The sequence below is a fragment of the Myotis yumanensis genome, unplaced genomic scaffold, assembly GCF_028538775.1.
Source record: "Myotis yumanensis isolate MYYU_CA2020_CCGP unplaced genomic scaffold, mMyoYum1.0.hap1 SCAF_6, whole genome shotgun sequence".
Classification (NCBI taxonomy): domain Eukaryota; kingdom Metazoa; phylum Chordata; class Mammalia; order Chiroptera; family Vespertilionidae; genus Myotis; species Myotis yumanensis.
In genome coordinates, this window is record NW_027223757.1 from 11457541 (window position 1) to 11567870 (window position 110330).

General features: G+C 39.3%; 1 protein-coding gene and 1 long non-coding RNA gene across 9 annotated transcripts; one reads left to right on the forward strand and one right to left on the reverse strand.

Moving 5' to 3' along the window:
• Nucleotides 1-9507: 9507 nt before the first annotated feature.
• ROS1 (ROS proto-oncogene 1, receptor tyrosine kinase) lies at nt 9508-101348 on the reverse strand. 6 transcript variants are annotated; one of them, XM_070417539.1, is made up of 44 exons: nt 100594-101348; nt 93455-93499; nt 91712-91771; nt 89471-89497; nt 85283-85343; nt 82865-83013; nt 81755-81893; nt 78845-79046; nt 78169-78245; nt 76241-76363; nt 75897-76081; nt 74852-74949; nt 71269-71765; nt 69746-69958; nt 68894-69004; nt 67689-67867; nt 65489-65680; nt 61067-61167; nt 59428-59642; nt 58709-58869; nt 58204-58348; nt 55863-56125; nt 55543-55606; nt 55024-55226; nt 53229-53434; nt 51854-52140; nt 47826-48002; nt 46158-46360; nt 44540-44684; nt 43551-43783; nt 43280-43456; nt 40083-40251; nt 39077-39194; nt 35510-35700; nt 33741-33824; nt 30626-30761; nt 29546-29708; nt 28134-28198; nt 27101-27230; nt 24592-24689; nt 24162-24365; nt 21857-21991; nt 14827-14990; nt 9508-10586 (listed from the first exon to the last, which is right to left on the reverse strand). In XM_070417539.1, exons 1-44 carry the CDS (start codon nt 100714-100716, stop codon nt 10276-10278), a joined length of 7029 nt encoding a protein of 2342 aa, XP_070273640.1. In that variant the 5' UTR covers nt 100717-101348; the 3' UTR covers nt 9508-10275. The 6 variants fall into 6 exon arrangements, with proteins under 6 accessions (XP_070273640.1, XP_070273639.1, XP_070273641.1 ...); XM_070417538.1 differs by having other exon boundaries at nt 59428-59645; XM_070417540.1 differs by lacking the exon at nt 93455-93499 and having other exon boundaries at nt 59428-59645.
• On the forward strand, nt 17247-45587 carry LOC139012120 (uncharacterized). Of its 3 annotated transcripts, XR_011471801.1 has the most exons (4): nt 17247-17346; nt 24542-24669; nt 42291-42350; nt 45119-45587. It is a non-coding gene; the product is annotated as an uncharacterized lncRNA (long non-coding RNA). The 3 variants fall into 3 exon arrangements; XR_011471803.1 differs by lacking the exon at nt 42291-42350; XR_011471802.1 differs by lacking the exons at nt 42291-42350; nt 45119-45587 and adding an exon at nt 26202-26952.
• Nucleotides 101349-110330: the final 8982 nt, after the last annotated feature.

Consider the following 110330-nt stretch of genomic DNA (forward strand, 5'->3'; position numbering starts at 1 on the left):
GTAGATTATGATCATTACAAGGATCATAATACTGTTTTTGCTCAGATGGAAGGTACTATGTGGCTACACTGCATGAGATATGACAACAATAGTAATAACTAATGTTAATTGCTTTTCATATACCAGGCACTAGTCTGAGGGCTTTATATATAGGTCAACTCGTTAAAGCTTCACAACAGTTCTATGTGATATTTATTATTATGATCCCCTTTTTACTGACAAGAAGACAGAGGAGAAATAATTTGCCCAGTCATATAGCGAGTCAGTGGTAGAGCCAAGATGCCAACCCAGGCAGCCCGGGTACAGAGATTGCACCATTACTCACTGCAGTGACTGCTTGTCCACTTCTGATTTGTCTTTGGCTTCTCAATTGTGGGCTTCATTTCTCCTCCCCAATAGATGACTAAGGAAGGGAAGAGGCAGGGCAGCAAATAGTAGAACCTACAGAATCCCAGGTCTCAAAGGAACTGTCATAGGACATTGCCCAGACCCTTCCTCAGATGCCACTACCTTAACCAGTCAACCAGACACAGAATTCCATTCTTCTCCAAGAAGAACTTTTACTAGTAACTGCTGCTCTTCATTCACTTCAGTATTTAATTAGCCTTCACTACTCTAAAGCTTTTCACACCCAACCTAGCCAAGTCGTGTAAGAGTTAGCCTGATGTTCGGACATTGAAGTAATCGCTAAAATTAACTTTGGACTTCTCTGTGGATTTTTTAATCCATGTTCCATTGGCATGGATCACTGCAATATACAAGCATGAATAAAATGCATTAAGTTCCAGCTTGCTTTTTGGAAGTTGTCACTGAGTACGCAGTGGAAGCAGAAAGCACAGCAGTGCATTCTCTGCTACACACCTTCTCCAAGTAGTCCTCGCTGAAAGAGGCTCTTTACCTGTGCTGCACCTGCAGGAGCACTCACGAGATCTCTGATCAAATCCCACTGGGAGCACTTTCCCAGCCACGGGATTCTGATGACTGAAGCCTCTCTCCTGAGCTGCATCTGACCTGAATATCAGGGTGCTGGTGGGGAGACTCATTCACTGGAACTGGCCTTTGGGGCAGTCCTGAGCAGACCTCCAGACTGCTGAGTGGGCTCCGGTGACCAGGCACATGGGCCACACGGAGCAGAGCATTTTCCTCCATGCTGTACTTTCCTAAAGCAGAAATACAAGATGACCTTAAACTACAATGATCGAGTGTAATAAAAACATCAGAGAGAACTTTGGGGAATTAATAGCCCTCACTGACATTCTTAGGCCCACCAAGTCATGCCAAATATAAATATAAATTCCCATGCACATCTTGCTAATATTCATGAAACCATGCAAATTAGAGAAGGTCCTAGTAGTTGAAAAGAAGGATATTCAAGAAAGTGAGCCTTGAGGAAAGGATAACATGAGAAAACATGATGCTTTCCCCTATATTACACCTGGTTGGGGCCTGAAAGAAAGATTAGATTCTCCTCTGATCACCCCCACTGGGATTTTCTGGGTCCTCCTCCTCCAGTTTTGCCTCTGTGCATGGCCTCACCATGAGGGAGAGGTGATGAAAAGGGGAGAGACAACTCGCCACCGCCAAGTAATCCTTTTGCCGATTGCCCTCTGGCTGAGAACTCAGTCACCCAACTACAGGGAATTCTATCTGTTCTGCGCCTTTAGTTTAAAAGGAGTTGCCATCCTGTCTCATTTCCCCTTTGAAGTTCTATTCCAATGGATGGCAAATTCTAGCAATGACTGAAGAATCATTTGGGCCTGGATGGGAGGGAAGGCCGGGGTGATGGGTGTTGGGGCCCGGTCTCCCTGACTGGAAGCATCTCTGGCCACTCTTTCTGGGTAAGTACTGCGTTTTCTCTGCCCTTTTGCATCAGAGGGAAACAACTGTAAAAGTAACCTTAACCTCCAGTTCACTGAGAGTCACAAACCCTGCCTCTGTGTGTAGGCATCTACACATGTTCTAGCAAAATAAACTGGGAACTCTTTTTCATAAAACACTTAGTGATTGGTTACTTCGGAGATTGAGGACATAAGAAAGAAAACTTAGACAAACTGCTTTCCTTACAAATGCCATTTCCATAAAATGTATTTTTAAATGTAATGTATTAGCTATCAAAGCATGGAAGAAAAATGGAAAAATGTTTGAGAAGACTTTTAAAATAAAAGAAACTGGAAACCACGATTCCTTTATAAACCTGCTTTAAGTCTGTTGAGAATTTGCATGGAAATAATTCATATTTTGATTGTACTTGTCAAAGTCTTCGCTCTATATATTTCATTCTTCCTTGCAAGATTCTTAGGATTATTATTATTCACTATCTATTACATATTCCTAAAATCTGGAAAAAAGTAATAATGTTGTAAAGGCGGTAAGGTTATTACAGTTGCTGTTCGTACTTAACGGAAGTTTTGATATCTACACGAGCAACAGGGCTAAGCAAATGTAAATTTCACATTTGCTTAACACCAGCTCTCTCTCATCTCCCATGAATAAATGAAATGGAACTCTAATAATATAAGCACAGTATCTGCACAATGAAATCTATTTACCTAAAATATCTCTCTCACTCACACACACACACACACACACACACACACACACACACACACACACCTAAAGAGAAATCAGAGAACCGTGCCCTCAGACAGGCACAGACACAAATGATTATTCTCACTTGACAGACCAACTGTACTGCTCTTTCCTTGTATTTCACTCCAGCCCCAGAGGCTGGATGGGGAAAGAGACACTTGATAGCTGCTGTTTCCGTGGTTGAAATATTTGTGAAGTTAACGCACAATCTGAAAGGAGAAGCTAATAAATTATAGGGTGCTAATTGGAACTGGAGTGGAGCTGTCAATCACGTTACCCTAAACACAGAGAGACCCTCATAACCTAAAAAGGCAAGGCAGCCTTCAGGAACAGCTGTTTCCAGCCTGGACCTCCACTCTGTCGGAAACATCACGTCCAAGCAGAGTGGCCACTGGTAGAGTCAGCGGACGTGATTCTGCTAATCAAAGCTCACTTCAAGAAGACACACAAATTCTCTTGCAGGGGGAAGGAGTAAACTGTTTCACTGAAGAATTAATGTGTAGAGAAGCATATTGCTTAGAGAAATATATTTTGAACATTGCCCTTTATTTGGAATTTTTCACTTAAAAAAAAAGTTTAACTCAATAAGAAAAAAAAATCTTAATGAGTTAAGATTCCCTCCTTCTCCAGGGTGCAGTCACTAGGGTAAATGGCCATAGTTCCCTGTGGGGTGTCATTAAAGTTCTCCACAATGTAGTGTCATGTCTGCTTCAAATTGCAGTATTTCTAGGAGTTTCCAATGTATTCTTATGAAATTAAGCTCATCTAAAAAATACAATGTCTAAACTCCCTCTGGCTTACTGGAATTTACTTATTTCCCCTAGAAAATCAGTGGCAGCAAATTTCCTGTTTCTTTGTTTTGTTCTTAGGATCTCCTAATAAGCTCTCATCCTGCTATCTCCCAATGTCTCAAAATGGTCCCAGTGATTTTGCTCAACTGTCATCATTATTTCCTATCAAAACAGCATAAATGAATTAATACATAAAATCACAACATAAGGGAAATTTAGGTTAAAGTTCAACTAAACTTTGCAAACAAAATTAAGGAATTAAAATGTTCTGATTCGTAATCAATATTTGCACGACTCTAATGATCTAGTTACCAATTAGAAATTTTACCAACATTTCTTTTCAGAGTACATACTTTAGCCTCTACATGTATTTACAACCACTAAAGAATTCAATTAACCTTATAATTTGGAACATTCTTTAGAATACTTCAAATAAAAATAGTTTTCACTTAGGAAAAGCAAACCAAGTGGCTTAAAATTCTATACACACACTTACTCAAAAAATGTTGTAATCGATGGGAATGTCACAAGCTTATTTCTTTCCCTGCCAATTCTCATTACTAGAGCCTTGCCCTTATTTTTGGCAACTATGTTATTGGCCCTGTGCCAGTAATGGTATTATTATGAAATGGGATGGAAAACAAAACAAAAAATATTTTTTATCATTGGTGTTTACTTTTATGAGATACAATCCTATTTCTTTTTTCTTCTTCCAGTGCATTTTACCCAATGTGTAATCTATCCCAGAAAACAATTGGATATTTTCCCCTCTGGTATCATATGATTTTTGTTTCATTGTACCTGCTTCTATATAGAATTTTCTGATGTCTCTGGAAGCACTACCTAAAAGTTCTGTATTATTAGTATCATCCCACCTTGCTTTGTGGAGTGTGAAATCTCCTTTTTATTTCAGACAGTTTCTCCTTCACATTCAGAAATTAAGAGAAGGGCACCTACAGACAGATTTTGATGATGATGATGATGATGATGATAATGATGATGAGGAGGAGGAGGATGAGAGAGAGAAAGAGAACTGAGCTCATGATACTTGTTTTTCCTTGTTTAAAGACTTCTAAAAAAACATTTTCACTCAGAGTTTTTTAAAGCAGTAAGAAAAGGACCTAGGGTAGTGTCAGACTTATACTCTGAGGGAAACCATAATGAGGTTGTATTCAATTAAATTGGTGAGAAGAGCCATCAGTGGGGACCCAGTGAAGGTTAGACTTTAGCTAGGACTTACTTTAATACCTGGCTCCATAGACTCCACTCTACCAGAGGCAGGGGGTGATGCTTCAGGTGTCTGGATACCGGAAGCAATTCAGACCCTGTGTCCAATTGTCTGAAATGTCTGGGGGGGATTCCCTCCTTCTCCAGGGTGCAGTCACTAGGGTAAGTGGCCATAGTTCCCTGTGGGGTATCATTACAGTATATACTATGATGATGGTCTAGCGTTCTTCTCCTAGGAGCTGTCCACGTCTTCAGTCAATGGGCTATAAATTTGAAAATTGGCTCAGATCTAGGATCTGAGCAAGGATCACAATTTTTTATTATTAGAGTTACCACATCAGCCTCCTACTCCTCCATTTTTACCTTTTGCTGATTGTAGATGTTAAATTGCCCATCTGTTTTGATCCTAGGGACAACATGCTTTATTAACCATCTGCATAACTCTCTTTGGTCAACCCCATTGGCTGTCTCTTCATCATTACATGGCTAGGGGTCCCCTGGCTTCTAGTGGTCAAGTGCAGCTGTGTGGCCTGTCAGGGCTGCCTCATCTCCATGGATGTTAAGCCCAGATCTGGGATGGCCTCTCCTACCATCAGCACTGGCCTGCGGAGCAGACCATCACTGAGCACCAGGAAGAATAAAGTTACTACTCACTGAGATGGAGAAGACTGCAGGAGAAGGACTCATTTTGAGAGGCAAGGTGGCAATCAGAGGCTCAGTTGGGATCTGTTAGTTTTGAGATGATTGCTAGAGATCTAAGGAGAGAGCTGAGTATGCAATTGTAGAGGGATCAAGGAGAGGTGTTCAGGCTGAAAAGTTGTCAATATTTAGATGAGGCTGAGACTACCTCAGCCAGAGGTGTATTTAAACAAAGAGGACATTCAAGGACTGAGGCCAGAGTCACTCCCATGTTTAGACAGTAGGGAGTGGAGGACAGACCTGCCAAGAAAACTAAGAAGGAGGGGTTTAAAAAGTAGTAGGAAAATCAAGAGAGTGGAATTCTAGAAGCCAAGTGAACAAAGTGTTTGAAGACTGAAACTATGAACTGTGTTGGATATCATTCATAAGGTAACCATATGTCCCAGTTTGCCTAGGATAGTCCCAGTTTACGTCACACAGTTCATAATTCCTTTTAAGCCTACAACAGCCTGTATGATCTGACCTCCAGTACCATTCTCCCCTCCCTCACTTCACTCCTGCCTTGGTGCTGTTCCTTATGCAGGCCAAGCATGTTTCCACCGCAGGGAGGGCTTTTGAACTTGACTTTTCCTCTACTACATATTCTTATGACCCATTCTCTTACTTATTTGAGGTTTTTCCTAAGTATTTCATATATATATATATACATATATATATATATATATATATATATGTATATACATATACATATATATATGTGTATATATATATATATATGAAAGTCTATATATATATAAAAGAATATATATATATACATATGGACTTTAGAGAGAGGAGGGGAGAGGGAGAGAGAGACAGAAACATCAATGATGAGAGAGAATCACTGATCAGCTGTCTCCCACACAGCCACACACTGGGGATCAAGCCCACAACCCAGGCATGTGCCCTGACTGAGAACCAAACTGTGACCCTCTGGTTCATAGGTTGATGCCCAACCATTGAGCAACACTGGCCAGGCCCTAAGTATTTCTTTATCAGAGTAGCCTTCCCTGACTACCCAACAGAAAATAATAACTACCCTCATTCTCTCTCTGTCTATACCTTGTTCTTTTATTCATATTTCTATTAGCATTCAGCATCCTTTGTCATGTAATATATACATATTTGTCTTATATATTTTTGCTTGTGTTGCATTTATTATGTCTTCTCCATCATCTAGAATGCCAGAAAGTAACATCCATCAAGGTAGACACTTGGTTTATTGTTCTATTTCTAGTGCCAATAACAATGCTTTCTGCATAGTAAGCAATCAAAGAATGTTTATTGGATGAGTGAAAGAATGAATGAATGGGTAGATTTATAAAGGAGAAGTAAACTACAGCTTATCCAATCTAAGGGACTTCTTGCAGCCATTAGAAACACTAACAAATAATTTTTAATGATAAGGGGGAAAGTATATGCTATCATGTTAAATAAAAATACTAGATACAACTACTCCTGCTATGAAAATAAACAAAAAAAGCTGGAAGAAAATATTCTAAAATATTTACAATAGAGTTTGGATGGTATATTTTGACCCCTTGATTCTTCTGGTTGTAAAGAAGCCTGTAAGGATTGTGATAGGTCATCTGATTGGGACACAGCATAACCCTGACCAACTGCAAAACAAAGTTTCTTTCACCAAGAAGAGACGGTCAAAGAGAAGTCTATGGCACCTTAAAATTTATCCCATATCCATAAAAGCCATTATGAAAATAAAAGGTGGGTTTGAGACAGGGGAAAATTGACAATGATAAAATAATTTTTTTCCCCTTTTAGCATATATTCACCACCATTTCAAGGGCTTTCAGAATTTCAGGCCCCACCTAAGTCTGATCTGAAACTCAAAGCAGTGCCCCAACTTCTATAATTTGTCTGTGTAGATCTTGGGAGATAACTCAGCATCAAAATAATCTTCTTGACTCCCTCTTGGCTTCAGATCAATTTTCTGGCATCCCTCATGAGTTACAAGTGAGGACTTATTGGAAAAGGATGATGAGAAAATCAGCCAATTAATCCATTAAACATAAATATCTACTTTGGCTTAGAGAAGATATAGAGGTTTAAAAGACACCACCCTATCTTCAGAAAGCTTAAGTAGGTAAGCTATATAGAAATAGGACAGGTTTACAAGGGGTTACTGCCAAATGAGATGTACTGACAAGAAAGGCCACAGTAATTCTGAGAAAGGAAGAGAAGGGAGTTAGAAACAAGCCTTTCCAAAAAATTGGGATATGAGCTGATTCCTAAAGAATGAGTGGGATTTAGATAAGCAAAGAAGAATGGGTGAGGAGATTCTAACAGGCCAGGGAAAACCAGTCTGGATAGGCAACATGGGGTATACCTGGGGCCAGGGACAGGCTATTTTCTCAAGGATGTTTCCAGTAGTGTTTTCATCAGAATAATATCAACATTATGTTCAATTGGCCGTGTTAAATCATGAACAATATTTTTCATTTTCAACTTGCATACTTTTCCATTTATTTATTTTTAATTGAACTGATTGGTTAATAAAATTATATAGGTCTCAGGTATACGATTCTATAATAAATCGACTGTATATTGTATTGTGTGTTCCATCCCAAGTCAAGTCTCCTTCTATCACCATTTATCCCTCTATCCCTTCTCTTTGAACAGAGAAGATTTAAAATGAAGATTAGATTTATTGATCAGCTTTTATATTGTTTTTCTTTTTCATTTACCTATTGTAGTTTCTGCCTTTGGAAGTCATTATTTCCCCCAGATCTAATATTCCTAGGTCATATTTTTCGATAAAAAATATCATCAATAAGATTTTACACTTCTGTTCAATTTTAATGAGAAACACATTTTAACAAGTGCCATTTTGAGCCACTGACAATTTTTTCCTCTTACTTACAAAATCTAACTTTCACAGAATTAACTTACATAGTTCTTAATAATACCGGCCATTTGTATTTTATCAGTTACTATTATCCATAATAAATGTTATCTGTGAGAGACTTTAGCCATTGCCTATTTTATTTTGTATTAAATATTTCTACCAATTTTATTCATTATGAATTATAAAAAAGACTACTAATTTGCACTTACATATTAGATGAAACATGATATTTTATGGGATGTTCTCCTCAGATATTCTATACGTTTCTTTACTGTCCAAATTGTGATGCATACATATTACACTGAAAATCCAATTCTTCTATATGTTTCTGAGTCCATTGTATTTTTCAAAATAAAAGTCCATTGGACTGGCAGAGCAAAAGTCCTGGTTGTAAGCAACGAAAACTGACCCTGGTTGATTTAACATTTACTAAAAGGATATGGGGATTTACTGACAGAATCCGACTGGGGGTTATGGAGCCTGGAGCAATGGCTAGAAGCAAACAGCAGAGCCGGTCAGTCTGGTTACTCCAGCTGCCAGAGGCACCAGGCTCTAGACCTGCTCTGCCAACCCTCCTGGCCCTGGACACGGCAGTTGTGCCAGACCAACAGCAGTTGCCACCATCCCCAGGAAAGACTCACTGTGATCCCTGTTTCTTTGCATCCTCAGCTCTCAATTAGGGGCCTGTGAGTGTGTCTGAGTGGTGGGGGCCAGGTCACATGCCTGCCTTCCTGCTCAAGAGATCCTGGAAGAGCAAATGAAACATAGCTCCTACCGGGGATGAAGGTGGCGGAATCCCCTAACTCAGGAAGCAGTGTCAGCTACTGGGCTCTCACAAACAATGATAAATGCCCATTAGAGGGTCAGAAGATCAGAGAAAACATTCTGCCTTGTTCAGCGGAACAACAGATGTGACCCCAAATCCTGGACCATTAGTTGGAGGCTGTTCACCACAGAACACAGGGAACACATTGACTTCCCTGTGTTCCTCACCATCAGCCAATCATCGGCGAAGACCAGTTTAAAAATGAACTAAGTTATCCAAGGTGGAAAGGGATATGTGATCCTCTTCCACTGTAGGTTTTTAGCAAATGTTCCTCTCTGTGTCTAGCGAACATCCTGTAGACTGCAACTGAGTAAGACCCAGAAAGCTTTCCTTAGCATTGCTTTTAGAGCAGTTGAGACTTCAGTTCAAATAGGTAGCCGTAATAATTAATAATAATAATAATAATAATAATAATAGGCTTTAAATCAGAGTGTTTCACCGAAGAATATTTTAAATAGTTCTCATTTAGGTATTTATTATTTCATGCTGTTGCTAAAAAAATCACAGAGCTTGAATGTGCATTGTATAATCATTTATATTTAATTTTAAGGACAATTTTATGCTAAACATAATCTTAAGTACTGTATATATAAAATAGATATGGCAAATAAAAACAATCTTTATATTAGCTAATTTCCATGACAGCATGTCAGTCACAGAGCAATTTTTATACAACCCAATACTAAACTTTAGGATTTAGACATCTTCATGGTCCTATTTTCATTTTTTCAAAACCTCCAAAATATTTCAGAATAATCATTAGAGACAATATGTTATTCTAGCAATAGCATCCCAAGTGATTTCTTATGTCATAGATGCTAGTTTCTTTGGAACATGTAGAATTATTTAGGCATTTCCTCAGTCCCTTTTGGGATAATCTGAGTTCAGCTGGGCCCCTGAGCATGCTTCTCACACCTCCTTCAGATCTTTGAACATATCTGTTTTGTCTCTAACCATCTGACCAAGATGTTTCTGTTATAGTCCAGACTGAAGGGTGGGCAATGGTCTAAGTGACCTCAAGGGTAAGAGAGAGCAGTTGTCCTACCAGACTCGTGAGTCTTCCTTTGCTTTCCAAATGCTCAGTGGTTCACCTCAGAATCTTGTCGAAGTTAAACAGTTGTACGGGGATTGTCAGAACTGAAACCAAGTGGCTCTCAGAACCAAGATTAGAATCCAGGAACTTTCCAGTGTTAATTCAGAGTCATAGACCACCTCAACATCTGTCATTCTACCAGAGTTTCCTTTCAGTAACTACTTAATGGCAGTGTTTATCTCAACTCTGCATTTCCCAAACCGAGTTATTAATCAGACCCATCTCCATGTCCACTGTGAGTGAGACAGGCATAGTTCAGGCCCTCAGGGTTGCCAGGAGGGCAGTAAGCCACATGTTTTTCTTGGCAGATATCTTTGTCTGCATGTGGTTCCTTCTCTTCTTTCCTCAGACCACAAGATTCAGATTCCTTGGAGCCTAGAGGACCCTCAGAATGATCGTCACCTTGGCTGCATTCTGTAGCAAGTACCATATAGTTTAACCCTTCTTGGTTCTTGGTTTCCATTAAAGCAATTGGCACACTGTCATCCAAATTCACACAAACCATGTTGCCATCTTCATCTGTGAAAAAAAAAAGGTAAAAGTTATTCCAGCATCTATTTGATTTCCTTTATTTGTATACAGGCAGTATGAGAACTATAACACCAACCTTATACATTGGTTCAGCAAACATTTATAGGAGGATCACTAAGGGAACACAGAGATAACAAGACATGCTCCCTGTCCTTGAGGCTTATACAGGCTAGCAGGGGAGTAGCTCTACCTTAGGGGGTGATGTGTGCCATAATGAAAGAACACATAACATGTGGGAGAGCCCTCAGCTGATTAACTCTGCTAGAATAGGTGGAGCAGGTCATGGTCTGTATGATAGAAATTAAGAAATCATGGCCCCTTTTGTCTAAAGTGCTTACCCTTCCATCCTGACACTCCAGCTAATCTACCTTTAAGGATGTATTCCTTTAGATCATGTAATTTAATCATTTATTAAGATAATATAATGTATGGGATGCCTACTATGGGCCAGGCTCTGTTCTAGGTACTGACGGCACAGCAGTGATGAAACAAACTTGTTTGTTCTTCGGGGTTTACATTCTAACTGGGGGAGACAGACATAAATTAGCAGACAAATAAATGTATGTCCAGTGGTAATAAGCACTATGAAAGAAAATTAGGTGGAAAACGGAGCAAGAAAGTGATGGTGGGAGAGGGCTGTTTATTCTTTTTAATCTTTATTATTGAAAGTATTACATATGTCCCCTTTTCCCCCCCATTGACCTCTCCCAGCCTGCCCCAACCCATTGCCCCTCCCTCCCCCCAGGCCTTCACCACCCTATTGTCTGTGTCCATGGGTTATGCATATATGCATACGAGTTAATTGGTTGATCTCTTCCCATCCACCCAACCTCCCCTGCTTTCCCTCTGAGGTTTGGCAGTCTGCAAAGTCCTCTTCCATGAGGCAAAATTCTAGTAGAGACCTGAATTAAGTGAGAGAATTTGCCGTGTGGCTATTTTAGGAAGAAGATTCAAGGGAGAGAGAACAGTAAGAACCAGGGTGTGGCCAGAGGAATGGCGAGGCAGCAAATGTGGCTGGCCCTCCCCCACCATCCCCCAGGGACAAATAGCATATAAAATCACTAGCAGTAATTGGCAAATTTAAAACTAGCATGCTTCTGCCCTCAAAAGGCTGATGGGAATTGGACACTGGCCTGGCAAGTTATGATGGCAAGATGGAGGTAGAAGGAAAATGACATGATACATATTACTAACAATAAAAATTGTTACCTATGTATCAGGCATGATTCGAAGCTATTTACAGTACATAGAGTAACACATTCTTCTAGTAAGTGAATACAAGTATTATCTCTATTTAGGAGATGCAGAAATTGAGGCACAGAGGGGTTAAATAATTTGCCCAAAGTCACACAGCTGGAATTGGAGCCCAGTCTGTCTGGCTCAAGTCTGTGTCCTCTTATTCATCCTCCCCCAGGGAAAGGTGAGGTTGCTGTGCTGTGTGAGGAGGGCCCACGTGGGTGGGCAGAGGGCCCTACACGAATCCTTGAGAAGCACAGACTCAGACTGTGTGTCTGATGTCAGGGTGGCAGCAGAAAATGAACAGCCAGAGGGTCACTGAGTTTCTTCACAATTTTGCTCTTATTATTATTTCTTTCTCTACTTAAAGGCTGACCTTCTTACACAAAAAAGTTTAAGAATTCGTGTTGAAACCTAATAGCAGAGCTTCGGAAACATTTCACAATATTCTAGGACTCAGTGGTCGGCAAACTCATTAGTCAACAGAGCCAAATATCAACAGTACAACGATCGAAATTTCTTTTGAGAGCCAAATTTTTTAAACTTACACTATATAGGTAAGTACACTGTTATTAACTTAATTAGGGTACTCCTAAGGCTTAGGAAGAGCCCCTCTCAAGGGGCCAAAGAGCCGCATGTGGCTCGTGAGCTGCAGTTTGTCGACCACGGATCTAGGTAATCAAAAAGATAAATACATAACACAAGATAAATACACACAGGCATATTGTGGGAACTGTTTTTTATCAATACTTCCCAATCATTGTACATTAGTACCTGGATTAAAAAAAATTATGATCAGAAATAGTACTGTTATTTCATACAGTATATTTGAAAAATCGGAACTATTTCAGTAGCTGGATGATGGTCCTTCCCTTTCTCCTCCCCGTCCTTCCAGTGTGACAGCATTCAAATGCACGGTGAGACCTGCTGGCTGCAACCTCTACACTTAGTCCTGGTGTACATCCAGGTTGGGTTTATTTGCAATGAATTTAAACTGAAATGTAAGAAAATGTCAAAGGACTAAGGGAAGCATCATTGCATTTATTTTTTTCCCATTGGACTTTAACGGATCTACCTATTTATCAAGTTCTACACCTGACGCAAAGCTTATTTTATTGTAGAGCATAGGACTACTGTTCCTATTCTCTATTATTATGTGCTCTTTTTTTTTTTCCAGACCCTTCCCACTGATGATGAACAGGATGGCCAAGCTGCAGGCTCACAAGCTCTTTGGCATCATCTCATGTCTTCTTTACCATTCAAACATCATCACAGCTTATTTCAAACCACATGAATAGCTGAACAGTGTTGTAAAATACCTTCCCCGCAGAAATAACTATCAGATGCCAGGTTTGGTTAGGGCTTAAGTGCTGAATATCTATGGAAGAATCTAAATGTTACGATTATTACCAATATGCACTAATTGCCATTGAGAAACTTATAAAATTAATTTGCTATATATAATAATGCCCATAGACAAATTAGGCTGTTCCTAAATGGCTGAAAGAAATTAGGCTAAAGAAAAGTTTGGAATTTCATCAAAAAACTTAAATCTACAATATAAGTCCAGCCACTCACTGCCATACTTTTATCCCATTAAATAGCATATCGGGAAACTTTCTAATAAAATGTGATTTTAATTTTTTGCCTATTTTTGAGTTATTTGTAAAAAAAACTTTTATATAAGGCAAATAAATGCTTTATACAACTTCTGGCACCATCTGTCAAAGAAAAACCATTAGCTAACTATGTCGTTGGTTCGTGATACTTAGAGCAGCAATATTTAGTAACTTGACCCTGGCAAGCTCTCAGCAATCAGTACATCTTATTGCATAAGGAGACGTGCAGGGGGAGGAAGGGTGGGTAGATTTTTATTTATTTTTGTTTAAAAATTATTGAATAGAAAGCCTGCAGGTCAAACCTTAAAACACAGAGACGGCATGTACTCAGCGACCCTCCCTTTAAGAGGGAAATATTAAAATAAAGACTTCCAAGTAAAACAGGGTATTCACAGACCAGACATATGCCGGCTGACTGGCTATGTTTAGCACAGCACAGGAGCATTTAGATTTGTTTCCTTTATTACTTCTGGGACTGATGAGGTGATGTTTACACAAATGTTTGGATGAAGTCACTGGGATATTTTTACTAGATGCCCAGATATGTTACTTCTCTCTCTATTCCCTCCCCACCCCATTAGGTCAGTAGGACCATGGGATAGGCATGGTATTATTGCTCCCTATAATCCTAAAACCCTTTATTTTTTCACAAAAAAGTCCTTCCATGGCTTTCTTATCTTCTTATATGTAACTGACAATTACAATGAAGACAGACATCACTCTGCTTTGCTAAATATGCAAAGCAGCAAACTATTAGGAAACACATTCTCTTTTTGTTAAAGGTAATTAAGTTTAGGTTCACCTTGAAAGGAAAGTTCCATGACTTTACAAATAAGCAAGTCCTAACTTTTTATTCCATTTCTTCTCTCTTCTTGGCCACTTTTGTTCAGTCACATCTCAATTATCAAAATGTTTAGTGATTTCCACTTTCCTTACTATTCCTTATCTTCAGGAATTGCATGCATTGTAAATAACAATTCTGTGGCACAGAATTGCTTGTTTCTGTCTAAATTATCCAAGTTTGGTTATATTCCCGGTTAAATTCTTCCTGCATCATTATACTGCATATTTATGTCTGCTTCTCTGTGTTTTTTTAACACTATTTAGAATTTCAATGCAGTCTGCCAAAAGTTCGCACCTAAATCACTTTGACGTAACATCGTGTGTCTTGTTGAGTAGGTCACAAGTGGATAACAAAGTGGGGAGAGCGTGCGGGCAGTTCCCTGACCCCAGCCCTGTCTCTGCGAAGTCTGAGAGCACAGGCTCTAGGATAGAGCCAGAGCCCAGCCCCACCCCGGCAGCATGACCATTTTAACCTTGTTCAGTCTACAAGGGAGAAAAAGCAGAACATTTTGACAAAGAATCAAACTTACCATCAAAGCCCTCATTTATGACTCCACCAGGGTCTGCTTCTTCTCTGCATTGAGAAATACTGTTTAAGGAAATTTTTCTGAATAACTGAAGCTGGTCTTGAATTTTATGGAAAGTAGGTCTCTGGTCAGGTTCCTGAGCCCAGCACTGGGTCATTAAATTCCACCTGGATATGTAGGTAAAGACATGAAAGTGAACGGTGATTGGAAGTCATTAGGCAATCCTTACTGATAACATAACCCAGGTAGGGAATTTTAGAAGAAAGAGAATTTGAGTTACTGCCAGTTTTCCATAATTAATATAAATGAACCAGAACAAAGTTTTTGGTTTCTTTTTAATAGTAGTCTGCAATGTTACTATCTTTATTAGCTACCACCTTTTTTTTTAAAGCTGACATTATTTCAACAGTTAGTAATCCAGATAGATAGATAGATAGATAGATAGATAGATAGATAGATGATAGATGGAAAATGCTCACTTAACACATAAGGAAACCTAAAGCTATAAAAATTATTGAATATTAAAAAGACTTTACATTCAGACCTTAATATCTAAAACAAAATCTAAGATTACTCTAAGCCACACAGTTATTTAGTGGGATAACCAGAGGTAGAAACCAGATTAGATTCTAATGGCTTTATTCTTCATTACACTGTCAGGTTAATTAACAGATTCAGTTTCCCCAGACATAAATAGCTGGTTGATTAAATATTACCTTTTCCTTAACAGTTGTCTGAGAAATGTCTATAGAGCATGCTTAACCAATATTCATTCATTCATTCATTGAACACCTATTACACCAGCTTTGTGGCGCGTGTCCTCATAGAGATACATATAGTAAATGTCAGAGGGTGATAACATTTATTTCATTACAATTCATACAAGCAGGAAACAATGTAGCTCTTTTGTACTGTTTGTAATTAATTAGGTCTTTCTCAGAGCCCCCACCTGGCAGAAGAAAATTAGCGTCATTTATGAATATAGTTTAAAAATCTAGTCCAATTCAATATTTTAAATAATCTTGGTAGGTGAGGTGCAGTCTTTTCTGGATAATAGCTCAATCTCTCTTATTTTTAGGCAACTTATACTCCTTCCCTCTTCTCCAAGATGGTGTCAGGATATATGCTGGGTGAAAGTCTTGTGTGATTTACAGCGTCACAGTGAAGCATCCTTTGGACCCCCCTGCCCTTTGGATCTTCACAAGTCTCAGAGTAGGATGATCAGGAATTACATCGAGTGACTGGGCTGGCCGTCCTGCAGGCACAGCTGCTATGTGCAGTCTATGATCTCTTTACTTTGTCTTTGGACCCTTCCCCAGTGAACTGGTTTTCCCTTTTCTCTTTCTAACCATAACCTTTCTGTCCTGAGACTACACTGTGTCCTATATCTGCTGACGAGGCCCAGGGAATGCATTCCTGTCTCTGCTGCACACCCACAGGGCGCTCCTTGGCCTAATCTCTAGCTTTCAACAAAATGTTCGCACCAGGTGGGAAACAAAGGAGGCTTAAAAGTTCACACTAGACATCCTCTGTGTGGACATGCCATTCTACCTCCTTCAGGATGTTGGGTCTCCGTGTCATGGTGGGGGGTCTCTTGCTCAATGATCTCCATGCCATCCTCCCACACTGGGAGGAGTGGCCAGTTGCTCCATGCCCTTGATGTTGCCCACACCTAATCTGACTGAACTGTACAGAGAAGGATGCACGACCTAGATACCCAACATCCTCACCCTCCTCCCTCTGCCTGTCAGGCTCTCTTCTTCCTACACTTCTCCAGGGCTTAGCAGGAGTGGTATTTCTACTCACTTCCCCTCTTTTATTAGATCAACGTCCTCCTTTTTTCTTTTTTAATTAGATCATCTTTATATAGAATTGTAGGTCCCAGTTACCAAAACTGGCATTTAGTATATTAACAAGGAGCTAATGGATTTTAGATAACCCTCTCTCCTCCAGGCTTGGTTTTCAAGTCTACTGACTTACTAAAAAGGTCAAGTACCTTCTCTCTCTCTCTCTCTCTCTCTCTCTCTCTCTCTCTCTCTCTCTCGCTGTAAGGCAGATTTGGGGCAAAGAGAGAGAAACATAAATTGGGAAGTATTTAAAAATATTAGGACTACTATATCAACAGGTAATTATAAAATTAATTATAAATTGCAAGTTCTAAAAAAAATTGCTAAAGAAAACCATGTGAAATCTCATAGAGATGGAACACTTTTGGTGAGTTGCTCACAGAAGGTCCCTCTGCAGAGGTGACATTTAAGCCAAAGAACTTTGTGGGAAAATAAGATGCTGGTCATGGGAATAGGGTGGGGATGGGAGTCAGTGAACACACTAGAAGAGGAAAAAGCATGTGTAAACTTCTAAATTTGGAAAGAGCTTGGCACATTGTAGAACCTGAAAGGAAGCCAGTGTGGCTGAAGAGCCGTCATTGAGGAGGAGAGCACACGAGATGAGGTCAGAGGAGGAAGGCGAGATCACGCAGGTCTCGGAGACCAGGCCAGGAGCTGGATTTATGACACTACAATGGTAAGCGGTTGAAAGTTTTTAAACAGGCATGATTTTTATATTTTTAAAAGATTACTCTACCTGGCTACATGTGAAAAATGGGTTGTAGAAGGGCAATTTGGAAGTCAGAAATTTATTACAGAAGACTAGTGAGAGATAATGGAGGTTTGGACTAAGGTAAAGGCAATGGAGCTACTGTAAGTATATATTCAATCATAGTTAACAATGATCCGGAAATCATTATGGGTATTGTATTTAAAATAGCTAGTATCTATTTTAGGAATTATAGTCTCCATTATAATGTGGTATGCAAATTCTATTTCCATCTCTTTCATTTTTTGACAAGCACCTCAGGTTAGAGTTAGTACTCAATATGAAGTACTATGGAGAGACCTGATATTGATCTATTTTCTAGTATTGATCTGATGTCATTTCACATTTATGACAAGGAATTTACATTCTGGATATAGAATTTGCCAAATTTGGCTCTATGTTTTTAAAAATTAGAATCATGGCTGAGAACCTAATCTTTTACAAATTTCTTTATAATTTGTGGCATTTAGAAACAGGGATGATAAAAAGATCCCAATGGTTAGATTTGAAATAAAATTTTGTTGTTAAATATTTTAAGTAATAGTTAAAGTAGAATCTTGATGACTAGTCTAAGAGTTATTTTAGGGAGTGAAGGGGGAAAGTAAAGTATAATTCTCCATAGGAAGCATATCCTGAGAAAAATAAAGTTATGAATCAAAGATATTGGCAAAGAATAGATAGACTCTCTCAAGACCTATCTACTTCAATTATGAAGTTTTTACTTATTTTATTTACTTATGACTTGCCTCATTCTACAAAGGATTTTAAGATAGTTAAAGGAGATTATTTAGGACAGAAAGGGGGGGGGGGCAAGAAGGAAGAGGGGAGGGGAGGGGGAGGAGGAAAAGGAGAGAGATGCCATTTCTACAGTTGCCACTTGGCCACACTGCACCTCACCGCTTCATACCACCCTCCAAAAGTTCGGCCTCTCGTTTAATCTATAGAATTTATTTAAGCAGATATTACTATTTTTCATCTACAGAGACTTAATTTACATGGAATCATTATTCTTAATTTTATGATGATAAAAACATTTGGCATATTTTAGATAGTGTATAAACCTTTCTCTCCCACATCCAGAGGAAAAAAAATGAACACTAAGTTGCCCTAGATTAAGCAAAGAGAAACTCTGTAAAACAAGTCATTTAAATGAAAAGGTTCAACTTGAGTCCTTAAATAGCATTAAGCTTGGAATGGAATAAAATGAAGAAGCTTTCAGGAATTTAATCCTGAAAATACATGTTTTTACATCTTTCAAGTAAATTAATAACAACTATTCCTTTGGCATAGTGGTATTTCCTTATAAATAGGCATTTGTCATAATTCAATATCATGCATTAGAGATGTGTATTAACTTATACTTACAAATACTCAAGCATATTAGTCTAAATATACATATAGGTACTTTACTGTTGTTATAATTTACCTGGGCTGGATATTCCAGCTCTACACAGATACACACTCATCACATTTGAAATATCTCATTCAGCTAAGTGTTCAGGTTCAAATTCCTTCATTCACAATGCCAACCCTTTACTCCTCTTTGCCTCAATTCTTTTTCAAAATACCATGAGACTCATTAACCATTCATTTTTAGTGTCTATGAATAAATGCCTTGGATTCAGAAAGCAATTCAAATTTGACAGATAAAAACTCCATGGCATCTTTCAGTTTTAAGGAAACGAGTTTCTATAGGTATTTAAACCAAGCACATGAACTATGATTTTAAGAACTCCCTTACTCACTATGACAATCCTAGAGAGACTCAATTAGCCTCTATCAGGGGTGGGCAAACTTTTTGACTCGAGGGCCACAATGGGTTCTTAAACTGGACCGGAGGGCCGGAACAAAAGCATGGATGGAGTGTTTGTGTGAACTAATATAAATTCAAAGTAAACATCATTACATAAAAGGGTATGGTCTTTTTTTTTTTTTTAGTTTTATTCATTTCAAATGGGCTGGATCTGGCCCGCGGGCCGTAGTTTGCCCATGGCTGGTAGAGGCACCTATTTTTCAGGGGTAAAAATAAGATGGTGCACCTCACGTCTCCCATTGTTGCTGCCTCCATTTGAGAGACTCTCGGGGAATTCCAGTTGCCACTGTGATAAGTCTGTCGGAGAACCCCAAAGAGCTCTCTCTTGAAGGAGATTGCCCTTTGAACCGTTTTCTCTTGAGAATGGTATGGTTGTTGTGTGAACTGAAAGCTGGAGGGAATACCTAGGACTGGGCTTTCCACTACACATCCCGGATGATGGGGAGAAGAGGAGAATGCTCTGAACTTCTGCATTCCATTAATAGTTGAGTACAGCATAGCTCTCTGCGGGTTCACCTGACCCAGAGTGCATCCAGGTGCTGGGAATTTAAGCAGTGAATAGAAGGTGCAGGATGGCTCAGTGCAGACTTTCAACCCTCTAAGCTTGGCCTGTGATCTCAGAGAACGGCTTCAAATAAAAATCAGTTTCCTCTGTACTCTAAGGAGAGTAGTTAATCTTTATCATGACAACTTAAGGCCAGAGCCAGATTGAATGGCATTGCTCTGAGCTCCATTTCCTAGCACATCTTGTTTTCCTGCTGGGCAATGAGTTAACCCTTCCGGCGCTCTGAGGGAGGGCTGAGAGCATTGTTTACTTTTTAATTACTGATGTTCAAATGAACTTCAAAACCACCGATGGAAAATTTGGTTTCATGGAAACTATATTTTTACAAAAGTAGAGCAATAATGTATCCAACTGAATAATCAAGATAAAATTATGTAGAATATTATTTTCCTAGCACTTTCCTAGCATGCATTCTCCCTCCTCCTTCCAGTTGCATTTTTTGATACCTTTGGATTAGAATAAAGTTCAACAAACCTACATTTTTTTGTTCCACAATAAATAATTTGTTATCCACCTCTGTCCTCCCCAAACTATATAAGTGAACACATCAATCAAAATGTACAACAGTGACTGATACCATACCAATGATTCCTAAAGTGCCTATGTCCGATAAAATTCTAATAGCACAATGAAAATTTCATGTGACTGAAATCCTGGGGACATTTTCTGAGTGATATATATATTGTGATGCAAAAATATGATTAGGTTGCTAATTATTTAATAAAAATGTGTTTCATGCTTAGGTATACTGGGGTATTTTTTTTCTCAAACTCTAGAGCAAAGGTTTTCAAATTGTGTATCATTTCTTACTCCTAACTTACAGAATTTCTCCCCATCTCCCCCAAATACCTGAAGCATATTTTTAGTCACTGTCACCAAACTTGTTCAGGTCTGTGTATACCTAATCTCCCTGTCAATATCCCAGAGTCTGTAAAAGCTATGCCAGAAACAATCAGTGATTCAAATCTTCTTCTAGCTGGAAGATTTAAATAATACAAACACATTCACCAGTAAAACATTCAACCAAGGTGCCCAGTACTTAATCATCTTTTGGCTCTGGTATGAATAATCCTCTAAATAACAACATAGTCAAGGCAGTACAATCGTGGTGTGTATCCGCATACTGCTAATTCCTCTTGCACTTGTCTGTACCACAGAGTTTAGCACTTTATTACATGTTGGCTTGTTATCCAGCTGCTCCATGTGTGCGTCTTTTCTTTCAAAATACAATCTGAGATGTTGAAAACTCATGCCCCTGTTTTAAACACCTCTGTATATCATACGGTCCTTAGCATGGTGTCGTGCACATAGCAGAGAAATTTATACTTGTTGCTTGTATGTTCTTTCAGAAACTTCTTGGGTAAAACACCTCTTGGGAAAGACAATATTTCTGCTGAGGTTGTTCACAAGAAGGTGGATTAGAACTCAGCAAAATAACTTGTCTTGTTTCTCCTTTATAATTAGATCAAAATCACCTACTCTTTGAGGATCACAAGTTTATTAAAATTTAATAGTGGCTAGGATCAACTTGATAGAGTCACTAATATTTAGTCATTACATGTTTAGATCATAAACAGATAACAGCCTCTATAATTTTTAGCAATACTCTATCCCAAGATCAGCTATGTTATCCAAATGCAATCCAACTTTTACACAATACATTCCTACTTAATAGAATATTTTAATTTGCAGATGAAGATATTAGCCAAATCATAGCTTCCAAAATATAATGGTACACACACACATACACACCCCACATTATACACACACACACACACACACACACACAGCTTTTATTTCTTATAATTCGTTTAACCAGGACTATAAATATATTCTGCTCTTCCAAATTTTGTTTCTGAAGTGAAATATAATGTGTATATATAAATTTTAAAAACTCATGTATTTAATAAATTTAATATAAATCAATTTCTATCTTATGTAGGATATACAAATATATGAAGACCAGTTTTCATTTTAAAATACCATACCAATGAGGCATTAGAGTGCATGTGCTTGTGTTTTTGTTTTTAGGTATTTATGTTAACATAATTATAACTTACAGATCATCAGGACAGTTTCTTGGTGGCTCCAGTCTCCCTCCTGATTGCACATAGTTTAAAACATCAAGGTTAGAATGGGCTGGATAAGGCTGATGACCAAGAGTTAAAATCTCCCAAATCAGAATTCCAAAAGACCTAAGGATATTAGAGAGTTTGCTTTAATTCTACTTATTACAAACATCATGTTTACAGTAGTTTCTCCAACATAATACTTCTGGGGCAACAGGCTATATCTTGTGATTTGAATGATTGGGTCCATAAAAAGCAAATGGGAAGGCTTAAAAGCAAGTTGATCACAAGAATAAGTAGAACAAGAGCCCAGCCAACATGGTTCAGTGGTTAAACATCGACCCATGAATGAGGAGGTCACGGTTCGATTCCCAGTCAGGGCACATGCCCAGGTTGCCGGCTTGATCCCCAGTGTGGGGCATGCAGGAGGCAGCCAATCAATGATTCTCATCATTGATGTTTCTGTCTCTCTCTCTCATTCTCCCTTCCTCTCTGAAATCAATAAAAATACATTTAAAAAGAAAATAGAACAAGCAACTGCCTACCAGCAGCACTTCAGAGGTGATAGGAATCCTCAGTGGGGACACACACACACACACACACACACACTTTGCTCCTCCTTTCTGGCTGAACCACTGGAGAACTGCAGACCTCCATTATGCGGACATACTTCCGGGTGAGCAAGAAAGCAGTTCAGTCTGTTTGTTTTTCTAAGTTTGAATGCAAGTAAACATGGAGAGGGAAGGTATGAATAAAAACTGGCAGCACTGAACCTAGATTTTATCTCATCCCCAATTGTACCTAGGGCCAGTTCAGCTTAAAAGTTATTAAACAAATCCTTACATTTTGAGCAGCTCTCATTGAAAGTTTGGGATCAACAAGCAAAAATGAGGGATTCTATTCAAATAATAAAGATTTATAAATCTCCCCAATGTCCTAATGATTTTGAGATCTGTAATTTAAAGTCTACTTATAAATGAATGACCAAACATCCCCAAATAGTAGGCATTTAGACACATACTTAGATATTAATTCATAGGTCCCAATTCCTGTTAGTCAAAGCTTCTACATTCTGGGGAGGAATAAAATACCTGAAATAAATGTAGCTATTTCATGTACGCTAGTAAGATAAAGGATCAAAACCAATTGGAGGGAGGTATGTAAGCTGCTGAGACCCAGGAATAGTCCCCTTTAGACACCAGCTTTCACTTTAGCTTACGGCAAACTGCAACCTCTCTGGTCTTCTGTTTTCTCACATTAAAAACAATACACAATGGAGTACTATGCAGTAGTAAAAAAAGAAGGATCTCTTACCCTTGCGACAGTATAGATGAACCTGAAGAGTATTATGCTAAGTGAAATAAGCCAGTCAGAGAAAGGCAAATATCACATGATCTCACTTATATGTGGAATCTAATGAACAAAATAATCTGACAAACAAAATAGGTCCAGAGACATGGAACGGACTGAAATAGACTGACAGATTTCAGAGGGGAGCGGAAGAGATTAACCAAAGAACTTGCATAGCCCATGGACACAGGCAATAGAGTGGTGAAGGCCTGGGGTGGGGCAGGGTGGAGGGTGGCAAAGGGGGATAAAATGGAGGACATCTGTAATACTGACAACAACAATAATCTATATATATAAAAAGCCAGCGACTGGAACACCATAAGGACCAGAACAACTTGTCGCTATGACGCCCACTGCAGCCAGCCAACTGACCCCATGGGGGGTGGGGCCAGCTGGCCCCGCCCCTGATCAGCATCTCCCACCCTAATCGACGGCACAGCGGCCAGCCAACCCTCCTGTGGCCCTTCCCCCTGACCAGCCCCACCCCTGATGGGCCCCCACCACCCTGATCAACCCGCAGCCCCTTCCCCCAGCCAGCTCTGCCCCCAATGAGCCACACCACACCAATCAGGGGTGGGGCTGGCCAGCCAACCTCCCACAGCGCCTCCCCTGGTCGCTGACCCCCAGTTGGCCCCCCACCCCAATGGGGGGCGGGGCCCACTGGCCAATCGCCCTCGGCTCCTCCCCCCAGCCGGCCTGGCCCTAATTGGGCCCCCATCGGGATGGGCCAGTTGGCCAACCTCCCGCCATCTCCTCCTCCCAACAGGCCCAGCCCCAATCCGCTCCAGTTTGGGGCTGGGCTGGCCAGACTCCACCTATGCACGAATTCATGCATTGGGCCTCTAGTGATAATAATAATAAAAAGATTAGAGGACGTTTTAAGATCATTTTCAGCTCTGACGTTGGATAGTTCTGCCCACATTTCTTTGTGTCCTATTAAGCTCACCATACATCAGACTGCGTTGTGAAGATTCCATCCATCAAACTTTCCGGAGCCATCCACCGAACAGGGAGCAGGCCTTCTCCTCTCTTTCTATAGTAATCATTTTTGTAGATATCCCTCGCGAGTCCAAAGTCCCCAATCTTCACTACCCGTGATGGATTGCTGTAGTCTTTCACTGAGACGAGGCAATTCCGAGCTGCCAGGTCCCTATGGCAAAAGTTATATTTAATTAATTAATAATAATAATAATAATAATAATACAGTTCCAGAGATCAGACAAGTAATACTAACAGGTCTGTAGAGAAGAGAGACCTTTTTTTTAGAATTATTGCTATTTTAAAGGACTGAAAATGTTTATTTTCTATATTTTATCCAAACTACAGATGGCTAATGTGCCAATATCCATAGGAACTTGTATCCAGGATCACTGTACCTGTGAATAAAGTGCAGCTGCTCCAAGTAGACACAGCCTTTTGAAATATCTACACACAGGTCTACAAGGTCAACCAAGGTGAGTAAAGGACCATGAAACTGTAAGAAATGAAAAAGATTAGGCACTTTTTCCAATTTGCACAAACTACACATATACATAGATATGTATAAATTGCTTCATAAATATGCATGTGTACACATATCATGATATTTTAAAGAAAGTTTTAGTTATGGTTGCAAGAATTCAAGCAAAGAGGAAAAGAACTATATATGCTTTCTACCCAGATATACATAAAAAAGACTACATTTAGTAAGCAGAGGCAATATGGAACCTTTGTTGGAAACAGGGCGTTAGTTCTGAGAGACCAAGATTTGAAACTTGATTCTGCTACTTACTCATTGTGTGACCTTGACTAGGCCAAGGGACCCCCACCCATGCACAAATTCATGCACCAGGCCTCTAGTTTGCTTTGTTCTAGCTCACTTTGCTTTGTTCACTCAGCAGCTTTCTCATGGGTAAAGTGGAAATAATAAGCCTGCCTTCGTAGGTTTTCACATAAGATATGTAATCTGGCTGATATATAAAAAGCACTTAATAAACAGCAGCTGCTCGCCTAAGCAGCAATAATGATAGTTTAATCAGTGCTCACCAGTTTAATTATTTACCCAAGGTCACACTATTGTGTCAGTCATGACAATGGGCTTGTTCCTCATATGAGCAAAACAGACTCTTTTTCAGGGTCACATCTAAGAGAGCCAGCCCAAATAAATTGAGCCTGTATGGCTACAATGATTTCTACATGGGGGAAAATAAAAAGCCAACTGAAGTTTTTATTAGTACCAGATGGAAAAACTCTGTCCCTTGCCATTTCCCCGCAATTACCCTGGTTCAGGCCTTTATCATCCCTGACTCTTCCCAAACTCCCCACGTCTCCAGCCTTTTTGTGCTTTAATTAGCTCATTCCATTGTGACCTGTAGGATTTATTACAGATTCCTGAGCGCAACCTCCATGGCAGCCCCAGGCTGCATCAGTCTCTCTTTATGTCCATTTATTTCCCGTAGTTTCTCCTCTCACAATCTGTGCTGGGGTCACACTGGGACACTGGACGTTTTTTCATACCTGCTCTGCATTTCTCAACCTCTCTTCGATTTTCCTGTTATCACTGTTTCATGGCATGCCCTCCTTAGTCCTGATTTCTATCCACATCTTCCACTGAGCATCTATAATGGTTCCCAGCCTTGAAACCCCCCAACCCCTCATAGATAGGGGCTCCTAAGTGCTTTTACATGCCCAGCAAGCCCATGTCTTGTCCCCAAAATAGGGAGAATCCTGATACTCTGGGACTCAGCATGGTCCCGTTCAATCACACCTCGGTGTGATAACTAGGCTAGAACTTACTAGAATCAGTCCCCTGCAGTCCTGCTCAGGTCCACCAGATACCAACCTCATGGCCTGTGTCTGAGTGACCCAACTGGTTCATTTGTTCCTCTGTGAATGGAGCTCTGCTTTGCTCTTGGCAAAACCTACCCTACTTGTGAAGACTGTCTTCACAGAGAATCTTGCTCCTGAACTTCAGTCTGGTGGCTAGCACCCTGTTCTCTGCTGACAGGTTTTCAGAATGCTGCCTGCCTACCTGGATTCCTAAATATCACTTGCTTCTGACCGCCTCTGTGACAACCTGTGGGGATGCCTCACCGGCGCTTGTTGGCCTTCCTTGACTCCAGATGCTACTGTGGCCTACCATCTATCATCTCTTGCTAACCCCTCTGGACATACTGAACCTCCACCCAGGTCTACCCCTGGTCAAAGCCTTTCACAACTCATGCAGTTTCAGAGAGTTTTCTGGCTCCCACCTTGATTGGTTCTCCTCCACAAAGTCTTTCCAGGACTCTTCAGCTGGAAATCATCTCTCTCTCCTCTGTGTTTCAGCAGTAGACTCTACTCCACTCTAATGGGCCCTCCCATTTTCCACCTTACATGGGTTATTTATATGTGACTTACCTCCCTCCCTCACGACAAGTTCCTTAAAAGCAAGAGTGCCCTAGCCAGTTTGGCTCAGTGGATAGAGCGTTGGGCCCTCGGACTGACGGGTTCCGGGTTCAATTCTGGTCAAGGGCACATACCTCTGTTGCAGGCTCAATCCCCAGCCCTGGTCAGGGCACGTGCAGGAGGCAACCAATCAATGTGTCTCTCTCACACTGATGTTTCTCTCTGTGTGTGACTCCTTCTCCCTTCCACTCTCTCTAAAAATCAATGGGAAAATATCCTTGGGTGAGGATTAACAAAAAATAAAAATAATGAAATAAAATAAAAGCAAGAGCCACATACTTCACAGTTGTACAATAAATGCCCAGCAGAGATTTGATAATTAAATTGTTTTTGAATATGTGTTTTTATTATTTTGATGGCTTGGTTTTGTTTGTTTGTTTTTACTTTTTTCCATTGTAATACAATCTTGGAATAGGGCATTTGCTTTATAAAATCAATACTGGGGACCCCATTTCCTACCGTTGTCATCCGGGCTTTACGCAAGTAGGTGAGGAGATCGCCTCCTTCCATCAATTCCAGGATAATATATTGGGGTTCATTCAGCAAACAAACTCCAAGCTGCTTCAGAATGTTGGGGTGATTAAACTTACTAAAAGTGGAAAGAGACAGGCCGGTGACATGACAGCGACAGAGGTCCTAGCTGAGGGCCTTCACGAAATAGAGCAATTGATAGTTTCCATCAAAACCCCTGATTTTATTTTTCTCTGACAAATGGAGGCCTCTTTTTTCCAAGTGATGGTCTGTGTTCTTGCCTTTCAGAGGTAATATGGCAACCCCTAGTGGCCAGTGCATATGGATAGAACAGCGTGTGTTTTAGAAGAAACCATGTTTCTATTAAGTATTTTGTGTTTTGGAAAAGAAAGTAATTTGAACTAATTTCCTTCTTCAAAAGGTATTTGAAAACATTATATTTTTTGTCATCACAAGTATGAAATATTATTCTTTCCTTTTTAGAGGGACAATTCAGACAGGCAAATTTGGCTACAACTGTTTCCTCAAGACGTCAAAGCAAATAAATTCCAATCGAATAACTAGAACCACTGCCCCAGGTCTTCTCGTTAAGATGTCTTTCATCAGTTTTCATGCTCAACAACTAACTCTAACACTGAAGTCAAGTTTACCAAGACAAGGGATATTTTCATTGGCATCACTGTACTTAAGAGAACTCTCTCTTACTCAGTCTACTCCAACCATTCCCATGTATTTAGAAGACCATAAGCATGTTTAAAGCTGATCAGATTCAGATGTCACTTGCAAAACACACTTTTTATTGAAGGTAAAAGGAAAACCTTTTGGTGGGGGACTGCCTGTGCCCAGACTTGGAAGACTGGATTCTATAAAATACTTGTCATTACAGGCATAATTCCATTTAGACTTCAGCCATACTCATTTGGGGCATGATTTATTATGTCAGGTGATTTTGAATGTTAAATCAGATGTAAAAGCTTCCTACCCATACCAAGCAAAAATTATTTTACAGCTGCCCTGATACCTCATCAGATATGCCTCCTTCAGGAATTCAATCTTTTCTTGGTCTGTGGAGCCCTTCTTCAAAGTCTGTGGAACATAAAAACAAGTCAAGAATCAGTATAGCAGACATTTCTGTGAGCTCAGTGTATTAATGGAGATAATCTTTGTTTTGTTTTATAATATCCACCTTGAAATTGCAAAATAAATAATGGATAGTACATGTGCATGTACTATGTAAACCTATTCAAAAGACAGCTCCTGTTATTGAAAGTATTTAAGTGAAATATCTGATAGATAAAAGACCTAGTAATATTTACACAAAGTCTCTCCAAATGTAAAAAATTTAAAAGGAGAACAAATTTGGTGCTTAAGCTAATTTCTTAATTTTCAGAGTTTTCTGTTCAACATCTGTTTCCCAGGGTTCCTTGCTAACAATACCCTAATTTGTTTCTTAGAGGCAAGGTGCCCAGTCCCAGGCAACTGGTCTGAGATCATCATGAAAATCATGGCCTGTAACTCTCCAGCCTCTTTTGCAAATATGGCTCAGTTCTGGTCAATGAGTGTTCCGGCCTGAATGAAGATGTGATGCCTGATTCCTTGGCAACCTTCTTGGGACCATGAGGCAACACACGTGTACAAAGTCAAGGGAATTTCAGGTCTACCGGCACTGCACTAAAGCCAGTAGTCACCTGTTACATAAGAAAAATAAACACTTATTTAAACCAGTTGAGAAAATTTGGCCAACTTTTCTGATTATATGCCCACCCTCAAAGCAAGAGATTCCTAACAAGCTGTGATGAAGATATTGTTCAATTGCAGGTCAGCAAAATATAGCCTGTGGACTAATTCCACCCTGTCACCTATTTTTGTATAGCTTGCTATCTGATAATAGTTGTGACATTTTTTTCTAGCTTTATTGAGGTATAATTTACATGTTATATTTTTAAATGGTTGAAGAAAGTAAAAAAAAAAAAAGAATATAATTTCATTACACATAAAAATTATGTGAAATTTAAACTTCAGTTTTCATAAATAAAGTCTACCTGGAACATAATCACGCACATTGGTTTACATACTGAATGATAGAGTGGCATAGTTGCAACTGACACGATATGGCCATAAGTCTAAAATACTTACAATCTGCCCTATTACCTACCTTGAGAATGTACTTAACCACCTCACTTCTCTTACAGTATATGTGAAGGGGGAAACTGCTGGGTCTTCACTAATTAGTAATCATAGAGATTAGTATTAATTTCAGAGCTTATGTAGGAAATGGAAGGGGGGGAAAAAGTGATTTCTATAGCCGTGACTAGTCTCCTACCTTCTAGTTCTCTTTTCAGTTAAGATCACTCATCTTTCATTATAGTTGCACCCATGCAAATCTATGTAAATATGCTGACATAACATGTCAAGGAGTTAAAACCACGTTACCTTCACTGCTACTTTGGTTTCTCCGCTTCCAGCTCCTAAGATGTCTACTGCTGTCCCTTCATACACTTCTCCAAAGGCTCCACTTCCCAACAGGAGGCGCAGAGTCAGATTTGCCCGAGGGAAGGCAGGAAGACTTTCAATCTCCTCTTGGGTCGGAAGAGCACTAGAAAATAGCAATGTTCTTGGTCTCCCAAAATACAGATGGTTTACAAGTTGGTGTTGGTGTTCGAAAGTGTATGAGAAAGAAATCTCATGGTTTCGCAACACTGCAGTGCATTCTCTGTGATAAAGCGACGTGGGATTTTGTGTTTCAATTCCTTCCCTATTCCACCATCCAGAATACTCCTTCCCTATTCTAAAACCCAGACAGACCATGTCACTTTGCTAATAGGCACCTTCATTTTGATAGAAACATGGCTGGGTGTGCATTGCCTCGGGTTTTTTTGCTGTAGCTTGTTTTGTTACAGTTATCAATTAATTCCTTCAGGCTACCAGTTTGTATAAAAAGTGATTGCAAATTAGTAATACATACAGCTGGATTTATGAGCTAAAAATCATTTACTTTAACTAGTTCACACACCTGATCTCTTATATAAAACAAAATTTACTATGACCACAAAAATCAACTCCATTTTCATCAGGTTAACTTTTAAGAAGCCAAGCTTCTCACCTGGAATATTATGAGGAGAGAAATGCATCTGCATTTAATATGCTTTGAGTTTTTACAAGAGAATCTCAGTGTTCTGAGTATTTCTTAAGGAAAAGTCGCCTCTGAATAGCTAGGTAATTTAGATCACTTCTGTGTCTACTCCAAATCCTTCATTTTCATGTCTTAAGTTACAAATTTCAAGGCCTATGACTATATAATTCCCTTTTGTATGGACCATAGTATAATGTCTTATAAAGACATTTAAATATTTTTTTAGTTATGATGACAACAGAAGTTCAATACTCATCTATCTTAAAGAGCTTGTGTAGGCAACCACCATACAACTTCTGAAACAGAAGAGTAGACATAAGCCCAGGTCATCTTGCCCGCCCTTCATCTAGATGCCCCATCATGATGCCCCAGATACTCACCGTATCGCACAGCAGCCATTAGCCAGTCCCACCGCAGCTGCCAGACCTTGCAGCTCAGCCAACTCTTTGTCTTCGTTTATGAGAACGGTCAGCCCTTCCTTGGGAGTTTTCTGATTCTTTAATCTGCTGTGCCAGACTATAAAGAAAAAAGACATAATTTACAACAAAGTATTGCATCCTTTTCTTTTAGGATATGTTAACAATAATTTAAGTATTTATCTGTAAGAGCACCATTGGTAAAAGAACAGAATTTAATTGAAAAGTATGCCCATAATAATAATAAAAAACTAATTAAATCTAGGTAGCAGGCCATAGAAAAACGCATAGCTTATACTACCTCACTTTTCATCGAATATCAGAGTAACATTTAATATATTTCTTATTGCTGTTATAAACAAGTTGAAGTATCTTAATATCAGAATTTATTTCTCAAAATCACTCATAAAGCAAAGTCAAACCAAAACACCCTGGCATAATAATTATTAGTGAAACAAATTCATTTCTGAGTCCAGATATGTCCAGATTATATTCCTCAGTAAACCTGAGGAGTGCTTTCAATATAATGGCTATAATGGCACACTTTTTGAAAATGCAGAGTATCAGAGTATATATCCATTGTTGTTCATATATATATATTCAAATACAGAGAAAAATTATTGGAATGGACCCCACCAAATATTAGCAGTGGTCCTCCCTAGTCATGAAATCATGGATGATTTATATTATCTTCTTCATACAATGAGCAAATTTTATAATCATAAATATAAATTGTAAATAAATGATATTTTTATAGATTAAAATACAATTATGTCAATAAGATCATCCATCTACCCTAGAATATTGGTTCAGAAGCTGAAAACAGCAAGGATGCTTTGTTAGATAATCATGAAAAATTTGAACTTTATTCTATAGTAGCTTTTGTATTTAACAGGTTAGAGTTTTATTCAAGTGAAATTCCATCTAAGGGACCACACAGGGGTAGATCTTAAGTACTTTTGCTAATGCAGTTTTTCAAACCTGAAATGCTCTCACACCCCTCTTCATTTTTAAAAGCCATGCTAATGTCCCCCATTTTCAGTGACACCTTATAAGACTTCTGCAACCTCTACTGATCTCTCATTTCTGAACGTACAAGACTAATTGTGTCTCTAAGCACTTCTATGTCACTGTCTTGTGTATTTCATGTACCATTCACTGCCTTTTGTTGTTGCTTAACACATATTTATCTTTTCACACAGATAGGTCTTACCTCCCTCATTAAATGGCAAATCCCGAGGTCAGCAATTGTAGTTTACTACTTTATCTTTCCCTCTGCTCCCAGCATATGGCTGATGTTACACATTAGCTGTGACTGCTCCCCGCAGCAAAAGATGTCCATGCTTATTTTAAAACCCTTGTTTCAATTTTATATTTATAAGTATGACTGATGAGAGCCCTCAGCACAATGCAAATTTTAAAACAATTCCTACTTCTCATTATTTTAAGAACTCAGTCTTTTCTCATGCACTTCCACACCCCTACTAGTAAAACCACATGCACGTTTCCTAAATAACCAGATTAGCTTAGCTGTACTCAAAACTCTGAGTTCCAAATAGAATAAAGACCTTTAAGTCCTGAGAAAGTCAGATATCCTTAGGATGTCTTAAAAGCATAATAGGTTGTCTGAAATTATCTCGTGTTCACCCACGAGAATTATGAGTTTAAACAATGGTGATGTACAAGTAGGCAAGCAAAGGTCAGATGGAAGATTCTTCATGAACGACTCCTTCCCAGTAGGAAAGCAGACAAGCAGTCAAGCCTATATGCCAACTGCCAAATATACTGCAGTCATATGCGTAACCCTGGAGGGGCTGGCTTAGTGAAACAAACATCAGCTGTGCAATGCTTAGACTCCCTGGAACCACAGGTTAATATCCTGGCAGGGTCAGATGAAATTTTTAGCTTTCCAAGTTAGCTGAAGGAGTTCCATATATTATCTGGGTGGAATCTGCGATAAGAAATCTCAATTCAAGTTTCAATGTGCTCTCCAATAGCTTATGATTCCAATCGGTTTGGGGGAAAATAAAGATTTAGAACACGAATGAAATATCGGCTTTTTCTATACTGAGAGATTTCAACTATATGTTTGTAAATTTTCCTTAAATGTTCTCTTCTAATTTTTCCTTACTTATGCAAAAAAAAGCCACAATTTCCTGAATATGTATGTGAGTGCTCTTTTCTGGTAAATATCATGCTTTTCTTACAATGTTTTAGCATGTCTGAGGCACATCATATTAATAATAAGGTGATCATATATCTTATAATCCAAACCAAGACATTTTAGGGACTGAAAGAAAGTGCTACTGATGTTTATGCTGAAACAATAGGAATGAATCAGAATGTGTGATCACTATAATAACCCTATAGGCCCAATATTTGACAAAGCCTTTTGGGGTTGTCACTGTATTTTCTCAGCATTAAACCAAATTATTTTTTAAAAGGCCTTTCAGGACTAGCACATTAGTATAAAAATAATAGTTGGAAATGGCCAGTTTTCTATCTACCTAATCTAATTCTGTTTCCCTAGTCATTTATAAATGAGCAGGGATTTGAAATAAGCAAGTCAGACATCTGAAAGTGAGAGTGGATCCTACAGGCCAGAAATGGATCTTCTGTAAAAGAGGCCCCGCTCATTCCAAACCAGGCTGTCTGCCTGGAGCCCAGACTACCCCAAGCAAGGATTGCCACTGGTCTTGCACTAATCCTACCCTTTTTTTTATATACCCAAAGTAATTTCTCATTTATTTCAAACTTTACGCCACAAAAAAACACTTGTTACATAGTCAATCAGAAACAAACACTATTTTGAAGAAAGTTAAAGTCAGTGTTCTTGCAAATAGTTTTATCTAAAATATACCATGAAGTGTAAATATAGCTATATTGTTCATAAAATAGTTACTCTTAGATCCAGAAAACAATTCACAAGAGATAATGGTTAAGAACTTACAGCCAAAGGTAACATTGTAAATTTTATGAATTTATTTCATGTGAGAGATTAAATAAACTAAGAAATAAATCAATTATTATAATTAAATAAATTATGTATTACCTATTTTAAAAAAATTTTTTTACTTACCAAAGGTCAATGGGATTATAACAACCAGAAATATTCCAATTACAACAGTAAGTATAAAGCTTGTTTCTGGAATCCAAAAACCATCTAATGAAATAAATGAGAAAAAGAAATTAATTCACAGAATAGACTGTCTAGGTGATCTACCTGATATACCAGACTAGCTCCAATGATATTTTAGGAGCCAGTTAAACTATGTGGCTTGACATCATCTATGGTAAGAGTATTTACATCCTGGGTAATCAAAAATCAATATTTTTTATGTGTGTTTTTCCAAAGAGCCAGTTTACCAATAGATCATAGGGGTGTACCCACCCAGGTTTCTACTTTTTAAAGTGATTGAGAAAACATGGATAATCCTTTTAATAAATTTGGGACAAGAAGTCTCAGTCTTCATCATATATTATATAGTTGGGATTATTATTAAATATTCATACATATTTAATTCCATGGACATTAAACTGAGGAATATAAACATGAGCACATGGTACCTTCTCTTCGGTAGTTTCAGTTGAGAAGAGGAGATAAACATGTAGACAGAGCTTGGCAAACTATGGCCTGTGGGCTAAATCTGGCCACAGCCTGATTCTGCACTGCCCAGGGACTAAGAGTGATGTTTAAAGTATTATTTTAAAAAAGAAAGAAGAAGAAAAATATGCTACAGAGATCAGATGCAGCCTGCAAAGCCTAAAGTATTTACTATTTGGTTCTTTTCAGAAAAAAGTTTGCTGAAATCTTAGCCAGATAACTAACTATAATAAAAAAAATAATGATGAAAGTTTTATATAGACTATTGGGTTGTGTGTGTGTAAAATATAATCACTTATTTGCCTAAGGAGTATCAGTTAAGCATCATGATGGGTTCATTTAAGTTAGGCCTTGAAGGATGCAAAGAATTTCAATTGACAGAAAGTGACAGAAAGGAAATGCCAAATAATGGGGTGAATGGCAGGTTGTGGGAACCTGCATTCCAGGCCGAAGGAAACAAAGGCTGGAGAGCTAGTGTCATAAAAGCTTTTTATAGTCTGATGTGGCTATGAAGGGTAAATATTGGGAAAGAGGAGAAACTACAGAAGGCCTTAAATGCCCACACAAAAGTTTGTACATGGTCCTGAAGACAGTGAATGAGAGCCTTTTTGGGCACTTCTGAGAGGGGGTAAGCGATCCAGCTGTGCTTTGGCTAGATTAACAGTCAGCATGTGAGTAAACCAAGAGCACAGGCAAGAGACAATAGGTTAAATTAGGAAAGCCAAAGTGGAAATAGGAAGACGGGAACTTATCAGACAGAAGTCAAGAGAATAAATCAACAGAACTTGGTGACTGACTAGAGGAGGAATAAATCTAACGTGGTACTGAGATTTCTAGCCTATGTGATTAGAAAGATGAAATAGAACACAATGGAAGATGGAAATATTGGGGAAAAGATAAAAGTATAATTTTAGGCCTCTTGTACAGAAGATGAGAGTACCAGGAATAGGATAATTAGGCTGGAAAAGACCAGGCTCTGGACAGCCTTGGGAGTCTATCTAGGAGCGTGGATTTGATGAGGTGACATTAAGAACTAGCTGATTATTGCTGAGGAGAAAAATGATGATGGTATTGGTATTTTAAAAGAGCACATCAGATGAGATGAATAGTTTGGTAGTTTAGATGATAAGTTTTACAGTCACCCAATTTATTGCTAATGTTAAAAATGCACCATCTTTATCTCTGAACCTTTGTGTAATAAGTTAGTATGTGTAATAAGTTAGTAGGCAGACATGGTAATATACCTCCAGCTAATAAAATATTCTCACTGATTCCACTATAGTCACCAAATCCCAGATCATTTGCAGCTACTACTCTGAACTGAAATGTTCCTTTCAGGTTTTTGGACTTCCATGTGCAAATGCTACTGCAGGATCCATTAAATGCCATCTTCCACATTAAGTTCTGGTTCAGCGAATCATTTGAAGTACCCTTTCTGCAAAAGAAAGAGCAAAACCATGAATATAGAAAATATATGAGGCAACATATGTGTTATTTCCAGACACTCATATATCATTTTAATGACAGAACTCCAGAGCATCTCCTATTGCACACTTTACCCTTGATCTCATTCCTGTCACATGGTTTGGCCACAGAACACAGCAGAGTCTTATAAAGTCATCTCAGCAATGAATGGAGCCAACCAACTCAGCCCATCAGGAAAATGATGAATAATCAATGGCCAAGAGAAAGCTGAGGCAACTTTCCCACTATCAGAATGCATAAACTTTCTTCAGAATTCCAAACACATAAGACAGTTGTTCCATAATTTTTTATTGGAAATTTTTTCTTTTTCTTATTTCTCAGCCTCTATATCTATAGTCTCCAAATATCATATCCAGATCAAAATAACACAAAAAACATACAATTGATCAGGAAGCTATAATAGCTCAGCTACCAAAGTTATTATGTCTGAAATTACACGTTTTGTTGTTGCCATTTGTATTGGCCTACCCTCACCTCAAAGCCAATCCACATGATTCTTCACATGAAACGTGGAAAGAGCACAATAGCTGGGTTTAAAAGATGTAGCTGGAAGGCTGGAATCACAGGCTGAAGGCCTTTCAGTTATGTCTTCTCTGACAGTAAGAAGTCTGAAATTTTTCAGACCACAGCAGTTTTAGGACTTGGTACCAACCCACAATACGCATGGGGATAGATAATGGAAGCCAGTTCTGCTCCTACTAACTGAGCAGCTGTCCCAAAGAGAAACAGTGACAGCAACAGCTAAGCCTGTGAGGGACAGGCGGTGGCAAGTATATCAGGAGGACCAGAGAAGCGAGTTGGTGACAAGGAGCTGAAGGTCCTAGGGGCCATCCTGAGTGAAACTTGATGACGTGGTATTTTTGTTCATTTTGTGAAGTCTCACGCTAGGCATTGGCAATTTCATTGGTTAACCCAAACAATTCTGACCCAAAAGAATGAGACACTTAAACATTTATAAAATGGCTCTTCACAGCTATTGGCCATTGAGAAAGAGAAGGAAGAATTCTGACATTGGCTGAACATCTTTTATTTACAACTTACAATACTGGTGTTTTTCATGTCATTTCATTTCTCTGGGTCTTCACAACAGCCTATAGAGGGAGATATTATTATCCCTTTTTTTTTTTCTCCAGATGAGAACATTTAAGTTTATAATGGAATAGAGCAAGGAGTTAAGCACGGTCTGTGTACTGGGTTAAATAGTGTCTTACCAAAATTCAGGCCAACCCAGACCCTGTGAATATGACCTTATTTGGAAATAGGGTATTTTCAGATGTAATAAAGTTAAAGAGATCATATTGGATTGGGACAAGCTCAAACATAATGACTGATGCCCTCTTAAGAAGACAGAGATTGAGGCACAGACACACACACACAGAAGGAGAATGCCATGTGATGACAGAGCCAGAGACTGGAGTGATGTATCTACAAGCCAAGGAATGCCAGGGATTGGCAGCAATCGCCAGAAGCTAACAAGAGGCAGGAAAAGATTCTTTCCTAGAATCCTCAGAGGAAGCATGGTCCTACTAACACCTTGATTTTATTTTGTTTTATTTTTCAATATATTTTTATTGCTCTACCCAGTTTGATTCTGTGGATAGAGTGCCGTCCTGCAGACCAAAGGGTCTCGGGTTTGATCTGGTCAAGGGCACGTATCTTGGTTGCGGGCTCCTCCCTGGCCCAGGCCCTGGTCAGGGCTCCTGCAGGAGGCAACCAATCGATGTTGCTCTCTGTCTTTCCCTCTCTCTTCCATTCTCCCTAAAAATCAATGGGACAATATCCTCAAGTGAGGATTAACAAACCATCAACAACAACTAAATATATATTTCAGAGAGGAAGGGAGAGGGAAAGAGAGATAAAAACATCATCGATGAGAGAGAATCATTGATCAGTTGCCTCCTGCATGCCCCTCCACTGGGGATCGAGCCCTCAACCCAGGCATGTGCCCTGACCAGGAATTTAATTGTGACCTCCTGGTTCATAGGTGCATGCTCAACCACTGAGCCACACCAGCTGGACCTGACACCTTGAATTTAGACTCTAGTCCCCAGAACTGTAAAAGAATAATGTGTGTGGTTTTAAACCATCCAGGTGGTGCTCCTTTGTTGTGGCAGCCCTAGGGAATTAACACAGTCTGGTCAGCTCCCAAGTTCTTGCATTTGGCACTATCACTGCCACTATACTGTCAGCAAGTACACGGGGTACACGAGAGTGTCCTGACTGAAGGAGTTACTCTGAGATACTAAAGGTAAAGCAATTCATTCTTTTACTCCACAGCCCCTGTCCAGAGAGTGGAAACTTGGGCAAGAAAATGCAAAGTATTTGTGGAGCTATGCATTTAAGGTGTTACTGAGGGAAACATGTTAAAAGGGGCCTCCAAGACCATGGTGATGCCTGATTGGTGGACATAATCACAGTCACAGGCCACTAAGACAGCTCTGCAGGTCAGAATGTATTTCACTCTGTATGAACAATAGTAACAGAAATATCAAGAAGGTTTTAGTTAGAAATATGGTTAATGCACTCCTCTAGCATGAGCAGGAAAAATTTTTTAAGGCTATGGGAATGCCAGAGCATGATGAAGCAAAAATAGATCTAAAGCTCAAATAGCCAGGACTATAATTATGGAAGTGACTTGTCCTTGGAGCTTCTTAAAAGATGGCTTCATAGTCCCGTGAGGGGCGTGTCTATGGAATTTGAAATTCTCCCTTCGTGCTGGCATGAAATCAGTTCATCTGAGCCAGTTATGATTCACAGAGCTCCTCATCCTGGCTGGATCTGAGGTTGCGTATGTTCATCAGCTGATTAGTTTACATCAAAGCCACATTTGCAGTCCCCAGGAACACACTGCAAACCGTAATCTTCACAGTGGATAGAGAGTCCTGCGTGACCTGTTCCTGGTTTTATGTTCTGAAAAATTCCTAGCTCATTGACAATTTTCCCTATATATTATTCATCTTGCTAAAACAAATTAACATCTGAAATGTACATGCATACCACCATCTAACATCAAACATCAGCTCAACTTCTTGAAAAGAATAGATATTAAGTAAATATAAATTATATGTGCCAATTATAGAATTATTTCCATAAAGTTTTGACAAGTACTTTTTGAGATCTGCCTTATAATTGGAGTGCCAATTAGCTGCTGAGACCTGAGCAAAAAAGATAATGAGACATTCAAGGTCTTTAAAGATCCTTCACATTTATTTATAAAATACATATTGAGAAATATTGTTAATTTTGATCTAATAACACCTTACAATTAACCTATTTAGCTCTTTGTAGAGCTAAATATTACAAAGCACTTTTGCCAATAGACATACCTTATCTCAAGTATATAGTATATAAGTCTGCTTCCATTATCATCAGCCTTTTCCCACTGTATTGAATTTTTACTCCCTTCTAATAATTTTGGAATGCCTGGTTTACTTGGGACTCCAGCTTTGGAAACAAAGAAAATACTGATTGATATGTTAGAAATATAAAATATCCTGCACAACATATTTTTATAGACTGTATTTACTAAGAGGAAATATTCAGAAATATCTATAATAATAAAAGCATGATATGCTAATTAGACCAAATGTCCTTCTGGATGTCCTTCATTCCTTCTGGATGAAGCCGGGTCTGCGAGGGAAGCCCGGGTCCCAGGTGTCTGCTGACAGCCACAGGGAAGCCCTGGTCCCTGATGCCAGAGGAAGCCAGTGCCGGCAGCAGGGGGAAGGAAGGCCTACTCTTGCATGAATTTCGTGCATCGGGCCTCTAGTTTTCATATAAGTGCATATTTTTTAATGAGTAGCTGACATTTTTACTAGTGATAAATTCATGATAAGAGTAACATATCTTAGCTTGGTCTGAAATAAGTGATACAAAAGAAAATATTGTAAGTTTTAGTACGTTCTCCCTTGATTCTTATAAGATCAACTTGGTGTTATGGTATACCTTTTAGAACACTAGTGAATTTGATATACTTTTTAGATTTTTAAAAATCTTTAATGTGGTTATAGTAGTCAGTAAGTAAATATTGGGTCAGACACTCAGTAACATTGTTTTCATTTAGTTCTTGCTGCAAAATGTAGCTAGACAGGAAATCCGAATACTGAAAAGTAAAATAATTTGCCCTGTTCAGGATCTTGCAAGACCAGGTGAGTATTATCTCATTACTGCCTATAAGGGCTCCTAACTCTTTAATTTCTTCACTCAAGTTTTAGAAATAGTAATTTACTCTTTTAAGAAAAAAATGACAACCTCTAGGATTGGTGAAATAAGTGCTGAGAAAATAATTGGGAAACTTATAGGGTTTTCTCAGTGCTGTATGTTAATACTCACCTTTGGTCTTAAAACTTTCTGAAAGTGAGGTGCTGTTTTCTCCTGTCCTGTAAACCACCACTACTCGGACATGATAAGAAGTATACGGCTGCAGGTCTGTGATGTTGCAGACATAAGCAGGGCCTTGGCTACACGAAGCTTTCACGTGGTAAAACTCACTGTACTTCCACTAGAAAAAGAAGACTCAATTAACATTTTTTGTTTCTTTAAGAAAACCTTCTTAAACACAGAAATTCACAAACCAAGGCAATCAATGAAACTTTAAATAAAATTTATTTTCTATTAAAAAATAAGAGCTTCTTTATGTTTGACCCCAAACATCATGCCTACCAGAGACAGCCACTTTATTTTTCACAATCAGCTATAACTGACGTGAATGACAGTTCTTAGGATAAGTCTAAGGTGGGGCATACACTTCTGACCATGCATCATTGAAGGAAATTTAGAGCTTGACTTCTTATTTCCTCTAATCATATGTGCCTGCATTGAATCAGGTTGGCTAAGAATGCCAGTTCACCGCTGAGGGACAGTGATGGACCAAAACAATGATACTTTCAATTCCAAAGATTTGTTCATTTCAAAACAATGACATTTTTACATGTTTTGATTCTATGAAGAAGTCCACATTGAGTTATGGATTAAGACATTCAGTTTTTCTTCCCAAAACTTTTTTCAGACATCTAACTAGCATTGCTTTTTATTATACAAAGGAAGACTCGATCCCCAGGAGAAGAAAATTTTTGCCCACCATCAGTAGCCAGGTTAGAAGTTATAGGAAATCTTACTTTCTTTAGATACTGGGTCTCTGATTTTACTAATCTTAAACTTCTTTCTCTGTGACATTACTTTTTTAAAACTCCATGTATTTGGACCCTTAACGTCATTATTTGAAAATGGCGATTTTTTTCAACATACAAACAGGAAGAGACATGGCAGGTGGCATTTTGTCAAGGGTTCTTAGTGTATTTTCCCCAGTAGTTTCCTACGAAGGTCAGCTTCCATAAATAAACCTGCTTTACATCTCCTTTTTCACTTAGCACTCCAAGGCCATGCCATTTCATTGGATGGACACTTTGTATTAGTTTTCTACTCAGTTAGGAATGATTATCTATAGGTACTGTGTCAGACAATTTCAGCTTCATGATTTTTAAGATTTTCTGAAACCTGTGTTGAGCAAGTGTAAGAATACAAGGAGTTTTGAAACAAAAAGTGTTGCATGAAAGTCATGGGGACTGAACTAGGCAGTCCCTAGCCATGTCCTTCTCTCCAAATGTTGAGGAGTTGGGTGGCTTAATGACTCCTCTTCCTTCTATGGACAGCACCCAAGGAGCACTGCTGAGGAATGAGTCACCTGGGGTCCTCTGCTGACTGTCTGGGGAGATCTGACTCATGTCGGCGCCTGTCTGGGTCTCTGACTTCTCATCAGTAAAATGAGAGGCTAGAGATCATCATCTCTAAGGTCCTTCCCATTTCATCTCTTTGATCTGGGAAATGAGCTGTATATCCCTCCTCTTGACTTAAACTGAACTGCATTAAGCTTACTTAAATAGATGCAAAAAAATAAAAGTGATTTCTAATTTCTCCAATTTAACTGCATTTTTATAAGATGACCATTTTTTAAATAGGCAACACATCATCATAAAAATGCTCAGTGGAAGAAGTCCCATTAAAGTATGGCCTTTGGTTTTGTCAAGTCAACATTCACTGTTGTGTCACACATTTCATAGTTTTTATATAAAAGTACAAGGTCATAAAATAATCTTATGTAGTAAACTCTAAAAAAACATCCTGAGAGCAACTTCATTTTTAAAGAAAAATGAAGCCATGACTATACTGATTTGTTTTTAAGTTACCACTGGACAAGACATTCTTTATAAATGTGAACACGTGGATATACAGTGATGAAAATGAAATGTAGCAATTATAAAAATGTAATAATCCATTCTAACTGTAGCAATATAAAATCAATCTAAACTTTTCCCTAGCAGTGAAGTATTTAGATTGATATTTTACAATTCAGTGAATATTTTTAGATTGGTTAAAGCATGAAGATTTTTGGATGAAGAACACTTATAGTTTATATGCCAAGATCAAATGGTTTTATATCTTACTTCTCTCCTGTTGTTATATAGCCTTAAATGGTTGAAAGAACCTTTCTAAACAGATTTTGTTTTTTTGCTTATGTATGTCTTTCTTTTTTTTATACAGAAAATACCAAATTGCTATGGACTTTAAACCAGAGAACCATGCTGATAACATCTAAACAAAGTAAAATATTATGAAAATCTATAAACCATAATTTATACCCTTTTACATGGAGCCTTTTAAGAGCAAACTAATCTCTCTGGGAATTCTTCCTACCAGAAATTAATCTAGACCAGTGGTCGGCAAACCGCGGCTCTCGAGCCACATGCGGCTCTTTGGCCCCTTGAGTGTGGCTCTTCCACAAAATACCACGTGCGGGCGTGCACATACAGTGCGATTGAAACTTCGTGGCCCGTGTGCAGAAGTCGGTTTTCGGCCTGGGCGAGTCTATTTTGAAGAAGTGGCGTTAGAAGAAGTGGGGGGTGTCGGTCGGTCGGGCCGCGGGATACGCAGCGCAGGGGAGGCGTGCGCGATTCATGCACGAGTTGAGTGAGCCAGTCAGTCAGCAGCCTCATTGTGCAGTGGTTAGTGCTAGTCGCATCCTCAAATTGCATGCGGGTGACAAAAGTACCTACTCGAAGCATAAAGTTACCTGTATTTTTCCAACCAGCTACAAATCCTACAGGTATTTTTCTCATCAATTTAAGAATTGTAATTCTTTTGTGTTGGTGCTTTTATTATTATAAAATGAAACATTTTTTTAGGTGCCCTGTTTGACATGGCTACAAAGAAGAAGCAAAGAAAAACGGAAGACAAAAACCATGAATTTAAAGTTGAATGTACCTACCTATATAGTTTAAGTTTAAAAAATTTGGCTCTCAAAAGAAATTTCAATCGTTGTACTGTTGATATTTGGCTCTGTTGACTAATGAGTTTGCCGACCACTGGTCTAGACAGTTCACAGCTTCTAGATGGCAAACCTGAATCAATGAATGTGGTCAAATATATTGTTGATTTATACAAGAGAATGCTCTAGAGATATGCAAAAGAACTTCCAACTTATTCTACAGCATAAAAGAAGAGTTTGCATTGAAGTGCACGGTGTGATCTACCTTCTGGAGTTCAAACCAAAACCTGATGAGGTTCACATTAGATGGAGCCTTCCAATCCAACTGCAAACTGGAGTTGCCTGGAACCAAGGCATTAGGCTTCTCTGGGGTGTCAAACATTTCCACCGTGACAGGGTGGCTCTCAGCACACCACATTTCCTCGGCGTGGCAGGCAAGGACCTTTTATAAAGACAACAACAACAAAAATTGCTTAACCTTTGCACAACCTTGTGCTTGAGAATGGCAGTAAAAGTACCCAATAGCCTCGCTGTACCTTTAACACATATAGTTTCCCCCCGGACAGTCCAGTAACCAGGAGAGCAAGCCTTCCATGAGGATATTCACTTTGTCTTAGAGGAGTCTCCGGAACTCGGGCCAGATGTGCAATTGCCAGCTGATAGCGGACTGACTCCTTAGGTCCATTTGGCATGGGAGATTCTCTCCAGGATATGACAAGGCTGGTGTCTGACTGCACTGTTGTGTTAATGAGCCAAACAGCCTCTGGTACTGAAATACAGAGCAACGCATGACAAGGGATGTTGCAGTAATAGCACTGGGAGATGGAAGGAAGGAATGGGGTCTTGGTTGAGGATAGTCATGTCATGTGAGCAGAATGAATGACAGATGTGCCTCTGGGAAGCCAGCCTCTTATATAATGGTAAGTTAGCGGCTGTCTGAAAGACTGGCTTATTTTTGCCGAATGACTAAATCATTCTCTGACTCTAGCTCCAGGATTTGGCCAGTGATGATGAATAACCAAATTGGGGTGATTTTCGTGAATTCATCAGAGACATCTGAAAGAAATGGCATCACCCCATAATAATTGCCACATCTAAGGACACCTTTTTAGATTCTAGATCCATTTTCTTTAAGGCAATATGTTATATTACTTTAAATAGAGAAAAGGCTTGGTTTTCCCGTCCCACCTCGTGAGCAGAACTATGAAGATATGGGAAGAGGGTGACACTGTGTGGTGAGAGCAAAGACTGTGTTTCTTGGGCAAACAGTATTGATGCTGATGTTTCTTTCAGCTTCTAGTCACTTTTCATTTTGATGGAATATTATTGATCATCTTCTAGTGTTAGAGCAAAAATCATGTCATCAAAGTATTTTTCAACCAATATATTTTCCTTATTAAGCTTTAAAAAGGTCACATAATAAAGATGACTTTATATTCAGGTAAAAAACAAACAAATATAGGCATACACATCACATATATTACAAAACTCCACTCTAGCATCCCACACCAAGCCCATAACTCACCTCCACTTTTAGTTTTCCCCCAAATCTCTTTTCCCAGAGGTAACTGTTCCGAAGGATCAGAATAATAATTCCTTACAGCGATCTGTATCATATATGTTGAAAATGGTTGTAAGCCTTCTATAAGGGCTATACTCTCCTGAAATTCCTGCAATTAATTTACAAATATTAATATGTGATTTTTATTTTTTGTACAAATGGGGAGAAATTATTTAATCAAAGTGATAAAATATTAAAAGACTCAACATTTCTTATGTGTAGATATTGGATCATGAAGGACAATGTTCACTGTTCTAATCTGCCCAGGCCTGAGTTGTTTAATAGCTACAAGAATAAATGCTAAATGACTGACAGCCTTCAGTCAATTTTGTGGCATATTCATCTCACATACAAAGGAACATTCCCAGAGGAGGACACTATTTCACTGGCATTGCATTAGAAATTCAGCAAAATGGTATTGGAAGGTTGTGAAACAATAGAATTCAATAGAAAAGATTAAGCTACATTATCTAGTCATTCTTAGAAATAAAGTTTAAGTAAAAAGACCTTCCTTAGGTCAATGATTCTCAACTTTGTTTGTAGGTTGGAATCATGTTGGAAATTTGAAGAAAATACTGATTTCTGGGTCCCACCTCCAGAGATTCTGACTGAATTGGCCTGAGGAGAAACCTGGATGAAGAGATTTTAAGAGCTCCAGTGTGCACGAGGTTGAGAACCATGCCTTTGATGCATGTTAATCAATGTGAAGACAAGATACATGAGCTCTCATAGCCATGTCCAGTACCACAGCCCAGCCTTAGTCAGCCAAATGATCCAAGCTGCCTCTGAAACAACTCTCTTTAGAAATGTGTAAAAAAGATTTAAAAAAAGAATAAAGGAAGTAATAAGAACTGGCTGTATTTTCTGGCAAAGTATCCTGTGTAAACCTCAAATAAGAGATGGTCAATTTCACTTTTTGAGTTGGTTAAATAAGTAGCACAAAGCAAAATATAGGATACACATGATTTCATCACAAGGACAACTAAAACACCAGTGCCCATGCTGCTAAGAATTATGCCAATTCATTTATTCACTCCAGATATATCTAGTGAATGCCTATACAATGTCAAGTACTAAGCTGGGTACTAGAAATACAATGATAAATCAAAGCATAGCCCCTGCATAATGGGGCATTTCACAAAATACTGGAAATCACAAACAATATACAATTTTTATACTAGATATATGCTATGGAGGACAGAGGTATATGGCAATGTTCTCTCTGTCAAATGCATTTCTTACCCCTCAACCAAAATCTGCTAGATGGGCCATAAAATCACATATGCATCACTTTCCAGGGATAATTAGATAACCAGGAAGGAGAAAAAAATCCAGTTCTTTCAAGGACAGTCAGGAAATTGTTACTGTTGGCGATCTACCAACTGGTCAGTTAATAAAGTTTGTTGAAGTGTAACTTATTCCCAGACGAGAAGACTAGACACAATATGCTTTGATGAATCAGCTATAACAGGTTGCATAATAGCACATCCCAGAAAATGATATAGAAAATACTATGACTAAGAATTTCATATCAAAAAAGAGTATCTTCTAAAAAGACAAAGACCACCAGCTCCAATCTTACCAGCATTCTATATTTTGGCTCAGAGCCATTTTTTCCATCATTAACTTCTTTGTAATAAACCAGGTATGTTGGAGTTGGGTTGGTGATGCCATACCAGGTGAGGTTTGTCCTGGAAGACGGTAATCTGATTGTGAGGCTGGTGTTAGTGGTGTTAAGTATAATTGGCTCTGCGATATCTGAAGCTAGAGACAGAAATGCTTTATCTAAAATAATAAGAAAAAAGATTAAATATATACACATATGAACATTGAGGGTAATATAATTTTTATTTTTTACTTAACTTATAAGGCATGATGTATTGAAGTGTTGGAAATATTATTCAGGACAGAAAGACAAGTTTTTTTCTTAAAAGATGGATGAACTAGGGAGAAAGGTAACTGGTAATTGCTTAACATTTCCAGCAGATGGAGCTAAAGTATATCCTTTATAATGTACCTAGACCAGTGATGGCGAACTTTTTGAGCTCGGCATGTCAGCATTTTGAAAAACCCTAAATCTGGTGCCGTGTCACATATAGAATTTTTTTGATATTTGCAACCATAGTAAAACAAAGATTTATATTTTTGATATTTATTTTATATATTTAAATGCCATTTAACAAAGAAAAATCAACCAAAAAAATGAGTTCGCACGTCACCTCTGACACGCGTGTCATAGGTTCGCCATCACTGACCTAGACAGTAGCATAATAAAGTTGGTCCTTATTTTATTTTGAAGTAATTAGAACATTATATTAATCATATGTTCATGGACTTTTAAAATCTCTTAAATTTCTCAAAGTGGAAAATTAATTTTTAATCAAAATGTCATTGAATTTATTTATAAAATCTTCATTTTTTAAAATATTTTGTAACTTACATATTTTATAAATGAATACATTTAAGCAAAGATTATTTGAGTTTGTTTCATTCATTTCTATCCCTCTCTAGTGGGAATTATGCTTAATTTAGAATAACATAGACATCTTAATGGCAGAGAGAGCTTGAGAAAATCACCCATGAGTTTATATAATGCTGTTTTCATTTTTGACTGGTTGGTTGGTTTTTAAATTTCAAACATTTTTTTATTGTGACTCATAGTAGTAAATATATATAATGAGTTCTGCCCATAATGTGACACATGCATTCCTACAAGTCACTGCTTTATACAAAATTGCACAATAAAATCCACAGGGGGAATAGAGTTAGGGGCACAACACTAAAAGTTGCATGAGTGTCACATCTTTAAAAAGATAAGAACTGAGTAAAAGTGGTAGGACACATGTATGTCTGTTCAATGGTTGATGTACAGAACACTATTATAAATAGGCACTTGATCTTGGAATGCTATGCAATGCTTTATGAAACCATTGGGAGTCTAAAATATCGTCAGAGAAGAAAAAGGGCAGAAAGAAAGGAACCTTCAGGACTAAGAAGAGAAAGAGAAACAGGCAGCAAGGGTTTCCCATGCCTCTGGTTGCCTCCCGCACCCCAAGCCGCGAATACACGCATAGATGAACGGCGATCCAAGGCAAACAGCAATCACAGCGCACGCCAAATCCTGGCAGTTTGGAGCAACACTGACAGCACAGGACAGGAGTTGGAGAAACAGCCTGGAGAAGGAGTCATGATGAGACTTTTCTGGCCCTGAACTGGGAGAACAAGTTGACTCAGCCTGTGACTGGATTACCTGGAAAAGGCTGCAGCACCGAACTGTAAGCCAAGATGCCCTCGCTCCTCGGGGCCTTCACCTGAGAGGGGATGGCCCCTCGGCGTTTCTTTACTTGATAAATCTCGGTGCCGTGCTTTGCTGTGGAGACCCAGTATAGATATTCCCCATCCACAGTTAAGCTAACAAGTGTTTTTCCTGTTTATGAAAAACATAAAGAACATATCTTATGGTGTCTACTCCAAACAATATGTGAAATCCTTTTTCTATATCATACCTGCTACGTTTTGAATCTTCCTATAATTTTGATATGAAAAAAATTACACATTTTATGTCACTAGGCTAAGGACTTCCCAGACATGTTCTCATTTTAGCTCCACATGAAGCCATAAGTAAATGCCATTGTTATTAGCTTCATTTTGTAGAAGGAGAACCTGAGGCTTGGACGAGTTAAATAATGTCAAGGCCACAAGGTCAGTCAAGGGCAGAGCCAGGATTTACAACTTACCGGTGGACTCCAAGCCAAACAACGCCTATCTGAAGGAAGGGACTAGCTGATAGGCGCAGGACTCAGTGTCTTGCTCGATATTTTTGTCAATGATTTGACATGAATGCACAGTAAACATATTTATCAAATTCGTAGATACTATTCAATGTTTACTGTCGCTAGTATATGGAGTCCCTGACTTGGAATTCAAAAATATCACAACAGAATCAGGAAATAGATTAAAATTTAACAGGAACAAATGTAACATCCTGAATTCAAGTTTAAAATCAACCCTAGAAATAGCAAATGAAAGAAATCTAGCTCAATAATAGTTTTTAAAAAATTATGGGTTTTTAAATGGCAGGCAGCCCAAAGACCAAACACCGCTCTCAGTGCAGTAAAAGATGACCTAGGAGGCAGAGGCCTCCTGCACTGACCAGAACACAGTGAGCACCGTGAGTCATGCCAGGGGTGACGTTTGAGAGAATATTATGTGGCTGAAGTGAAACCACAGGAGGGCGACCAGGGCAAAGAAAGATCTAGAAGCCACATCCCCTGAGGTGTAGTGATAGATACTTGACTTTTTCCTCTAAAAAAAATGCTTAGGATGGGCTACGACAGCTATCTTTACATAGTTGAATGGCAATTGCCTAGAAGGTGATTGGTTTATTCTTTTAAATGTAGAGGTCAGAACTCACATTAATAAATGGAAGGAATAGGAACAGGAATGGCTACATAGAAGAAGAAAAATATCTAACATTCAGAATTATCCCAAAGATTAAACAGACTTCCCAATAAATAGAATTTTTTTTTTATAAACAGGTATTCAGTCAAGACTGTTTTTGTAGAGGGATTTCCTCCAATATCATGACAACTAAATGATCTCTAAAGTTATTCCAATTTTCTAATTTTATGATTATGGATTTCAGTTATCGTTTCCCCCTTTCTATACCTGTAAGATAATGCCTACTAGGTAATTCTTATGTATCAGGTATAAAAGGAAAATTATTCTGACACTTGTTAAAATGCTAAGGAAGACTTTAGTGTATTGCAATATTGTAGAGGGAGACATAATACAGGAGCCAGATGTACTCAACTCTGAATATGAAAGAGATAGCTGGAGATTCATAACCAACATGCACAATGAGAGGGACGGTGGGTAAAAATTATCAAGGGTAAGGGGATTCTTGCTAAACTGGCCTAATAAGATTCTTGGTAAAGGCAAGCAAGAACGTTCAGGGTGTGGTATGAGGGGCTTAATCAGATATTTAAAGTGGGGGAAATTCTCTCTAAACTGATTTTGCCGGATTCTTGCTAAAATTAGACTCAGCAAGAAGGGACATGGAAGGCTAAGGTCCAGGCCTGAGGGCTCAGAGGAGCCTAACTAAAGTTTGATTAAGAAAAGAGTCTTTGCCCTAGCCAGTTTAGCTCAGTGGATAGAGCGTTGGCTGGTGGACTGAAGGGTCCTGGGTTCAATTTCAGTCAAGGGTACATGCCCGGGTTGGAGGTTTGATCCCCAGTAGAGGGTGTGCAGGAGGTAGCCAATCAATGACTCTCTCATCATTGATATTTCTATCTCTCCCTCTCCCTCTCCCTTCCTTTCTGAAATCAATAAAATATATACATATATATTTTTTAAAAAGTTAAAAAATAAAAAAGTCTTTGTCATAGATTTATCAAAATCAAGTAATTTTTTATAAGAAAAGTTCAAAACATCGTCTCTACTCTTCAGCCCATTGAGAGGACAACAGAAACAAAACCATATGTGCAGCTACAGCTTTCATATGCAGACACACACACACACACACACACACACATTTGCAATTTCAAAACTTCACTATATAAATCAGCAATGCCCAGTAGCACTTTTGATGATGGAAAGATTTTATATCAATGTTGCCCATACAGTAACCATTAGCCACTTGTGACTTTTGAGAACTTAAAATGTGGCTAGTGTGACTGTGGAATTAAAATTTTAATTTTATTTATTTTCTTTAATTTGAACTTAAGCCACCACATGTGACTAGCACATACCATATTAGAGAGTAAGAAATAATAGACTCTTAAGAATATGTAAGGGAAATTTAGAATGCATGTTTTTTCTGTTGTAATTACTCCTAATTAGGAGACTTCGAAATTGCTTTAGACTTTCAAATGTTCCCTCCACAAGCATGTGAATTTCAAGTATTTGCCAATTCATGCTGAATGTGGAGTCAACAGAATCATCAAAATTGAAATAAAATAAGGTACTGGGAGTAAGATCATGAATGTTGTAGTATGGCCCAACTTTAAATCCCAGATCATTTACTTACTAACTGTAGCCCTTTGGAAAAGTTATCTTACTTTTCTCAGCCTCAGTTTCCTCATCTGCAAAATGAGGATACTAGTGTGGTGGGCAGACAGACATGAGCAGAGCAAGGATGTTGGTCCCCAGGGTGGAAAGCCCCAGTTGCCTAGCAACAAGTAAAACTGGGAAAACAAGGACCTCATCCCCAGGGTAACCTTTCCTCCCCTAGCACATTGCTCATCATTTGGTTTAGACCCCCTGACCTTTCATGTCGCTGGTCATGCAGTTAAGACCCTCCCCTGACCTTTCTTCCCCTGGCATGTTGCTAGTCATGTATGTGAGAGACCCCCTTGGGGGAACAAACTAGGGGCCCAGAGAATAGACTTAAGCATTAAGCCCTTAAGCATTAAGACTCCAGGACAATGATGTGTACATTTGGCCTGAGTTGTGTTTCAGCTCCAGGCCCAGAAAAGCAGTCAAACCAGACAAGCAACACCACAGCTGATGTCACGACTAGCTGCATTGACAAATGACCTCTGCCCAGGTGCTGACAAAATCAGTGGAGACCATGAAAGGACACACCTGGAAATCAGACGAATGTTCTATTGAGATCCTTCCCAGGGACCTTTCTTAAAATCCCAACCCTTAAAAACCCAGCACACCCAACACCCACGCCTTTCCCTTCCCCTTTCCTCTCCCTGAAGGCATGTTACCATTACCCTGCTCACTCCTACGCTCCAAGGGCCCCTTCTTTTGCCTCTGTAATTTGTTTCCTGAGTCCATTTATTTTATCATTCGCTTCTTCTACCACTGTGACTTTCTAAATAAATTTTCTCTTATACTTTGAGTCTTGGCTCTGAATTTTTTCCTAACCAGAACTCAGGTACCAAGGTCTGAACCCACCGGTCTAACACCTGGTGCTGTTCTCACCATCGCCAACACTAGGACCTACTTCACCAGGGTATTGTGAAGATGACATGAGATAATGCATTTAATAGCATTCTTACATTTATAGTGAAGCTCAATACACTGTAGCTCTACTGTGAATAATATACTAACAAAAATATCCCCATAGATCCAGAATATTATGTGGATGCCTATATACAATTTTTCTGGAAACAACTTGACTTGAATTCTACAAGAGCATTTGACATGGTTTAGAATAAATACTGTGTGTATATTCTTTTGCATACATGTGGGATGTAAGCCCTTCTTAGTGGAATACGAGGGGCTGCCATTACTAATAAAGATCTACGTACACACATGGCGTCTTACCGAGCAGAGCAGGCCTTGTGATAACTTGCCAACACTGGCATCCTTCCAGATCCGTGGCCCAGATCTCTTGCTCTTTGACAAAGTATATCTGTGGTTTCTTTAGGTGAGCAGTATCCATAGTCATTACTCCACTTAACTCGGATTCAGTCACATTGCAAGAACATTGGCTCCTTCCATTTGGATGGCTTGTGGCTGTGGGTTGCAGAATTCGGTGCAAGGTCTGGTTGATAATACTGTAGTAGAACATCTGAGAGCCCAAATCGGAAACTTCTGTCCAATACAGGCGACTATTGGGGGAAAAATACCCTCCAACTTAATGAGTAAAATATGTCATTTCAAGTATTAGTTTCTTACGAAGATCAATCATTTCTAACAATTAGGAGGACAAATACATCTTTTAGAGAGAACATGTCCACATCCCCAATAACCTTCGTCTTAGATGGAGGAGGGAACAAGAAATCTAATTTTTAGCATTTTCCAATGATTTCTCAATAAATGTGTTTACAACTAAAGCCTTGAACTACAATGACTTTAGGTGCTGTATTGTCTTCTTTTTTTATTTATTTTTATTGATTTCAGAGAGAGGAAGGGAGAGGGAGAGAGAGATAGAAACACCCATGTTGAGAGGGAATCATGGATCTGCTGCTTCCTGCACATCCCCTATAGGAGATCAAGCTGGCAAACTGTGAATGTGCCCTTGACCAGAATCGAACCCAGGACCCTTCAGTCTGTAGGCCGATGCTCTATCCACTGAGCCAAACTGGCTAGGGCTGTATTGTCTTATTAATGATTGTAAATATAAAAGACATTTGCAACTTTTCATCAACACCTATCTCCATTCCCCTCCTCTCAATTTAGTTTCTGCTTCTTAATACTAGTTAACAATCTAATTTCAAGATAGATTATATCCATGCTATGGCGCACACAAAATACATTTTTCCAGCCTAAGAAACTGCCACTCAGTTGCTGAATAGAGGCCTTAAAACTCATCTTTTGAAGACATCAATTAAAGATGGATGAGCCCAGAATAGCTTTTACTGTGTTTGACATGCTGCCCATCTACCTCCTGCTCATCTTCTTCCATTGTCTCGGTCCCCTTCTTGTCCTTACCAACTGAGGATATTATTAAATTCACTGATATAAAAATCTGCTTTGGTTTCCTGCTGGCAATTAACCTAACTTTAAGCTAGTTAAGTTGTTAGTATGGATTCAGTTTACATATTTGTGGTAGACATACTTACTAAAAGTTAATGTAGTGAGTCAGGACCCCTAAGCATCTTATGTTCCCATCATTAACACCTAATATTAAACCAAAGATATTATTTAAATATGTCTCTGTATTTCAGCACAATAGAAACAGGTATACTTCAGATACCTTAATAGGGGATACACGAAGAAAGAGATTATTGTTGAATTTCTGTTGCAAATTTTCAGCTTCCTGGGATATTTCACCTTGTGTTCAAGATCAACATCAAATATTTGCATTCCATTTTGTGATTCTCTCATCACAAAGTAGAGGTGTCTTGAAATCCAATCAATTGTAATAATTGTGATATCAAAAACCAGTGCATCTTGGAAAATCTTAAATCAGATAGAAAACACAGCCAAGAAGATAGTGGTCATTTTTTTTAAGGTTGAGGACTTTTCTGTAACCACTCATATTACTCATTTATTGCACTTCTCTTTGTAATCCCAAATCTCAATAACTCTGGGTTGTGTACCATTGTAACATTGGTCCCCTTCTCACATAGTGTATTTTCCCTGAGTGATTTCAACTACCATGGTTTCAACTGTAATCCATAAACCAATGCTACAAATCCACATATTCAGGCTAATTCTCATTGAGGTACTGATTCAAATATTAAACTGCCTATTCAACATATATGAATTCAGGCAACAGAATTCATCACTCTATGTCCCAAACCTCTTTTTCTATTACATTTATATTTTTATAGTTTCCCAACACTCACCTGAGGAGCAATCCCATCAACTGTGGTTCATCCTTGACTTCTTCCTACCATTACTACAAATTGTGAATTGGTCCCATTTTCAATATCTCCACAATGTGTCCTCTCCTTTCTCACTTTACTGCTTCTCATTTCCTGCCTTTCCTATCTGGATTTCTGTGATAGCCTCCTAATTGTCTCAGATTTAACCTTCTCTGAGTTATTATTCACACAGCTAACAGAGCGGTCTTTCTAAAACACAGCTTGATCATGTTAATGACCCACTAACTTTCTTTAATGGCTTGCTGCTTGCAAAGGAGGCCCATTCTATGCAGGCTCCTGCCTACCTCTCCAGCTTTACCACCTGCCTTTCACTCTGCCCTCACCTCCATCTTCATTCCAAGCTCCTCCTATTTATTTATAGCTCCCTGAATATGCTATGGATCTCTTGTTTCCCTGACTTAGCACTTGTTGCTTCCTCAGCTTTTCCCCACCTTTACCTGGCTCATCTTCTTGGAATCCAAGATGTCTTTCCATCCTACCACAACCCACCTGGATGGAGCATCCATTCTATGAGATTCCACCATCTCCTGCCCTCAGCACAGCACTTACACTGTGTTCTGTCTGCCTTCTCCACTAGCAAACATTCAATGAATGCCTACCACATGCCAGGCACTGTGCTATGCGCCTTACATGCATTATCTCATTTGATCTTCACAGGAATCCTATGATGAGGTACTACATAATCACAGCGATTAAATAACTTGCTGATGGTCACAGATCCAGTAAGTGGTGGAGTCAGAGTTAAATTCTAGGTTGTCAGATTCCAAAGCTCACCCTCTTAATCCCTGTGCCGTACTAACTCCTGTTAGACCAGTACTAGACAGGGTTTGTTTAAGGACTACAACTTTTCTTTTTCACCTTTATTCCAGGAACTAACACAGTGCCTTAAACCCAATAACTGTTTGCGCTAAAGTAATCCTGAATGGCATTTGTCCAAAACCTAATCTGAGCTTATTTGTGACTAAATAGTTATAGGGCATCTGTCCTTTTCAACCATCCTAATCTTAATGCCTCAACCACAGGCCAGTCAGTTTAATTACAGGGCAGTGTGATATGCAGATCTACTTTCTTCCTTTCACAACTGCTCTGAAAGTCCTCTTAATAACAACCTTGATAGTTAACATACTTTCTTCCTTTCTAAAGAATTACATAGTGATGTACCTTAGAGCTGGACTGATTGTGCATGTTCAAAAGAAAGAGGGAGTCTCCCTGAGCATAATACGCCATTGCATCATCAGCTGTGTAGCCCATGGCACTGATGTCTCTTTCTGCCGAAAACATCCATACAACTTGATTTTGATCCATATCTAACAAAATCATCTTGTTGCCCAAAAGAGTTATGAGGCATGGAAATGGGTTGACTTCTGAAAACAAAATACAAGTAGGTAATATGTATGAGAAAAGTAACTTTAATTTACCAAAATCCCTTCACTCAATCTGATGTCATTTTGAAATCCATGGGTTTCCTTTGTGTTCATCTACTACATCAGTCTCAATGGAGACAGACTAGGTGCTCTGAGTCTAGGTTTATTTAAGCATGTTTGATTATGATAAAAATTTATTTTTTTATTTGACTTTAACTTCAGCTCAGAGATTATACTTATATCCCTGAGAATACCAAGAGTTAAAAAGGTTTTTTTAAATACACTAATTGTTATTTACACAGGTTTTAGATAGTACCTGAGGTTTGGGACTGTACCAAGTCAGAAAATGGTCCAGGTCCTTTGGATGTGAAGACTCTAACCTAAAGAAAGAAAAAGATACAAAAAATTGCATTTGACAGTGTCCTCAGTGACAATAATTAAGTTCTGAGACTAATAAATTATTGAAATTTTATTTCACACTCTTTTAAAAAAAATTTAAAGTATTGTTTTCAGAGAGAGGACGGGAAAGGGAGAGACAGAAATATTAATGATGAGAGAGAATCATCAATTGGCTGCCTCCTGCAGGCCCTCCCCCCTATTGGGGATCAAGCCTACAACCCCAATATGTGTCCATACCTGGAAAGCAACAATGTACCCAGGACTCATGCTCTCAAGTTGAAAAGACATCACTGAGGGAGTGACGTTGACAGCAATCCAGTCTTCAAATGTTATGTTGGTGGCACTTTGGTTGGATATTTGATAGAAAATTTCAAATCTTGTTAACACACCATTTTCATGCTTAGGCTTATTCCACCTAAATTCCACCACAACTTCTTTCTTATTATGGTATTTTCCACTTGATAATATAAATATTCTGGGATTCTCTGGTGCTGATGGAACTGAAAAGCAAAGACACCGATAGGGCAGAAAAGAATAGAAGGTTGACTTTTACCACTTGTGATGAGAGCATAGAGCAACCCAGTAATAACTCTTTCTCATTCCAGAGAGTTGAGGTATATCTATCTTGCTCTTAAATATCTTCAGGAGAGACTATTCCATAGATTTCTTCAGGAACCTATCTTAATATTTAAGCAAATCTCCCTTATGTCTAATCTAAACCCCTCTTATTACCACTTAAGTACATCTTGTCTGGGCCCTGTATCGATGGAAGGTAGCTTATTCTCTTTACAAAATACAATATTTACTCTCATCTAGACAGAATGATTTAGCTGGAGGTGAAAATGGCAGTCACCAGGAAGGAAGGCAGTAACCCTATCTATCCTTCAGCTAGTTCAAGATAAAAAATACAGCTATTGGGGGTCGTAGGTCTTCTCCCCTTGAGCCCTCCCAGGAGACAAGATGTACCCCAAGAGTATGATTTGAAGGTCACCATTTATTTTAGAGCCAAACCAAGCAATTCACTCAGTCCTTTAATTTCTCCATCTTTTAAAGGAAATTTCTCTTCCTGATTTTCCAGTTATTCCTTTTAAGATATGATTCTTCTTTCTTCAGACTCTCCCACTCCTCTCTCCAATCACATTGCTTCTTAAGGTTCAATGCTCACATTGTTATCCAATCTCCAGGCCTTCTTATATTGTACTCACATGGGATACTCACTCTTCTTGCTTCATTCCTCAGGGCCCAGCTAGAGTTTCCACTCCCTAACGGCCTTCCTAGCCATACCATCATGTATATTGGCCGCTCTTAAGAATGTTGAGGCAGCTTGATGTAGGTGAAGGTTTTGCAGTCTTGCCTGCTTACGCCATGCCATCACTCCTCAGTTATCAGTCTTATTTCTATTATCATTAGCAGAATGTGTTCATCTCTCTACTGTTTTATGAGCTCCATCAGAGAAAGTACCTTTTCTCAATCCTTGTTAAATCCCTCCAAATCCAGTATAGGACAGGTACACAGTAAGTGCATAATAAATATTTTTCATTTTGAATAATTTCCCAACTATATTATAAATTTCCTGATGGCAAAGGCCAAATCTTATCAATCTTCCTTACTGCTCCCAACATCCAGCAGAGTGTTGATGACCCCAGCCCTCACTACATCCCCTGTTAGATATAGTCAAGTTTGCTTCCACAGAAGAATCCAAGCAAGGATGACAACCCAAGACAATATCAAAGATAGCATACCTGGGCCCAAATGCTAACTGCTCTGAACCTGCCTAAGCTTATGAGACTCATAGAAAAAATATTGTTGAAAGACTCTTAATGTAAAATATATATATATATATATATATATATATATATATATATATATATATATATAAATGGATGTCCATGCTTATTCAGCTCTTACTGCCTGCCAGGTCCTTACTCTCTATTTTACTTTGGGCAACTGCTGAGCTTGTTTTCTCCTTTTCATAGTCAAGATAATAACACCTGTCTACCTACCTCAGAGCTGTGTAAGGATCAAATGAAATGATGTTTCTGACACATGATAGGTATGTATTAAATGTTTAATAAAGGAGTGATACACATAAATATACTTTTTACACTTGAAAGTGATAGACACATGTAAAGATATAGCCAGTATCCATTTTAAAATATATTCCAAGGAAAAACAATAAATTTAAACATCAGTTATTCATCTACGGAAGATTCTGAATTACCTTTCATGAGAATATCTCCCAATAAGCCTACCTCCCACAACACTGTCTCAGTTCATAAATGCCCCATTTCCTTGTAAAGCATTTCACAAATTACCTGAAACATGTTTGTGCATCTTGTATGTCATTACAATGAAGTTAAACAGTTCTTTAAAAAAAGTCTCTGAAATATACTTTTGGAATAAATTATGCCGAGTTGTTTTAATAGTGTTGTTCTAATCTCTAAAAAGTCATTGAAAGTGTATTGAATCTAAACACATCTACAAAACTGAAAGTTATTCTAAAAAATTCACTGTCCATTCTAGGTCATGCAAAGTGAGATTCTGCCCTTTTCTTTCTTAAAGATTTTAACCCCTGTACCTGTTTCAGGTGCTCGAAGTGACAGAGATGTTTTGGGGCCCTTGCCCCAGTAGGTATAAGGAGTGACAGAAAGATTAAATAAGGCATAAGGCTCCAGACCTTCCACAGTAAACACAGGTGAAGTCTGTTTTTCACTAGCCAGGAACTAAAATATAAACACAAAACATTATTTTTTTTTAGGGAGAAAATCATAAAATCTTTTATTCCAACTTAACTAAAATCTCCAAACTTCAGTTCACATATAAAGTCAAGCCCTTCAAATTTGGAAATGCTGATGTCGATAAATTCCAGTTAAAGTCTAATATGCCAGCTGTTAGCACTAACCACAAAGCAGTCAGAGCCTGGCTAGACAAAGGATCTCAGGAATAATCCTGACAGAGGCTGATGGAGCAACCAAGGAGTTGGGCTTGGCTAAGTGAAGAAAGTACAAATCAGTGTGGGCAGGGCTGGATGCAGATGGTACAGTCTGTCTGAGAAATAGAAGCTACTAGAACCAAAGCCATACCTTAAGAGGAGCACTAAATTCCACACTGTAGAAAATTACACCCCAATCCACTGCTGGGACAGCATGCCACAGGATTTGAAAACTTGAAGCATTTCCTTCAATCCTAAATGAAGACTCTTGAACAGAATCTGGGATCACCTTAGGGGTAAAGGAGAAGTTCCCTGGGATGAAATGAAAGAAAGAATAGAGGGAGAAAGAATGTAGTATTATAATCATCATAAAAAACATGGAAAATTAATAATAATTACTAATAATACCAAAGCAAAATTGTCCTTTATTTTAAAACATTCTGAAAATCATCTTATTTTCTGACCATTTCAAGCTGTACATTTGAGTTAAGAATAAACTGACTGTGCCTGTCCAGCATGGCTCAGTGGTTGAGTGTCAACCTATGAACCAGGGGGTCACGTTTGATTCCTGGTCAGGGCATATGCCTGGGTTGCAGGCTTGATCCTCAGAGTGGGGCATGCAAGAGGCAGCCAAACAATGATTCTTTCTCATCATTGATATTTCTATCTCACACTCACTCTCCCTTCCTCTCTGAAATCAATAAAAAAAATATATTTTTTAAAAATATAAACTGACAGCAAGCAAACCAACAGAAACCACTAACACCCTTTTCCTCTTAAAACATAATTCTTAAGAAAAAATACCAACCTAGACATTTATTTAACAGGAAGTATGGAGGAGCGAGGGTAAACTAGAGTAAAATATTATACCTGGCAAAGGTTTGAGGGACGTCTGAATAATTGTGAACTGGTTAAATTTGGCTGGTTCCAAAACAGAGACACTGGTTCGCTGACCTATTTCTTGAGCTGTTATAATCTTAAAGCCATTGATCCAGAAAAGCCGACCACTATAGTACATCAGTGCATTCTGGGAAATGTCGGAAGTGCTCCAGGCTGCAAATTCTGTGATGGTGGGCTCCCCAACACTGCTGAAACACGACACCAATTAGTGTGTGTATCCTGAGTGGGGGGAAGAGCTGGTACATTCAAATTCTGGAGAAAACATATGTTTGTGTATATAAAAACAGAAAATACCTTGCAACAATAATTGTCATTATTCTTAGTTCAATATTTAGTTGATTTTTACCTTTTTCTTAAAACATTCCTAAAGCAAATTTTCTAGGGCTTTTCTTATTAAATGTGATACTGCAATGGCAAGAGTGTTACACAGGTTTTAATAAATGCTTGTGGTCCTTGATAATACCCTACATCAAAGCCACAACCCAGTGACTGAGCCATGTCTCCCTCTTATTCTTGGTTATTTACTTGCTTTCATTATTCTAGCCTCTTTGGTCCTTCTCTGTATACTAGTCACAAGTCTGTTGCTCCAATGGTACTTACTACTTTCTAAAGCTTAGTCAAAATGCTTCTTTTCAGACCAGGGAATTCAGGTAAACAGACTATTGCTTAAATTGCTTTTAGAGATTTTTTTCTCAGTGACAGGGAATTTTACAAAGACGTGTTGTTGTTTTTTTGTTTTGTTTTGTTTTTTAATACATTTTATTGATTTTTTTACAGAGAGGAAGGGAGAGGGATAGAGAGTTAGAAACATCGATGAGAGAGAAACATCGATCAGCCGCCTCCAGCACATCTCCTACTGGGGATGTGCCCGCAACCCAGGTACATGCCCTTGACCGGAATCGAACCTGGGACCCTTCAGTCCGCAGGTCGACGCTCTATCCACTGAGCCAAACCGGTTTCGGTGGAGACGTTTTTGCTTTACAATTTTTATTGCTTGTTTTTAAAATGACTCCAGTTACCTAGCACTCAGTAAAAACTCTCAATGATTCTCAACCTTTTAGAGCAGCGGTGTGACCTTTTTTAAGAATGATTTCTCTCAATCTTGTTAAAGTGTTGACATTTCCCTCTTTAGAAAATTATCAAGTATGACATTTAAAATAAATGAAAGTTTTGTTTTGAGAATTTCACAATATCTCCTTGAAAAAAACAAAACAAAACAAAAACTACCTCAGAGGACCATAGCGGGGACTTAGGAACCTTATAAAGACGCATGTTCACTAGTGCTATTCCCATAGTCCCTGCTCTAGTGAAAGGCTATTTATTCACACCTACTCAACTGTGAAGATGGTTTCTGGTTTGCCTTGTGGACTTTCACCCACCTGACAGTGTCTTCTGCTCTCTCTATATACACCCTATCACAGTGTTCACCACATTCTATTGTAATTAGATGTTTACAAACCTGTCTTCCCCCACAAGCACAATGCCTGCAACTGGGTGGATGATTAGTGACTGTTTATTGAAAAATGAGTTCTCATGCGTTATCATTTATAACTGATGGGCAAGTCATGCTCTTCTTCTCAATCAATTGCCTTCGAGGGATATTACTTACCCCTGCCCCCGAAGAACAGCTCTGTACAGGTGAATACATTGACTGTCTTGAACCAACCAATACAGGAGCCCATCACCGAGGTCTAAAGTTAAAGCAATTACCTAAATAGAACATAAGGAAAGAAAACAGGTCAAATATACAGTTGAAGGATACCTTTGGGAACAAGTCACACTTAAGCAATAGATTTCTCCTTAAGATCAGCTTTGGAATAATAAACTCAGTGATTTTTTTTTACCTTTCACTGAATATAAAAATTATATGATTATGGCTATTACTATATAATTTGGATATAAGTGCACTGGTTTCCTAAAAATCTTCAAAAGGCAGGGACTGTTACTCACTTCTATATACTTATCTCCAGCAGGATTGGCATCCCCTGGGAACTTGTAAAGACAAATTCTCAACCACATTCCAGGACCTACTGAATCAGGAACTTGAGCCTCGGTGTCATGTCAAGCCTTGCCCAAAGCAAGCCATAACTTTGGACTCTTCAGCCATATGTCAATGAATTTCATTATTGTTGAAATCAGTTGTTCTCAAGCATTGCTGCACATTAGGATCACCTGTGGAGTTCTTTAAACATCTCGATTTCCAGGTTGCATCCTATTAAAGTGTGGTCTCTGGAGATGAAGCCCAGTCCCCTGGATGTTCTCTAACTCCCCAGAAAATTCCAATGTGTCACCAACTTTGAGAACCAATGGTTTAAACCATTTAAAATTGTATCTTCTGTTCATTATAACCAAAACATCCTGACACATTTTAAAAATATAATACAGGATTTTTATGTTTTATAACTGGTAGAGTCACCTATATATAAAGCCCTATTTCTAGCTGACATCTGAAAACCTCTCACTACTCTTTCTTTGACTTCTTGTTACCATCCTGTCTTAATTTTATGTCCAACTGTCTAGGTAAGGCCTGAGGAAAGACTACTTCTCCTATGAAATAGACTGTGTGAGATAGAAGTTACAATCCAAGAGATCTGTTTTGCTTTCTTTAGCTTATAGGCATTTTTCAAATAAGCTGAGATTGCCGGAGTCTGACCTCAGAGTAGTGCATTCTCTCTATAGCAGGCCTGGAGACTGAGAGCTATCAGATAGGATTAAAGTTGATGACTATATTTTTAGCAAGACACAGCAGCATATAAACAAAAATGATGAGCCAGTGAAAAATGTAAAAGGAATACAATAATGTATCCTAGAACTAAAAATACTTTCTACATTACCCAAGGCCTACTACAAAGACATAATCTTGAGGCGTATGAGAGTAAGAACCTTCTATGTTCTTATAAATCACAGCTTTCTGTAAAAAAAAAAACACACACACACAAAAAAACAAACAAAACAAAACAAAACAACAAAAAAAAACCTCAACCTACTCTTTTTCCAAAAGGTAAAAAACGATTCTAGCAACTCCTAACCTTCTGGCACTTGAATCGTGTCCATGCTTCATGCTAAAAGAGATTTTTTAAAAATATCTTTATTGATTTCAGAGAGGAAAGAAGAGGGAGAGAGAGAGACAGAAATATTGATGATGAGAGAATCATCGATTGGCTGCCTCCTGCACACCCCACACTGGGGATCAAGCCTACAACCCAGGCATGTGCCGTGCCTGGGAATTGAACCATTATCTCCTGCTTCATATGTCAATGCTCAACCACTGAGCCACACCGGCCGGGCTAACAGAGATTATTGATTACTTTTTTCAGTTAAAATGAAATCAGGTTAATCTTGCTTGGTTATTTATAATGAGATGCACTACAGTTTTCTAAATAACAAGTTAACTGTATTTTATCTCTTTTTAAATTTAGTTTTTATTAAAGTATGGTTGACATACAATATTATATTCATTTCAGGTGTACAACATGGTAACCTGACATTTATATACCTTATGATGTGATCACAATAAGTCTGGTAACCATCTGTTAGCATACAAAGCTATTATGGTATTATTTCCCTTTACTGTACATTATTACATCTCTGTGACTTTTATTCTATAACTAGAAGTTTGTGCCTCTTATTTCCCTTCACTCTTTTCCATCCATCTTCCCACCTCCGTCCCCTCTGGCAACCACCAGTTTGTTATCCGTATCTGTACTGCTAACAACCAGTAGCATGAATGAAGGCATAGAGATAAGACATCACACCATGGAAGCAGAACACGGATTCACACTCGCCAGCCTTTGACAGGACTTAGAGCAGGAATTTAAAGAAAGGTGTTTTCACCAAACATGCTGAGAAATCTAATGATTTACTCATCTATGGAAAAGTCACAGGGCCACTCCAGAGCTTTCCTCAGTGGAAATAGCTCCAACCACTAGATCAGAGCAGTGGAGAAATTACTGACAAGGCCATAGGGATAGGAGGTTACTCTTGAGATATTATCTTTAACACATTTTTACAAAAAATAAAAGTGCTTTCCCCTAACATGTTTTATTGAGACATAAAAGAATACTTTCTTTGTATTCAGATTCAAGTGGCTCCAACATTTCATTTTTTGACAGGAATGATTAATTTCTGGGTATGTGTGTAAATTTCTATTTCTTTTAACTATCTGTGTTCCAATCTGTATATGCAAATCAGGCCCCTTTAAATGTCTTACAAATTATTATCCATATATCTGATGGAATTAAGGATCAAATGACTCAACAATTTGTTTCTTTGTTTATAAATGGTCTGATATATCTGTATTATGTATATTTTACCTCTCTCTATTGACAAAAGAAAAAAACAAACTTTAAAATATTCAAAACTTTAAGAAATATCATAGTTACAAACAGTATGAGTGATGTCTTTCTTCTTCATGCTTTTTTGTAATTTCTAAATTTCCTATAGTAGACATATATTACTATTACAACCAGAAGAAACAAAATTCAGAAATTTAGATGAATACATAGAGGGTAGTTAAAGAGGACTAAGAACAATGGGCACTGATTCTAGAAGTTGAGGAAGTAAAAATAATATTTGTTTTAAAAAATTCTTAAATCATTGCTGAAACCGGTTTGGCTCAGTGGATAGAGCGTCGGCCTGCGGACTGAAAGGTCCCGGGTTCGATTCCAGTCAAGGGCATGTACCTGGGTTGCGGGCACATCCCCAGTAGGGGGTGTGCAAGAGGCAGCTGATCGATGTTCCTCTTTCATCGATGTTTCTAACTCTCTATTCCTCTCCCTTCCTCTCTGTAAAAAATCAATAAAATATAAAAAAAAAAAATTCTTAAATCAGATTGTTATTTAGACTGAATTACAATAAGAGCTTAACTATTAAGCAGTTACCATGTGTTTGGAACTATTGTCAGTACTTCCCACTAATTATTTCATTTAATCTTTGCAACAAGCCTGAGAGTTAGACTAATTGTTAATATTCCCATTATTCAGAAAAGGAAACACATACAGAGAAGTCAAATATTTTGCTTGGAGGTCAGACAGTTTTTAGAGCAGTCAACATCCAAAACTGACCCCAGCCGGCGTAGCTCAGTGGTAGAACATCGACCTATGAACCAGGAGGTCAGGGTTTGATTCCCGATCAGGGCACATGCCCAGGTTGCAGGCTCAATCCCCAGTATGGAGTGTGCAGGAAGCAGCCTATCAATGATTCTCTCTCATCATTGATGTTTCTATCTCTCTCTCCCTCTCCTTTTCTCTCTGAAGCCAATAAAAATATATCCTATATAATAAAAGAGTAATATGCAAATAGACTGAACAGCAGAACTTCTGGTCAGTGGGGGATGGGGTCAGTGAGCAGGTGGTGCCAGGCCAGCCAAGGCACATGCCAGCAGGCAGAGGGAGGGGGCAGTGATGGGAGGGTCATCAGCGACCAGCAGGGCAGAGGGATAATGGGGGGGAAGGGCGGGGCCAGCCCACTGGTCACCTGCAGCAGAGGGAAGCCAGCAGCAGCTGCTGCAGTGGGGGGCAGGGCCAGCTGTCCCCTGATCGCCTGCCCAGTCCCCTCCTGCAGAGGGGAGCAGGCCTAAGCCATCAGACGGACATCCCCCGAGGGCTCCCGGACTGCAAAAGGGCACAGGCCTGGCTGAGGGACCCCCCCTTCCCCAAGTGCATGAATGTCGTGTACCAGGAGTGTAGTTTAAAAAATAATAAAACACTTAATCACCATCCAACAAGCTCTAATATACCCCACAGAATTTCTGAGACTATAAAAACAATCAGAAATTAAAATGCTTTTCAGTTTGGACCATTCAAGATAAGGCAAACTACCAAAAATTTCCATCTTATATTTTAAAAATTTAAATCAATTATGACAATCAAATGAAAGAGAAATCTTGCTTATGCCAAAATCTTACTGTAACAGTATTTCCTTTCAGATTCTACCTTAACTATACACAATAAGCTGAAAGAGTATTATCATAACTATACAATAGCACTACTCAGAATTATTAAATAATCAGATCTTATTTTTAATTTGTCACCTTTTTCCCAGAAAACCAGGGCTGCGCCTGTAGTATAAGGGGACTTTCTCCATTTAGCCTGGTGCTTTCAACTGAGTAGAGTGTGGTCCAATAGAGATATCCACCCACGGAATCCACCACCATGTCATTCACCAACAACTTCACATGCGTCACAATATCTGCGTGTCCTGTCAACACAGACTGCCTTTGTATCTATAAAACACAATCATATGATTTTTAAATAACATCATGATTCCTGAATAGTTTATTGCAATTATTATTGAACTGCTGCATTTACCAGTCATTTTTCCAATCATAAGTACCTATTGGCACTATGTACTAAACCTTGTAAACATAATAGTCATGGGACCTGCCCTCATGAACCTTATCACTTTTCATGTTCCTAAAGAGAAGGAATATGCATTTATTTTGAGTTAAATACTTGCTCTTCCTAATCATATATCCAGTCAAAACACTGGATAAGAATGTATTATATCAGATTCCTTTCTATCAACATGTTTTCCTAACATTAAATACTGGCATTATTAGTGAGTATGTATTATATGCCTAGCACTATATATTTTTTCAATATTTAAAATATAAGCTCTTATAACCAACAACTTCACATGTGTCACAATATGTAAATAGGGAACAGTAAGCCTATTAAGGATTTCTATCCCCTACTTTTTCAAGAGTAAACTGGGTTCAAAGAAGTTAAGTAATTTTTCCTGGAGTTAGACAGTTTTTAAGAAACCGAGCAAATACTTAAAGCCAATTTTCATACCCATTCTTCCACTTTCTCCTTCTAAACTATTTTCCAACTAACCCATTTTAGGGAGCAGTCTCTAATTAACCCCATCAACTCTGCCTACATGTCACTGGCACTTAGAAATTCAGACTATACCAGAATGCTGGCCTCTAAATACATTAATTTGTGTGTGTCTTCTATTATTCCATTTATGTATTTTTATCTTATTAAAAGACCAGGGGCAAGTGGTGATGGTTGCACAACACTGAACATATTAAAAAACCACTTCATTTTACATAACAAAAGGGTGAATTTTATGACTTGTAATTATATCTCAATAAAGTTTATATGTTATTTTTTTTTAAAAAAAGAGCAGGGACATGTCTACTATTTATATTCCCAACTATGCTGATTCTCAAGGTTCTAAACATATTGGTAATAGATAAATGATTGTTGAGTGAATAAAAGTGTGTACAATAGCACACTCCTGACTAGAAAACAATTTCAGTACTATACTTCTTGATCTGTTAGACTAGTGTTCTCATCACTAACCATCTTTCCTTTCAAAGTGTATCACTACACATACACAAGATGTCTTCATTTTGCCTCGAGGTCTACTCTCAGCCCTCTCCACCCTCCTCTTCCTCCTGAAGGCTGACACCTATAAACTGCATCACTGGACTCCCTTGTTCTCTGGTTTTCAGGGAGGTTCAGCCAACAGAAGCACTGGCCGGAGATGGGAGGGCAGAAGGAAGGAGGGGTTGGGGAACTCATTCTCCAGACCACACATTTTGACAGTGATTGGGTTTCATGTCAGCAACTCTCCTAAAGCTACAGTCCTCACAGGTTCTTCTCCTTCTTTCCTTTGCCCCTTTATGCCTGAAAGTAGTTATATCTTTCCACACTTGCTAGCCCAGGGCATGCTTTGCCATCCCTTGTTTTCCTTAGCCCTATCTACACCTTTGAAAATGGTCCCTTCACTTAGGTGGAGTGAGCTATCTTCCTCCAGGACACTGACCCACTAGTGAACATTTTAATATATTTATTTTAAGATATTGTTGGAAATAGTACACCAAAGATATAAAATTTCCTTCACACATAGATGCATCTTAATAAAAATTGAGCAGACTTAAAGACAAATATTCAATAAATAATAGCATAGATGGTACACTAATATGAAAAAAAATCATGAAAATAACATTCAAACCACTGAAGTGGGTGGGCATTGCTCTAGAGCAGCGGTTCTCAACCTGTGGGTCGTGACCCCTTTGGGGGTCGCCTAAGACCATCAGAAAACACATATATAATTACATATTGTTTTTGTGGTTAATCACTATGCTTTAATTATGTTCAATTTGTAACAATGAAATTGGGGGGTCACCACAACATGAGGAACTGTATTAAAGGGTCGTGGCATTAAGAAGGTTGAGAACCACTGTTCTAGAGCTTCCAGAATGCCAGGCTTTAACTTACCACATATGACCTTCCAGCCCAGTAGAGAAAGTGACCCAGCCACTCGTAAGCTAACGCCCCTGCTCCTGCAATGCTGGGTATGTGATAATTCTTGGAGATATTCGTCCCATTCAGCAGCCACACGTGAACATCACCTTTCATGTCACTGTAGTAGAGTCTGTTGTTATACCAATCCATGTCTCAAAACAGAGCGAATTGGTAAAAGTTATTTTTTTCATATGTGCTGACACAAGCAGAGCAAGTCAAGAAATCACACTTGCACCCGAATCTAATAGCATATACTAACATAGAGAGTCACTAGACCGTCAGGGATTGGTCAAGAATATTTCAATAATGTTACCTCAAAATCTTTACCACTGGAACTAGAGAGAGGAACTAATATTCATTAAGCATCTCCTCTTTCCTGAACATTATCCCAGGCACTTCTACACGTCTCACTTAATTCCTAAAACAAAGCTATGAAATAGGAAGTATCCTCATTTTTGACATGGCAAACCTGAGACTCGGTGAGATTATCTGTTCTGCCTGAGATCTCACAAATGAAAAGAGGGGGAGCCAAGATTCAAGCCAACTCCAAAGCATTCTTTCCATTAGGCAATACCTCCTAAGTCCAACTTCTTTGTTGGTCAGAAATGCTGTTGTATTTTAATGGCCACACAAATAGATCAAATACTTAGGTAGTTATAGAAGATGCCCTCTTCCAGCAAGGTCACTATTATATCATCCTGGAATGAAGACTTTTCTTCATTCTAATGTCTTCCCGGCAAAATGACCCACTCATTACTGAATAATCCTCTGTCATAAAATCATTTCTTATTCTTTGTTTATATCTTCATGCAGCCTTTTCATGCTCCAGTCTTATAGCCAATTCATAATAAATTACTGAAGCGTAGCTGTCTCAGTGGAACAAGATAGGTTGTTACTGTGAGACAACACTGATAGATTAAACTATATGAGAAATACATCAAAGCGTTCCTGAAATGGGCATGAATCAATAAGTAACCTCACATTTTGTGAAATAATAAACAGCATTCCTACTTGAGAACCAACATTTTCTTAATACTGTCCCTGGAAGTACAGTTCAGTGCATTTTCCCCCCTTTCATTATTGACCTAATACCAAAACGCTTGATTCTTTGATTTATCAAATAGCTTGGGAATGAGTAGAAACCTGTCATTCCAAGTGTAAAGGGACTTGGCATGTACCTGACACATTCTTTATATCAGAGGATAAGAATTCTCCTGGGCCAAAGCTATTTAATGGTTTACTCCAAAGTCCATCTTCTTTGACAGCCATGATAAATGGTGGTTCTGTAGCTATTGGGTGAAAAAAAAGAAATTGAAGGAAATATCACAGAAAGCACACTTTTTAAGGCACACATCTTAAGGTTTTCTTTATAAAGTAAAAGAATATCAACATTTTAAAAAATGCTGTGGAAGGTATGAGCAATTGTGTCTGCTTAATAGAATTATATATCATATTAAACATACTCTCAGATTTTTATGTAAATATTTAAAATTGAATGTGAAGAGAAATGTATGGTGATATAGCCTCTATAGCAATGTCATGGCAGAATTTGTTTTTTTGTGTGTGTGTGTTTTCGCTTTGGCTATTGGTTGCCACGTTCCCATTCAGAGCACCCAGAAGCAATTGTGATAACAGTAGCAGTATAAATGGTACAATTATCTTCCCTTTTTTTCTGTCAAGAGGATGATATTTAACATAATTTGCAGCCCCTCAACTTCTCTCCACATGACCTTCAGAGCTCAAGGAGTGCTATTGCTTAATAAACCATAAGAAAGAAGAAAGTCATGAAGGAGAAGAAAAGGATGTTTTTCCCACAAACTATCTTTAGAAAGTTTACAATAACAGGCCAGACACATAAAATGTTACCCAGAGCTTTAGGTGTTTTCCTAATCTCAGATAAACATACTCAAGAGACCATCACACCCTCATTCTAACTTCTTTACTACATTGGAAGTGACTAATTTTAAGGAACACGGGGAATAAGTCTTTCTTTGTCAGAATCACTCCCTAAATCAAGAACATTTTCTCACCTGGCACCAGGGTAGTACCCACCGAGGGCTCTGACCACGGGCCTGGCCCCTTGGGAGAACTTGCTCTCACGGAAACCTCGTATTGTGTCGCACTCTGCAGCCCGGGGACATTCAGCACGGTCCCACGTATGTTAGAGAAAACGCGAGTGTTTCCGGGGAAGTCTTGGGTTGATATTTTCACCTCGTAAGTCCAGTTCTGCCAGGAGGAAGGGCCTAATCAGAAGAGTTAACCAATATTACTGGCCGGGATGACATCAGCAAGGGCAAACAAAGGGTCATGAGGAAATTCATCTCTAGCCTCACCTTGAATGGAAGGGTCATTGGGCAGTAATACCTGTTACCCCCCAATCATCAGGGTTAGTTTGACGGTATAACTAGAACAGTGTCCATTCCACCCATGCCACTCATCTTGCTTATTGATGGAGTCATTTTTCCCAATAAATCAGAGGACACTTGGCTGCACAGAATTGTCAGAGGGGTCTCTCTCACACCGCCAGGTGGAACCAGGCTCCTAATAAGCAAATGTTTGTGGTGAATCTCTAATATAATTCTAGTGCTTGCATAGCACTTTTCTCCCAGAAGCCCAAAATTTGCTTATTCATTTGTAGCTGTCTTTGTGATATACAGCAAACAGGCATAATTAACTTTGTCTTAAAGTAGAAAATAGACAATGTTTGCTAAATACCTTAGGTGGCTAGGGGTTGGCAAACTACAGTCCCGGGGCCAAATCTAGCCCACTTCTGTTTATGTAAATGAAGTTGTACTGGAACACAGCCACCGATACTCATTTACATGTTATCTATGGCTGTTTCTACACTACAAAGACAGTGTTGCATAACTATATCAGAGACCGTATGAACCACAAAGCTGAACATATTTATACCTGGTCCTTCATTTATAGAAAAAGTTTGCTGACCTCTGTGCTAGGTATTGTTCTAAGTGTTTTCTACTTACGCATCTTACTTTAATCTACATGACAATCCCATAGAAAGAATTAATATCCCCATCTTCCAGTAGTGGGAACTGATTAAGTTGTCCAGGGTCATTCTGCTAATAAATGGCAAGACCAGCCTTTGAGTCGCTGCAGGCCGGCTCCAGAGCCCACCTACTTACCCGCCACATAAACTGCCTCTCCAGAGGTAGAAGTTCAGGTTTAGAGAGTTTTAGGGAATTGTTCAAATTAATTAAAGGTTATAATGGATAGAAAACCTCAACCCAAGTGCCCTAACCCCCTGGCTAATATTCACTCAGACTAGCTTATCAGTGCCTGGCTCCTAGTATACACTTAATAAACGTTTGAGCCATTCTGTTGGGATATAAATGAAAAACATAGAGAGCCTCCCAATGCAAAACTAGTAAATGCAGACTAAACATGTCAAAACTCCTTTTTGCGCTAAGTAGCACTCTGGTTGATGGGTGCATCATCACAGATGAGCTCTCAAAACCGAGTGACAATGTCAAGCAGTTCGAGCTTTCCTTTCCTTCCACTGAGGCCATGACCGTGCTGGGGAGAGGGCACTCACTGGCTCCTATGGCGAGGGCAGGAGGCTTCCACTGAACCAGGGCCTGGTAGGATCCAAACAGCACAGAGAGCTGCTGCGGGCGGGCCGGCAGCGGGTATGGCTGGGTGTACCGGCTAAACATGACCAAGTTACCAAACCCAAACTCTTCTATGTGTCTCAGGTCACATCCCACGATGAACTCATTAAAAGACAACGCATCCTGCTGGAAAACAGCCTTGCCATCTGTGACAAGGAAGTGATTGTTCTCGCAATCAAAGCTCTTCACATCAGCAAAGGGGACATGAGGGAGGACAAGATGGGAAGCAGAGCCATCCAGAAATGTTGACATGAAGACTTGGGTGGTGTCGTTGAAGTAAATGATTCGCTTGGACTGTGGCTTTACTGCGAAGTCCTTTAATGTGCAACTTTCCACAATACGCATGGCTTCTGAGTCCCGACCAGGTGGCACCTGGAGAGCTACTCTATAAATGCCATCTCTCAGGAGATAAAAGACATACCTGACGTGGGAACAAAAGAAGCCTGGTTTGACTCAATGCAAAGGTAGATGAGTAACCTCCCCAACCCATTGCTTTACTCAATTGTGCAATCAGAATCATGTATTTCCAGAGTTAATAAGTACAGGGTTTCCCAAGGGCCAAAAGAGTTAGGATATTTACTAAAGATATGCTCTATTCATTTAAGTTAGAAGTTGGAACACTGAAAAATTTCAGCCTCATTTCTAATGCTTAGCATCCTCATTATACATGACTTTTTAGAATCATAGAATTTAAAAGCAAAAAGGATTTAAGGACTTTCTAATGGAACCTACTCTTAAAGGAATGCACATTATATAAAAGTTACACAGTTACACATGTTATTTATTATAAAAAACTTTTCTCCAAAAACCACAAATTTTTAAGTCTAATTCTGCCAATAAACTTTCCCATGCATTGTAAATGAAAAAATGGAAGAAAGCAAAAACATTTCAACCACTTTTTTAAAATCTCAGTTATTAGTTTATGATAAATATTTAGCAAAGATACTTTGCATTTTTAGTAGACTAAGCTTTTAAAAATATTTACAATTGCAGCACTAAGGCTACCATTTTACAACTCATGAAGAAATACCGCAAATGGGAGCAGGACCACCCAGTAATCAGAAGAAAGAAGCCAATGGAGGAATTTTGAAAATTCATATAATTTGAAGCCAAACATCGAGGGAGCGGTGCAAATGAATTTATAATAATGAAAAAGGAAACACCGCTAAAATACTTCATTGATAATCAAATCTGTCAGGATATTAACTAAAATATAAAACTATTCATTTGAATGTAGCCAATTTTGGATTTGTGTTCATGGGGACAGATGTACTTTTGCTTAGTAAGTCTTTCTCATCACAAACCCATGGGTTGGCAGGGTTTGAAGCTACAACTGTCAAATCCTTGTCCTCATCCTATTCAGTCCCACTCCTGTTCTCCGGATGACTATTCCAAATCGTTATCAATATGCTCAAGACTCCTGTGCCAGAACATTATCCTGAGATATAAACTCCATGCTGAGATATGAACCTGTGCTCTTTATCCTAAGGGAAGATTGTGGCAGGCAAAAAGCAGAAACACCTTGGCTCTTAACTTCCTGCTTTTGTTTCCCAAATTCAAATTGTTTAGGGATTTCAGAGTAGATAGAAGGAAAAAGTTATGGGGCAAAGATTACAATTCTTATACTGAAGCAGAGAGGAGTGCATGTTTCTAGAGCTCATCGCCACGTTGGGGGGAGAGGGGGAAGACAAAGAAAAGAAAGGTGAGGAGAGCTGGGGTGTGGGAGGTAGAATATAGAGAGGAAAGGAGGGTGAGGCAAGGATGAGGGAAGAAGGAAAAAGGTTTATAGCAGGTACACACTCAGTGAGGTTATAATTCAATGGTGCAAAATGACAGCATAAAGGAAACCTTTTTTAATAGCAGGAGAATCAACTTTTCCCCACATCTGGAGTGCTTTAGGAACATTCACTAAGTGTTGCTAAGAGTTACAACTGGTTTTTACAGAAAGTCTACCACGGTATGGGGAGATGATTAGAAGATAGGCCCCGGAGTAGGAAGTCATGTGCTGGTGTCATCCCCAAATAGCTGTGTGATCTTGGGCAATTACTAAATCAACCTCTTCTTTGCTTTCCTATTTATAATCTTAGATATTAAAAGCACCTACATCATAGTGTTGAATAAGGATTAAATGGATTGTTGAAGTAATGCACTTAAAACCACATATTAAGTGTCTAATAACTATTAATTATCATTATTTTTTTTCTAGTCACATTTCAAAACCTAAGCAGAAATTAACCTTTTATTTATGGGGAAAAAAGAGCCACCAAAGACCTCACTGAGGTGCATTTTGAGGGTGTGATTTAGTGGGCGAAGTTCACTGTCCTCAGAACGAGTCCTTTTGTGTAACTGGCAGCAACAAAGGTACACTTAATAGGATTTTAGACTTTTACAAATGAGGAAAATAAGATTCAGAGTCCAAAGGACCTGCCTTCCATCACAGGGTTTTTAAAATTGTTTTCTGTAATGCAGTGATTCTTTCAAACCTAAGATTTTAAAATAAATATCTAGGAAACAATTAATATGAGTAGAAAGGCTTGATTGATTTTAAATCAATATTGAGCAATCTTTTATTCATGAAGGTTAATTTGAGAACAATAAAAGGTTGTATGGACTTTTTTAAAAATTCAAAATGAAAATAACTTTATCCCTACAGGAAAGAAAAATGTTTAATCTTACAAACATTGGCCTTGCTTATTAGTTACTAACCTGTAATTATCTGGCCACAGTTAAGAAATAAATTACAAGATAACTTTCTATGTTTTCATCCTGCACAGTTATGTGCATTTGGAGATCACAAAATACATTGACAGTGAGAACCTCATTCCATCCTCAAAATAGCCCAGCTGGGGAAGTCATCCCCATATGGAGGGATAAAATAAAGGTCACGGGCATGAAGTTACTTGTTTGAGGTCCTATTGCAGTATAGCAGCACACCTGAGCTAAAATGTGTCCATCCCATTTGTAGTGAAGGGAAAAATAGTTATTTGTAACGGCAAAGTTTTACCTGTATTTAACCATCAATTCTTGTCTCCTAAGGTAGATGCTGGCAGCATTCTGATCAATCAGCCTCTTCATAGGTTTAAGAACCAGACCACAGAAATGAACTGATGCTGAGTTGCCCAGCAAAAGAAAGAGTGCGATGAAAGGCAGAAATGGAAGGGCTTCTTACAGGGAGCATGGAGGGGGGCAATGAGACCCGGGTTGCACCATAAAATAGTGACAGTACTAGCACCCAGGTCCCTGAGCCCCAGACAAGGGGTCTTTCACATACACCCATATTTTACTGTGAATGAGAAAGGGAAAACTCTTCACTAGAGAAGTTGTGGATCCAGTTTGAAAGAAATCCCCTCCTGGCTCTACAGAATGAAAACATTACCTGGATTTATTTCAATTTGAGCTAAGATACATAGATGGGCTCTTCTGAGGCGACAATGTTTCATTATTAAGCAAGTTTCCCAAAGTTTCTTACCCATGGGAGAATTCACATTACAAGACTAATCCACTTACCCATTGTATGAATCAGCCACAATTTTTTCAGGTGCAATAACTGAGGGAGGAGTAATTTCCTCGATGTTTGAGCAGTTCTCTAAATCACAAACATATATCTAGAGAATCAAAATTCCAGCAGTAGGATTAGTATCTGTTTAGATTCAATTTGGCCAACAAATATTTCTTGGGCATCTATCTGTTCTGTGCTTAGAATTGTGCTGGTCACCGAGCATTTTTTGAAAACATGAAAATGCCCTAAAACTCCGTTTTAATTCCTATGCCCTAATGAGTTTGTATCCTATTGACATTAATTAAATAAAGTACCTATTTTCCTGGCTTCGGTAGGCACTCAACTGTTTTTAATACTTAGGCTAACCCAAGCTTACAGACTTCCAGCCATAGTGACTATGATAAGCCTGTCCTTTCAAAGAAGGAAACTTGGAACACCTCAAGACTATGTCTTCTCAAAGACTGCAGTAATACTGGTTTCCAGAGACCTAAAGTCAACCCTGGTTACTATATAATTCAAAGTGCTTGCAGCTAATTTTGACCATGATGGGGAGGCCCACCTAGTTATAACACCCGTACCACCTCTATCTTATGGGAGATGAATTATCATTAGCATAAACTCATGGCTCTGAAAAATCACCAATAAAAATGATTTAATGGTAGGTCAGGACTAGTACTAGGTAAAGTCTAGACCCTCCTATAGAGCAGATCTATGATTTATTGTTAACCTAGTATCTAAAACATCCTATATAATAAAAGGCTAATATGCAAATTGTCCCCTCAACCAGGAGTTCAACCAGGAGTTTGACCAGGGGGCGGGGCTGGCCAGCCAACTGCCCATGGCCCCTCCCTCCCCCCTGCTGGGCCACCCCGATGGGACCCCATCAGGGTGGGCTGGCCAGACCCCATCTGTGCACGAATTCGTGCACTGGGCCTCTAATAGTAAATAATCAATGAATATTTATTTAATGAAAAATTATGTTTACTTATAAATACATCTAATATACATATGAATATCAGTATCTGCTTATTCACTTTAAACTCTCAGACTGACCAGTTCATCCATGATGAAATACATTCTCTGATAAAGCCAGTCGATGGAGATGGAAGTAATCAATCCTGAACCTCTGTAAACAATTCTCAGGTCAGACACATCAGACATGTTGGAAGCCTCCTTGGCCCATATGAGAGTCCCTTCAGAGAAATAAACAACTTGCCGCTGGACATGAACTGATATTCCTAGAAGACCATGCAAATGCACGTGCGTTATTTTATGGCAACGGACAAAAAACTTACATAAAAGATAATGTAGTTCTTTAATTTTTCATGAAGAGATTAAAAGAGAAATCAACCTGGATCTTTCTTTTCACACGAAGGAAATATTTCTCTCATACTGACCTGTAATGTTATGGTGTGCAGCATCTGACTGAAGGCACTGTGCTTCATCTACTAGATGTTTTAAAGATCTCTTTCTTAGAGAAGATTTTCTGGATAAAAAGAGCCACTGTTCCTCTTCTTGAACTAAAATGACAACACGATGTCCAGAGACAACCCCAACCGTATACACATCGACACAAGAAGATCAATGCCACCCTCCAAAGCAAGGGGACGAGCACTTGAAAGAGGCTGGTCAGATTTCCTCTGAAGGCACTGGGGCATTTCAACTGTGGTATAAATCACATGATTCTAGGATTGGGATAGCAAGTACAGTGTCAACCAAGTGGGTTGTATGTGTATGTGCTCTAAGTGCCCTCAAAATAACATGACATGGAGTATCGCCATTCTCAACAGCCTTGCCACAAGAGAAGTTCAGCTCACTAAGGTCAGCCATAAGAATCTGACTGCTTGGTGGAGGTGGTCCAGCCCAGGCCAGAGTGGGTGTTACGTAGTGCACGCACACACACACACACACACACACACACACACACACAGAAGCATTGGTTGTCTTCATATTGTCTTCAATATATCTTCCTGAGCCAGGATGAAAGTCTTTGGAGGAAGGAAATTTGAGGACAGCAGAACGCTGCTTGATGTCCTGTTCTATTGGAGACTGATGAAGTGTGTGCTGGTGAACACTTGTAGGGCAATTAATAAATGTTATGCAATAATGACAGTAACGACAAGCTTAAGCCTGCTCTATATTTAACTTGCCCTTTGGACATGTTTTTTGCATAGCCAAAATACCTCTCCTTCCCTGGACTCCAGTGACAGCCAAAGAAAACAAAGGCTGGAGATGGGTGACATTCTATGCCCACGGGCATAGGTGTGTGCGGTTAGGTAAGGGGCAAACAGCCAATGGGTTCGAGGGAAAATAGACCACAGACCCCGAGAATTCTGGGTCTTTGTGTGTTATTCAAACTATTTCACTAGGTTCCTATTTAGATTCCTAAATATTTCTGGTGCTTCTTAGAAAGCATTTTCATTTATTATTTTGCTCACCTAGCCATCATGCAATAAGTATTCAGTCTCTAGGCAATTGTTAAAATGCCAAAGGCCAACCTAGCTGGTTTGGCCCAGGGGATAGGGCGTCAGTCTGTGGACTGAAGGGTCCTGGGTTTGATTCCAGTCAAGGGCACATGCTCGGGTTGTGGGCAAGAGGCAGCCAATCAATGATTCTCTCTCATCATTGATGTTTCTATCTCACTCTCCCTTTCCTTCCTCTCTGAAATCAATATATATATATATATATATATATATATATATATACACACACATTATATATATATACACATATATATATAATGTGTATATATATGTATATGTGTGTGTGTGTGTGTGTGTGTATATATATATATATAATGCCAAAGGCCAAAAAAAGGGGGTACTTATAAAATAATAAAAGCTAATTTGATAGATCGGATATTCAGAGTGGTAACATGGAGATTATTAAGTCTAGATATATTTGAAAGCCTTAAGGAGACTGGGAGAACAGATATCTGCTATGTATTAAATGACAATGATGCACAATATAAAATGGGGGTTGAGGCAGAAAGATCATGTATTACCCCTAAGTGTGTAAATGTGTTACAATCACTAGTGATTTTACCTGAAAACAAGGATTTGCTTGAGGCCATTTTTGAATCCCTAAATTTTCTGATTTTACTCTTTAAATTTCTAAATTCTAATGTGAAACTTTCCCATCTAACAACTTACTTCTATACATCAAATTGAAAGCTTACCAAGTACTAAAAAGACAGTGTCCATCTGGGCAGAAGAGGGGGGTCTGGAGGAACACCAGATGACCCAGGACCTCTGAGGTCTGAACCCACCCTCGCCACCCCCCCGCCCCAAGTTCTGTGTAACAGAAGAGCAGTGCTGGGCCATACCTGCTGGGGATGAAGTGGTAATACTAGATCCTGCTTCTGGCCCCTCACCAACCTCATTTACTGCTGCAATAGAAAACCTGGTCCAAAAACAATTGGGAGAGATGTGTTTTACATGGCATAGTGTGAACAGGAGGTAAAAATAGAAGGAGCAATCATGTTTCTATTTAAAGGACAATGTGACAATGCACATATCTAGTTACTTGGTGCCAGTGCTGGGCACTAAATGACCATCAATCACATCCTTGTTTGCATTTCCCATAGAACAGTTCAGGGCCACAGAGGTCAAAAACTGAACTCTGCTATCTGCATGACCCCATTCCTACCCTAATTTAGAGGGACTTAGTAAATGCTAGAAAAGCTAACAATAATAAAATAATAACCCCTAACAGTTAATACAAAATACCATTAACAGAATTTCACCTCCTTACTGTTTTATGTTGAATTAAATGAAGAAATGATAGTCATGGTATTTATGATGTCTTTTATTTAGCCCGTATTTATAAGGATCCTCTGAATATAACAGAAATACTTGAGAATGTTTCTGTTTAAGATGTGTGATCTAGTAAGCATGCAAACTTGAGGAAAAACACAACTTCATCCCAACAGTACAGATTCAATGGGACTTCTCAAAGTACACTTAAACTATGTTGCTTTCCTTGCACCACTTAATTCTTACCTGTAGGTGGTATTTGGTAGAGTAGAGTAAAACTGGAAACTGGTTCTCTGCGTTCCTGAATGTAATTTCTGATTTTTGCTGATCAGCCTTAAGTTATAACCCAAAATAGGTCCGCCTGGGAATTGGGGTGGAGCCCAACTGACTTCCACGGTGTCAGGACTTGAGCTCTCAATATTTCTAATGAGAGGAGCAGTTTCAGGAACTAGAAGAGATAATGGTGACACAGTAAGCAGAAGCATATACAGGGCTTATGTTTTTAAATAGGATAGAAAACAATGTCCTGTTTTCTTGAAAAGGTAACACAAGTGAAATACTTTTATCAATAGTCAAAATAGACAGAAGGTGGTAAGATATCTATGACCCGCAACTCTTGATCCCTAAGTCTTACCCGTTAGCTGTTTTCCTAAGGGACTCTTTCAAATGTTATTTTCCCCACTTCTAACTACTTATTAACTAGAATTAAATGTGGAAGCATACAGATAGGATAAATATTCTAGAAAAAAGTTGTCAAAACTCTCCAGAGGCTTAAAAGAGCTGAATGTGGGGTGGAACCAAGTTGGGAAGGAGAAAAGAATTGGGTAACAAAACTGAGTCAATGATTAGCATGAGTTGAAAGAATTAAGTCCTGAGGCCTTTTCACTCCCCGGAGTGCTATGCCTGACCAGTTCCAGCTGAAGATATGGGTTCAGATAAGCCTGAGTTAGAACAGTCTGCTTCACCTGATGACCCAGACTATACCTTCCTTCCCCCAGCTCCCAGGGTCCCTTGGAATCCAGGTTGACTGCACTTTAGCTACCCTCCTTCCCTTGCAAAGAATTAAAGGAGCATGCATTAATTAATTAAGCATAATAGACTTGAGAAGCTACCTAAGTGGCAAAGAACAGAAAGGAAAACAAATGATTTAACAGCCTGTCTTCCATTTACATCTCCACCTACTTCTCATACCTCCCATCCCTGAAACCACATGTTTTACTTCCTCTGTCCATGGAAAGTTGCATTTTAATGTCCCTTTGCTCTTTAGTATCCTCTTTCCCTCTAAACACTTCTGGCAAATGCTCTATGTCACCCTTGATTTATTAGAGTTGGGAGAAATTAGGTAGTTCAGCCCTCACACTGGACTGGCAGAGGGAGACAGGGGAGGGTGACATCTGTAATAGTGTCAACAATAAAAACAGAGTTAAAAAATAAGTAAAATAAAAAGGCCTTTAGTTCATCTCTCAGCCTTTCTCTGATACAACTCCTCCCCAACTCTCAGACTGATCTTCAGCAAACACAAACATCAATGCGTCACTCCGCTGCTTCATGCACTCAGTCACCGTGGTGAAGAAGGAGGTGGAAATTATGTCAAAAAGCCTAACTCATCACGGTTAAGGCCAGATATAATCTGCTCCACTTCAAGCAAGTTCCATCCCACCTACATGGTGTGATTATTGCCCAAATCTCCCCACAAAAGCCCTCCCTGAAAGACTGGTCAGATTAGGCAAGGTAATTCTTGCCCCAAACCATTCTTGTTGGTTAAGAAATTATCTACATAAGGGCCCTAATTACAAGGCGGTCATACCGTCTAAAGTCATGTATTTTCCCTAGCTAAAAGGGAATAGGACCATGAGTCAATGGAACACAAAATAGATAACTTTATATGTTTTGATGTGGCTAGAAAAGTGAGGGAGAATTGAAGCATGAGATGCTATCCATGGAAAGGACACCCAGCACAGGGTCTGGGACACCTGGGGGGCATATCCAGGAGAAAGGCCCAGAAATGGAAAGCAAAATTTGCATTTTTTCATTATTTTTATTTGACAACCATAGTGTCTCTCCAGCACTGGAAAATGATCCAGCACAGTGGAAGCACATGAGGCATTTTTCTGAACAAAGATTCATGCATGTATTCTACTCCGATCTGCAACATTGCAAACATGGTCCTAGCTCAGTGTCTGATCTGAGGGAATGGTCAGGGAATAATCCGCAGAGGTGGCCACACTTACCCTGAAATCTAACAAGCAAGAAGAGGACGCTAATCAGGGAAGGGGAAATGCCCAAATCAACTTCATCAGCTGTCCTTCCTTAGGTCCAAGGCCTAGTTCACAGCTGCATCTCCAGAACTGAGGGGTAGGACAGCTAACATCTGGCCTGGAGTTAGTCCTCGCAGGTTCCCTCAGCTCACTCTGAGGCTGAGGGTACCAGGCAGCTCTCCCTGAATGTCGGCCCAGGAATTCGCCTCCCTAAAAGGCTCTAGGCTTGCATCCTTTTCCTGATGCGAAAGTCACATCTTCAAAAGAAGAAATCAGAAAATGCTCCAATATATGTAGTATTTCTTTTAGCTATCTCTGATAAAATGTAGTATAAATGTAATATTGTAACCTTCCAGCTGGTCTCTCTACTTTCCAATCTCTCTCATTCCCTCAATCCATTCCATGTGAAGTTGCCAAAATTATCTTGCAAGGGGGGGGGGGGGGGGGGGGTCATGTGAAACAATTGCTCTTCTGCTTTAAAACCTCCCATAATTCCTAACTGCTTACTCAGCCTTATTCTGACCATCTTATTTATACTGCAACCTGACTTTCCTCCCGCTCAACCCCCCATTTCCAACCCCCTAAAGGACAGATCCTGTTCAAAACACTCCTCTAACAGAGCGCATGGCACCTTCCCACTTACGATATACCTTCCTTATTTATTATGTTTACTGCTTCACTTCTATTCCACCAAAATGTGAGCTCCACAAGAGCAGGGCTTTTTGCTTCGATCACAGAGGTATGGTGAGCACCGAGAACACTACCTGGCACACAGGAACTCGATTGTTGAATGGATCAATTAATGATGGCACAGATTTATTTCATTGTTTAAAATAAAAACACATTAGATGAAAGCTTTAGGATAATCTATTTTATGAGCAATAAGGACACGCCATACCTCCATAAGGGTGAGTCCTGTAACCAGGGCTTGGGGGAGAATACAGCTGCAGCTGGGCTGTGAAGATCCAAACCACTCGAAAAATATACTCAGTGAAGGGGTGCAGGGGCTCGACCACATAGGACAGTTTGGACACGGCCTGGATCAACGAGAGATCAACCGTCAGCACTTGTAGAATCACTACCTTCACCGTGACTCCAGAGCACAGATTAATTTGGAGAAGGTGGGTGGTCGTTTGGATGTAGGGGACTTGGCACCTCCCAGGCCAGATGAAATGAAGGTCTGGAGCTTGGAGCTGAGCCATCCAGACGTCAGTCTGCATAAATCACATAGAAACCCTTTCCTGCTTCAAAACCACAAAATCATGGATTCAATTATTTGGCATTTACCACAAAGCTTTACTTTAATTGTTCAAGTCAATACAGGGTGTTGCAAAAGAATGTACACATACTTTTAACCATTATTAATTCCAATGGGTTAAATCGGAAAAGAAAGAAACATCAACTGAGATATTTAAGCTGTTAAAGTATGTATACATTTTGGGGGGACACCCTGTATACTTGGTGTCTTAGGGATATTTTTTTCTAAACTGGCTCATGCTTTCCTAAAAGGGACAGTGCTGATACCTTCCTGCCCTTTATCCTCGTTAGAATCATTTTAAGTGGGATGGGAAGATAATGGCCAATAATATGAGTAGTTGGTTATATGCTGCTGTGCTGAAGGAATAATATGTATGTCTAGTATATTTTCCTCAAAAAATAAAGGGTTTAGCAGTAACATGTTACATTAAAATTCACCTAATCCAAGCCACTCATTTTATGTTGGATTCTTCCCCTGATTGTGTTTATACCTATATGTCTTTATACCTATAACTAGAGGCCCAATGCATGAAATTCATGCAAGAGTAGGCCTTCCTTCCCCCGACTGCCGCACTGGCTTCCCTCTGGCACCCGGGACCCAGGCTTTCCTTGCAGCCCAGGCTTCGTCCAGAAGGTCATCTGGTCTAATTAGCATATTACGCTTTCATTATTATAGGTTACATGTAGTAATTTGGCACTTGAACTAACTTGGGGAAAAAGACCGCTTAAGTACATAGGCAGCTTTTCATACCTCAGTGTAAGTCCAGCTCCCCGGATGCTGTGCATATTTCCACTGAATGATGTATTTTATCCCAGAGATGTTGGCAGACTTCCATCGTAATGTCACACTTTGGTTCCCAATGGAAGAAGCAAAGGGCGCAGTGGGGAGGTCTACATTTTCTGGGGGCGGGGGGGGAAGCAAGATTTCATTCACCATGCACCAACATTCCCACCAACAATGTGCAGGATTCCAGTTTCTCCACATCCTCTTAAACACTTTTACTTTTCCGGGTAGAAGGGTCCAGAGTATTATACATACAAGTAAATGTATATTTCATAGCTAAAAAAAGACATTTGTTTCAAAGTTGTGGCAATGTATATGGAAAAAGAGGTAAAGTAGTTTATTCTAAAATATCAAGACAGGCCGAAACAGGTTTCGCTCAGTGGATAGAGCGTCGGCCTGCGGACTGAAAGGTCCCAGGTTCGATTTCGGTCAAGGGCATGTACCTTGGTTGCGGGCACATCCCCAGTGGGAGATGTGCAGGAGGCAGCTGATCGATATTTCTCTCTCATCGATGTTTCTAACTCTCTATTCCTCTCCCTTCCTCTCTGTAAAAAATCAATAAAATATATTTTTAAAAAAATAAAAATAAAATATCAAGACAGGAGTGAACAAAATGAGAAAGAGAAGCTAAACTGAACTATATACTACTTTTAACACAGTGCACAGCCCAAAGGCTCTGGAATGAGATAACTGGGTTACAATTCAAATTACATCCCTCTCCAGCTATACAGCCCCAAGTAACCCCAAGCAGGTATTTATACTTGTGCTTCATTTTTCTCATCTGTAAATGAGGCCAATGATAATACTTATATCTCTGAGGAAAAAAGAAAAAGCTGATACCTATAAATTACTTAGAACAAAACCCGACTTATAAATGCCTAATAAATGATAGCTATTCACATTTCAATATATTATTAGTTACTATCATTCCTGCCATGTAGAAAAGGGGCATGGAGGGTATCTCATATAGAATAAGATAGCAGACCAACAGGTAACTGGATCACGTGTTCAAGACAAACAAGGTGTTAGGTGCCTAGGTAATAAAATTTGTTGTAACAAACTAAAGATATGGTTGTAAGCACAAATGCCTTTATTTAGACTGGATACATCTTATCTGTCAGTGGTACAGACACTGGTCCAAAGCCAGTGAGAAATTTAAAATAAAGCACTAATTATACTGGAATTCTAACCAAATTGTATAATTAAGTGGGTAGTATAATTTCAGAATATTAAAATAGGATGTAAATCAGTTTTCCAAACTTCCTCAGTTCTGAAATCTTTAATTTCTCAGTAGTTTTTTTAGGATTCTCTGGACCAAAAGAATTATCTAACAGTTCCATTTATTATTATAACATAAGTATGCATGCTCTATCAACTTAATAGATTTGAAAAAAAAATAGCACATACATTTAAAGACAAAATAATATATGTGTTTCATCCTTAAAATAATTGCTAACTAATGGGATCTGTGTGCTTTGGGGGGGCTGTACAATGTCTCTAATATTGATATCAGATTGGGTGCCCCCATCTCATTTCCTGTCCCATGTTGAGTTTCTCATGGTACTTATTTTTTATCACAGCAATAACCAAAACAGCCCAACATCACAAAGATATGATATCAATGATAGGAATGTAGTGCTATCCATTGTTTATAGCATAAATTACCTCCAGCTAGTAGTTCTGCTGTAGGCAGTTAGACAGACGTGAGCAGAGCAAGGATGATGGGCCAGGTACAGAAGATCACGGGGTGGAAAGCCTAGCGGTGATCAATCAATTGTAGGGTGGGGCCTTGCCCCCAGGGTGACTTTTCCTCCCCTTGCATATCACTGGCTGTGAGATTTGGACTTCCTGACCTTTCCTCCCTAGAGGTAACATCTAGGGCCTAGATTCTAGGCCTCAGTTGTATTTCGGCTCCAGACCCATATAAGCAATAAGACCAGCCAGGGCTGACATCAGGACCAGCTTCTATACATCATATAAATGTCCTAGAGTCCTATAGGGAGCCATGCTTCTGGCAGGTGCTTTATTGAATAACTGCTAGCTGAATCTGAACATTAAATTTAACAATTCCTATACTCTCAGTTCATTAGAACAGTGGCATTTCCTGACATCAAGTCGGCTCCTTCACATTTCTCTCACTCGTTGATAGGAGTGATTGCATCTACTGAACGAGGGCAAAACCAGGTTCTAAACATCACTCATGTGCTATGTTCCCCTCTTTTGCTCTGAAAGAAGAGTCGCACTGAATCTCTATCAAATGGCTTTCACATTTGAAATTATTGAATTATAGGTAGCTAGACAGATCTGAGTGAGCTATAGACATGAAGCATAGGTTCCTAGACTGGGGGGGATAATTTTCAGTAATAGCTGCGTGTGTCCACTCACCTAGGACTTCCTCTTCATAGGCACCTTCAGAACTGCTGCAGCCGACCTCACAGGACTCCCGCTGTGGGAGACAGGTAGCACGCCAGTCAGGGCAGCCTCGCTACTGCTTTGGCTGATAAGCTTCTACTTCATTTTGAAATCTCAGTGCCTGATAAATAAGTACACCTATCCACCAATGATTGCAATTATAATAAAGTTCTCATTTGCCAGTGGGATCAGAACAGCACCTTTCGAACTTTTTTGATCATGTCCCAGATTTCAAAATACATGTAATGAAAGAACTTGGTGCACAAATACATTCTTAAAACAGTATTTACTCCCGCGCCCCCCCCCCCCCCCCCCGCTTTTTAACAGTTTTATTGAGATCTATTTCATGTATCCTAAAATTTACCCATCTAAAGCACACAGCTCAGTAATTTTCAGTATATTCACAGAATTGTGCAATCATCATTACAATCTAATTTTAGAACAGTTTTCTCCCCAAAAAAATCCCATACCTGTGATGCAATCTCTATTCTATTCTATGCTATTCTATTCTATTCTATTCTATTCTATGCTAATCCATTTCATTTGCTTATCAGGTCTCTATTCATTAAATTGATTTCATGACCCTTTCATGGGTCACACCACACAGTTTGAAAAAAACACTGAGCTCCACAATGCAATTATATTTGCCATCTCAGTCAAAGATTTGGTGAGCTAATAACCTAAACTCTAGCCTAAAATTATACCTATTTATTTCCATGCCTTCCTTGAAAAATTAAAAACTGACTATAATCTTTATAGTAAGTGAACATTTTAACGGAGGTCTTAATACCAACATTAAATTTTAAGTTCTACCAAAAATGTAATGATGATTAATATATTATCTCAATAATCAAAACCAGAGTAAACATTTTGATGACTGAGACACATATTTCCTGGAACAGATGTATTAACATTAGCTATGAAGAAAAAAACAAAATTTGGAGAAAAGACACACATTGTAAAACTACAACACAATCATGATCAATCTTCCTAGTTTCATTCAACTTATAATGCCTAGGAAAACGTGCTATTGTTTCTCATGATAATAGTGGAAACCATGGTATGATGCATTTGCCCTAAAAATCCCAGGTAGAGGGCTGTGATTTGCAAATACTAGTTGTCCAGTGTTTGATCTGTGTGCTCAGAGGAAGCAGAGCCTGATAAGCCCAGGTTTGCTTAGTTAAGGATTAATTTAAACACCTCAGGTTGGGCTCCAGATTATTTAACTTAAGGGTTAAATATATTTTTCACATCTTTCATGTTTCAGTAAAATACATTCAATACATTTATTATCTGTAGAGAATAAATATACCAAGTGGCAGCAAAATGAGATGAAATAATGTTTATTTGGAAATATAGCTAGTACTGACTATTGGAAATATAGTGGGCCTAGTTCTCCTAAATTTTTTTCAGGGGAAAATATGTAACAAAATTCTGATCTATCTAGGCACTTAAATGTTTTGTTTTATTTACTTTTTATGAAGCTTGTATATTTTCCAGTTTTATTGAGACATAATTGACATATAACATTGTGTACATTTAAGGTATTCAATATTTGATATGTTTATATATTGCAATATGATGATCACCATAACATTACCACCATCTTGTCACATAATTACCATTTATTTTTTAAATCAATTTTTAAATATATTTTTATTATTTCAGAGAGGAAGGGAGAAGGAGAGAAATATAGAAACATCAGTGATGAGAGAGAGAATCACCAATCGGCTGCCTTCTGCATGCCCTCTACTGGGGATCGAACCCGCAGCCCGGGCATGTGCCCTTGACTGGAATCAAACCTGGGACCCTTCAGTCTGCAAGCTGATGCTCTGTCCCCTGAGCCAAACCATTCAGGGCAAGATCAATTTTTAAAAGTAACATTTAAGTTCTCTCTCTCTCTCTCTCTCTCTCTCTCTCTCCCTCTCTCTCATCTCTCATCCCTGTTCTACCCCCCATCCCTCCACCCCACCCCCACCCCCGATCTAAATAATTTTGGACTTCAAATGAAATTACCCAGTGTTTCTCAAGCTTGAGTTGCCTAGAGAGAATCTAAAAGTTGTTAAATTTAAGGAATTCACAGACTCTAAGCTAAAAGCCTTTGTATATTCCAGGCTACTGAGCTGCCATTCCCACTGCAGAAGCCAAGTTCACACTTCGCAGGGGCTGCGTCAGCCTGCTGTCTGTTCCCCCATCCACACTCCCATTTCTACCCTAGCAGTGAGGCCACCATTATCACCATCCCCTGGCTCCCGCCTGGCATGCGTGCTGCTAGTGCTTTTTCTTGCCCTGAAACACAAGGAGGACACACCCCTCACCCCTCAGGGGTGCCCCTCGGTCAGCTGCTCCATAAGAATTGTGGCTTCATTTTCTAAAAATTCAGGTTCTGTACACCCAAAGAAGAAGGAAAGGCCAGTGTGGGGAAGCACAGAGGGCAAGGGAGAGGGGACCAGATGAGACAGGGGAGTCAGCAAATGTTGACATGATTTTTCTCAAACAACAATAAGAAACCATAAAAAGATTTTAAGAAACAGTATAATCTGTGTTTTAAATGATCAGGAATAAGCCATCTTACTTGCGGACATCATTTTCCAAGTTTACTTTTGCTAAGCTTTCACTTCCAAGACTATTTCCTCCAAGGAACATGTGCAAAAATTCCAAGCTCCCTAGGTTAAAGCATGAATGGTTGCAGAGCTTGAGTTCCTACAGGGGGATCAGCTACATTTAAAATATATGTCTATCTCTATCACTATCTATAGAGCATGTACTACTATTCAGTTCTACATTAAAGTATAATATTTTGAGGTGTAACATAGCAAGGTATAAACAGAAATGAGTAGAATTAGATGTTAGAACACTGAGAGAAAATATTTATATTCTCTAAGTAGCATAATGAGTCAGGGAGCTATCACATCAGTGGGCTGCTTCAATGCCTGACACTTGAACTCTCTCTGACTTCCTACACACAATCCTCCTGGGACTGTTGTTGTTGTTGTTGGGAGTTTTTTAATTGGTTTGTTTTGGTTTGTTGTTGGTTTTGGGGTGTGGGGTTTTTTGTTTGTTTGGCTAATTTTGCTTTTATCGCACTAAAGGGTCCTAAGGCAGTGTTTTGTTTTGTTTTTCAAGCAGGAAAAACTTGTCTACTTACGTATGTGGCAACTCCCTAAGCTCCTGTGTCTTATCGCTTCTTAGCTAACCCCACCACCATTCACTCCCAAGGAAAAAATCACTCAAGTACAGAGTAATCACAGACTATTGAGAAATTATTCCAATTAAAAAATTTTTTTATTTGTATTATCTACTAAATGGGGGACTTTTCCATTTTACTAATGGGTGATCATTTGTACTCCTTCCTCAGGCAAGATAAGTTAGTTCTGTCCTCTGGTTTTTAAGGACATTTTAAAACAACGCAACATAGATTTTAAACTGAGAAATAATGTAGTCATAAGTACCTATTATCAAATGATCTAAAATGAACTCTGAAGAACAGGTTTGATTCAAGAAGATTGAGGAAGACAAGCTCAAAGTCCTAAGTTCCTTCTGAAGGAGCAGAGAAAATCAGGTGCTGGGAGGAGCTGTCGGAGAGGGGCCTGGCCTGGGAAGGGAGGGGAGACCTGGGCAGCAGAGTCAGCACAAGGTCCCTCATTAGAAGAGCAAGAAAAAACACACACGCTGTGCTTCAAAATGCTGCCCAAGGAGTTTGTCGAATAAGGGGAAAAATTGCAAGTGAAGTATTCTTTTTTGAATGCATTGTATTTAATGATAGAGCATATGCTTTATGGGGAAGACAATAAGATCAGCAGAAATAAGGTCATCCTGACGTCTGCTCCTGCCTCTCTCCCTGCCACCCTTGCCCGCCCAGGCTTCAGGAACTAGAACCCTTCCAACCAGAGCAGCATATGTGGATAAATGTATGTGTGTATACACATATATTAACTTTTTATACATTGCGTATGCATACAGATATATAAAACACAGCAAATATTTGTGTCATCATGGAATTCCACAGCCATCTTTATGCCCAGCATCATAGCACACCCAAGAATGTCTCTGTGCACTGAGAATGACTCAGGTTTCTTCGTTCTTATTTTACCAGCTTTTCCACAAGAGATAAAGACATGGAGTTGGATGACATCCTTTCTATAAAAATTGCCAACTTACCTCACAAACAGTTGCATAGGTGTCATTCTGCGTGGGGGGAAAAAAAAAAGAAAAAAAAAAAAAGAAAAACTACTTAAAATCTTTAAAGCTGTAGATAATTTTAATGATACTTAGCTCTACATTTCTCCCAAATTAACTTCTTATCCCGCCATTGGCAAACAACCAATAACAAAATAAAAAATAAATAAAATAAAGTTTAAAAAATTAAACAAATAAAAAACAGTAAAAAGCAAGGGAGCCCAGAGCAGGGCCCAGACAGGCCACTGAAGGAAGAGCTGTAAAACTTATATTTGCATCACTGGGAAAATGCTGTAAAAAGCATGATGTCTGCCAGGAAGCCCCAGTCAAGTAAGGGGGGATCTGTGATGGACCAGGTTAGAGAATGAAGGGATGTTGGCAGATGCCCAGGGAAGACAGAACCTGTAGTGAAAACTACCAATAGCTCGAGCTAAGAAAGGCCAGCAGGTCCATCTGCCCAGACGGGCCATGCTAGCGTCCACTCTGCTTCTGGACTGTTTTCTGACGACAAATGGTACTTTCCCTTCATTCACTCATCCAGTGTGTGTCTGAGCACCTGCTATCTGCCCTTCACTGTGCTCAGTGCAGGAGACACAGTGTGAACAAGATAGAGAGCGTCCTACCCTGATGGGCTTACATGTAGGACAAAGCACGTGACTAGACAAATAATGCTTAAAATTGCAATTGTTTGAAGTGCTGCCAAGGAGAGGTACCTGTGTTTTTAGAGTATATAATAGTTCCCAGGTCCAGATCCCACCTGCCCCACCTTTTGGTAACTTCCGTTCTATGAAGCACATGGTCATAAACATGAGAACGGGCGTGAGTAACTGCTATGACAAAGATCTGCGAGGACATACTATACAGGAACAGCTATGGGGACTATAGAAGAGACCAATGTCCTTGTTTAAATCCCAATGCTACCATTTGAGTAATTAATAGAAAATGGTATTACCCAACGTTACCTCGACCTTACTGATTTAATCTCTGACCTGAACAACCTGCAATGCAGCCCACTTTTTTTCTTTTTTTTGTTTTTTGGTATAGCAAAGGTGGAAATTTATTGAAGAATAGATACAGACTCCCACGTGGGGAGAGGGAAGAGTCCCACAGAATGAACTCCCACATAGGGAGAGGGAAAGGGTCCCACAGAATTGACTCCCATGTAGGGAGGGGGGAAAGGGTCCCACTGAGTTCTTTTTCCCCATGGCTTACAAAGGCTGCAGGTCCTGTGTCCTGATATCCCCTCTGATTGGTCAATATTCCCCTTCGAATTGGTTACTATAGTGATTCCTAAGGCCCTCCTCCCTCATAGTCCTCCCATTCCTCTGGGATTTCTTCTTTTCCATCTGAATGAAGGGCTTCCTTCTCTTTATTTTGTAAATATAGACCTTTCCTGGCTACTTCCAGTTTCCTTGTCCCATGTAAATGCAACTGTTGCTGCTCCCTTGTCTTACGGAGAGGTAACTGCACCTGGCTTCCAGCCCACTTTTAAATTACACAATTTTTATTCATGAGATTAATGACCGTGTTTCAGGCACTATCCTTAGGAGGGAGATTCGATTAGTATCCTATTTTAATGATGAGGAAAGTATAGTACCAAGGAGTTAAGTACCTTAACAAAGTCACACATTAAGTGGCAAAACTGAGATAAATGAAAAATAAGGTATTGGGGGATGTATTTCCTACCCAAAGAGAAATGAACCTAGGTGCTCGTGACCTCTGGATTAGATTACTGCCATGTTCCCTGCAGAGCCACTTTGGACATGACCGAGGGCCCTCCTATCCAGAGACGGGTCTGGAGCCACCAGCATGGCCTTACCTGGGGAGCTTGTTATCAGCACAGAATCTCAGGTCCTCCCAGACCCACTGAGTCAGAATCTGCATTTCAACAAGATTCCCGTGAAGTGTATATTGACATTTGAGAAGTGCAGGACCTGGAATTTAACAAGTACCTAACATCCTACCAGAAGGCCTTTGTAGGAGGCATCCATTGGGCATCCCCGGGGTGTCATGGTTTGTGTTAACCTCCCATGGTCTCCAGTTGGGTTAGTAATGGTAATCTCACTCTCCCCATTACTATGTATCACTCAGGCTGCCATGCTTTCCCTTTAGGGTCAAGCCAACTAAGTGAAAGCCAACGGAAACTCAAATGGGAGTCCTCTTAGACAACATTTCTCCTAAGGGGAACATTAATGTCAAAACAGAAACATAGTTAACACTTACACACTTGAAAGCACACTTTTCCTGATCTGCAGAGTTCCAAAAATGACATCCTTGGATGCACTGCAAGAGACAAGAAGAGACAACGGTGACTGAACAAGAGGGATTTTTTTGTCATCTGAAAATGCAACAATGTTTTAGAAATAGAAATCTACCGAGGATCTGTGACCTCAAAAGAATTAGGACCTTTGGGTTGATAAGCAGAGCTGTCCTGTCTACAGACAGCAGGGCGGTGTGGTTCACTGAAAGTTGGCAAGGGTGCTGAATGGAGTTCAGTCTGGAATGGGCAGGGCAAGAACCCAGAGAGCAGCCAAACTTCAGGCAGCACACTGTCCACTGGGTGGCTGGCAGCAGGTAAAGTCTAGGTCAGCATGACATTGAACAGATCGTGGCTCCATCGGGTGGCCTCACGTGACAAGCCAGACTCAAGCTGGCGTTCAAGCAGAGGGCAGCACATCAAACCTTGACTAGGTGGACAGTTTGAGAAGTCTACTGCCCACTGGCCAGCTTTCGCCCCACAGCTGCCCTGAAAACCTTCTCCCAAAGCTGCCTGGGCCTCCTATGGGACAGATATGGCCCATTTCTCCTAACTGTGCTTGATCTGCCTGTGCCTGTGCTTGTATAGACATTTCTTCCACAGACCACAGGGACATCTGGGTCCCCTCTTTCCTCTCAGTTCCTTCTTTACTTCTCTTTTTCCCTCTCCCCACACATTTTGATTTTGTATTCTATCTTCAACTTTCTCTCTTCTCATGCTTCAAGTTCTCCACAGGTGAGCTCATGCACTACTTCAGCTTTGAGAGATTGTATGTCTCTAGGAATTTATCCATTTCTTCCAGATCATCCAATTTGTTGGCATATAGTTGTTCATAATATTTCCTCATAATCTTTTGTATTTCTGTGGTGTCAGTTGTTACTTCTCCTTTATTTCTGATTTTATTTATTTGGATCCGCTCTCTTCTTTTCTTGATGAGCCTGGTTTAGGCTTATCGATCTTATTTATTTTTTCCAAGAACCAGCTCTTGGTTTCACTGATCTTTTATATTATTTATTTAGATTCTATTTTGTTTATTTTTGCTCTGATCTTTATTATTTCCTTTCTTCTACTCCCTTTGGGCTTTGTTGTTCTTTTTCTAGTTCCATTAAATAGAAGGTTAGATTGTTTATTTGAGATTTCCCTTGTTTCTTGAGGTAGGCCTGGAATGCTCTCAGTTTCCCTCTTAAAACTGCTTTAGCTGTGCCCCATAGATTTTGGGTTGTTGTGATCTCATTTTTATTTGTGTCACTGTTGCCTAGCACAGTGCCTAGTTCATACTTATGCTTTGAATCATTTAAACATTTGTTGAATAAATGGGCACAGGTGCAGGAAAGTAATAAAACCATAAATGTAATTGTTAGAAGAAACATTGGAGACTACCTAATCCAACCCTCTCAGATAACACATAATAAAAGTAAGTCTCAGAAATATTAAATAATTTGCCTCAAACCATGCAAATATATAGAATCAAAATAACGGACTTGGATTGGTCTTGTGTTCTTTCCACTTCAACACTGTCCCTGACTTCATCTGTGAATATTCTATCATTCACTTATAACTATATTTTTTATTGTCATTCCTCCAGCAGGGACAAAGAAATGAGATTTTACTTAGGACACACCTTATTGTAATAAAACCTGACCATTGCCCCCTTTTCTGTAATCATTGCTAACACTGTACAGTTCTTAACAATAGAAGCAATTACTCACTGGTTCACTCAGATTATACGGCGTACCGCTGTCCAGATGCCTGCCCTGAAATGAAGAAGGAGGTAATAAACACCAGCTCCCAATCTTGTGTGCGGTAATAACTACCACACCTTGTTTAAAAACGCTTCCTGGAATAGTGCTGCCTCCCTTCTCAGTGTTTTCTAACCGGAAAACAAGGAGCCAAATGTCTTAAAGTCATTAAATTAGTCATGAAATCAGACAAAATCCCAGTGCAAATTATAAGATACTAGAGGCCCGGTGCACAAAAATTTGTGCACTCGGGGGGGGGGGGGGTCCCCTAGCCCGGCCTGTGCCCTCTCGCAGTCTGGGACCCCTCGGGAGATAATGACCTGCTGGCTTAGGCCTGCTCCCAGGTGGCAGAGGGCAGGCCCAATCCCTAAGTGCAGCCCCTGGTCAGGCTCAGAGCAGGGCCGATTGGGGAGTTGGGGCACCACCCCGTCATGCACAGAGCAGAGCGGATCGGGAGGTTGCAATGCCACCCTCAGTCACTTTCAGGGTAGACTGATTGGGGGGTTGGGGCATCGCCCCCTGTCACACTCAAGGCAGGGTCGATGGGGAGGTTGCAGCGCCACTCCCTGTCACGCACAGAGCAGGGTCGATCAGGGGGTTGGGGCGCTGCCCCCTGTCACTCACAGAGCAGGGCCCATCAGGGGGTTGAGGAGCTCCCCCCTGTTACTCACAGAGTAGGGCCGATAGGGGAGCTGGGGCACCGCCTCCTGTCACACACAGAGCAGGGAAGATCAGGGGGTTGGGGCGCTGCACCTTGTCACACTCAGGGCAGGGCCAATGGGGAGGTTATGGCTCTACCCTGTCACACACAGAGCAAGGCCCGTGGAGGGGGGTTGGGGCGCCACCCTCTATTACCCACAGAGCAGGGCCGATCAGGGGGTTGGGGCACCGCCACTGTCACACTCAGGGCAGGGCCGATGGAGAGGTTATGGCTCTACCCTGTCACACACAGAGCAGGGCCCGTGGGGGCAGGGGGTTGGGGCACCGCACCCTGTCAAACACAGAGCTGCAGGGCAATCAGGGGATTGGGGAGCTCACCCCTATCAGGCACAGAGCAGGGCCCGTGGGGGGGGGGGGGGCGGTGTTGAGGCGCCGCACCCTGTCACACACAGAGCAGGGCCGATCAGGGGGTTGGTGCGCTGCACCCTGTCACACACAGAGTTGCAGGGCAATCGGGGGATTGGGGAGCTCCCCCCTATCAGGCACAGAGCAGGGCTGATCAGGGGGTTTGGGCGCTGCCCCCTGTCACACTGATCCCGGTGCCAGGAGGCCTCGCTGCTCCGCTGATCCCAGTGCCGGGAGGCATATTACCCTTTTACTATATAGGATAGAGGCCTGGTGCACGGGTGGGGGCCGGCTGGTTTGCCCTGAAGGGTGTCCTGGATCAGGGTGGGGGTCCCCACTGGGGTGCCTGGCCAGGCTGGCTGAGGGGCTGAGGGCTGTTTTCCCGCTGGCAGTTGACTAAAAGCTCCCAACCGCTCCTTGTTGTTGTTTTTTGTTTGTTTGTTTTTGTTTTTTTTTTATTCTGGGCCAGCTTTAGCTCTGAGGCCTCGCTGCTGAAAACATGGATACAATGTTGCGGTCCGGGGCTGATTGAAAGCCGGTTTTGTTTAGCTTCTTATTTGCAACATAGTAATAGTTGCTTAGAGTTGCAGTTGAGAGGCCGGCAAGTGAGGCGGGGAACGAATGTTGGAGTCTGCAGTTCCTGGAGGAAGCAAGCCTCCCTGCTCGCTTCAGTGCATGGCTGCCGGCCGCCATCTTGGCTGACAGTTAATTTGCATAAGGATACGCTGATTAGCCAATGGGAAGGGTAGCGGTCGTACGCCAATTACCATGTTTCTCTTTTATTAGTGTAGATAATGTCCAAGAATTCTTCAGAAATGGTAAAGGTGGGATGGGGGTGTGGCTATAGGAGGGGTTAGGGACAGTGGAGAGAGTCTCGCACAATATTAAACAAGCCTGTGACATTAGTCAATTAACCAAGTCAAAAGACTCTGGATAAAACATGAATTATGTTCAGATTTTTCTTTTTTTTTTTAAAGCAGTCTTATTAAGAGCAGAGAAAAATACAAATTCAGAATTTTACATAGAGTAAGACATCAGATTGCTCTGTTTATTCCTAACACGTTCAGAAATTTTAAGAACTTTTTTGTGCTGGGGGAAAATAAAAGAAATGGGAACTAAGGGGAGGAAGTCTCTAAACTGCTCTTTCTCTTCCTGTTCCTTATTTGAATGGAGTCCTTCATAGACAGAAGGACTCACAAAGGATGGCAATCCTGAGCCTATGATAATCACATATGTGTTTGGATAACATTATGTAGATATGACCTAATTGTCAACCTGCCCCACTGATTGACTTAGAATTATGAGCAAAGGAAAACTAAGTGAATTTTTCCAGTTGGTACAGCTCAGAACCTCCCCTTAAAAGTTGCTGAATTTGAACCACTGAATTGGAGAAGTGATTAACCCAGCAAGGCGCACACCTTCTGTTCTTGCCTTCAGTGGTTCTCAACCTTCTGGCCCTTTAAATACAGTTCCTCATGTTGTGACCCAACCATAAAATTATTTTCGTTGCTACTTCATAACTGTAATGTTGCTACTGTTATGAATCGTAATGTAAATATCTGATATGTAGGATGGTCCTAGGCGACCCCTGTGAAAGGGTCGTTTGACTGCCAAAGGGGTCGCGACCCACAGGTTGAGAACCACTGCTTAGTTCCTCCTGCCCCACTCATCTACTTAAAACACTCAATCCCAGTGCTGGGTCTCAAGTCCTCTTAACCCAACACCTACTTCTTGGCACAAGATTTTGTTCCTGCCCACCTCAGCCGGAACTAATTTCATTTACTTCCTGTCCTAATAAATGAAACAGCAGAATGACCTGCATTGTAATCCCACTGCTCCCAATGTGATATTTTGAAAGTTAACCTGTGCTGTCTAAACTCAGTATTCTCATCTGAGACAAAAGTAAAATAATATTTAATTCATGAAGTTCAGGGGGATTTGATTAAATAATGCATTATTATAGTACAGTGCCAGACACTTAGAAATCTATTAATATTAGGTGCAAAATTGCTATAAATAGACTTTTGCAGACATTTCTTTGGTTACTTATGCAATAGTCTCTTCAGATAATTTTCTTGATGTTCAGGGTTAAAAGTATATTTTTCCTTTTAATTTTGATATATATTAACCCATGTTTTCTAGAAATCTGTCAATTTGCATCCTAACCACAGTGTATGAAAGTGCCAATTTATCTAAACTTTGCCAACAAAATATTTTTATCTTTGCCAAACTGATAGAAGAAAAGTTGGTAATTCATTTTTATTATATATTTCTATGTTTTCTGTGAAGCTAAACTTCAAATGTTTTTTAGCCATTTATAATTCTTTTTTTAAAGTAGGTATTCATGTTTTAAATTATTTTAAATGCTTTATATATAAGGGTTGATAAAATTTTGTTTATCACATATAACACTTTTTCCATTTTTCAACTTTGCTCTTACTATATTCTGTTTACTGTCATATAGTTTAAGTTTTTAAGCAGTCAAATTTATTAATAATTTCTTTAGGGATTCTAGATTTTGAATCAGGCTTCTTAAGACATTCCCATTCCACAATTATAAAAATATTTGCTCCTAGTTTATTTTAATATTTTATGGAGTATAGTCTTATTTTATTTTTGTTATTTGTCTGTATTTAAATCACATCTTTTAAAAAGTACCTCCTGGAATTTATTTGAATCTTCTTTGGCAACAAAAGATTTATAACAGAATTGAGATTATGGTACAGAGATTTCCCATATAACCCCTGCCCTCACACAGGCACAGGCTCGCCCATTATCAACATCGCTCACCAAATACTACATTTTTACTAAGGATGAACTGACATTGACAAATCATAATTATCCAAAGTCCATAGTTTATGTTAGGATTCACTCTTGGTGTTGTACACTCTATGGGATTAGACAAATGTATAATGACATATATCCATTGTTATAATATCATACAGAGCATTTGCCCTGCTCTAACAATCCTCTATGCTCTGCTTATTCATTGTCTCCCTCCTGATTCCCTCAAACTCCATTGCTATGAACCATTGATCTTTTCATTGTCTCCATAGTTTTATGTTTTCTAGAATGTCACAGAGTTGAAATGAGATAGTACGGAGCCTTTTCCGGTTTGCTTCTTTCACTTAGTTATGTGTATTTAAATCCCTCCATGTGCTTTTTATGGCTTGATAGTTTATTTCTTTTTTGCTCTGAATAATATTCTATTGTCTGGATGTGCCACAATTTATTTATTCATTCACCTACTAAAGAAGGGAGTTATTCTTTATTCTAAATTGATAGCCCCACTTGGACTTGAATCGTTATCTTTATCATATTCCATACTTCCTTATGTACATGGTCTTATTTCTGAACTGTGTTCTGTTTTACTGGCCTGTCTACTCCTTTACCAATCCAAACTGGGGTAATTTCTGGATATTTTATGGAATTTTTGGATTATGGTTTCATTACATTATCTTGTTATAAAGTTACATATTACACACAAGAAAACCAGTAATGTTTATACTTTTTAAACAGGACAACCTTCTGAACTCTATTGCTTCAAGTCTTTTATTGAACTGAATTGATACTTCTAACAGAGCACTCTTTATTCTAACTTGATAGAACACTAGTTCCACAGTCGGTTACTTAAAAAAAAAGGTTTTGTTGCCAAAGAAGATGAAAAAATTATAATTCAACAAAGCCACTCATATGCTATTGTGCCCTATGGATATACAAAAAGAGAGTATGGGAAAAGCAGTTCCATAATTATTTTATCATAAATCTCATGTTCATAAAGGTTCTCACAATTCTAGTGTTCTGAAGAATATTATAGCCCTAGCTGGTTTGGCTCAGTGGATAGAGCGTTGGCCTGCAGACTAAAGGGTCCGGGGATGGATTCGGTCAAGGGCACATGACCTGGTTGCAGGCTTCATCTCCAGCAGGGGGCGTGCAGGAAACAACCAATCAATGATTCTCCCTCATCATTGATAGTTCTATCTCTTTCTCCTTTTCCCTTCCTCTCTGAAATCAATAAAAATATTTTTAAAAATAATATTACGTTGTATTCTCTGCAGCATGTGGCATATATCATTCAAAAATGTTAAGTCGGTTGCTGTAAAATGCCCATGCTCAAGCCTGGAACTATGGTTTATGGTTTGTGCATTTTTGGACAGCAATTTTGAACATTCCTTTGTATAATACTCTTTTGTTTCTTTCTTTTTTTAAAAAAAAAAAAAAGCAAAGATGCTTCAGTATCACGAACTACCCAGTAAAATCAAAGATGACCTTCCCAGCAAATGCCCAGACTAAAAAGGATGACAGAGAAAAAAATTCAAACGATATAATACACTCGAGCACTTTACACATCCTTTCCCCTGACCCTGGCTGTGTTCATTGTCCATTCACCCCGCTCTGTCCCTCCAGCCCTGCGTGGGAGGCCCAGACGGAGACCTTCAGTACAGCCACTAGGCAGGTTGGCAGACCGTGTCTCTCGCAGCCGCCACCACCGCAGCTGCGCCTTTCTCTGTAGGTGGTGAACGGAAGGCAACTCAGCAAAGGAACAAGCTGTCTGCCCCTACTGCCAAACCCTGAAACCAAAGAGCCCACACAGAAGACGCTAAAACTAAACGTAACTAAAATAATCAAATACGTGAAACAGACACTAATGGAAACAACCAGCATCGGTTTTGATAGTAGCGACATGAACAGATTATGGCAAAACAATCATATGATGGGCTATTCTAAATACATTAAAGATCCTGTTTCCATGAAAACTTCAGGGCATAGAGGAAAAGTCATATGTACCATTAAGTGGAAAAGCTGAGTGCACAACTGTGTGTAAAACTATATTCACATTTGGGGGGGAAAACACTGAGAGAAAATACAATCAGAGGTTAATAGTGGTGGAATTGTAAGGTTCTTTCCTTTACTCTTCTCTATTTTCTATCTTATACATGTTTTACAATGAGTATGTATTCTTGTTAAAAGCAGAGAAAAAGTTTTAACTTTTCAATAAAGAAAACATTTAATTGTCCCAGTTTTCCACTTTTAAGTTTGAATTACAACTTTAAAAACCTAAAGCATACACTTCTACATGAATGGCAATGAAGTCTTCAGCGAAGGTTTATGTAAAATACCAAACTTTTTTTAAAAAGTTCGAGTATCCATAATAATATTCACAATAGTTTAAATTCAACCAAAAAGAGAGTAACACAAATCAATTTCTTTAACACAAATCATTTTCTTCCCTAATCTACCCTTGACTTCTATCTCTAATGCTTTAGGATGAGCATTGTATTTTATTTGGTATTTTCATTATATTTCAAAGTGTGACTCTAACTAGTGTCACATGTAAACTACCATGGTATTTCCTTTGTCTTTAGATGAGTGTATCTTTCCCTGGCTAGAATGCATTTGGTTTTTAAAGTGAATTCAGTGACTGTTTTAAGTACAACTAAAGCATAACACCTAAAAAGATATGAAATAATATATATAGGAGGAATGATACCCAGAAATGAGAAGAACACATTCATTTAAAAAAAAAACACCTCATTACTGAAAAATTACAAATGCACAGAAAGCAATAAGGACTATACAAACAATTCTTGCTTTTAAAATAAAATGTTGTTCGATATGGCCCTGCAGCTGCTGCCTCGGTCATCCACCTCCCCATACAATCATCCAGCCCAATATAAACAGCACTGATGTTTACAGCTGGACGGCATTGCCCTGGGTCCAAACCTACTGCGTGCTTCCAGACAAATATAAATGATTTTGTAATAAATGAGTTTTCAAATTATAATTTTTTTAAAGCATGCACAATTGATTGCATTTAATCCTCCTTTACTCAAATCCCAGTCCTCCCAAAAATCTATGAACAGATAAATAAAATAGGCCTGCCCTACCTTCTGTAATCATAAAGGGTCCTAACTTACTTTGAAAAAACAATAATCCTCATGAGAAAACTTCTTATAAAGTGAAAATAATTCAAACCTTTATAACAAGCTGAATTCTATGTTTTAGTTCCCACAAAGACCAATAGCAAGACCGGTAAAACTTACCAGGTTAGTTACACATGACTTTAGGCAGCTGTTTAAAACTGCACACTGACCCACAGAAATCCATAGGCAGCCAAGAGTCACGAAATTGACAAGTTTCAGGATAAGCCAGTAACTGTTCTTCATCACTTCACCAGTCCAGTGGCGGGACTTTAGATGCGCGTTCCAATTTTCTCCATTTCGCTATGTGAATTCGTCGGGTTTCATCACTTCAGTTGAAGGAGAGGCTGGTGGACTTTTTTTTTTTTTTTTTTTTTTAATAATATACTTACACCTTTTAGTTTAGACCTTTGAATCCTAGATAGCTTGTCATATGCCCATAACAGCTATTTCATCACTTAGCTTTGTTTTACTCCCATAAAGAAAATCACCCACTGACTAAAGGTTAGGAGCGCGCTTGGCATGGCAAGCAAACAAATGAAGTGGGAAGCAGGTGATTCGTGCACAGTCCCAAGCCCGGACGCTTCCCCGGATCACCCACCACTTCGCCTTCCTGAGGCCGGTTCGGCTCTGCAGGAAACTGGGTTTTGACCACCTAGACTTTAGCCAACAGTAGCACTAGTATAATAAAAAAATTATAAGAAAAATAGAAGCGCCTAAGTCAAACGATGAGGCAGAGAGGAAAAACAGAACCCTTTGAAACCAAGAGCATATTTTAAAATGAAAAAGCAAACAAAGATGAAATTAATAGACAAATACTCTGAGCGTGAGGTAAAGGCAAGGAGGTTTGGTAGAGCGCTTTCAGGAGTTCACTACATATTAACTAAAATGCTGCCTTATCAGGTCTAGTGAGACAGAGAGCTGGAACTAGCCATCGCAGAGACCTAAGATATGTACAAGTGTAACTGTCTTCAAAAGGAAATATTGTAAAAATTTCAATTAGCCCAGCATCAAGATAAAGTTAAGCTGAAGTTTAAACAAAGAATTTGAAATCTGCAAAGTACAGCAGTGAGTCATTCAGGGCAGCTACTTTTTAGACTGCTGAGGGTTAACTCTTTAAGGTCAGATGTTTTTGTGTTGCTGGTCTTTCTCTCATGACAATCTACAGTATCAAATAAAGTTCCTTGTCTTCTTAAATAAAGGATAATAATATACTTAACCTTCCCTTAATGGCATGAGATTCTCATTGTAAGCAACACATGCATAAGGTTTTGTTTTGAGCTGAACATCTTTTAGGAAATGTTGACAAAACTGATGTACATTGTAAAGATGAATGGTACTGACTCCAAAATTGACCCCTGAAACTTGTTTTCTTGAAAAACATTTTCCACCGTCTACCTGCTTCCCGCCCCCCCTCCCTGCATTTTAAAGAATGTAAATTTAAAAATAGACAACCATTCGATTTCTTGGTCAGAGGAATATGGTCCTCTTTCTCCAAAATACACTTTTAAATCAGAGAAGGGTCTACCTTGCCTAAGGGATTTTCTCACCCCAACAACATTTATCTTCTTCACTGCATTGCCAGTGCCTTTTCCCTGATGAGCACAAATAATATTTGTAACTTTTACTTCACTAAGAAGATGGACCACTAAGTATTTCCAGGAAGACCTTAGTTCATTTTTTTTTATCAAGTTCCTTCCAAACTCAAGATTTTGTGCTTATTCTCATTTTTGGAATTTAACCAACACATAGATTTGCACTAGTGAGAAATGGAGTGTGTTCAAAGATATTTGTTGCAGAATGACTTACATTTGCAAAAGATGGGAAACAGACTAAGAGCCCAATAATATAATACTGGATCAATTAATTCACATATCTTCTCCAGGTGATTTCTCCACGTGGGCTTATTTGGACTTCTCCATAGTCCGATGTTCTCCAAGCAATTGAACTGTTCACATGGTAGCTTGGATCTTTGGTGACAGTACTCCAGTGTTAAGCTGCATTGTCTTTTATGATTCAGTTTTAGAAATCACAGTTATTTTTGCTGCATTTCCTTAATTACCACAGAGTCACAAAACTGCCCAAATTCAAGGAGAGAGGAATTAGACTCTACCTCTTTTGTTATTGTTGTTGATGATGATGATGATAATTTCAGAGAGGAAGGGAGAGGGAGAGAGAGATAGAAACATCAATGATGAGAGAGAATCATTGATCAGCTGCCTCCTGCACACCCCACACTGGGGATTGAGCACACAACCTAGGCATGTGCCCTGACCTGGAATCAAACCATGACCTCCCGGTTCATAGGTCAATGCTCAACCACTGAGCCATGCTGGCTGGGCAAAAGCATATTAGTTTATTACAGTATTTAGACTGTGATTTCACAGCAAAAAAATAAATGCATTTCATAGCACCTTCCTTGTCTGCCTCCTCTGACCCCTTGCACCCATAGCCCCCAACTTCTCACAAGTGAACTAATGCACCCACACTCCCTATCTGGTCTCTTAATCCTACCACTGCTCAGAATTTAAGGCACCTCATTTCATAGGTGAAGACCGCACTGAGTCAACTTTGCTGGATTTCTCACTTTAACCTTGTGACTCACTTCCATTTATTGAGCTTCTGCCCGGAGTGTGGGGTTCCGTAAACTTCTGCTAGACATCTCTCCAAGTTTCTATCTTTACAAATAATCTGTTCCTTGACACCTGGCTCCTGTGCCCTAGCTGGTGGCTGAATTTTTGCAGTCAGATCCACTAGTCTCCAGGGCGAATACTGGCACCCTGCTGGCACCCTACGGTTTGCCCATAGTTCTAGAGTGACCTACCTCTACTCTTCCAGGCACCTTCTATACTCCTGTTCCTAACAAAAGCATTGCTTTCTATTTGTTAAATCTCCTAAGTATTTGCATTTTGGAGCCTTTTAAATGTAATTGTAGATTAAAAGTCACTGTCTTCATGGAAGATATTTCCAGACATTGAGGCCAGATACTGGATAACCATGTAAGCATTTGACGTGAAGTTAGCCCTGAAGTGAAAAGTGCTTCAGTAATAAAGTTAAGAGGTTTTCAAAAGCAAAGTCAGGCTCCTGAACCTTTCCCCTTTCTCCCAGCCCTCAGATATCAAGGAACCAGAGTCTACAGCAGAGTTTTCACTGTTCTCCTCCCTCAAGAGTGCCCCCAACCTTTGCTGTTCATGCAGTTTCTCCAGCCCCTGGGGCACTGAGGCCCAAGGACCGCACTGCAGAGCACCACCAATGACCTTGCAGATTGCCCCACACTCCACTGCCACCACTGCTTGGGCCAGAATTGCTGCTGTTGCAAACCCTTGCTCCAGGCATGAAATATATGGACACACAAAAACAAAGCCATTGCCCAAGGACAGATAGTGGCCAGAGGACAGGGAAAGCATGAATGGAGCTTGTTCAGACAGGGAACCACAGTTGAGGGAGGCAGAAACTTTTACCATGAAAACCAAGCCCCAGGACTTTTGCCTTTCAATGAAGTCATACACTTTAAGAAATGTGTGATCAGGGAGACAGAAGATGGCAGTGTAGGCAAATGCCTGTACTCGCTGCCTCCCACAACCACATCAAAATTACAACTAAAACACAGAACAGCCATCACCCAGAATCACTGGAAAGCTGGCCAAATGGAAGTCCTACAACTAGAGAAGTAAAGAAGAAAGCACACTGAGATTGGTAGGAAGTATGGAGGTGCAGAATGGGCTGGTCTGGCACCCACGTGGGCTGCTTTTTTAATCATAAGAGAAATAGTCTCTGAGGAGGCTGCCCAAGAGGAGCAAAGGGCCCCAGCCCCACACCAGATGCCCAGCCCTGGGTCCCAGAGGTGGGAAAAGAAGTCCCTACAGGCAGTAAGAACTACAGGCTGTAAAAACCAGTGCAGATTGGGGCTCAGTGACACAGAGGTTGCTAGAGACCCAGCTGTTCCTCTTAAAAGGCCGGCACCAGGAACTGATCTTACAAGGTCCTGCTTCCTCTGAGCGTCAGCACCAGGGTGAGGTTTTGGGGTACACAGACACATACCAGGAGGAACTGGATTGACTGGCATCGGGGCAGGAACTTTGGGGCAGCTTTCTCCAGACAGAGGTGCTCACAGGGATCATTGTTCCTATGCTGAGGCCTCCCTGCTCACAGGGCTGACTGGCAGACATTTCTGTTTGCTCCACCCTGGTGATTCCCTAATATCCTACCTCATCCAATTTATAACCCCACCCAAGCTGTGTGCAGCAGCTTTTCCATATGAATGGCCTGTCCTTGCTTAGGCTAAAATCTCTCAAACAAGCTGCAGCTGGGTCAGGGAGCCCCAAACTTATCAATAAAAGGCCCAAGACCCAGCACCAGCACCAGCCTGCCTTGCTTCATAGCCAGGCCTCACCTGGGCACTTCCAAATCCAATACAAAGAGGAGGAATCTGCAGATCTCTCTGTACCTCCTGCTAGGTAGCCCCAGGCAGTGGCTGACTTTGCACCTCTTTGGAGACCCAAAAGCCAATGTACCCAGTGGTCAGTGTCAGACTATACCAGATTACAGCTCTACACATACATAAGCGACACACTCAAGGGACAGACTCAGTGAGCACCAAAGCCCCACTGGAGCAAGTCCTGCTTCATAGGGGTGTCTCCTGCACAGAAGCTCTCCCACAGCTGGTCCTCACAGCCAATTGGCCTGGAGGCCAATTCATCCCAGTGACACCAACAGTAATCAAATCTCAACTACCAAAAGACTGTGCTCACAGCCCACAAAGGGGTGCACCTAGAGCTGAGAGCTCAGGCAACTTGGGAGGCTGAGCTACTGGGCCCTATAGAACACCTAATACATAAGGCCACTCTACCAACTCAAGGAGACATAGCAGCTCTACCCAATACATAGATCAAACACAGGAAGCAGCCAAAATGCAGAGACAAAGAAACATGTCACAAATGAAAGAAATGGAAGAAAGCAAACTACTGGATATAGAGTTCAAAACCACGGGTATAAGGTTACTCAAGAATCTTCTAGAAACCTCCAAAAACATGGGAAAGGACCAGTCAGAAATTAAACATACACTGAATGAAATAAAGAATAATATACAGGGATTCAACAGTAGAATAGAGGATTCTGAGAGCATTTGAAATATGAGAAAGCAAAAAACACCCAACCAGAAGAGCAAAAAAGAAAAAAGAATCCCAAAATATGAAGATAGTGTAAGGAGCTTCTGGGACAACTTCAAGAGTACCAACATTCGCATTATGGGGGTGCCAGAAGAAGAGAGAGAGCAGGGTATTGAAAATCTATTTGAAGAAATAATGACAGAAAACTCCCCCTACCTGGTGTAAGAAATAGACTTATAAATCCTGGAAGCACAGACAGTCCCAAACAAGAGGAACCCAAAGAAGACCAGCAAGGCAGGCTGGTACTGGTGCTGGGTCTTGGGCCTTTAGCCTGAGGAAGGACAGGCCATTCATATGGAAAAGCTGCTGCACAGAGCACCAAGACATATCATAATTAAAATGCCAAGGGCTAAAGATAAAGAGAGAATCTTAAAAGCAGCAAGAGAAAAGCAGTTAGTTACCTATAAGGCAATGCCCATATGACTGTCAGCTGATTTCTCAACAGAAACTATGTAGGCCAGAAGGGATTGGCAAGAAATATTCAAAGTGATGAATAGCAAGGACCTACAACCAAGATTACAATACCCAGCAAAGTTATCAATTAGAATTGAAGGTCAAATAAAGAGCTTCACAGACAAGAAAAAGCTAAAGGAATTCATAACCACCAAACCAGTATATATGAAATGTTGAAGGGTATTCCTGAAGAAGAGGAAGAAGAAGAAAAAGAAAAAGGTCAAAACTATGAACAACAAAATGGCAACAAATACATATCTATCAACAATTGAATCTAAAAATCAAAATAAACGAATAAGAAATCAAATGAACAGAATAGACTGGTGAATAAAATCGAATTAGAGGCATGGAATTGGAACAGAATGACAATTCTCAGAGGGAAGGAAGATGGGGAGGGCAGGGAGAGATTAAACAAAGACCTTATATGCATATATGCATTACCTGTGGACACAGACAATAGAGTGGCAAAGGCCTGGGGCAGGCAGGAACTGGGTTGAGGGGGGCAATGGGAGGGAAAAAGAAGGACATCTGTAATAATCTCAACATTAAGATTTAAAAAAATGAAATGTGTGATCATAATTGTAATTATTAAACTGTGAGTGACGTGGGAAAAACTCCAACACTGGCCTTATTATAGATACTGAGAAATCAATTTATTTAAAAAAGAAACCCTACTAATAACTAATTATATCATTTATGAATATTTACTATTTATAACTCATTAGTCTGAGCACAAAACCAATTAGCTTGAATATTGACTTCAGACTTAAAAATGTCCTTCAACAGCACTTCAAAGTTCACCTAGGAAAGAGTAGAATGGGACTCTTTCAGATTTCTTTGCTTCAATAATTATTGTTCTTGGTAAATCAGGAAATGGTTCTTGACCCTTGATATGTATGGAGAGTTTACTAGGTGGTAGACATGGTATTAGATTTCAAAGAACTTTATTTCTCTTATTCCCTACAACAGGTCTCTAATGCCAAAGCCCTCGCCTTTTCTCTCTCCTGGAAATAGTACAGTGATTAGAACATGGATTCCCATATTAGCCTATGTCCAATCCTGGCTCCATCTATGAGCTAAGTGAGCTTGGGAGTTAGTTACCTAAGTTCTGTTGGTCTCAATTTGCTCATCTGTAAATGGAGATAATAACAGATTCAATCTCAAAGTTTTAGTATCTGCCCCATGGTAAGTTCTTAATCAATTTCTCCACCTATTTAAGAATGTTATCATTTTAGATATTCAGGTTGTTCCAGTTAAGGCTTAAATTAGTTGAATCAACATAATGATCTGTTGAATGAATATCCAACAGTTATGGAGGGCCTACGATCTGCCAAAAATCACGCAAGGCACTGTGAAGACAACAGTGAACCAAATAGTTAAACATCTTGTCCTCACATGGGCAGGGGCCAGAGGAAGAGAAAACAGTTATAAATAGGTAAAACATGGATTAAGTTATATCATATGGTAATAAGTTCTAAATAGAAAAAATGTCAGGTTTGCAGGGCTAGGGGTTAAGTCTGCAGGTTGCTTTTTAGATATAACATTATGTAAACTTTATATAATTTTGTTACTAAATGAGATGTAATATTGTGATTTTTAATTGCAACAGTGAACTAGTCTTTGCTAATATAACAAGGTTATTTGCTCACAAATTTAAAACATTTGCACATTGTTTTCTTTAGAAGTTTTCTCAATTTCTCTCACATACTTTCAGTGAGAGCACTTTGACAACTTACAAGATCACGAGTGAGAACAGAATGTTTCTTTTAGAAATTCTTATTGCTGTTATGATAATAGACGTACTGTTTAAACTCAGAGCAGATGAAGAACTAGGAAACCATGATTTCAGATTAGCAAGGATCGGCATGTCTTTATCTGCAGCATTGCATTTGCAAATATTGCGACATATATGTCAGACAAAGGTTTCAATTGTATCCAAAGAAATTTTCCAATGAAAAGTGGTTTTAAAACCCCTCTAAAATAGGGGTAGAGAATAATATAACTTTATCTTTTAAAATCATTAATATTTCTTTAATATTATTTAAATATTTATGTTATTAAGTGTTCTAAATATTTTAAATATTTTTATTAAATGTTATCAAAATATAATTAATATTTTGTTAACTATAATGTGATTATATAATTAAATATTAAATGGTATAATTTAATGTTACTGAAATACATTTACAACATAATTTAAAATAATGTTTAGTTTTCTATTTCAAAGACTGAACTTGGAGAAACAGGTGAGTTCTAACCACAGGCATCAGAACATTAATAGCAGACCGCCTAGAGCAGCGGTTCTCAACCTGTGGGTCACAACCCCATTTCACAGGGGTCGCCTAAGACCATCGGAAAACACATATATAATTACATATTGTTTTTGTGAGTAATCACTATGCTTTAATTATGTTTAATTTGTAACAATGAAATTGGGGGTCACCACAACATGAGGAACTGTATTAAAGGGTCGCGGCATTAGGAAGGTTGAACCACTGGCCTAGAGAATGGAGCGCAGTACAGTGCTATAGTATCACCAAGGAAGCCTGGTGCGAGGGAGGTCAAGGGCTTCGGGGCCTCAATCAGGTACCTGTTTAAAAGATAACCGTTAACGAAGAGAGAGTCTACAATGGGAGTTTTGAAGATATGCTACTTGAGTTTTTATAATTGTATATCAAAGTTTAATTTTTCTATTTTGAAATATATGTATTCTGCAGGATGGTTCTGGTGGTTTTCTTCTACATGCGTTTTGGATTGACAGAGAATCATAGCTGTTGTGAAATAAACACTTAATGAGCAGTGTCTGTGTGTTACACACTGAGAAATGATTTATGTGTTATTATCTCATTTCATTCTTTTATTGTTCAATAAAATAATCATTAGCATATCCATTTTACAGTTGAGAAAATTGAGGCCTGAAAAGGTTCAAAAAGTTTCTTGGCTTCCCACAGATGGGAGATAGCAGAATTGGAACTGAAATCTATATTTATCTGATCCTGAAGTCTATAACCTTAACTTGAACCATAATCCATATTTATCTGACCTTAAACTCTATAACCTTAACTTGAACCATAACTTTGATATTAAACTGCCTTTCACCAGGTAATACATGCAGTGGGCTATCTGCATTCATCATCTTTTTGGACTGGAATATCTAATTAGAATGGTCCTTTATAAGGGGTAAGTCTATGTATTTTATTTAGTACTACTCATTTAAAGTTTAGAGTAGCCCAAGGATCTATTTACTCAAACAGCTTTATTGAAATATGATTCACATTCTATACAATCCACCCATTTAGAGTGTGCTATGCAGTGGCTTTTAGTATATTTACAGAGTTGTGCAATCATCACCACTATCTAATCTGAGAATGTTTTCATCATCCAAAAAGGAATTTCCTACACATGAGCAGTCCTTCCCCAGTCCCCTTCCCTCCAACCCTTGACAACCACTAATCTACTTTCTGTTTCCACAGATTTCTCTATTTTGGACATTACATATAAGTGGGATCATACATGTGGCCTTTGTAACTGGCTTCTTTCACTTAATACTAATGTCTTCAGGGTTTATGTTGTAGTATGTGTCAGTACTTCATTCCCTTTTATTGCTGAGTAATATTCCATCATATGCATATACCACATTGTATTAATCCACTCAACAGTTGACAGATTTCTGGATGGCTTCCACTTTGGGGCTATTATGAATAATGCTGCTAATGACATGGGCTCTACTTACTTTTAATTCATCAGACTCTACTTTTACCCTAAAGACATTACTATGATTTCCATAAGTCTATGACAAATTACTTGAAACTAAGAATGTTAAAATCCCTGGGCAAGAAACCAATATGTGTCATACTTAGGATCATCAGCTTTTCTTGGTTTTTCCCGGAACTTCCCAGTTTTAGCACTGAAAGCCCTTTGTTCTGAGAAAACTTGGACAGTTGGTCATCTTAGACTGGGACTTAGCTCAGAAGGCAATTCTAGAAAAGCCCACTTCCTGCAATGAGTTTCGTAGTTTCTCTTGAAGGTATAGTTCCATATTTTTAAATTGGCTTAAGCAGTAACTATCATTTTACACAGTTTCATTTTGGTAGGAAACAGTTATTCTTTTAATTCCTACATGGTGAACAATGCCTGGAAATTTCATATATACTAATTTTAAAGCTATTACATATATATGTGTGTACACACACACACACACACACACACACTATTTGCCCTGTTTTGTATGTCTGTATG

Bases quoted from the DNA above. Each gene is read 5' to 3' on its own strand.
- ROS1 (XM_070417538.1), bottom strand. From the start codon at position 100,716: ATGAAGAACAGTTACTGGCTTATCCTGAAACTTGTCAATTTCGTGACT. The intron at 53,435-55,023 runs GTACATCACTAT...ATCTGATTTAAG, and splicing joins ACAATCAGTCCAGCTCTAAG to ATTTTCCAAGATGCACTGGT. The intron at 29,709-30,625 runs GTGAGTATCTGG...GCTATTTTCTAG, and splicing joins AATGGCTGCTGTGCGATACG to TGCTCTTCCGACCCAAGAGG.